Genomic DNA, 141,000 nt, shown 5'->3' on the forward strand with positions numbered 1-141,000 from the left:
CAGATAACAAACAAGACTGGGATTGGCTTGTTTGTCCTTTCTGGCCTTTGGCACTCCTGGCAGGCTCCAGAGGAGTCCTAGTGTGTTTCCTGTGACTCAGTCTTGCCAGTTCCCATACCACTATGGTAAGTGCCTCTGTCAGTGTCTCCTCTTGCCTCAGGTCTCTCTTACTGAGAATACACAGGCAGTAAAAGGACCAATGACCGTCCTGGCAGAGGTGAGGATAGCTGCCACCAGCTAGAAGGGACAGAAGCTGGCCATTCAAAACCTCATTGATAGCCCAGAACCGTTGTTCCTCACTGTCCATCTTCCTCTGGACTCCCCACCACCCCCATATTCTCATTTCCACAGAACTATGAGTGTCCGGCCACCATGTTCAACCTCAACCCAATGCCACCTCCTCAGAGAAGCTCACCCAAAGCCCATGGCCTGAGTCAACTCATCATGTGGCCATTTAAATAGTGACTGTCATTGTACATCTGTTCTACTGCCTGTTCCCTCTACCACATTTGAACCAGCACATCATAGGTTAAGTGCCTGCCGAATAGACCGGGGGGGGGGGGCGGAGGGGGGGTGGCATGTAAAGAAAGTACGGAGGTCACATTCAAACCTGCAGTCAGTACATGGGGCAAATATTTACTGAGCACTGGCGGTGTGCTGGAACCTGGTCCAGACATCTGAGTTGCGTCAGGGAGCAAGAGAATGGCTTTTGTTGTTTATACTGTCCAGGATGGGCTGAGGGATACACACCACAGCCCTCTGAGAGCTCCGGAAGTGTGCACAGGGGAGACAGTGCAGGAAGGGAAGTTGGAGGTCAGATTTGCAGAAGTCCTGACCAGGAATCTGGGGTTTCATTCTGAAAGGCCAAGAGTCTTCATATCCAGTATTGACCAACATTCTTTATTTGCGCGCATTTTTGATCAGCAGTATCAGAAATCATGAATCCTATGGTCCCAAGGCTGTGGTTCTCTCTGTGCATGTCCGTCCTTGTCCCCCGAGGGATATCCCCATCCAGCCCCAGGGGGTGCTGAAGCTGATTCAGTCCTACGTTGTCACCTCTCGCTGAGGGCCCCCTCCACGCCAGCTCTGGGAAAATACTCTGACTCACTTGTGCTATCCCTGGGATGTCCTCCCTCTGGAGGAAGTGATAGCTCCACCCCCAGGTACCAGCAGAGTTCTGAGTCACCCACTGTCCCCACACTGCGTTGTTCATAGTGCCAGAGGCTTTTAACAGGAATAAGGACAGCAACTGTCTGCTTCCTGGCTTCAGCCTCTAGTGGAAGGCTGTCTTGGGTGGGGTGGGGTAGAGAGGGGTGGGGTGTCTCCATCTGCACAATGTTACAATGCTACAGCGTACTTCTGGCCTAAGACACTTTGCCCCCGTTTTCTCTGAGGTCTCCGCTGACCTTCAGATTTTTCTCTCACCCTTGAAGATCATGGCTTTTGCAAATAAGACTTATTGACCACTTGGGGTGGGAGTAGGGAGGACAAACCCAGTTGTCAGGGTAAAAACAGCTCTGCAGCCACAGAGCCCCTCTCAAGGGCCCAGCAGGGCTGACCTAGAGCTAGGGCCTAACATAATCAGATGAAAAAAGAGAACCCCAAGCATCTTGGGTAGATGTGTGAGCTGGAGTTTCTTGACACCCCCTCTCCCCCATAGTGTGTTGCTTGGGAGGCTGGGGAAAGCAGCAGAGAGACTCCAGGAAGACCTGTGTCCTCCCTCTGCCTCAGGCAATGGAAGCTAATCTCTAGTGGCCCGGATCATCTACAAGGGAGATGGTTAAAAAGAGAGGGCAGAATCGAGCCTGCTGCGAACAACTGTAACATCTGGCCTAGAGCTTTGGAGTCGCAAAGCCTCTCCTGTCTCTGGTCCAGAGACCTAAAGCCAATGGCAGCCGTGACTATCGATACCCCTGACCCCAGGTGTGAAAAACAAATGCCATTTCAGCTTTGCTCCTGGTGGCTGAAGTGGACTTTCCTGCACCCTGGCCAGAGACCAGCTTGGTGAAAAAAGCTTGTTCTACAGGCCACAGACAGCTAGTGCAGGAGATAGCTGGCTTTGAAATGCATGAGAAAGAAAGAGAAGGTGCTGCAGACAGTGAGCCGGTGGCTCCAGGAAACCACTGGAGGATGTCCTTGCTTGCTGCCTCCTATCAGATTACAGGAAAGAATTGCTTGATCAGCTTGGAGGCTCCTAGCAGCAAGTGACAGCAACAGCCTTCTGGAGAAGAAGGCCCAGCCTAAAAAAAAGTCCCCAGCAGGGCTCAGAAGGTTTGAACTGTGTTGTTGGTCAAGGCTGGTGGCAGTGCGGTGGCGTTAGCAGCATGGGTGTTGGCCCAGTCTGGGAAGGTGCCCAGCTGGAAGATGGTCTGTGCCCAGGTGTTCATGGCCAGGCTGAGCAGCAGGACACCCATCAGGTTCATCAGCAGGCCCGTCCGCACCTGCAGTGGAGACAGAGCAAGCTGAGCAATAAATAATACGCCTTCAGAGCAGATGGAAGTTGCAGGCTCAGCCTACAGCTGGCAGTGCACAGCTGGTCATACTAGAGCCAGCCACAAGTGTAGGCCACAGATGTTTCCCAGGACCCTGGTGGCTCCCCAGGGCAGGTGATTACCCCCCCCCCCACCCCCTCCCCACACCCACACACTAAGGATCTCTAGGTGTCAGGCACCTGGCCACAGAGTGGTCATGGATTATACCAATTAACCACAAGGTCACCTCAACAAAGTTATCTGTTTCCCCTCAAGTCAGAGAAAGGCAGGCCTGGCCCAATAGTCTTAGTTGATCATTAGGCCCCTCCCAACACCCAGCACACACATGTAGACACAGGTACACATGCATGTTCATATGTGTATGCAGGCACGAGTGTGTACAAGAACACACACACTAGAGGTCCGGCTAAGGAAAGTCTTTTCTTTTTGAGGCAGGGACTTGTAGCCCAGCCTGGCCTCAAACTTACCATGTAGCTGAGGTTGGCCTTGAATTCCTGATCTTCTTGCCTCTACCTTCCAAGAGCTGGGATGACAGCTAACATGCCTATCTGCTGTTTCTCCCAACATATTTTAAAAGTGCCTTGATTTATGATGTTCTCTGTTCTGTTACTATGAAACCTCACTAAAACGTGGTGGTGTTTGTAGCCCCGGGAATCTGTGTTTCTGGGCCACATTCACTTATATTTGGCTCCAGAATAAACCGTCTTCTCCTCATTGAGGTGACAGCTGTTTTGCTTTTGACTGCTGCAAGTTCAAGGCCAGCCAGAGTCACAAAAACTGAGACATCTCAATTGCTCTGCACCTGCTTTCTGAAAGCCCAGACCCTGCATCTAATAACCGCATTCCTGTCTGAACCCACCCAAATCCGGCAGCCCCTGATCCTGTGCATCTGGTGATATGGAGTGAAACCATTTCCCTACTTCAGACATTTGCACAGGCTGGGCTCTCTGCCCACTCCACCCCCCACAGGGCCATGGCTCCTTGCAAGGCTGCTGAGTCACTTTCACGGAGGTCGGTCTGACCCACTCCATCGTTCTAATTTGATCCCCGATATCTTGTATTTTTTTTTCCACTTAGCAATTCTGAAACTCACACTATTTTTAATGCGTGAGGCATAGTCTTCCAGTTTGACTCCAGCCACAGAAAGTACCTACCCTCCTAGGAAGCAGGCAGCTGTGTCTCCCGCAGTGCTGCCCCCCAGTGGCCCAACCACAGATTACACTGGGCAAACCCGACTAAGGAAAGAGGCCAGGAGGGAGAGCTTTCCTTTGCTTCTTTCTCCTCACTCTCTTTGCTTCGGTAGACTGTCCTCAGCTATGTGAGCAGAGGATGCATAGGGTAGTGGTGGCTATGGACAGAGGAAGAGGATGGGGAAAAAAAGAAGGAGGCAGAGAAGGAAGAGACAGAAGAGGAGGAGGAAGAGGAGAAAGAGGAAGAGGAGGAAGAAATGTCAGAGAAGACACTGGCGCATAAAGCAGCCATTCTCAACCCGTGGGTCGTGACCCCTTTGGGGGTTGAATGACCCTTTTCACAGGAGTTCTTCGACCACTAGAAAATATAGGTATTTTAACATTACAATTCATAACAGCTAACAAAATCACAGTTATAAAGTAGCAACGAGAATAAGCTTATGATGGGGGGGGGGGGTCACCACAGCAGGAGGAACTGTATTAAAGGGTTGACGAATTAGGAAGGCTAAGAACCACTGGTATAGAGGAAGAGGGGGAGGAGAAGGAAGGAAGGGGAGGGGAGGAGGAGAGAAAGGAGAGGAGGAGGAGGAGGAGGAGGAGGGAGAAGAGGACTGTTTTAGTGGGAAGATTCACATGGGACATGGAAGAGACTGGCAATGCTGGTCGTATCTGGCCATCACCCCCCACCCCTTTCCAGCCCACCTCTGGGAAGGCCCACGCTTACCATGTCTTTGACCAGCAAGTGTCCAGTAGAGAAGGCAATGGAGTTTGGGGGTGTTGAGACCGGCAGCATGAAGGCGTAGGAGCAGCCGACCGTGCCTGGGATCATCAGGTACAAGGGGTGCACATGCAGTCGGATGGCCTGGGTGGAAGGAGTTCCAGTGAGAAATTGAGATCATTGGAAAGAGAGTGTCAGCGATATAGAGATTGTCACAGTGACAGAGAACCGTAGATACACGTGGGAAGAAGAACAGAGACAGACGTGTAGATAGACACACACACACCACACATGACATGCAATTTTAGGGAGATGGAAAAATTTAAGGTCAATGGTGACAGGGCCACACTGCCCTTTACCACGGAGCAGGCAAGGAAACTTATTTAGAACCCCCCCCCCCTTCCCATATGAGCAAGCTTGTGGTCCCAGCTCCCTAGAGTAACTGATCCAGAGGTCTGAGTGAGAACCAAGACAGTGCATCTCTCTTATGTTCCCAGGAGCCCAGGCTGGAGCTGGTCCAGGGCCATAGGCCAAAGGCTCACATAACCGGGCTTGGCCCTGCCCTCATCTTTGGCATCTTAGAAGCTGCCACGCGGTACCTTTAGTCAGGGCCTGCCTGCAGGTGAGTGTCCCCTTGGCAAGCACTGTCCTAAGGCAGAGAGTTCAGTGTGACTTGGTCTTGGATGCTACCTACCCTTTAGGCTGACTGCATCTCTGAAATTCTCTTAGAGGGAATTTCTGCAACCGGAAGTGTGGACATTTTCTTGATAGGCTCTGTCATCATCCCCAGCCAGTAAATATTTTGATTTTGATGAGAATCCACATTTAAATGGCCTTTAATGGTATCTTTTCTGGGAACTGCCAGTTCCAGGCTCGTGGGCTTTGAGCTCCTTCCCCTCCTCCGTACTACCTCAGAGCATCCCTGTCTCCACCTGTGGCCAGGTAGGTACCCTAGACTTCAGAGCAGGGTCTGACCAGTCCAGTCCCACTCAGCAGGGGCCTGGGCACTCCAGGGTGCCCATCCTGAGGGCAAGTTGCTTGCATCCAGCAGTTTCCAGTGTTCAAGTTCTTTCACCTAGGGACTCCAGGCTGAACCTTGTCTTGATGTTAGCAGCCTGTGCACACAAGGTGAGGACCTTGTTGGTGATAGCTTTCTAGAAATGCTACCTGCCCATTAGGACAGAGCTTAAACACTGTAACCATGTAGAGCTTTCTGGAAATGTCTGCGGGACCTTTAGGACAATGCTTAAGTACTATCCATTTACAGCGGAGTCTGCTTCAGAAAAAGAAACACGTGTAAGTCTGTGGCTGATACAGTGTCACCTCAATTAAAAATAGAAACATAGTAATCAAAGAGATGAGGCGAGAAAGCTCAGCCCCCTGCAAAGGTGGCAACATTGTTTCATTTTATCCATTTTGGGTTCTAGGAGGGGTAGCCTATGGCTTGCTTCTCTTCAATCGGTTTAACTATAAAGTGAAATCCCTAGTTTCCTAACATCTACCCACTCACCCTCCTTTATTTTGAGGCAGCATTTCTCTATGTAGCCCTAGCTATCCTATCATAGGCTTACTATGTAGACCAGGCTGGCCTTGAACGCACAGAGATCTGCCTGCTTCTGCCTCCTGAGTGCTGGGATTAAAGGTGTGCACTATGAGATCAAGCTGACTTTTAAGTCCTAGAATGAGATTTATCTGTGGGCAGCGTGTGTCCTTAGCTAGTCCTGGCTGGACCCCCACCACACGCCCACCACATGCTCACCACATGCCTACCACACGCCTGCCACATGCCTGCCACATGCCTACCACACGCAGATCGCCTTGCAGGCTTACTTTCTCTTGCTTTGTTTTCTGCCTGCCTGGCTTCCTCAGGACTCTTTTTTTTTTTTTCTATCCTGCATCTTTTTGTGCCCCAGGAATGGCTGGGGTGAATGGGGACTTGCAGGTGGAAGGTTTGCTGGATCTTGCTTGCCTAGCAAAAGAGGGTTCTGAATAAGACACCCTAAATCACCCCTGACCCCAGCCCATCTGAGACTGGCCTGTGACTTTTATAGCAGAGGGCCTCAACAGGTTAAGCCTTGTCCTCCCAGGACACTCTTGGCAATGTCTGGTGACATCTTGGATTGCCACTCTTACAGCGTGCTGTTGGCCTCTAGTGGGTGGAAAATGGAGAGTGCTCTGACACCTCACAATTTGCAGGGGAACCCTCTGTGGTGGCTATTCCTGGTTGTCGACTTGACTATATCTGGAATGAACTACAATCCAGAATTGGAAGGCTCATCTGTGATCCTAATCTGAAGGCTAGAAGACACAGGCTTCTGACCTGGATCGTGGAATGGAGATCTTGAGGCACTGTGACTAAGAATCTCGGAAGACTAAAACAGGGAGATCTCTGAGTTCAAGATCATCTGGGACAAAGTAAGTCCCAGATCCAGGCATGGTGGCACACATCTTTAATCTGGGCCACACCTTCTGCTGGAGACCTACATAAGGACAATGGAAGAAAAAAGATTTGCTCTTTTCACCTGCTTGCCTTGTGGGACTGTGAGCAACTGCTAGATCCTTGGACTTCCATTCACAGCTGCTGCTGACCATTGTTGGGAGTTGGACTACAAACTGTAAGTCATCAACAAATTCCCTTACTATATAGAGACTATCATAAATTCTGTAACTCTAGAGAACCCTAACTGATACACTCTCCTTACAGAAAATTTTTGGATTAGAACAGGAGGCAACAGGGTTGTGGCTGGATGCTCTCCTGTGCTGGTCTGATGAATCAAGACTTTCCATAGAACTCATTCTTTCTATTTCTAAGAAACTTTCCATAGAACTCATTCTTTCTATTTCTATTTCTATTTCATCATGGGTTAATTCTCCCACAGAGAAGCTACCCCACTTCTTAAGTATCCCTTTAAGAAAGAAGCCCTGACATTTGTGAACTGGCTCTGTGGTTCAAACTCTCCCATGCATTCTGGGAGCCAGCAGGGCAGCTGTAGCCCCAGGGAAGCTCCGCAGCAGGGGACTCTGAGTTGGGACTTGCGTCACAGGGATCCTCACCAGCTCTGCCAGGACGGGCAGGAAGATGATGATGGTGGCCGTGTTGCTGGCAAACTCCGTGAAGAAGGCGATGACCACGGTGATGAGCAGCACTGCCAGCAGTGGGGGGACATGCTCCAGGGGGTGCAGCTGTCCACCGATCCATGCTGATAGCCCAGACTCCTGTGGGCAGACATACCTTTGGCCTCAGTCCACCCAGTACAACCCTTCACAGGCAGACACTAGTGCATGCTCTACAGGCCCAGGGGACCCCATGATCTATTTGGTTAGAAAGCAGAGTCTCTGTTTCCATTTGGGTCCAGCACCCAAAGTGCCATCTTGAGTTGAAGAGGGAACCAGACAGGCCTTTATGGCTAAGTCTTATTCCTTCAATGATGGTGACCACTTATATCTTCCGTAAAAAAAATGAAGTATTGTTACTACATGATCACACATTAATATGTATAGAATATATTATATCCCATATACTATTTGTAATATAAGACATATGTAATGGCTAGTTTAAATTAGTCACTTGATACATTTTAGAACCACCTGGGAAGAGAGTCTCACTAGGGATTGTCTAGATCAGACTGACCTGTGGGCAAGTGTGTAAGGTATTGTCTTAATTGTGTCAATTGATGAGGGAAGGCATAGCCCACTATGGGCAGAGCCATTCCCTGAGCTTGGGTTCTGGAACTATTAGAGTAAGGAACCTAAGCTGAGTGTGCTTGCACTCAGTCATTGTTTCTTTCTGATTATGGGCAGAATGTGACCTCTGCCCTGCCCCCAGGATCCTGCCTTGACTTCCGACTATGATGGACTTTAACCTGGAATTGTGAATAGAAGTCACCCTTTGTCACTTAAGTTACTTTGTCCGGGCCTTTTTTTTTTTTTTTTTTTTTTTTAATCACATCAACAGAAAAGAAAACAGAGGCAGCATATGTCTCATATATCAAATGTGACACAATGTTATTAATGATAGACTTATGAGCAGCCCTAAAGATTATTGTCACAATGATAACTAACCAATATTGTAGTCACAAGAAGCCAATATTAACATGGTATCGCTAGTCACCATCCTAAGAATCACTATTATCAAGGCTGGGTACCTGCTGGCACCTGCTGCCTCCTCCCTACCATCCTGTCCCTGTTTTATTGAAGAGGAAACAATCTTGTGACTTGCCGAAGGTCCCATAACAGTGACTGAGAATCCATATGAACTTCTAGAAAGTTCCCTATCATTTCCACCTTCCTCTGGAGGAGCTGGCTGTCACATGACCCTTTAAGAGCAATTCCCACCTGGGTGTGGTAGCTCACACCTATGGCGTCAGTACGTGGGAGCAGGAGGACCCCCTGGACTTCCCAGCCCACCTTAGGGCTCTTCCTGAGAAGGGTAGCAGAGCTGTAGGTTTAGGGGCTCATCCAAGGCAGAGTTGGATGAGCCCCAAACACTGAGAATCAAATCAACATGTCTGAGAGGAGCTTGCTCGTTCATGATGTGTGCAACATTCACTGCCCATTCTGGAGCTATATTTCTTATTAATGTATTTATTTACCTTTGCAAGACTGAACACTAAACCCAGAACTTGACACATGTGAGGCAAGTGCTCTACCACTGAGCGCTACCTGCCGGCTACACTCTCCTTGTTACTTCGGGTGAACTCACTCTATAGCCCAGGCTACCCTTCAACTTTTGCCTTTCTTACCTCTCTCTCCTGAGTAGCTGAGATTGCATGTCTGGATCACCATATCTGTCTTTAGAAGATTCCTTGATAGATTTGGGGCACAGCAGTCATTGTCCAGAAGGAACAACACATTTGCTTCTCTGATTTACCTTAGAAGTTACTTCCACGGCCAGAGTAATAAGAGCTTAAGAAGCTGGGTGCGGTGGCTCACACTTTTAATCCCAGCCATTTGGAAAGTAGAAAACAGGATGATCAAGAATTCAAGGCCAGCCTTGGCTACATAGGAAGTTTCAAGCCAACCAGGGTTGTGTGAGTCTCTATCTTAACAAGCCAAAAACCAAAGAGCCAAAATCAAAACAAAAACAAACGACAGCTTAGACACATCACACCCCAGCAAAGTCTATAGCATTAAGGCATTTTCTGCAATTTGCAGAGTTCTGTGAGAGGCTGCACCAGCCATTCCTTGCTACAGGGAGCACAGGGCAGCTGGTGCTCCCTCAAGCCATGGTCTGGCACACTGTGAGAGCCTGTTAATGACCAGGCAAGTGTCCAGTCAAGAGCTTCCTGTGGCCTGGCCTCTGAGTGAGAGGACCCTTGCCAACCAGTGCCTTGACTTGGGCTCCTAAATGGAAGGCATCTTCCTCTTCCCAGCTCCCTACGGTTCTGCTGGGGACACTAAAGGGGTTTCCTCCAGCCCTTTTCAATTCCCCGAGGAACTATGGTCTTGGTTTCCTTAGAAACACAGCCCTCAGAATTCTCAGGGAGGCCAGAGACCAGCAGTAGCCAGAGGCAGCATGGGGAGAGCTAAGGGACTCTGCTTAGCTGGGTTAAGTGTGCTGCCCAGCTAACTCTTTCACCTTCCCCGTGCCTCAGTTTCCTTATCTGTAGGCCAGAGGTTATAAGGGAGAAAAGCAGCCTACAGATCGAAAATACTTAGCACTGTGTCTGGGCACCATGAGTGCTAGTGGTCAGAGGTCGCTCGAGGTCACCTGATGCCTGGGGGTGGGGGGACTCAGAGCTGATTGACACAGTGGCTGTCAGACTCCAAAGGTGACCAGCAGACCCCAGGTCACTTTGCAGAAGTGAATGGGGGGAGACTAAGCTTTCAGGGTGTTGTTGTTCTTCCTCCTCTTTCCTTCAGCCAGACCCTCTCTCCGTGCTCTCATCTACACATAGTGTGGCCATGTTTCTTAAGGACAGTTCAAGTCCAGAGCTCAAAATTCTAAGTCTCCGAGGGACTAGAAGATGCATAGTCAGACAGACAGACAGGAAGAGGGGCTACGAGTGGGTAGATAACAAGGGTGGCAAGCCTCCCCCCCCCCATTTCTTCCTCACCCTCCTGACCTGAGACAAAAGCCCCACAACTTAAAACAGTTGTCCTCCATCCCCTACACCCACCCCCGTGGCTGATGGACCAGACCAACAAGTACAAGGCCAGACCAGGACGAGTTTACCCAAAGTGGTGGGTCTGTTAGCCTCTCTGTTTTTGTTCAAACTGACCAACCCTGAGTCAGGGGAGGGGTGTGCCTTAAAGACCCTTAGAACCCTAACTTTCATGGAGAGGTTGCATTTTAGCTTCTCTCTCTCTCTCTCCCCTCCCCCCTCAGTCTTCCTCTGTCTCCGTCTCTGTCTCCGTGTCCATCTCTGTCTCTGTCTCTCTCTCTCTGTGTATACATGAGTGTTCCCTATCCCTAAAAAATAACCCGAAGCTTCTTTTCCCACCGACTCTGCTGCTGTCAGCTGTTTGAGATTTTCCCTGCTGCTACTTGTCAGCTCAATTTCCTCCCTGCCTTTTAATTCTTTGAGTGGCAGAGCACACGAAACTAATCAAGGCCGCAAGAATGTAACACTGGGGTCCTGGGAAATCTCTCTAAAGGCCTCGCAATACACAGCAGACTCAGCTCAGCAAACGAATTCTTAGAAGAAAACAAAGCAAGCTTGAGGAAAGAGAAGGCTGGTGTGTGTGTGTGTGTGTGTGTGTGTGTGAGATAGAGAGAGAGCATTTAACCATTGCAGCATGTAAGAGCTCTGTGACCTTAGATAAGTGACCTAACATCTCTGTACCTCTGATGACTCTGCGGATTAATGGGTGTCTATAAAAATGGTACGGGAAAGGATGTATTACTTTTTAAGTAATCTGCTGAGCAATAGCGTGTTTTCCTCCATGTGGGCATTGCCCCAAGTACTTTGCTAATATTAATTTAAGTTCTATGACCATATGCATGAAATAGGCGATGCGATCTTTCCTATTTTATGGCTGAAGAAACGGAGGCACAGGGAGCGTGTGCCGGCTAGTTTTATGTCAACTTGACACACGCTAGAATTATCTGAAAGGGGAGAACCTCAATTGAGAAAATGCTTCCAAGCTGTAAGGCATTTTCTTAATTAGGAATGGCTGGGGGGAGAGCCCACCCATTGTGGGTGGGGCCACCTCTGGGCTGGTGTTTCTATAGGAAGGCAGGTTGAGTAAACCATGGGGAACAAGCCAGTAAGCAGCATTCCTTCATGACCTCTGCACCAGCTCCTGCCTCAGGTTTCTTCTGCCCTGTGTGAGCGCTGGGCTACTTCCTGGAAGTATAAGTTGAAATTAACCCCTTCCTCCCTGCTTGCTTTGGTCATGATATTTCATCACAGCAACCGAAACCCTGACTAGAATAGAGCTGACAGATGTGTTCTGAGCTTGGGCTCTGAATCTTAGCCATTTTGGTAGGCTCACGCCACCATCAACAGGTCACACATAAAAACCGATTGTGATTTCCAGCAGAAACCGGCTGACGGCAGGAGTATGCCTCTCTGTCCACCTCTGCGACTCACTGCCTCTGACTTAACCTCCTGGAGCCCAGTAGATTTGTACGGTGGATGTGATTTACATTCATGACGTACCAGTGCAAGAGCAGACACTAGACAGTCACCTGCCAGCAGCTATGGCAGCTTCCAGGTCCTATGTGCTCATGGCAATGGCAGGGATCCACTCTCTTCCAGAAACTTCTCTGGTGGCTCAACGCAGACCTTCTGAGCTCTGGGGTGGCTAATCTTCACAGTCAACTCAATTGGACTTGAAATTGCCATGGAAACAGACCTCTGGGTGTGTCCATGAGGATGTTTCCAGAAAGGTTTCACTGAGAAGATCCCCCCCACCCCTCAGGAAGCCCTCTGCTTCCTGACTGTGGATACAATGTGCCTTCTTTGCTGTCATGGACTGTATCCTCAAACCAGGAGGCATTTACGTAAGGGAGTTTATCCCAGTAAATGCGACAATGGCTAAAGCAAGGGCCACGAAGCATCAGGCCACTCCTGGGTGCTCGAACAGTGGTGGGAAGGACAGGTGGCTTCATAGTTTCCCTATGGAGAGGCCTCAAAGCGGCAAGCAGAGTTATTTGGTAGTCACTGGGTACCAGGAGGGGGAGGGGCAGGGGCAAGGAGTTGGGCTTTAAGGAACATGGCCTCAGTCTCTGAGGAATCAAGACCTGAAGAGCAAGGACTCAGATCACAGAGAAAGGTCATTAGAGAACATTCTGGGGGTGGCGGGCTGGCGAAGAGCAAGGGGCCATTGAGCTGCAGGGAGAAGGAAAGAGGAGGTGCGCATGCTGGCAGGGAGGGAGTCAGGGGCCGGATGTGAATAGAGGCCCAGGGAAGCCTTCGCTTTCAGCCTAGCGCTGAAGTATATGGGTATTTAGTGCGTGCCCTGCAGCAGGTGGCCGGAGTAAGTGCTATTATGACTTCTGAGGAAGCCACATGTCGGGGCCCACCTATCCTCCACCCGGGGATCCTCAAGCCTTGGGCAGCCTGATGCAGCCTGGTGAAGACCCTGGACAGGGTCCAGAAGCCAAGAGGTGTCGCAAGCTTCCTGGTGGCTCCTGGGCCAGATTATGCGGCCTAGGGACAGAGGCTGGGGTGAAGGGCAGCTGGTAGACAAAGGCCTCACTGAACTGAAACCCTGGCCGACTGCCCAGCACTGCCTCCCAGCATGCACTGCGGCCCTGCATCCCAGCCCAGGGGCAGGGCCTCTCCACCAATCCCCCAGCTTGGGGAATCCTCTGGGGTACAGGGTCTCCGGCAGCTCCTGCCCCAGGCCCAGGCAGTGCCAGTCACTGTATCAAAACGTACCTCAGCCACTGAATTGTTTAGGTCTGAGCTTCCCCATCCCCTCCACTAGCCTTTTCTCTAATGTCTAATCCAGATAGCCAACCACATCGGGCCGTGCCCTAAGCACTGCCTCATCTTATAACACTAGTTATGGCAAGTGGCTGCCCCATCATTCCCATTTTACAGATGGGGGAATTGAGACCCAGAATATTTAGTAACTTGACCAAGGTCACACATAAGAAACTGTGATTCTAATGGAGACAGTCTAGTCCCACTGCAAGGCCTGACCCTCCAAGCCTGGCTAACATGCTGCTTCCTCCAGGAAGTCTTCCCAGATACACCGCGTGAGAAGGCACTTCACCCTTCCCTATTTCAGAGATATCCTTAGCCGGAGGTGGAGCTGATCCTCACGTGGTAAGCCTGGAATCTCTTGGTGCTGCCCTCTCCTGGCTAAGCAAACGGTGTTAGCAATTGGTTCCTTCCATCTTTAAAATGGGGACAGCAGCTGAGGATATAACTCAGATGCATGATGTCCTGGGTTTGATCCCTAGTACTGCATTAAACAGACATGGTAGCTGATGCCTGTGATCTCAGAATTCGGGAGGTGGGGGCCGAAAGTGGGAGACTCAGGAGTTCAAGGCCATCCTTGGCTACTTAGCAAGTTTGATGCCAGACTTCGCTACATGAGACCCTGTCTCAATGGACTGCAGTGGAATGGAATGGGATGGACTGGAGTAGACTGGGAGAGGATGAGATGGGCTGGGTGGGGCTAGGGCAGCAGCTGTGAGTCAGGGGTTCTCCGAAGACAATGGGTCACTGCTTGGAAAGCCCCTCAGCCTGGCATCCAAGCTCTATAGAGGGTACAGTGGGGCTTCCAGACCTCAGAACCAAGTTCATTCAATGGGTCACTGCTCCTATCCAGAGTTCCTGGAGACACAATTATTCACTGCCTCACTTTTCCTATCTGTAAAATGGGGATAGAAATATTACTTGCATCCTAGGGCCAGGGGTCAGGATTAAATGAGATGATGCTTCAGTTGTATTGTTGGTGTCGGGGCTGGCTGACCCTGACCTCACAGGAGAACAAGCCTGAAGCTGAAAGTAGGCAAGCTTGAAACTGCTTCAGTCCCTGGGTGGTGCTTACCCTGGTCCCAGCCTGCCTCTGAGCTCAGTCTCAGAGATTGTGGAACTAGAAAGCCTCACTGTTTTTAAGGAGATACATTGTTACACATTGTTATTAAGTCACCATAGCTTAGAGTTTCTATTTCCTAAACCCAATGTGCCCAGGAAAACATGTTTTTAACCTGTTCTGACCTTGTGAGCCCGGGATGCATGACCATCCTTTGCCTTGCTGAACTCACGAACCCATGATTATTACCCTTTGCCTTACAAAAAACACATTTTCAAGGTATCTTGATCAATACCCATGACCACCTACGCTATGATATATGATCACTCACTGTTCCCCATAAAAGAGACCCCCCCAAAAGCCAGTGAGGAGCTACTCACTGAAATCTTGACCAGGGGTGAGACTACCAGCTGGCCAGTCCCGGGCTCAACTCTAAAATAAAGCTGGCTTCAATTAGATAGCCGTTGAATTGGTCTTTCTCCTCACAGATTCGGGTTTAGCAGAAATCACTGAGAATGGCCCTCAATTTCTGACATTTGTGTCACTAGGGTCAAGGCCACAGACTTTGGGGTCAGCCTGCCTGGATTTGAATCCCACCTCCATAGCTGTGTGACCTTAGGCAACTCACTTCACCTCTCTGTGTCCTGGCTTTCTTGCACTGAGTGGGGGTAACAGTGGTATCTGCCTCCGAGGTTTGTGGGGAGGCCTCCCTGGGGTGACGCTGGGTCACCCCATGACTAGTGCTAGCCTTGGTGTGTGCCTATCTTGGGACCCCAGGGGCTGCATCAGACTTCATTCCTCTGTCAACATTGCTAGGCACTGAAGGTACACCCACAGGCTAGCTGGGGAGCAGGACCTGGCTGTCTCCTTGCTTGCTCCCTGGAGCTGCAGTAGGAGACTGGCCATAGCTGCCAGGCCCACTCAGCAGCAGGCCTCCTGGGCTGCAGGACTCCCCCTTCCTTTCTACAGTCCCAGTTCCTCCTAAGCCCACAGCCTCCATCCTTTCCTGGCTCCTCCCTTGTCACAGGGGCCCCTCCTCCCTGGCAAAGCCTGGTTTCTCCCTGTGCCCACAGCAGCTGCTCTTTCACCTCACAGCCTGGACTCCTGCGTGGCCAGAGCTTCCACTCTCTCCATGCCCAGCAGCCCTCTCCTTCCTCCTGCACCCCCGCTGCTCCTCCCTGGCCACAGTCCTCCCTCCTCTGGCCCACTGCCCCCAGGTCCCCCCAGCTCTCACCTCACAGCCCTTGGCCATGGCAAAGCCACCTCCTAGAAGAAGGATAATGTTCCAGGGCACTGTCTCCTGGGCCTTCTTCCAGCTCAGCAGGGGCTCCGTCTCCGAGTTGGGAGCTAGATAGAGAAAAAGACCCAGTTGGCGTTGGCTTCAGGCTGCTTGGCTGGGAGGATGGCAGCCCCAGAACCCCATCTTTGTGGGGACTTTCGGGGACCCCAGGAAGCTATGTCTATTTCTAACATCTGCTTTGGGATTTAGGGAGAGCCTTAGCTCCTCATTCTGATCAGAATGGAAATGATTTTCAAGGCTCCTGTAGTTAAGAATATCCTGGACCTCAGGCTCTCCACATGCCCTGTTTAAATGTCTCACCAGCCTTCCTGGCTAAGGGCTATTTTTATTCTCATTTACAAGATAAAAGGCTTTTCTCTATGTCTGAATGTGGGGACTGTGGACCCAGGACAAGTGGTTTTGGCACTTTGGTTTTGAATGCCCATTCTCCACAGAGAGAGCCGGTCTCTGTACAGTTTTTTGTGTCCCAGACTGCAGTCCAGGAGGGCCTGGGTGCTGCTGGCCCAGGGTCCGTGGGTACCATGGACTCAGGAGAAGGGGTGGACTTGGTCTTTTGGCTTAGAATGCCCATACCCCAAAACTAAGGGCAAAAGGAGGAAGGGAACTGAAAAATAGACACCGGGGTTCTTGAGCCCAGTGCATTGTGGGATGGCTGCTATTTCCTGGAAGGTGGCGCTGGACAGCAGTGACTGCAGTGGGGTAGGGGGCAGCAAACAGCCGGCCCTGGGGTTAGAGGGAGATGGGTGAGGCTCTTCAGGCCAGACCTGTGCTTGAGAGAAAACTGCAGTGTGGAAACAATGGCAGGTGACAGCCAGGGCACCAAGTTAGCATCCCCCATAAGCAAGTGCCTTGGGTTAGTGACTCGACCTCTGTGAGGACCCAGGAGTGTGAGGGGGTCACACCAAGCCTGGTTCTTTGTCTGATAAATAAACCCCACATGTCCACCATGTGCCCAATGCTCTCTTGACGTCACAAACACAGACCGTGTATGGAGACCAACTCTTTCCCTAGAGAACAGACATTCCCCAGGGAAGACACGTAATAAATAAATACATACATCAGTGTTGGGAAATATGTGTTATAAATAACAACTAAATAAGTAATAGAACAGAGAGATATGGTGTATTCAGGGAGGGCTTCTCCGGGGAGGTGGCATTTGGGAAGAGCTCTGAATGATGCAGCTGAGTAAGCCAGGCAGACATCTGGAGGAAGAGCTGGTTGGGAAGGGAAGAAATAAGAGTTATCCTGGCCATCATCATCACCATAATCCCCATCATCTCCATCATCCCCATCATCCTCATCATTGTCACTACCAGCAGCAGCAGCATCACCATCATCAGGAGCAGCAGCAGCAGCAGCAGCAGCAGCATCACCATCATCACCCACTTACCAACCACAGCACAGTGCCCAGCTACCAAAGGCCCTAGTCTGCATCAATGTCACTGAGACCCATGAAGGGAAGGCAGTCGGTATGAGCAGGATACCTATGTGGCCTGGTTTCTATAGCTTATCTCTTTTTAACTAGGTCTTTATCAGGCAACTTCTTCCCATGGAAACCCTGTGGCCCCTTGCCAAGCTCCCGTGGTTCCTACTCCATGGGGGAACACTACAAAATGTTGCCTCAGTCACTTCTGCAAGGCAACTGGTAGCCCAAGGGTGGCCGTGTGTGGAGTCCCTGTCCCTGCCCACTGATTCCCGAGACTCCATCCTGACCCTGCTCTGCAGAGGGGACGTGGCGACTCCCTGGCCCTGACTGGTCACACTAAATAATTTCATGCTACTATTATGGCCCCATGGGTTGGCGGTGCGATTTGAATTATTGGGCGATATCTAAAACTAGGGGAGATTTCATGTAGAAATCTAGATTCTTTGATTCTCTTGAACAGAAAAATCAGAAAACTTTAATGAAAACTAGTTCTGGTTTTCTGCAATGAAATGAGTGACATCTTCCCTTGAAAGCAGAATTTCCAGGTGTGAGTGTGAACAGACCTGATATGAGGTCTTACCATTATAGTTATATTGTGAGGATTAATCTTATTGTCAGCTTGACTGGAGTCACCATGGCAACACACCTTTGGGCGTGTCCATGGGGGGTGGTCTGGAGAAGTTTAACTGAAGAGGGAAGACCCACCCTGCATGTGGACAGGGCAGCATCATCCAATGGGGGTGGGGTTTGAGATTAAATATAAAAGAGGGGGGCGTCTCTCTCAGCTTCCTGACAGCTGACATGATGTGGCTTGAGCCCTCCAGATCCTGCTGCCATGTCTTCCCCGCCATGATGAACTGTTTCCACTTGGACTGGGACAAAGCAACCTAGTTCCTGTTATTCTGCTGCTGTGATAAAGCGCCCTGACAGAAAGTATCTGAGAGGAGAAGGGTTTGCTCAGATCACCATCCCAGGTCACAGTGTGCCATTGCGGGGGGGGGGGGGGGTAGAGGTGGAGAGGGAGTGGAGACAGCAAGAACTCAAGTAGCCAAGCCAAGAGTGGAGAGAGGAGGCGTGCACACAGGCTCACTGCTTAGTCAATTTCTCTGCTCCTTAACACTTCAGGACCAGAAGACAGCAATGGTTCTACCCACTTTTAAACTGGTTCATGCAAAACCAATGAACATAATTAAGACAATCCCATCCCGCACAGACAAGCCCATAGGCCAACCGCATCCAGACAGTCCTTCATTGCGACTATCTTGGCAGGTGATTCCAGATGATGAAAAGCATCAAACCTTTTCCAATGTGCCTCTGGTCAGGGATTTGATCACAATCCCGAGGAAAGTAATGAGCCACCTTCTGCTGCTGAGTCCTTAATGGGATGGAAACTGTCCCTTGTTTCAAAGACGTGACAGAGCAATGGACTAGGAAGCCATGCATCCCATGAGCTACACTTTCCTGCTACCACTCAGCAGAACCTAAATGCTCTCTCTAGAGGCATTAGAATTTGCAACAATATCTATCCAATGACCAACCCCAGAGGCAGGGCATCCCCAGGAACCCTGGCTGTGTAAGTGAGGAGCCAGGCCCAGAGAATCTGGGGGCCTTATCGGAAGCCACAAAACAAGGTGGAAAGAGAGTAGGGTAGCGATCCTCTGTGACACCTCTCCACAGTGCAGAATGCAGGGGACAGAGCCTAGACTAAGAGCCAACAGGCCAAAGTCTTGTCAGGAGTCCATGTTGCTACAGGGACTCCCAAGAGACACTGCCCAAGTAAGAACAGATCACACTCCAAGGCCCTTAGGCTGGAAGCATGGATGGGGACCAGAGAGCCAGAAGAACAGGGAAGACTCCAGAGAGCATCACTGTGTGCTACAGGTGGGGAAGGAGTAGGCTGGAGCCCTGTGAGGATAGGGAGGAAGATGAAAGGTGAATGGCAGAGGAAAGCAGATGTTCCCGGAAAGGAGACCCAGGGAGGAAGTTCAGGCTTCAAAACAGGGAACAAGAACTCTGAAAGGGGAGAAACTCTAAGGGGAGAGAGACCCAGAGGGAGGGAGACTCAGAGGGAGGGAGCCCCAGAGGGGAGGGAGACCCTGAGGGGAGGGAGACCCAGAGGGAGGGAGACTCAGAGGGGAGGGAGACCCTGAGGGGAGGGAGACCCTGAGGGGAGGGAGACCCTGAGGGGAGAGAGACCCAGAGGGGAAAGAGACCCAAAGGGAGGGAGATCCAGAGGGAGGGAGACACTAATGGGACACTCCATGTTCCATGGCTCTTGCCCCCCCCCACCACCATGTTTTTTGTTGTTTTCCTCCCCAGTGTCTATTCAGTTTAAGCCTAGCTCAAGTTTGTCTGTCTGCCTCTTCAGGCATCTGAGGTGTAACTCCTACCTTGAGCAAGAGTTTTCTATACAATATCCAAAAGTAAATACGTTGGCTTTGTGGGCCAAGAGATCAAATTGAGACCACTGTCGTCTTTGTATTCACATAACTAAGAACACACAGCTTCCAAGATCTGGGGAACTGCAAAGCTCCCCCCACCCCACTTTGTTTTTGTTTGTTTGTTTGTTTGTTTGTTTTTTGACAGGATTTCTCCATGTAGCCCTAGGTTTCCTGGAACTCACTCTGTAGACCAGGCTGGCCTTGAACTCACCAAGGCCTCTTGAGCTTGGCCTCTGCCTGCCAATGCTGAGATTAAAGGCACGTGCCTCTCCACTGCATGCTAAGCCTTGATAAAGAACCACGGAAGCTCAAGTTCGCACACTAGTCGGATATCAGGAATTATTTTCCTTTTGGCTTTTTTCCAGTCATTTGAAAACGCAACAAGCATCTTTAGCTCATGAGTTGTGTACATGTGTGGGAGTGGGGCACATACCTGCTGGGTCTTGCCCAGAGACTGTAGCTGTTACTATGTCTCCTAGCTGGTCACCTGGGGCAGTCCCCAGTGCTCAGACAGAGCAGCACACTGACCTTGTGGCCAGCAGCACTGAATCTCTGCTCCCTGGTTCCTGGGTCCCCTGCCCAGCCCCAGACACCAGCTGTGAGCATCTTACCTTTGAAGTCAAACCACCACTTGAGTGAGGGCTTCTGGGAAGGGAAGAAGAACAGGATGGTGACAATGGCCACACCGGTGACAGCATCCGAGACAAACCTGCAGAGAGAAGGTCACAGGCACATGACTCTGGCTCCTGACAGGTCACAGATAGGCAGACTTGTAAAAGTGGATCTGCAGACTGGGAGACGTCTGCTGTAAGGGATGCGGAGGGCTGTGGAACCACCATCCTGTTTTGTGCCCAGGTCAGATGTGGCTACCAAGGGAGGTCCAAGCCATTACCCAGGACACCCTAGGGAATTCTACTGCTGCCAAACAAAGGCTTGTTCTCTTGATCTAAAGACCTAGAATAGGGACTCTTCAAAGGGGGGATTTGAAAAGCAAAAGATATTAGGGCCCACAGAGTGCATAGGAATCACCTACACTTGGACCCCATAAGAGCCCTGGATGTGTGTGACTAGCTTCTGCTTGGGTTCTTCCTGGCACAGACAACTCACCACCAGAGAAGCAGCTATCCACACCTGCCAAGCCCAGGTCCACCAGCCTCACAGCTCCTCCAAACCCAGCTTCCACATTTTAAGAACTCACACCGTGTCTTTGTGGGTGTGAGTTCTTGGTAGACATGAGGCCTTTAGAGTAGGCTTTAGGGACATCCAAAAAGCAGAAATGACTTGCTTAAGACAAGACTATGGTCTGTGGAGGGGGTGGGCTCGAACCCTGATTTTCCCAGCTCTGAGCTCAGGGAAGCCCAGAGCCCACTGCTAACTTATATAGCACACACCAAACGAATGCTTGAAATTGCCAAGAAGATGGTTTGGGGGGGGGGAGGGGCTGGGCCAATCCCACACCATACTCGGGGCCACTTTTCTGTCACCTTCACGGGAGTGGGGGCATCAACCTGGTGAGGGCATTGGGAACCTGTGATTAGTGAGACAATCCAGGGTTAACTTCGAGGAGGGTAGTTAGTGGTGTGTTTCACACCCTTCCATGTGACCCCTCCCCTACCGCATTCCTGGCCTTGAGTTCTTTCCAGAGCTATTCAGTCAGTGTCCCAGTCCACTGCTTTATAGTACAACTCATTCTCATCTTCAGTGCACTCAGTCCAAGCTGCAGTCACTTGGTTGTCCAGTACCTGCTCTTGTCTGTGCCCATGGCAACCATCTCCTGCTTAGCATGTGACACATTCTCCATCCATGAGTGACTGAAGCAACATAGGTGCATGGAATCACCTAGCTCATAAAGGCTCATAAAGGCTGGGCTAGGGTTCTAACCCAGTTTCGTCTGAGTGCTTGTTGCCTGAGAAAGCTAGGGTTAGCACCCACCTAAGCTCTTCTGGAAGGGACTTCAACCCAGCCAGCTCCACACAGCCCACCCCGGGACCCTCCCATGGAGCCCTGCCCCGTAGATCTGCAGAATCTCACCCAGGGGCGAAGAGGCTGGCCCAGCCAGGGATGAACTTGGGGTCCCGGGAGAAGAGGAGGATGGCAAACGTGCAGAACAAGATGAAGACGGCCTGTTCAGCAAACCTGTGGAGCAGAGATGTGGGCTTGGTGACCTTGGGCTCTGACAGGCACCTGCTTCAGAGAAAGCTGAGGGGCTAATTACTCTCAGGGAAGCCTGGAGAGAGGGTGCCCCAGGGTGCTCAAGTGATTCCCAGAGTCCTCAAAGGGTTCTACCATTGTTAAGGGAATTGTTCAGGATCCTACAGAAGAAAAACAGACAGACAGAAAGACAGACAGACATATAACAGACAAACAGAGCAAAAGAGAAGCAGAAAAGCAAAGAGAAAGGGAATGGAGAGGCACAGGCCAGGTGTGGCGATGCACACCTTTAATCCCAGCACTCAGGAGGCAGAGGCAAGAGGATCTCTGTGAGTTCAAGGCCAGCCTGTATTACATGGTGAGTTCCAGGACAGCCAGAGAGCTATGTAATAGAGAGATCCTGTTTCAAAAAAGTGAGAGACAGAGAGAAAGAAAGAGAGAGAGAGAGAGACCCACCCACACAGAGAAACAATCATACAGACTGACAAACACACATAGAAAGTCACAGATACTTCAAGAGGTGCATACACAGGGAGAGACATGGTCAGACACACAGTGGAGGATACATAGAGATGGAAAGACAGACTCTCAAGTCTGCAGGAAGCAGCTGGCAGTGTATTGAGTCCACAGACTGGGAAATGGAGTCTTAAGGCACACAGGGAATAATGGTCAAAACAATCCTTGAATTTGGGCTTGCTGAGGTCACCTTGATTTCATCACATGAGAAACATGTATTAACCAGGCCCACAGCTCTGGGAGGTGAAACAGCCCATGGATAGAAGGAGAACTTAGGTGGGACGGGGAAGATGCCTAACACGGTCCACCCTGAGCCCCAGCACCAGGGCAAGGCAGGAACCACCTTCTGCCGTCTCCCACTGTCCCGCTCAGTCACTGGGCCTCAGCCACACTCGAGGTAACTCCCCTGAAACCCAAGGCCCCCCTCACTCCCACCCAGCATCTCCTCATACTTGATGGGCCCCAGGTTCTGGAACTCCTCCTGGATCACCGCTTTAGCCTGATCCTCTGCGTCAGCTCGTATCTTGGATTTCTTCTTCCTCCAACTTCTGGGGTGGAAAGATGGAGATTAGGAGTGGTGGCTGCAGGGGGGTGCTTTATGCTTTAAAATTAAAATTTCCTTTTTTGTTAAGTTATTTATTTATATTCAGGAGCCTGAAAGTGTCCTGGTATATATGTGGAGGTCAGGGGACAAACTGTAGAAGGTGAATGTCTCCTACCATGCAAGTTCTGGGTACTGAACTCAGGTTGTCTGGCTTAGCTGCAAGTGACTCTACCTGCTGAGCCACCTTGATGAGCAAAGGTAATTAGCTTCTTACCGACCTTCCCTGTCCCCTGTTCCTGCCCAGTTACAGCCTGCCCATCCTGAAGATGCTGACAGCTTGGTGCGTGGTCTCCTGGCCTCTATCTTTCTCTCCTAAAACGTAGGTTCCGGCTGGCCTTTTAAAAAGTATGAAATATCACTGGCTACATTCTCGGGCTTTAAATCCTTTCACAAGTCAAACACACACATGGATAATTAAAAAGTCAGTGGAACAAAACAGAAATAGGTTCCGTCACAAGTGAGAATTCGGTCCCTGGTGAGGGCAGCATGTCTGACCGACCGGCATAGACGGGAGGGATGTTCAATCGCCATGTTACAAGAGGATGGTCAATCGCCTTGCTGGATGTGTAGGTTAGTGGGATCAGAGTGACATCCTAGAATTTGTTTTCAGTTGTGGAATTAGGGGATACTTCATGCCGTAAAGTATTTATTTGGGTGTTGTTGTTGTTGTGGTCTAAGTTCTCCCTAGAGGATGGTTCCTGCTGTCCACTTGACAGGGTTTAGGACCACCTCTGGCCATGCCTGTGAGAAACTGCTTTGATTGTGTTGACAGAGGTGGGAAGGCCCATCTTAATTGTAGGCAGGACAATTCCCCAGACAGGGAATCCTCGACCACAGAATTCAAAGTGAGCTGACCGGCACATCTTCTGAACTCTGACTGTGCATTCGATGTGACCTGCTGCCTTATGTGTCCCTGCCTTGCCCTTCCTGCCATGTGCCCCTGGATTGTGAGCTGAAATACACTCTTTCTCCTGTTTGCACCAAGGCAGTTGACACTAAAAAACTGGCCTTTGCTGTGATAAACCTGGCCATGTGGCTCTTAGGCCTTTGGAACTGTCTTACGGGAGGAACGTGGAAGAGTTTGGAGCTTCCAGCTAGAAAAGACTTCAAATGCAAGAAGCCAAGCTGAATGGGCTATTGTGGCGGAAGCCTGGAAGACAGGGATGCTAAGAGAAACAGAGATGGGGTCAGGGGACAAGGACTCCATCAACGCCTGGGAGAGAGGCTGTCTGTGTGACATTTTAGCCAAGAATCTGGCTCAATCCTGCTTATACTCAGAGCGCCCTGAGACTATGATGGGCTAATGTGTTCAGCAGAGGACGTTTCAGGGAAGGAGAGTGTTCAGATGATTTCTGAGAAAGCAACCCCAACTGTTAAGAGATCAGTGCCATGGAAGAGAAGCCTTCTGCTCTACACCAGCCACTGACAAAGGTGTCTGTCTACTGGAGGCTTCCGAATTTATTTAAAGGAGTCAAACTCAAGCTGGGGAGTGCCCATAACAGAGATAGCTGTCTCAAAGAAATAAATGCAGGAATTAGCACACTGTGGGCCAAGAGGAACAGGCTACATCTCCAGCTGGCAGCACAACTGGGCAGCAGCGTCTGTATGGAGCTGAGGCCCTCTGACATGCGGGAGGTTTGGAGCTCCTGCACAGAGGTCAGAGGCCACAGCGGGAAGCTGTGATGGTGCAGCCTAAGCTGCGGTGGAGATGATAAGAACACGGAACATCTGCCAGGGAGTGGAGCTGTCCTGAGAGAGGAGCTGTGTGCGCTACAGGGCTGGAGGAGGGAGGCAGCCTCAGCCATCTGAGCCTAGACCACTGACTGACACATGAGCCCCAGGTGGCAGGCATGGAGCATCAGGGTTTGGGGTTTGGTTTGCCCTGCCGGATTTTAGTTTGGCTTTGGTTAGATCATTCTTTTCTTTGCCTGACGTCCACCTTCTTTGAACTAGGCAGTGTTACCTGTGGACATATGTAAGTTCACCATAAAGACTTTAGACGGTTAGGGCTGCTGACGATCTGGGGACTTTAAAGTTGTCTGGATGCATTTTAAGCTACAACGTGGTCAGAAGCCCATGGGAACAGACCTAGAAAGTTATGACTTACGTGTGATGTGTTGGGGTGTCAAGGTGACAAAGGGTGGGGCTGTTCATTGCTAATCTGTCAGAATCGAGAATCACCGAGGAAATGGACTGAAATGATCCCACCGCGCCCAGCTTTGTGCTGGTTTGATTTTTTTTAAGAGTTTATTTTTATTTATTTATTTATTTATTTTTAGGTATTTTCCTCGTTTACATTTTCAATGCTATACCAAAGGTCCCCCATACCCACCCCCCCAATCCCCTACCCACCACTCCCCCTTTTTGGCCCTGGCGTCATATCCTACTCGTAAATGGAAGATAAAAGTCCCTGTCATGGGGATGGGAGGTGGCTCAGTGGGGAAAGTTCTTGCCTTGTCAGCCCAAGGACCCGAGTTTGATCCCTAGGACCCCTATAACAAAGCTGAGCATAGTGCTGTGTAAATTTAACACCAACGCTAAGGGTACAAAGACAAGCTAATCCCTGGGGCTCGCTAGTCAGCCAGTCTAGCTTATTTAGTAAGTTCCAGGCCAGTGATGGAATATATATAGATGATAAATAAAAACAATAAAAGAAAACAGAAGGATCAACTGTACCTGAAAAATGGCACCAGATGTCTTCCGGCCTCAACTCACATTTGTGAAAATGCATGTACCCCAAACAAAGGCATGCATGTATGCACATGTTTGCTTATGCAAACACACACATGAGCATGCACACACACACACACACACACACACACACACACACACATCATTGTAAGCAAAAAGAAGCCATAAAGGTAAATAAAACATATGACTATGTCTTGGTTGGACACCATCAATGGTCCAAACTATCCTAAAAACCAGAGTCATTTTTTCTTTGCTCAAAGGGCAACATGTGGGGCTTGGCAAGGAAGCCTGGGCATGTCCCCCAGCCCTCTTGAAAGTTCCACATACCTCCAGCTCATTCCACCATAGAGGAAGGAGATCCAGAGCCAGCCCACCAGTAGGAACAACAGCATGAGAGGGAAGGCGAAGATGAACCAGGAGCCAAAATTCACCACATCACACTGTGGGAAGAAACTGGGAACAGAGGAAAGGGAGGGCAGCCATCAGACAGGACCATCAGGGCCAAGGCATGAGGCCTCCAAGGGGCCAGGGCAGAGAAAGACTCAAGGGCCCTGGGGGCGTAGGAAGGGAAGATCCTTCCCCCTAGACAGAAGGCACCTTTCCTTCTTGGGGAGAGGAGTGGGCTTTGACTCAGTGGAACCACAGGTGATCTGTGCCCCAAAGGGGCCAGACAGTGATGTGGCCAAGTTGGACTATGGCAAACTCAGGGTCCATTGGTCAGCATTCATGAGAGAGTGTGCCCAGCCCAGTTATGAACTTCACTTGGAATTATGTAGGGTCACCACTCAGGAGCCGGTGAGCCAGCCCAGCTCTGAGCCTCACTTGAATTACACTGAGTTTAAGAGCTGGCATCTCTTTCAAATGTTTCTTGTGAATCTTCCCACATCTTGAGTGGAACCTGGAGGTGAACTTCTTTAATCCTAACACTCAGGAGGCAGAGGCAGAGGCAGAGGCAGAGGCAGAGGCAGAGGCAGAGGCAGAGGCAGAGGCAGAGGCAGAGGCAGAGGCAGAGGCAGAGGCAGAGGCAGAGGCTGAGGCAGAGGCAGAGGAGGCAGAGGCAGAGGCAGAGGCAGAGGAGGCAGAGGCAGAGGCAGAGGCAGAGGCAGAGGCAGAGGCAGAGGCAGAGGCAGAGGCAGAGGCAGAGGCAGAGGCAGAGGCAGAGGCAGAGGCAGAGGCAGAGGCAGAGGCAGAGGCAGAGGCAGAGGCAGAGGCAGAGAGGCAGAGGCAGAGGCAGAGGCAGAGGCAGAGGCAGAGGCAGAGGCAGAGGCAGAGGCAGAGGCAGAGGCAGAGGCAGAGGCAGAGGCAGAGGCAGAGGCAGAGGCAGAGGCAGAGGCAGAGGCAGAGGCAGAGGCAGAGGCAGGTGGATATCTGTGAGTTCAAGGCCAGCCTGGTCTATACAGTGAATTCTAGGCCAGCCAGAGCTATGGAGTGAGGCACTGTCACAAACATAAGTGAAAAAGAAAGAAATATATATAGAGAGAAACAAAGAGGGAGGGAGGGAGAGAGGGAGAGAGGGAGGGAGGGAGGGAGGGAGGGAAGAAGGAAGGAAGGAAGGAAGGAAGGACGGAAGGAAGGAAGGAAGGAAGGAAGGAAGGAAGGAAGGAAGGAAGGAAGGAAGGAAGGAAGGACAGCCAGGGGCTGGTGAGATTGCTCAGTGGTTAAGGGCACTGACTGCTCTTCCAGAGGCCCTGAGTTCAATTCCCATCAACCATGTGGTGGCTCACAACCATTTGTAATAGGATCTGGCGCCCTCTTCTGGTGTGTTTGAAGAGAGTGACAGAGTACTCACATAAAATAAAGACGAAGAAAAAAAGAAAGAAGAAGAAAGAACAGCCAAAAACAAGATAAAACAAAACAAAAATGTGTTATTAGATTGGAAAGAAAAAATGTTATAAAATGATGCAGATAAAAGAATATGGACACAGTACTACAGTAGCCAGTTATAAATAAATAAACAAGACAAAACAAAACAGGAGTAGCCATTGTCTGGTAAACTAATAGAAATATCAATAACCAGAGAGCGAGATTCTACTGTCTGATTTCCTACAATAAAAATGTATGCGTTGTAAGTAGACAAGAGAAGGAGTAAAATAGTGAAGGATATATTAATATTAATGCATTAGCAGATATAGTAAAATAGTGAAGGATATATTAATATTAATGCATTAGCAGATATAGTAAAATAGTGAAGGATATATTAATATTAATGCATTAGCAGATATAGTAAAATAGTGAAGGATATATTAATATTTATGCATTAGCAAATATAGTAAAATGATGAAGGATATATTAATGCATTAGCAGATATAGAGCAAGTTGCATAAATTCCTAATATCAAAATGATACTAAAAGGAAATAATTAAGATGCCACAATTGATTAAATATAATGCCCAAGATAGGATCACTTAGAGCCTTTAGAAGTGTATACTTTTCTGTAACATTTTAATGATAAAAACCAGACTATAAAAGTGTGCAAACAGTATAGCAAAAATAATATTAAATAGAAACATACACAAACATATATACATATGTATATATATTCACACACATATATACACATATACACACACACTCATACATAGAAAGGACTAGAAGGAAGCCTGCTGTCAGTGAGACTCAACGAGTTTAATTTTTTAAATTTTTCTACATTTTCTAAGAGTTTATAGTGTGCATGATTCATTTTGTCACGAGAAACACCAGTAAAAGGCATTTGTAAAGAGCAGCTCGCCATAGCCATTCCAGTCTCCCAGGTCCTGGTGAGGGCTCAGTGAGCCCAAGAGACCCTCCTGTCTCTGCCTCCCAGTGCCAGGATGACAGATGTACACCATCACATCTGGATTTTTACCTGGGAGCTGAGGATCGAACTCGGGTCCTCATGCTTAGGCAGAGAGCGTTTCACTGGGCTGGTGATGCCTAAGTATCCCTTCAGTCTCATGACTGCACGTGAGAAATGACCTGTGCCTCCCCAGCCACCACCATCACCACTGCCACCGCAACCACCACCACCACCACCTGTCTCTCAGGCTCTGGCTGAGCACTGGGTGTAGTTGGTGGGCAGCCTCAGCAGCCATACTGAGTGACTAGATCTTTTTAGTGCTGTTTGCCAAATGTTTACATTTTCTTTTGTGCAAATCATACAAATAGACATAATGAGGGGCAACAGAGCAACTCCAGGGACCTAGCTGCTTGGAATCCCGGAATCTAAAAGTTATAGAGAACCCTAAAATATGATTTACACACCAGAGCCTGTCGGAGTGAAGCACCCACTGGAGCCCTTCTCTTCTGTTTTAGGCCTGGGGTCAGTGTCTAGAGACCCTCCCTTCTGGCAGAAGGACTTCCCCGCAGGAGCCTGCTCAGAGCTGGAAGCCTCCTCTGGCCTCGTTCCTGCCTTGGGCCAAGGCCTCCAGCTAAGATCTGAGTTTACATCCCAATGCTCTGATCTCTCAGGGTCTCGCTCTCTTACTTGTTGGGGTTCACATGCTATGCTTATAACCTACTAGCCCCCTATTCTTTTTAAGAATCGTTGACTTGTTTGTCTTTGAGATGATGTCTTGCTAGTGTCTAACTTGTGAGATACCTGCCTCAGACTACAAGGGTACCCCCACCCTCTCTCCCTGGTCTTGCTGCTCCCCGAGACTCCCAAGGGCAGTCACCCCTCAGGGCCTCTGCTCCTTCTGAAGTGCTCTTTCAGCTTCTGAGGTCACAGCCCCATTCTAGATCTCACACATCAGCTCAGCCAACAGGTGTCCCCGACTGATGTATCACCACAGGGCCCAGTCTTGTCCCTTCTGTACCCCGACTTGTTTTGTTTTCTTTCTGCCCCATGTGTAGCATACGTTCATTTGGCTTTGTTTGTTTTGTGTTTTGAGACAGAGCCTCAAGTAGCCCAGGCTGTCGATGCTGAGTGTCCTCCTCAGTCACTCTCCACTTTACTGTCTAAGGCAGGACCTCTCAACGAACCTGCAGCTCATTGACTCCACTGGCCAGTGAGTCCCCAGGGGTCCATCTGTCCCTGCCTTCCCAGAGCTGAGGTCACAGACCTGTGTCACCACACCTCACTCTTAGGTAGGTGCTGGGGATCCAGACACAGTTCCTCAGGCTTGCACAGCAAGACCTTCCTTCACCCACTGAGCCCTCCCCCCAGCCCCTCACTCACCTCTTGAGCTGGCCGAGCAGGATGAGGTTGGGGGCGGTGCCCGTGAGGGTGGCAGTGCCCCCAATGCTGGCAGAGTAAGGAATGGAAATGAGGAAGCCCTTCCAGATGTTTCTGCGGTGTTCCTCCTCCTTGGAGTCATCAGGCAGCTCCATCGGGGCCTCTGCATCCTCAGTGTGACCTCTATGACCCGAGAGAGACAACTCAGAGCGCAGAGCCTCCGGCTCCAGGAGGGGCCAGCCACCTCAGGCTCTGTGTGTGGCTTCAGGATTTTTCCTAGACTCAAACCTGGCATGGGCCCTGAAAACCTTCAGCTCAGACAATCTACTCAAAGAATTTACCTCAAGGAAACATTGAGGTAAACAGCACAGTAGGTAGCAGGGTGCACCGTGGCATTAAAGATGGTCTCACTCAAGGAAAACGGAACTGTCCATCCAAGGGAAATCAGCTACATACAGAGTCCTTTTCTGGACGGGACAGATGTGCAACTGTTAAATTGAGTCATTTGGGGGCTAGTGAGATGGCTCATCAGATAAAGGCCTCTGGACCTAACATGGTGGTGGGAGAGACCAGACTCCTACAAGTTGCTCTCTGACCTCCACACATGTGCATGGCATGAACACTCAGACATGCATGCACACAAACTCAGGCAAAATTTAAATGTAAGAATGTAATTTAAAGCCAGGCAGTGGTGGTACACACCTTTAATCCCAGCACTTGGTAGGCAGAGGCAGGCAGATTTCTGAGTTCAAGTCCAACCTGGTCTACAGAGTGAGTTCCAGGACAGCCAAGGCTGTCTCGAAACCCTATCCCCACCCACAAAAAGAATGTAATTTAGAAAGTAAAATAAAAGTAAGTGGGTGACTTGAGAGCTATTTGTTAAGTGTCTGTGTCAACAATCTCATGATAGACAGCTGATATCATTGCCTGGACTTTGTTGTAAAAATATTCCTGTAATGCTGTGTCTTGGGGATGTACAATGGTATACACAATCGTGCTTTACTTCTTTGCCTGGGAACAGAACCATCGTGTTTCCCTGCTTTTATATCTTCTTTGAATTTTGTTTTGTATTATTTTCCTTATACAATTTGGCAAAGAATGAAGCAAAGAGTTACTAGTTGCTTCTTTGAGAGACTGTGAAGAAGCCAGAGATGGCATGGCCTGCAATTCCGGTGCTCTGGAGGCAGAGGCAGAGGCAGAGGCAGAGGCAGAGGCAGAGGCAGAGGCAGAGGCAGAGGCAGAGGCAGAGGCAGAGGCAGAGGCAGAGGCAGAGGCAGAGGCAGAGGAGGCAGAGGCAGAGGAGGCAGAGGCAGAGGCAGAGGAGGCAGAGGCAGAGGAGGCAGAGGCAGAGGCAGAGGCAGAGGCAGAGGCAGAGGCAGAGGCAGAGGCAGAGGCAGAGGCAGAGGCAGAGGCAGAGGCAGAGGCGAGAATCCTGAGTTTGAGGTCAGCTTGGAATCTATAGTGAGAGCTGCCTGTCTGAAAATCAGAGGCTATGATTCTGCTGTACTGGCTCACTAGTTTATCTCAGGAGCTGTTCATTTCCATTCCCCAGTTCTGGGGTTATGGGTCCACACTGCAATGTCTGGCTTTTCTTATTTGGATTCTGGGGATTTGAACTCACAGCTTCCGGCTTGCATAAGGACCACTTTACAGACTGAACTACCTCCCATCCCTCAAGCGTTCTACTTCCTGTCTAGGGCTGCTATAAAGTGCTTATATGTATCTGGAATTAGGAATTGTATGCACAGGGTGTGAAGTGAGGGGTATGCTAACCCGCCATGACTAAGGCGATCAGTTCACCACATACAGGTATCTCAACCACATACACGTGTCACAGAAACATCTTGATGTTTGTCAGTTATTTCTCAATAAGTCAGGAAAAGAAAAAAGACATGAAGATTTAAAAAATTGCACAGGGTAGTGGTGATGCACTCTTTTAATCCAAGTACTTGGGAGACAGAGGTGGATGGATCCCCTGAGTTCAAGGCCTTCCTGGACTACAGAGAATTCCAGAACATTCCAGAACAGAGAAGACTGCACAGAAAACTCTGTCTCAAAAAGCAAAACACAACCAACCCACCAAAAGAAATTGTAAGCCGGGCACGTGACTCAACGGGCTTGCCTAACACACATAAAGCCCTGGATTGGCCTCTCACAGTAAAATGAAAGTGAAGTTACTGGCCCTGGGTAAGCAGGCACTTTCTAAACCATATTTGAAAACTCATCTTCAAAGCTAAAATGACCTGAGTTTGATCCCTCTGACCCACATGGTAGAAGGAAAGACCTGATTTCCTGAAAGTTGTCCTCTGACCTCCACATGTGTGCTGTGGCTGTACACACACACACACACACACACACACACACACACACACACACACGAGGGGGGCAGCTATGGACTAGCAGGAGGCTAATGCCTGAGGGTCTTCCCAGGCTGGGGTCTTGTTGCTTGCCTCTTGAGAGGAGGAACACAGGAGAGCATCAGTGTGCTTATATGTCCATGTTTTTGCCACGATACACATGTTTGCTTGTATGTGCATGTGTGCCTGTGGAGACCAGAAGTCAGCCTTGAGAGTCATCCTCAGGTGGTGTCCATTGTTTGTGAGTGGCATCTCTCATTGGCCTGAACTCACTCACCAAGAAGGTTGGTTGGCTAGCGAGTTCCAGTAATCTCCCTGTGGCCATGACACTTGCCATTTTTCCTTCCTTTCCTTCCTCCTTCCTTCCTTCCTTCCTTCCTTCCTTCCTTCCTTCCTTCCTTCCTTCCTTCCTTCCTTCCTTCCTTCTTCCTTCCCCCTCCCTCCCTCCCTCCCTCCCTCCCTCCCTCCCTCCCTCTCTCCCCTCCCTCTCCCTCTCTCCCCCCTCCCTCCCTCTCTCTCCCCCTCCCTCCTTCCCTCTTTATTTCTGGATTCTGAGATCAAACTCATCTTTGTGTTTATAACCCACCATGGATGCCTCTTAGCTTGATATAATTAAAAGTTTCAAGATAGACTCTTGCTATGTATCCCAGGCTAACCTCCAACTCTTCATCCTCCCTTAGTCTTCAAATGGCTGTGATTACAGGTGTGTATATCTACACCTGGCTACTGGCTGCTTTCTAAAAAGAAGGGGCCTCAGCTGATCCACAGGGGTGAAGGGCAAACTCTGGATCATCTGGAGAGAACTGGGGGCTGGTGGGGCTGGGGCCTCACTCAGTCACTCATCCCCTTGACTCAAGCTCGGGATTCCCCAGGAATGAGGCCAGAGCTTACCCTTCCGAACTGGCAAGAAACTGCATCTCCGTGGGCACTGTTCGCAGTCCATTTCCCTGCACAGCAGCTGGGAGAAAAGAGGAGGCACATTGGTGAATGCAAAGGGGACTAATGGGAAGTTTCTGATTCCTGTGCAGCCAGTCAGGAACAAGGTTTCACTGCCAAGATGCTATTCACTGAAGAAAAAAATGAGGCAGGTCAAGACACAGCAAAGGGACGGGGAGGAGGGGAGGGAGGGAGGGAGGGAAGGAAAAAGCAGTAGAGGGGAATGGGAGGGGGGATATAAAGGTCACAACTCTGCATTCCACACTTCACCCCATCATCAGTTCGGGGGTGGTGACACTAGGCTGACTGACAACCCCTAACACAATCCAAGGCTGGCCTGAGGGACCATTTTCTAAAGGAAACATGAGCAATGTGAGTAATGGTATTCATTCATTCATTCATTCATTCATTCATTCATTCTCTGTTCAAACAAAACACAGCCACTGACACAATGCAGAACACAGAACAAGGCCCCTTCCCCCTTGGAGACTGTATTCTAGATTAGGAGACAGATAAGAATAAAATAATGACAATTTCAGGTGGCGATGAATGTTATAGAGGAAACACAACCAGGCAAGGGAAGAGAAAGTGACAGCCAAGTACCATTGATGTCATGCCACTTGAGCTGATGACATTCCATCAAGTCTGCAGTATGACAGTGGCCAGCCCTACAGAGCTCCATAGCAAAAGGCCCAGGAAATAGGAGCATCAAGTGCAAAGGCCCTGTGGTAGGAGAAGCTGGCAGAGCTGAGGAAATCAGGCATGCTGGAACAGTGGCAAGGCGGGAAGCGTTAAAGGGTACAGAAAGCCAGAGGTGACAGAAATGCTCTGTGGAGTTATATTCTGCAGTTAGAGGCTTGGATGGACGGGGCGGTGGCTAGGCCACACCGGTGATCATAGAGACACTGAGGTTGACCAAGCTCTGTTGAAATCAAGACCTCACTGCCACTGGGAATGAAGGACTGGGACTCAGGCATGCAAATTTTACAAAATGGGCCAAGCACAGAATCTCTTTGGGTCTCTTGTGTACCCAGCAATCACTGATGAGACAGGAGACTCATCACGGGTCCTGCTGTCCAGCTCAAGATAAACAAGCATAGTATGTCAAGTGGGTGGGCAGGTGTCACAGGACACACAGCACAGGTTAAGAAGGAGACATCGCCCTGGAGAGTCTGGCTGACTCTGGATGGAACCCGGATGGGAGGGAACATTGTCACCTTGGAGGGATGTGTGGGAGGTCCTGAGAAGGAAAGTGCTGCATGTCAAGGGAAGCTAGTGGGGCTGGAGGTCTCTCCTCTCTCACCCTCTCCCCCCGCCCCCCTCGCCAGGGACACAAACACATCCTGAACACATACATGGAGTGTCCTTCTGGACATCAGGACACACAGTCAGCCCTGTGCACTGGGAGGGAAGGTCTGGCTCTAGTCTTAGCCTCTCTTAGTCCTGCCTACTGCCACGAGCCTGGGGACACCCTTCCTTCCTCTAGGCTATTGTTGTCTTGCTGGTAGCAAAGGAGAGCAAGACTTTATGGTGTCTGACAGCATCACTTCTGCTGCGTCCTGGGGTCTCAGGCAAAAGGCCCGGTCCACTCCCCCTAGACTGTTGAACAGCTCACGGCTAGGGCAATGGGACGCACGTCCACATGCAGCGCATGAGGCCAGAGCCCAAGGCACTGAGGCAGAAGACAGAGGCTGTTAATAACATACAGATGGGGGTGGGGCAGGGGGTGGAAGGAGTCACTCCCCAGAGGAAGACCTCTGACCCAGTGACCACTGACCCTCACCATCTCAAGCTTGTCCGGTATCTTTCCCACTGGGCCCCAGGTATCTGGGACAACATCAGACATTGGCAGAGCTTGCCAGTACCAGGGGCAGAACTCCCCAGCTTCAGGGATGGCCTTGGGTGTGAGTCCTACCCAGAGGTCTGTAGGGGCTCTGTAGTAAGCAGGGTTCTAGTAGTTTTGACAAACCTGGCAGGAGATTCTTTTGTGTAGTCGGGAGTTGAGAGCAACAAGTCTGAAGTCACAGAAGGGAAACTGAGGCTTGCAGTGTCTTCTGGCCCTGGTGGTGGCAATGTGTACCTCAGTGGGTCCCATGTGGAGCCAGGCTGCTCACTGCCTACACCAGAGCTGGGGAACCCCATATGAGACTGTGTGTGGTTCTAGGCATGAGGGGCATGGTATGTGCACCTGTGGGTAGGGGTCGGGGCTCATATTGGTGTCAAGATGTTCTCTATTGGGCACTAGTTTTGATGGTGGTGGTGGTGGACTTTGCCTGGTGGTGGTGGTGGTGGTGGTGGTGGTGGTGGTGGTGGCGAAGGTGAAACTGGAAAACAGGAAAACGGAGGTGAGTGTTCCTTGCTCCCAATTTACTCTGGCTATCCCACGATGTCCCCGTGACCCAAGTGGCTTTAGAGGTGGAATGGAAACAGGTTTGTGGGGCAAAGTCTCTAGGGTGCCTTTGCTGGGTCCTGGAGCCATAGGTCAACCCAGAGCATGGTGCTTATGTAAGGGCTGCGCAGACAACAAGCCTTGGGTATACACTGCGTGGGAGAGCTGGAATCTGCATGCGTGCCACCACACAGCCCCCACCAGCCACGGAGTCAGTCATCCTCTGCGTTTGAAAAATGAGGCCTGGAGAGGCAGGTCAAGGCTGGGGACACAGGGGATCCAGTGGGTTCGTGGCCAAGCCAGGCCTATACAGTAACTAGGACTGAGGATTTACCCAGAACTGCTAGCCCCCACTGTAACTCTCACCGTGTGTCCAGGGCACTTACCAGACACCTAGTAGGTCTGGCACAGGACTAATGACTATTCCAACTCCTCGGTGCAACCTCTTGGATTTGCCTCAGGAAAGAGCTAGCCTGTTGAGGTAGGCAGAGAGCACCCCATGGAGGGCCAGACACCCCCACATTAGGCAGTTTAGTGAATAGAATTCATCCAACATAGCCCATAGCCTGCAATTAAGTACTTTTCTCTCCACTGGACGAAGAGGGAAACAGAAGGCTTACACAGATGCTAACTGGTCTGTTCCTTTGCTTGCTCATTACCTATGTGCACCTACTATGTGCCAGGTAGTGCTCTAAGACCCAAGACTGCACCCACTAATGTCATTCACATGATGAATAAGAGTGACTCAGTCCTTCTTGAGCTTAGAGACAGATGACAGACAGCAGATAGATGACCCCATGGACCCTCTCCCAGGGTGGGAAGGGAACACGGAGAAAGGCAGAGAGGGTCTTGTTGCCTACCCTGCCAACTATAGAATGTGCTTTTGTTTGTCGCTGATGTCTTTGAGTTCTGTGTGTGTGTGTGTGTGTGTGTGTGTGTGTGTGTGTGTGTGTGCATGTTCCTGTGTGTGCACAGGTTTAGAGACTAGAAGCACTGACTTTAGATGTCTATATCATGCTCCACCTTAGGTTTTTGAGACAGTCTCTCCCTGAAGCTGAAGCTCTGGCTGGCCTGGCCGTGGAACTCCAGGGACCCTGCTGTCCCTTCCTCCCCAGCAATGGGGAGCATAGGCGTGTATGGCTTGCCTCACTTTTCACCAGAGCGCTGTGGATCCACACTGAACCATCGCCGCAGACTGGTGGTGTTTTTGTTTTTGTTTTTGAGACAGGACCTTGCCATGTGGCCCTGGCTGCCTTTGCATGTGACAGTTCCCTTTCTCGGCCTTTTAGATATCGGAATTACAGGCATGAGCCACCATAACTGCCACACACCAGCCCCTTCCTCCATGGCAGACTCCCGTTCCATGCGTGTCACAGGCCATGCGCAGGAAAGTCCTGGCTTTCAAGATTGGAGAATCTCAGGAGGCAGCTGACAAGCAGGGTGAAGGAGAGAGCCGATTATCTCAACCTGAATGGGCGCTCTGGCCGCTCTAACTACAACTTAAGGGTGGCTTCTTCCAGACAGGGAAAGACAGAGAGTTCTCAAAGCTAGGCAAACACCTTGCTGGTTGAGGGATTCCGGGGAACACAGCCTTGAGAGACTCTCCTTGCCTGAAGCCTGGGTTAGAACAGCACCCCCTCATTAATAATGACAAAATGCCACAGAACCTTCAGACAACATTAGCAAAACTAGAAGGAGAGGTGGCAGGGACTCCCTGCAAGGTGGAGGACCTCCTGGGGGTCTTGTCCGGTGCTCCCATCTGTTCATGTGCTCAGAGCTCTGCCTCTTCTTGCTTACCACATTCCTCTGGGCAAAACATTTTGCCTTTGTGAGCCTCTATCTCCCCATCTATGAAATGGGGACCATAAACCTCCAATAGGCTAATGAGAAATTGGGCCAAGTTGACATTCAGGGTCTTTAGGAAAAGGAAGTTTGTGTTGGCATAGTTGTTGACCTGGCCATTGGTGACCCTTATGAACTTGGAGCCTCTGACAAACTCCTTGTTCAAATCGGAGTTCACCAGCACACCTCCGCACATCCTACCTCCTGCCTAACACACAGTAACAGAGTGGAAAAGGCCCCTCTGTTTGCCCTGAAGTTAACACTTTCCTGGGCCTCTGAGGCTGATCATTAACTTTCAGGCCTCTGATCCTGTAGCCTGAAGGCAGATGTCTGACCTGGGCTCCAGGGTCTCGACCTCCCCACAGCCTGAAGAATAGGAAGAATGGCTTTAGGTTTCCTTTCATAACTGTCACTGTCTATGACCTCAGGCAAGTCCCCTCGCCTTTAAAGGTCTTAGAGGTTTTGTTTCTGTTATAAGGGACAGGACATTCCAACATTCATGTGGCCACCTTGTGGGAGGCAGGAGAAGGGGGATAGAAGGAATACAACCCCAGAGTTAGCCAGGCCAACTTAGTGACACAGGCCACTTAGTGACATAGGTCATGTTGCCATGGTAACCCCCTGGGGACTTCTCCATCCTCTCCTTATTTCTTCCTCAATTTCTATTTATCCAAATGATGTCGATGGGATCCCATCTCATTCAGACACAGACCCTCGGAAGGGTCCTTGGACACAGTAAGTACTCAACGAGCTTGGCTCTTCTGCAGGCACATCAGGCCAAACAGAAGATCAAGGCTCTGCAGGGGTTGAAAGGATGAAGGGGTAGTGTCAACTGTCTGATGCCACCCCAGGGTGACCACGAGGCAGGCCATTCTCTCAGAGCCCCACAATGTGGGAGGGAACAGTTTGAAGGCCAGGAAGCCAGAATCATAGGGTGAGTTCAATCGCCTTTGTTTGTAGCCTGAATCTGGCCCACCTTGTCTGAGCTGACCTGCCAACTAAGAACAGCTCTTACCATTTTTAAATAGTTCAAAGGATCCAGAGCTTGGGAAGAGGCTTAGTCAGCAAGGCGCTTGTTGTACAAGCCCGGGGATCTCGGTTTCATTCCAACTACCCAATAACAGCCAAGGGCAGGAGCTGGAGAGATGGCTCAGTGGTTAAGAGCACTGGCTGCTCTTCTAAAGGACCTGGGTTCAATTCCCAGAACTCACTCACATGGCAGCTCACAACTGTCTGTAACTCCAGTTCCATGGGATCTGACACACCTGCAGGCAGAACACCATGGTGTGTAAAATAAAAATAAATACATCATTTTAAAAAAGCCAAGTGGCATATGTATCTATGACCCCAGAGCTGGAAGGAGGATCCTGGCTGGGGCTCTCTAGTCAGCTGAGCCAGCGAGCTCCAGGTTCATTGAGAGACCCCGCTGCAAAAGGTACAATGCATGTGAACCTCCCCAAACATGTACGAACATGTACAGTGCACACGGACACACACGATCCGCAGAAGAACACTCTGGGATGACACGGTTATAGGAAATCTTAACTTTGGATCTCATGCAGACTTTTTCTTGGCACATAGCCAGCCGCCGGCACCCTGCCGCCTTCTTCAAAGGCAGAGTTGGGAAGTTGCGACAGAGTGGCCCACAAAGTCTAAAATGTTTACTGTCTGGTTATTTACAGGGAACAACTGCCAACTCAACTACCTGGCAGATGTCCTCTGTTACCTGGAAGACTGTGTCCTGTGACAATACTTCTCTGCTGTCTCACCAATGGTAACATTCTAGATGTTTCACTCTGCCTTTCCAAACCCATCTGGGAAGTGCTCCTGAACTGTGTTCAGCTTTTAGTGTCCCACATGATGAGTGTATACCACACTCATCGCCAGACATGGGCAGTCTGTAGATGGTGTACGGATCAATGTGCAGTTTGTGTATACATGTGTATATATGTAGTGTACATGTGTGTGTTACACATGTGTGTGCACATAGGCATGTATATGCAGTGTACATGTGTGTGTACATGTATGCATGGGTACATGCACATTCATAGGTGTGTGCTTGTGTGTTATGTGTGCATGTGTATGCAATGTACATGTGTAAATGAGCGTGCATGTATACATGTGTGTATGCAGTATACATGTGTGTATGTATGTGCTTGTGTACATGCCTGTGCATGTGTGTGATGTGTGCATGTATATGCAGTACAGTATGTACATATGTGTGCAGGTGTGAATGTGTGTGCAGTGTATATGTATGCGCAGGTATCCTATGTGTATGTAGTATACATATGTGTACAGGTATATATGTGTCCATTCGTATGCAGTGTTCATGCTGTGCAGATGTGTATATGCACATGTGTGTGCAGGTGTGTATATGTATACATGTGTGCATGTATATGCAGTGTACATGTGTGTATGCAGGGATGCATGTGTGTTTGTATACATGTGTATGCATGCATATATGTGTGCAATCATGTCTGTGCATGGGAAAACCAGAAGTGAACCTCAGATAGTCTTCAGGAGTCATCCTTTTTTTTTCTTTTTTGGACATATGTAGTGACAATGGCCTGGAAGTCCTTATATACCCTAGGTTGACCTTAAACTCACAGAGATGTGCTTGCCTCTGCCATTCAAGTCTTGGGACCAAAGGCATGCCTGCATCTTGTGGTTTTGGGGGGTTGGGGTGGCAAACAAGGCCACTAGCCTAGGATTCGACAATCTGGCTGACTGGCCAGCAAGCCCCAGGGATCCATTTGCCTTCACCTCCCCAGCTAGGATTACAAGCGCGTGCCGCCTCAGCTGGCTTTTAAACATGGGCTCTGAGGATGGAACTCAGGCCTTCATACTTGTAGGAGAAGTCTGTTCTGGAACAAGCATGCTTACACACCTTTTCAAAGAACACCGTTAGCATGGTTTCAAGGCTAATGTTGCATTTATTGGCCTGAATGGCACCTCTGTGGGAGTGGTCAGCCACTTTTGTCAAAGTGTGGCTTTCACCTCTTATCCCAGGTGGCGTCTCCCACTCTCACCACGTGGCCCACCACACCCACTCAACATGGGTTAGAGACCGTGAAGGGCAGAACCACAAGAGCCCCCATATTTCCACTAAATTCTCCCGGACCAGACTTAGACACCTGACTACCTAATACACAGGGAAGGCAGGAAGCTCAGCTGTCTCTAGCTCAGTGTGCTGTGCAGGGTCTGAGTGTGAGGCAGAAAGAACGCGGAAGGTGGGATGGCAGTCCTGGCCCAGACATGGATGGCTTTCCTCAGCTCAGTGTGCTGTGCAGGGTCTGTGTGTGAGGCAGAAAGAACACAGGAGGTGGGATAGCAGTCCTGGCCCAGACATGGATGGCTTTAGACCTCTCTTAAAAGTATGTAGATATCAATACAAAGTGGGAGACTTTAAAGTAGAGGTGATATGGCAGCCACTGTGTCACCATGGGGTGGAGGTGTGTGAGTCACTGGGTTGCCAATGAAAAGTCTCGGGATGTCCTTGTGCCTCCAAAGTGGCCCCACGATGCCTTCCCCTGATTTCATCATGTCTGAAGAAAACAACTTCCCATTTTTTTAAGCCACTTGAAGGCAGACATGTGTTCTATTGCTGTCAAAAGAATTCTCACTGATGTCACCCATCTCTGGCCACACTGCCTGGGTTCAAAGTCAGGCTTGGTCACTTTCTCTCTGTGTGATCTAAGGCGGTGACTTACATCATGTGAAAACATCTGCTAAGAGCCTAGTGTCAGAGGGTAGAGGTCAGACCCCTCAGGTCAGTGCAGCCTGAGACAGGAGCGCTTCTTACACTGAGAGCGCCCTCATGCCAACCCTTACTCTGAGACAGGGTTTCTCTGTGTAGCTCTGGACGATTTGGAACTTCCAATGCCCATCCTCCCAGCAGCCACCAGTGTGAACCCTGGCGCCCGTCCAGACTCACCTGTGCTCTCGTCGCCTTCCCGGGGAAGGTCCTTCCGAGCTTCGCGCTGGCCAAAGAGGCTCTTGAGGATGGCACTGGCAATGGGTAGCATCATTGCGGTGGAGGCCGTGTTGCTCAGCCACATAGACAGGAATGACGTGGTCACCATCATCCCCAGGATGAGCCTGGGAGGCAGAAAGAGTTAGGGCTGGGTCTAGAACTCGGGGTCCACTGGGAACTCTGGTCTAGTCCCTGGGGAGTCTAAGCGTTGGTTTTACAGGAGGGAAGTCAGAGTCCAGAGAAGATCCCAGTGCCAGAGGGTAGAGGTCAGACCCCTCAGGTCAGTGCAACCTGTAACAGGAGCACTTCTTACATTGAGAGTGTCCTTCATGCCAACCCTTACTCTGAGACAGGATTTCTCTGTGTAGCTCTGGATGGCTTGGAACTCACCACGTAGCAAACATAGAAGCAATTGCCTAAGCTTATCTTGTTTGATTTGGAGTGTGTGTGTGCAAAAGGGCTCCATCAGGTCTCTGCTTTCACCTCTGGGTGGGTTGTAGGGATCTAAGTCAGGTCCCTGAGCTGGCCAGCAAGTACCTTTGCCCACTGAACCACCCTGGCTGTTCCAGGCTTGTTTTAGATCCAGGGACAACTTGGCTTATTGTGCTTAAAGAATTTGCCTGTTGAAGTCAGTCCAAGCCTAGCGTTTCTCTGCCTTGCCCACAGATCTTTAATGGTGCCCATTCCAGGATGCAGCGACCTGGCACTAGAATCTGCCACCTCGCCCCTCCTCTTCTGCTCCCATGTCTGCTGGCTCCTACTGCTCACTAACCTGGGCTTCTTGCCAGCATAAAGTCAACCTGGATGCTTCTGTTCCAGTCTTCCTGGTCCACACCCACCAGCACGATCTAAAGTGTCATAGGATTTTCCACATGGAGATCATTTAACTACACTGTATTAGGTAGGAGGTAAATGGAGGACCCCATAGATTAAGCCAAGGACTCCAGCTCCTGTCAGGCTCCCTATGATGACAATGGCTTCTGGATTCTTCATCCATTTCTGTCTCCTCTTAGACCTGTTTCTTTCAGGCTCCCTTGCTTCATCTTCAGAGCCATTTCATGGCCTTTCTGTCCATTCTGCCCAGCTGAGCCTAGAGGCTTCCTCCTCCAGAAAGTCCCCCTCCCTCCCCTCTCAGACTTTATATTCAGGGGTCCAAGTACACCTGGCGTTAAACAAGCTTTTATCTGAGACTATCCTCCAGGTCTTCTAATGGGGATGGGACAGTGTCACTGAAACACCTTGTCATGAGCATTTTCCCATTACACTGTAAGACAATGGTTCTCAAACCTCCTTAAAGCTATGGCCCCTTGATACAGTTCCTCAGGCTGTGGTGACCCCCAACCACAATAGTATTTCATTGCTACTCATAAGAGTAATTTAGCTAATGTTGGGAACCACAATGTAAACACCTGCATTTTCTGTTGGTCATAGGCAGCCATGAAAGGGTCATCCAACTCCCGAAGGGGCCAAGACCCACAGGCTGAGAACCACTACTGTAAGAGCTTTGGCACCTTGAGGTGTCAGGGACAATTAAACCTGTCACCAAATGATGGCTGTTGTTGGGCCTGCCATGGGAGCACACAACATTGATGTGTTTCTAGAGGTTAGCATGTGGTGCCCTGGCACGCGTGTGCTAAAGGGATCATTTGGAAAACTGTACTCTGCTGTCACTGGGGTTGTTATTTTTCTTTTATCTATCTATCTATCTATCTATCTATCTATCTATCTATCTATCTATCTATCTATCTATCCACCCATCCAGTGTGTGTGTGTGTGTGTGTGTGCATGTGTGTGTGTGCATGCGTGTGTGAGTGTGTGTGTACGCAAATAACATGTCATCTGTTGGTGGTCAGAGGAAGGACAACTTTTGGAGTTGGTTCTCTCCTACCACTATGTGGGTCTCAGAGACCCTGTTGAGGTTTGATCTTTTGCTATGTATTGTAACGCTAAATATTGGTCCTAAGGTTGCCCCTAAGGATGAGAATCTGCACATAGACCCAAATGATGCTAAGTGACCTTGCCCTCCAAGTTATCCCTGATTGATGAATAAAGATGTTTACAGCTTATAACTGAGCAAAATTGAGATAGGCAGGGCTTGGGGGTTTCCAGGCTTGGCATTGGAGGAGAACCATGAAGAGAGGGAGAGGGAAGACTCCATGGGTTAGGTGAGTCATGAAAATACGTCCATGAGGGCTGGCCAATTGGAGTTAGGAGTGGCCCAGATGGAATATGGCAAGTTATAACTCAGGGTTATTAACTGGAGAAATAGATTTTAATAGCTTAGAGGGTAGATATCTGGCCAGCTCTAGAGCTGACTAGGGCTTATAATAATAAAAGTTGTATCTTTTATCCATGAACTGAGTGATCAAAGGTGGAGTAGAAGCCCCCAGTTGAGATTAAATATTATGACAACACACTCCTACCCTTCTCTCTGGCAACCATCAAGAATGACTAGCAGTCAGCTTTATCTCTTGAGTCTGTGATCCCTTGAACTTGCTGTTCATTCACAAGGACTTCTTGAGACCTGGCTACACAGCTGGCAGAGATGGGTGCTGCCATTTTCTGGAACAGAGGAGCCTGACACCAAGAAGCCTGGTGACACGAGGCTGAGGGGCAAGCAGTCCAATCCTGTCTCCAGTGACTCTTATATTATTGACTTTTTGAGCCAGGGTCTCACTATGTAGCTCAGGCTGTCCTGGAACTCACTCTGTAGACTAGGCTGGCCTCAAACTCATAGAGACCTGCCCTCTTCCGCTTCTTAAGTGCTGGGATTAAAGGCGTGCACCACCATGGCTGGCTTTGGAGGATTTTGAAGCATATCAAAGACAGCTGTCACCAAATCAGCTCTACACTGCACGTATGAGGAATGCATCGAGTTGTCAGGAAACTAGGAAGCCAGACATGTGGGAAACAACAGTTTCTTGGTTCAATGGCCATAAAGGAAGAGCTTTGCCTTCCACCCACCCCACGTTCCCCTGTGCCTGGTCTCACCTTGCAGGCTGGACCCCAACCAGCATGAGGACCTTGAGGGCGATTCTCCGGTGCAAGTTCCATTCCTCTATGGCGCTGGCCATGATCAGGCCGCTAAGGAAGAGGAAGTTGGTGTCGAGGAAGTACTGGGGGCAGACCTTGCTGGAGGGCAGAATGCCCATGAAGGGGAAGAGGATGATGGGCAGAAGAGCTGTCACTGACAGGGGCAGGGCCTCTGTGCACCAGTACACCGCCATGAGCAGGATGACATAGAGGCATCGGCCTTCCTGTGTGTAGAGGAGAGGATGAACACTCCATCAGTGGCTTGAGCTTCAGGCCAGAGGTGATAGGGGAAGGGGCACCAAGGCTCACGCTCAGGGAAGCAGTGGGCATATCATCTTGCTCAGCTATAAAATGAGGAAGCTCTCTGCACCACAGACGTTGTTGGAAATATATGGAAACATTCCCTCCCACACACACCATTATCTCTGTGGGAAATTATCTCTTACCCTGAGGATAATAACATTAACAATTTACTTCTAGAGAGTTCTAGAAAGTTCTGGAAAGGCAGAGGGAGAGTGGAACAAAAGGAAAGCAATCAAGAGTACTTAAAAGGTTCCTCCATGGACACCTGGAGCATGATTCTGGTGGGAAACCTGGAGGTGGTGTTATAGATGTGTCCAACCTTTTGACGTTAGGAAAGATGCCATCTACAAAGGTTGTCTTTGAAGATTACAAAAAGGAAAGGAAAGGAAGGAAGGAAGGAAGGAAGGAAGGAAGGAAGGAAAGAGAGAGAAAGGAAGGAAGGAGAGAGAGAGAAAGAAAGGAAGGAAGTAGAGAAAGAAAGAGAGAGGGAGAGGGAGGGAGGAAAGAAAGGGAGGGAGGAAGGAAGAAGGAAGGAAGGAAGGAAGGGAGGAAGGAAGGAAGGAAGGAAGGAAGGAAGGAAGGAAGGAAGGAAGAAGGGAAGAAGGGAAGAAAGAAAGAATCTTCTAATGTTTTAAGTAAGTTTAGGAAATCACGTAGAGATGAATTGATGGCAGTCCTCCACGGTTCTATGCTGAAGAACATGTCTTGAGTTGCTACCTGAAGTGTAGGGCATCCTGGGTATTCACAGATGATCCCTTGTTATCCCTGGCTGAGGACTGTTCTGGGAGCATTCCCAGATGCCCCAGTGGCGGACTGAGCATGCCCCTCCAGTCAGACAAGCTCACCATGGAGACAGGCAGATGCTATTGGTGTGAGTGGGATTGGCCAGCACTGATGGCAACTGCCACCCCTACAGGACACTCTTGATATGGACCGAAAGAGCCAACACTCAGTGTTCCCTGCCATTTGCCCTGTTCCATGCATCTCCTGACAAGACTTGGGAGAGGTGGGTCCAGGGATGTCTGGGTGTAAGGCTGGTGACTCTGGGATCCCCTTGGTCCATCTTACATCTTTGTATTTGGGAAAAAATGTGTATAAGATTGTTCATTTTTATCTTGGGGCCAATATAAGACATTCAGACCACTAGACAGTAGCAGACCCTCAAACATTCTGTTTCTGTTGGTGCCTTGCTGCCCCCGGATTCCCCAGCTTCCACTTCTTCAGGAGAGACCATGTAGCCTGGCCCTCATCCCCAAGGAGGCAAAAAGCAGAATTGGATCTGATGAGCTGTGGGGATACAGGGAGGGGGGCTGAGTGTGAAAAGGGAAGATGATAACATCTGAATGCATGTTTCACCCCCTTCCCTTGTTGATACACAGCCTCTACAGGTGTGGTGATAAGAGGTGGGGACTCGTACCCTTGAGAGAGGCCTCAGGCTCGATCTGCTCTGTGAGGACTCTGAAGAAGAGCACCTTTCTGAGGTTGAGTGCTGCCTTCACTAGGCTCCTCATCAGCCAACATCTCCATCTTGGACATTTTTTTTAGCCTCCTCACCAGAAGCATGGAGGTTCCCAACCTTCAGGGCTGTGAGCAGTAAACCTGTATTGTTTATAAACTACCCAGGCACCCTAGAGTTTTGTTACAGACACTCCTCCTGCCCAGCTTGGCATCATCATTCTGGCTCAGACATGAACGTTCAGCTTCTGTCTTTAGGTGCACAGCTGGCCAACACTTCCAGGGAAACAGCATTCTGGAACCAGTTCCCACTAGGAAGTTTGGTGGCCTTTATAACCACACGAAGGAGGCATATTGAACGCCATCTCCCAAGCTTCCTAGTGAGATTCTGTCATCCTTGCCTTAACTTCTTCATTCTGGTTTACTATCATGGCTTGATTTCAGATCCTGTCTCTAGGCCCTTTGATGAACGATCCATTCAAAGGATGTCTCCTGCCTTCCAGGAGAGGGCGGCAGCTTTCTGAGGTTCAGAGGTCTATAGCAAAGGGAAGGGGAGTGCATGCCTGTGCTGGAAGCTTCTTTTGTGTGTGACTCAAAAAGAAGTCATGCTCTCCAGCTGGACCCAGAGCCTGTCTAAGGCAAACCCAGCTAACAAGGGCTACCATTGTCTACCCAGCATCCATCTGCTGCGTTCGGAGGCTGGCAGATGGAAACATAGGTTGTTCTGTTGTGGTCTGGTTTTTGGTTTTGTGAAGTACCAGGGTTGGAACCTAGGGCTTTGCACATGCTGGATCATCCTCTGACTCTGAGCTATGTCTCTAGCTATATTTTTGCTTTGTAGATTTTAAGACAGAATTTCACTAGTTGCCCCTGTTGGCCTTGACCATATGGTATAGCCTAGGCTGGCCTTGAACTTAGAATCCTTCTCCCTCAGCCTCCCAAGTATCTAGGGTTACAGGTCTGAGTCACCATTTCTTGTAGGAAATAATATATTTCATTGTAAAATGTGTGTGTGTGTGTGTGTGTGCGCGCGTGTGCGCGCACGTGTGTGTATGCGTACATGTGCGTGTGTGTGCACATATTGGTGTGTAGAGGCCAATGTCAGGAATCAACCTTAGGAATGTGGTCTTCCTTCTCTGAGCCAGGGTTTCTCATTGGCTGGAGCTCATTGACTAGACTAACTTGGCTTTCCTCCTCCTCCATCAGGCAGAGAAAGAGAGGAAGGTGGAGCTGAGATTTGGGGGAGAAAGGGAGAGAGAGAGAGAGAGAGAGAGAGAGAGAGAGAGAGAGAGAGAGAGAGAGAGAGAGAGGATGCAGAGGAGACGAAGAAGGAAAGTAGAGCAGAAGCACCTGGCCTGGAGAAACCACAAGTTCTAAGGGGTCTCTAATGTGGGGAAGATGGTAGTGTAGCGGTAGATCTGCCCAATCTAGGCGCACAGCATGCATTCATATTAATTGAGTTGTGTTATCATTCCCCAGGCTTATTTAGGTTGGAGATTCACCGCAACACTGATCAGGTTTTATGTAATCTCTATCAGATGCCCAGGCACATCAGCTAAGGTCATGTAAGATATTCCCAAGGTGGATTCCAAGGGCAGGGAAGTTTCAAACAACTGTTCTCCTTAGCACCCACTAAAGCTCCATGATAGGTGTATTGGATGCTGACAGGTTACAGACTCATATCTGCATTTGTTTAATGCAGGTTTTCAAGATGCAGTTATCTACAGTACTCCCTATGCTCAGCTAGTACTCCATGGAAGTGGCTAGAAAATCAGCCTGACTGAATGTAATCTGAGAAGATTACAGCATCCAATGAGAGTTCTTTATGCTGTCTTCCATGGTAGAGCCAAAATTTCACGAGAAGAGGGTCCCTGTTTGCTGTGTCTCATTCTCTTCTGTGTTCCAGAACCTAACATAGTCTTCAACATACTTAGTGCTTGTGTCTGCAGTGGAGAATGGGTAAATAAACACATGAATGAGTGGCTGACAGATGAATGGGCTGATAGATGTATGTGTAGATGGGTGGATAGATGGATGAATGGACAGATGGATGCACGAGTAGGTAGATGGATAGATGAGTGGGTGGATGGACAGATGGATGGATGAGTGGGTGGATGGATAGATGGATGGATGAGTGGGTGGATGGATAGATGGATGACTGGGTGGATGGATGTATTGATGGATGGACAGATGAATGAATTGTCGGATGGATGAGTGGATGGGTGAATAGATTTGTTGATTGATGGATGAGTAGATAGATGGAAGAATCAGTGGGTGGATAGATGAGAGGATGAGTGGGTACATAAGAGACTGATGGATGGTTGGATGAGTGAATGGGTAGAAGATGGAGGTGGGTACTCTTGGATAGACCTTAGGCCAGAGCTTCTGGATACAGAGACTGGAAAGTAAATATCTCCCCTAACTGCAGTAGGGCAGGTGGCTGCAGTCATGGTTGTAGACTCCCAGCCGCAGGACAAAACAGCATACTTGGTGGTAGGTGTGGCCCTAGGTCCTGTTTGAGATTGCAGAGGAATAATTAGCTACAAGCCAAACAGGGAAAGCTGGGTGACCTGTCAGGAGGCACTCTCAGCTCCACTTCAGAAAACGCACACGTCCACGGAGTCCAAAGGTCAGGCCCTCTCCTGTCCTGCGGCCTTTGGGTATTTGTTTCTCAGGGGACACTCAGATCCCAGAGGAGACTTGTGGGGCCATAGAGGAGTCTTGCAAATCGGACCCTCTGACTAATCGGAAGTTGGTGTGTTTGGGGGCTGTGTGCACATATAAAAACCCAGCTTAAAACTCAGGCAACAATGTGGTTTCCTGGCTAGTACCACTCAGGCTGAGACTCATCAGACAAAAGCCTAGAGGAGGCCTCATGGGGACTAGAGCATCAAAGCAAGCGGTGACAAAGAAACTGAACCACCTCGTGCTGACAACTTAAGGGAAACAAGTGTCTTGAAAACGTAACTCACTCAGCTCTAAGAATAGAACTAGAAAAATAAAATATTCCAATATCTCCTTAAGAAATCAAACCAATCATTAAGTCCCCTCCTCCCCTCTCTTCTTCCCCCTACCCTGCTGGTTTCTGCCTTTACTCTGCTGAACAGAAGTGGAATTGACAGGGTTGTGCCTTGCACACTGTTCTTTGAGAATAGACAAGGAAGCCACTTCCTGTTTCAGTCTATGGGCTCACACTGTTCTTTGAGAATAGACAAGGAAGCCACTTCCTATTTCAGCATAACTCAGGGTTGCCTTGACAAGGGTGTTACAAGAAAAGAAAGTAGAATGGAATATTTACAAGACAGGGTTCATGAGATTACCGAAAACATCCATCTGAGAGCCCGAGTCCTGTTTCCTTCTGTATCCTGACTCATGTCATTGGGTAGATATGTCATGGCGGTAGCAATGACACCCAGAGACATTTCCAGAACATTCCCTAAGTTCCAGGCCCCTCACACACATAGGCTCAGTTAGTGTCCCCCAACAACTTCTATGGGGGTGCTATTCCTTCCCGACTCTCTTCATAGAGGATTGCAGAAAGCCTTCAGTTTCAGTCATGTCCAGCAAGCCAAGGCCTGTCGCAGCTCCTGGGTTGCTGAGTCTGCCCAGGAGTCTTGATTTCCATATTCTCCCCTACAGACTCCATCTGTACAGATCTCCTTCTTGGAGGCATTGACCATGACAGGAAGCCGGAAAGGCAGCAGGCCTTGGGCAGCACACGGGTCAGGAACAGGTTTCATTATTTTTCTGGTTAGCATCTGGAACACTGATGGTGACCCCAAATATCTTTGCTTGCCTAGCTGAGCATCCTATGTACAATGGATTAAAAATTCCAGGTTGCTGATGAGGGACACTGTGCCTTACCTCCTCCCAACCAAGCTGGGTCTGGGGGACAGACCTGATTCAGAGCAAAGCTCTTGAACACTTAAGGTTAGCAGGATTAGTAGGTGGGAGGCACATGGGTATGAGTCTTTTCTACTGTGATCACCTTTGCTGGGGCAATCAGAGATCAGCCACAAAAAGGGATCGAGTAGAACAAGAAGCCACCTTTGATGATGAGAGAAAAGAGCTAAGTTCACCCCCGGTATGAAGACGAAGCCACTGCTGTGGGATTAGCATTAGGCGGACCCTCATGTGGGTAGATGCATCCTCAGAGCAGATCAGTACATTGGTTTCTGGGCAGTGGCAACATCTTTCTTTACTGTTCATGCAACCTGGGGGAGGGGATGTCCTGAGCTATGTGACAGTACAGAGTAGAGGTTAGCTGACTGTAGAGACTCCCAGGACCCTTGGCAGGAAGCAGGTTGTCTGTGGCAGGTGCAGAGCAATGATGGTCGTGCTCAGCACTGGGACTGGTGATCACTGATTTAATTAAAAGATACAGTTTAAAGTTGCTGTGTATCCCAGGTTGACCCTGACTCAGCGTCCCAAGTCACCTCAGAATACAGGATGACAGGAGTATGTTACCACACCCAGCCTGGGATGCACTCTGACTAAAGGAGACATAAAAGCCCAAACCTAGCCCTAGCATGTGACATTCTTCACACTGGGTTCCAGCAGTAGTGCAAGGGTAATGTTCCCGCACTTTCCTCCAAGACTTGGTTCTAAGAGAACGGCCTTAAGGATATGGTGAGCAGCCAGCTGACCTGCACAAACCTGCTAGGAGGAGTAAGAGAGAATGGAACGGGGATGAGAATAATAAACCCAAGGAAGAATTGTGCTACAGAGTGGGAGCCACAGAGCTAATGCTCCTCCATGAAAGGTTACAGCAGAGGTGATGGCCTCCCTGAAACTATCTCCAGATAAGAAACAGGAGCCCCAGACAAGGTGCCACATGCTCAGAATCCCAGTACCGGGCAAGCTGAGGCAGGAGGATTAGCATTAGGTCAGTCTGGACTATGCTGCAAGCTCCAGGCCAGTGTGGTGAGGCATTGTCTCAAAAATAAATAAAATGATAAAACGTAAGTTAACAAATGGGTCTAAAAACAGACATTCAGTAGAGGGTGGTGGACTCTGGGGCTCAGGCAGTAGGCGTCCACACAGAGCCTTCTAGAGAGAGGGAGTGAGGCAGGCATTGAAAATGGACCAAAGACAAGAATGTTCAACAACAGGAGAGTTGGACATGGTGAGTGGTACACACCTGTAATCCCAGGGCCCGAGAGGCAGAGGAAGGAGGATCACCGAGATTTCAAGTCCAGCCTGGACTACATAGTTAGAACCTGTCTCAAATAAATTCGCATGTGTACACCCCCTACTAACAAGTACTTAGGTCATGCATCTACATGTACACACATATGCACACGCATACACACATGTATACATGCACATGAACACACATGTGCCCATGCATGCACACAAATGCCCATGTTAGCAGTGGAGATTTAGGAATGAATAAGGAAGGTTTTCCTGTGAGTTCATCCCTTAAGATAAGTCTCCATCAGTGACACATTGCCTTTGTTTGTTTGTTTGTTTGTTGTTTTGAGACCGGGTTTCTCTGTATAGCCCTGGCTGTCCTGGAACTCACTCTGTAGACCAGGCTGGCCTCGAACTCAGAGATCTGCCTGCCTCTGCTTCCCAAGTGCTGGGATTAAAGGCATACACCACCACTGCTAGCTTGATGACACGTTTCAATGCGCATTTTCAGGCTATTATCCCCAAAGGCTCCTATGGGAGGCAGACATCTAAGCATCATGATTCCCAGCTTTCAGAAGAACAAACTGAGGCTCAGAGTGTTCTGGGGAATTCCACCACACCCTGCCTCAGGCCTCCAGAGCCTGGACAGCAACTCCACCCACAGTAACTTTCCCTAGCAATGGAGTTCTTTAGAGACTTTCCCTAGGAAGCAGTGAGCACTTGAAACTCGGCTAGTGCCAACTGAGAAACTAGAATTCTAAATTTCAGTTCTTTAAGTAAGCTTATGACATGGGGCTCTGGCATTTGGATGTCATGCAGTAGAGACTTCTTTTATCTTCCTATGCTAATGACCACTTCCAACTTCAGCTACTTCCTGGGTCCCATCTGTTATCAACTTCTTCCTGGCCCTGGCTGGGACATCTTTCTTGCTGTGGCACCTGGCCTCTCAGACTGCCATCTTCTCCAAGCCTCATTCTCAGGGTCCTCCAATGTCAGCGGTTTTGTTTGTTTGTTTGTTTGTTTGTTTCTCATTTTGTTTTGTCTTGTCTTTTTTCCTCTCCAAGTCATCTGGTCCTTCAGCAAATTCAGGAGGCAGAGCCTCTAGGCAGAACCAAAGCAGGAAGGCAAAGGAAGTTACCCAGAGTGACCCAGAGAGGAAGCTAGGAAGATCATCGGGTGCTTTCTCCAGGACCTCTGAGCAAATGCTAAGGGACCATGCTCCAGCTGTGGCCATAACCTGCTTTGAGGGGTGAAGGAAGCCAGCACTCTGCGGATGTGGCTGGCAGATGGTGGTGTGGCCACGTGGCTGGCCTGCACTCATGAACCAAGGTGCCCAGAGGCAGAAGTGAAATGGGTTTACTGTGAGATACAGTGGAGTTGCCACCCTTATGGCTTCCATACCTAGGCCCACTATTGGGTGGCTAGGACACAGAACCACCTAGCACTTTGTGTGCTCTCCATGGTCCTGAAAGTTTCTCAGCCTCTCCAGGCCTCAGCTTTGACACCTGTAAGTTGGGGATTTTAAGACAGCAGACCATTTTAGCACACAGTCCTGGAACCCTTTCAAATCCAACCCTCTACTGACATTACCTTCAGAGTTGGAGGTGTGAGCACTCTCTCAGTGTGTCCACTAATTACCAGAGGCATCTGTGACTTCACCAATTTAAAAAAAAAATTACAGGCTGGACATGATGACAGATACCTGTCGCCCCAGTACCCAGGTTGGACGAAGCAAGAAGCCAGAGGGCCATCCTGAGCTAAAACAGTGAGACCTTGTCTCAAAAATCAGACAAATAAAAAGAAATCACAAAGAGGCAGGTTTTTCTGGCCCACGTTTTCCTTTTGATGAGCAAATCTTTTAATAAAATTCCACAGAGAAAGCACTTTGAAGCATCTCTTGGGCATTCAGGAGCACTTGTGCACAGAGGGGGGGGCTCACATTCTCATTGCACAGTCCAGAGCTGAGAGCAGTACTTTCTGTTCCTAGGGGCCTGAGCCCTGCTTTACTCTCACTCCCATCCCTTCCTGTGGCCCTTGAAACACTGGAGACTTGGCTCTAAGCTACCCTCCACTGGGGCATTCCCCCTACGAAGAAAGTTCTTTCTTCACCCATAACCACAACCTGAAAAGCAAGTCTGATCCTTGCAGGGATCGTGGCTCCTCTCAGGCTGGCCCCACCTCTCACTGGGCTGTGCCCTGCCTATGCACCCACATGGCCTGGTTTGTAGCATTTCTTCATCCATGTAGCTGGCATCTACTGATGCCTGAGCACGGGGACAAGCAAAGCCAGACAAAAGCCCTGCCTGCACAGACCTCGGGGCTGGAGGGAGGAAAGATTATGGAGAGCGAACCAGCAATCACCTCCAGCAGCAAGAATCCCAACAACAGCTCACAATACATGGGTGAAGGTAAACTCTCTAGAGAGGGGCCTTTATAGTGAGAGTGAGCTACAAGGAGGTCAGGCGGGGCTCAGGCAGCATGGAGCAGGCCTGCCAGTGCTGCCCTCCTCAGTCAGAGCCTCCGCTCGCATCCTGCCCTAAGCCACAGAGAGACCTTTCTGTTTTTTACCTGTTGGATTGGTTGGCTTTTTGAGCCAAGAGTCTTGCGTAGCCCAGGCTGGCCCCAAACTTACTATGTGCCATTATTGGCCTTGGATTCCTATCCCCCTGCTTCAACTTCCTGAGCCCTGAGGTTCCAGGCATGCATCATTGTGTATTAGAACAGAATTGGCCGTTGGTTATCCTCCTTGATTCAGCCAAAGTCATGCCAGGGCTACTCTGACACACTGGATAGGACCTGGCCTTCCCACAGGAAGTATTGTAATCCCTTAACCAAAGAAAGCCAGCCTCTGAGCTTAGGCCGAACCTCGAACCTCGCCACAGAGATTAAAGTCTTCAGACGAAGCATGCAGGGGGAGGGGGAGAAAGTGCCGTGTCAGAAGGTTAATTTTTGAGCTGGGGAATGATTTCCAGGCAGCCCCAGGTGACTTTTCCCCCTTGCTCCAGGCTGGCCCCTCTGCCCATGAAGGAAAGAGAGGGAAATGGCCAAGGACAGGAGATCACAGGACACTGAACCCCACTAAGATCCCCTAGGCCACAGCAGGGACCTTTGTCAGGGGGTGTGTATGCTTAGTGACCAGGATGGTGGTAGAGATCCAGGCAACCCTTGGGGACCAGATGCCCTCAGTGGTACCTGCCTCTTTGAGGCTCATGAAGGCTCTGGGAATGCACAGTCACTGTGAGGCCCTGAACTGTGGGGCTCTGGCAGGGAAGGAGCCAGGCAGGCTTTAAAGTGTCAGGTTTAGATGCTCTGACTGTGGTGTGGAACCTTGGCCAAACCACCTCCATCTTTGAGCCTGTTTGCAAATAGATAGGGTAGGAACAAGGGTGTCCCTACTACCACATAGAGGAGTCTGCCTGGAAGACAGGCAGTGCCCCACAAAGCAAGTGTAGGGCCATGGAGACAGCAGTAGACATGGAACTGAGACAGAGACTATAGCTTATAGGGTGGTGTCCAGTGCTGTGGTGCCTGGGCTCAAATCTTGCCTTTATTACTTAGCTCTTCCCTAAAGAGTTTTGACCTCCTAGCACGGCCGTTGTGGGTATACCTGGTGGCCAGGTATGACACAGAGTCAGCGACGTTTGCACACTACAGATGTGGCAACACTTCCTACAGAATGGCCCTGGCACTTGGTGTGCATTTCTTGCCTTTTGCATGAGATTTTTTTCCCAACCTGGTGGCCCACACCTATAGTCCTAACACTCTGGGGCTGACACAGGAGGATCCTAAGTTTGAGGCCAGCCTAGGCTACCATAATGAGACTCCTGTCTGAAACAAAGCCAAACAAAAGGCCTTGGACTTTTGCTTTAGATATCCCGCAGGGTCTTGGGGTCTTTTCTGAGGGGTGAAGGTGATGGCTGTAGATGCCATTCAGACACAGGTGCTGAGGGGAAGGGAGTCTGGGGCACAGACCACTGACTTGGGGGACAAGTCCTGGCCTAGGAACACAAACAAGAACACAATAGAAACGCTGTTCACAAAGCCGAGAAGCATGCTAGACAGAGGCTTCCAGTTGTAAGTAAGGGACCTGGGAAGGCTTCAGAGACCCAGAGACAAGGCCAGGAGGCTTCACTCACTCCTAGACACAGACTCCGTGCCACAGCTCCCAGACTTGAAGAGCCTTGGGGCAAACATGTGTCCCTTCTGAGCCTCTCCGTGTCTGACTGTAAATGAATGCTCGCAGGAGGCTGCTGTCAGAGTACCAGCAATGGTCAGTTTGACTCAGGTTCTCCCTCTCTGACTTATGCCTCACTGGGATCGCCACAGGGGAGCTGGGGGCGGGGTCTACAGAGCTGGTTTAGGGAATTCTGCCCTACCCCTGCCCCCACCCAGCACAATGCTGACCCCTGGACTCATTAGCAGATGTCCTGACAAGTTCAAGCTCCTAGAGCCATTCATTAAAAAGTACTCCCGGGGCACCTCACACTCTCAGGCTGCCCAGGCTTCACTAATCATTCACAAGCCGGCAGGCAGACAGGCAGACTCCGCTCAGGAATGGCCCCAGATCAGGAGCCCCCAGCAGCCTGACCCAACCCTAGAACAGACTGCTGTGTCCCTCAGGAAAAGAAGCTGACTCACTTTATGACCTTGGGCAGCTCCTTCGCTGGTTGTGCCTTTGTCTCCCCAAACTGTCCCGCAATTCCATCAACTCTAACCATGGGACCAGGAGATGCGTCCACATGTGGCAGCCTGAGACCTTCTCCTGCCGAAAGGTATTGATCACATGAGGTTCAAATCCCATCTAGACTGTCCCATTCTGTGACTGGAGTCCCAGGGGGTCAGAGGCAGAAAGGCTACATGATCAAACCCATCCTCAGCTACATAAGGAGTTTGAGACTAGCCTGGGCTACGTGGGACCCTATCTCAGCCTCTACTACTCATAGCTCCTCCCCATCTAGGGTTCTGGGCTTTGAGCTAAAGATAAGAAGAACAAAGGGGTGGCCATCGAGGTTTTCTTCAGTACTTCTTTGACCTTCCAGACACCCCACTAGGACACATGAGCCTTATTCCAGCTTAGAGGGGAAAGAAAAGGGGGCTCCAAGAACCCGGGGCCTCAGAAGAGGAAAGGCCAGAGAGTTCAGGGGAGAGTTCCAGGCTCCATTAAAACTTCTCCAGGCACAGACGTCCTTAGTACTGCAGAGGGCTGCCCAAGTGCCTTGAATGGGCCTTGATCTTTCGGTTTCTTCGATACACAAACCAAGCTGCCCCTCATCCCTTCGACCTCCTTCCCAGCAGTCTTTTCATTTTACGTAGGCGGAAACTGCAGCCTAGGGAAACTGAGTTACTTTCCCATGTTCAAACAGCCAGGAAGTGGAAGAACAAGATTGCCCCGAACCACCGTGCCACCTGCTGTGGGAGTCCGTATCTACCCCAGAAATGATTTTATAGGACTAGACGTGATTCTACAGGGTGCACCAGCTCATGGGAGGCAGGTCCCTGTTCAGTCCACAGCTCAAGACCCTCAACAACAACAACAAAAAAATGTTCTGTGAGGAGTTCCACTTCCTCCCTGGGTGGCTCAGCTTGGAGGGTCAACAGATATGTCTACAGGTTCCTTCATGCCAAAGGGGAGACTGAGGCAGGGAGGGCTAGACCAGAAGCTCACTCAGGGTGATTGTCTCGAACGTGGCAGCCCAGTCAAGTAGCTGAGCTGGATTTAACTACAGCCAGGGGCCTCTGGAGTCTGTTCTCAGTTCGCTGTGCAAGGCTTGGAAAGATGGGCCCATTGTGTTGATGAGTAGACTGAGGCTCAGAGCAGTGTTGCTTATCTATTACCTGGATGTGCAGTTTCAATCTAGCTCTTGGTGGCTGCTTCACTGCTTGACTGAACTGAGAGATGCCGTGATAGGGGGATTTGTGCTGGACAGGGCAGGGACCCTGAAGAAAGCTGCCCAGGGGAATTGATTGGCCAATTGCACTCCAAACTAGGACTCTGGAAGTCTCTGGGGCTCTCCAGAGGCAAGATATTAGGGACACCAGGACTGACGTAGGTAGTCAGCCAGAGATGGGGAAGGCAGCTTGGGCTTGGGAGTAGGTTTTGAGTGCCAGGTTTTAAGCCAGCTGTCTAATGAGGAATATCTCTGTACCTCAGTTGGTCACGTCAGCTGATGAGTGCGGGTGGCCCCAGTGCCTGCCCTGTGGCTCCCTGTGGGAGCTTCCCTGCTGCACGCATTAGCTCTTTGGTCTCCCTAGACATCTAGCTTTGCCATTAGCAAAGCCAGACTATGCAAAGCCGGACCACCAATGGAAGCAGCAAGCCTTGGGCACTGCCTGGTCCCAGAGGGTCGTGGGAAGGTAAGGGCTGGAGGGGGGGGCATCCTGGCTCTCCTTGCCCTGCTCATCTCCAGACTCAAGCCCTCTGCCTTCTGGGTTCCTGGGAGCGAGATGGTGCCTCCCTTGAAGTGGAGGCGACAACAAAGAAAAGGCTGTTCTACCTTCTACCAGCTGTACACGTTCTCTCTCTCTCTCTCTCTCTCTCTCTCTCTCTCTCTCTCTCTCTCTCTCTCTCTCTCTCGAAAACTGTTAGTTGTTGGTCCTGGGGAGCTGGGGCAGAGGAACGGAAGCTTTCTCTGCCCCCTTTAACTCCTTCTTCCCCTGTGTGGAACCAGAAGCAGCCAGGCAAACCTCTCATGCACTGAGCAGGGCACTCAAGAGAGATGGTGGGGGGCTCCTGGGACACTACCCACTCTGTTGATGATGTCTGGGCCTGAACCATGGAGGGGTAAGGACTGGGAGGACTAATAGAGACCCACCATGTGTTGTATAACAGGTAGACTTCTCAACCATGAATGTTGCGTGTGCTTCTGACAGAGCCTTCCCTGCCTCAGTCTCCCCTTTAGCAAGAGGGAACCTGCATTCAGCTCTACTGGCTCTCCAAGCTGAGCCACCCAGGAAGAAAGCAGAAGGGCGCGTAGAACCCTTTCTGCTGCAGGCCGTGACCTTTCATTTCCTCTACCAGAACCTTCCAGTGTGGGGAGTCAAAGGCACCGACTGCAGAGGGCGTTACCCAGCACTGCACATGGGGCACCCAGACCCACCTCGGAGGTCTGAAGCCTATGGGTTTCATGCTTCAGCCATGGCTTTATCTTATGCTAACCCTACCTGTGGACAGAGGAGGTGCTGAGCTGAACATGCCCCATGCCTCAGTTTACCGATTTCTGAACAGAGTTGCCATGACGAGTGAGGGAGCCGGTGCGTAGCTAAAGAGTAGCTTGGGGCCTGGCGTGGAATGTGTCCTCAAAATGTAGTGATCTTGTTCTGCCCACCCACGTCTCTCCATGGAGACAGGGGCCCCAGCTCCCCATTCACTCTGAGTTGCTGTAAACCAAGGCTGTGGCTGGGATCTTTCATAGAGGAATCCATGGACCCATGGCTGCCACAGGTGTCCTTGGAGCAGTTTGTGTGGCAGTGAGGTGACAAGGGACAGCTGTTGGGGTAGGCTGAGGGAGAAGTGATCCCTGAGTCACACGTAGCCAAGGCAGGGCCACATTCCGGTATCTTCTTCTCTCTCCTGTGCTCTCCAAGGAAGAAACTAGGAAAGATATCCTATTCAAAACAGAACCCCCTATTTATGTTGGGGTTTGGGCTGTTGCTGTGTACTGTAACGCTGAATTCTGTACCCGAAGGTCTAGGCCTATGGATGAATTCTCACGTTTACCAGCCTTTGCTGTGCAAGCCTTGCTCCCTAAATGTAAAGCCCTTGTAGTTTGGTCTGTTGCTAGGTACTGAGATGCTAAATACTGGCCCTTGTTGCCTCAGGGACGAGGAGCCTCCTCACGGAGACCAAGTGATGCTGTGTAACCTTGCCCTTCACATTATCCCCAACTGGTCAAGAAAGATGTCTAAAGTCTGGGCAGAAGAGAGATAGGCAGGGCTTCGATTCCGGAGCTTGGGGTCTGAGACAGGAGACTACAAGCGAGGAGAGAGAAGGTGGAGAGAGAGAGGAGAAGATGCCACGGGGTTGATGAATCACAAGAACATGGCCACGAGGGCTGGCCAGTGAGAGCAGCCCAGATGGAACATGGCAAGTTATAAGTCAGGGTTATTGAAAGAGAGGTAGATCCTAAGAGCTCAGAGGACAGCTGTCTGCCCAGCTCTTGTGCTTTTAAGGTGTACTAGAAATATAAAAGTTTTGTGTCTTTTATCTGGGAACTGAGTGATCGAAGGTAGGCTAGAAACCCCTAACTGAGTTTAAATATTTACTACAACACGGAGGAAGAGACTAGGAAAATATCCCATTTAAAATAGATCCCTCCAAACTTAATGCCTGCGAATACATCTAACCAAAGACCTCCACAATAGGGCTGGCGAGATGGCTCAGCGGTTAAGAGCATCGTCTGCTCTCCCGAAGGTCCTGAGTTCGAATCCCAGCAACCACATGGTGGCTCACAGCCCCCCGTAATGAGATCTGATCACCCTCTTCTGGTGCGTCTGAAGACAGCTACACTGTACTTATTATATAATAATAAATAAATCTTTAAAAAAAAAAGACCTCCACAATGAAAACATCCAGTCACTGAGAAAGGAAGCTAGAGGATGGGGGGGGGGGACACCTCCCCCCATGTGCCTGGATTGGCAGAATTTTTATTGTGGAAATGACTATATTACTAAAGCTTATGTGTAGACTGCAACATCTATCAAAATTCTGACGCTACATCTCACTGATCTAGAAAAAACACCCCCTTCCCCAAATTCATATGGAACCACAAACAGCCAAAGCAGACCTAAGGAGTAGACACGGCCGGAAGGATCACCATACCCAGTCTCTGGCTGTACTGCAGAGCTACAGTGACAACGACAGCCTGGTGCTGCATGGGACAGACAGGGAGACCCCAAAAGAACTGGAAACCCGGAAATAAACCCGCAAAGCTACAGATGCCTGGTTATTGACAAAGGAGGCAAAACCATACATTGGAGAAAGGATAGACTGTTCAGCCAGGGGTGACAAAACTGGGTATCCACCTGCAGAAGACAGAAATTAGATTCCTATCTCTCACCTTGCCTCAAAATCAATTCAAGATGGATTAAAGACCTCGATTTTAAGATCCGGATGCTGAACCTTGTAGACACTAGCCGAGGGTACAATCCTCAAGGCAGCGGGGGCAGCGAGAACTTTCTGACCAGAACCCCAGCAGCCTGGGAGCCGGCCCCAAGTACCAACAGCTGGGACTCTGTGGAAATAAAAGTCAGGATTCAGAGGAGGAAACCCGATGAGCACTGGGAGCTTTGCAGAATGGGCGGTGAGCTTTCTCAGTTCTGCTCAGGCATGCTGATGAACTGCAGAAATTAAATATTAAGGAAACAGAATTGCCAATCAGCGAATGGGCAAAGTAATTGAATAGACAGTTTAAAAGAAAAAAAGAAAAAGAAAAGAAAGGAAAAGAAACAAAGAACCATGACTAGCCAATCCCTAATTTTAAGTGTTCGATATCCCTAGCCATCAGCCAAATGCAAATGGCCAGGACTTGGGGTTTTCTGGGTATATCCAAGGAGCGGAATAGCTGTCTCATGTTAGTTCTATTTAAAATGTTTTTGAGGAACCTCCAAGCATGTTTCCACGATGGTCCTATGAATTTGCACACCCACCAGCATTTCTCCACAGTCTCTCCAACACTTTTGTCAGATTGCTTTAAAATTTTTTAGTACTGATTTCTGAGATTGTAGTGAGTGCTCTTAACCACGGAGGCATTTCTCCAGCCAGTGTGACAGGAGGGAGGGGCTACCTCAAAGGTGTTTTAATTTCCCATGCACCATCCAGGGAAGTGCAATGCAATGCCTGCTCCTTTCTATGCTTCGGTTGCTACACACACACACATACATACACACACACACATACATACACACACACACACACATACACACACACATACACACACATACACACACACATACACACACATACACACATACACACACACATACACATACACACACACACATACACACATACACACACACATACACACATACACACACATACACACACATACACATACACACATACACACACACATACACATACACACACACATACACACACACACATTCTCTCTCTCTCTCTCTCTCTCTCTCTCTCTCTCTCTCTCTCTCTCTCTCCAGCTGCCCTGAACATCCCTGAGCTGGCAGGATCTTGAGCTGTGATTCTTTTTTTCTGTTTTTTGTTTTGCTTCGTTTTTGTTTTTCAAGACAGTGTTTCTGCCTGGCTGCTATCCTGGAACTCACTCTGTAAACCAGGCGGGTCTCAAACTCACAGATCCACTGCCTCTGTCTCTGCCTCAGCCCTGAGTGCTGGGATTAAAGGTGTGTGCCACCCCCACTGCTCTGAGCCGTGGTTCTTAAAAGGACTTCTGGGGAATGGGAAGAGGTCTCTCCCTGCAGTCTCCGGGGTGCTTGCATTTCTCTGCAGAGGAAGCCTGACACACTGAACACAGAGGCCCCTCTCAGTCCTGTGAATTAAGGCCTCCTCAGGAAACTGTCGTCCCCACTCGTCTGGGTGGCAAGGGCATGCTGGCCTGGAGGGTCCTTCCCCAGTGTCTTTATCTTTTGGGGTGCTGCCACACCTGATGTGGGTTTCTGAGACACGGACCACAGGCACTGGACCCTCACCTTGCAGGTGGCAGAGGCCAGCCTTTACCAGGCACCCGTGGGGCACTAGGCATTTTCGTTTTTCTGGCAAGTGGCTTTCACTGAGCCACTCTGATGGGAAGGAAGGTGAGGTCGGGGAGGAAAACAGCCAAGAGGCAGAGTGGCCACGTGTGTCTCCTCCCAAGACCCTGGTGCATCTGCGCGGGAGGCAGCAGCTTGGCACTGGTATGAGGACTGTGTCTTCAGGGTCTGGGGGTATCAGAACCCTCAGCTCATCAGTGTAGAGGGCACCATCCTGTGGGTCTGAGTCAGGACACTCGATCTAGCTCCCTGCCGGGCCACCGGGAACCATGCGGGCCTGTTTACACACCTGGCAGAAGTGGAAAGCTGGCCAGGCCTCAGAGGACTACGGCTGAGGCCCAGAGCTAGGGGTGCCCGTAAGGGACGGGCAGCCGGCCACCTAGCCAGGAGGACTCCTAGGATGATCTGGGGTTCCCTGTGGGGAGACCAGGATGACTTCCCTCTGTCTCCTGACCTCAGTCTCCCGGCTTGAGAAGCATAAGCTGCTGTCCTCTGCTCAAAGGCGCCACAGTCCAGACGTGGGCAGGGGCTTTAGGAGGCATGCACACTCTGAAACCAGGACCTCTGTTTAAACCCAAGCTGACTACTCTCTGTTGCCAAGTATCCTTCATGTGTCAGGCTATGTTCTAGACCTCAGAGACACAGAGGGAACTGTATGTAGCAAATAAAGTTTTGCCCTGGCACTCACCACAGCCCAGAATAAGATGTAGATATGAAACAGGGCAAGACTGTACACAGTGCTGTGCAGACAATAAGCAGGTGGTATAGCTTTAGAGAAGTTCTGTGGGGGTGAGTGGGGCAAGATTTTTAAAGTGGTCATCCAGGAGGACTCCTTGGAGGCAGTGCCCTTGTGCTCAAGACTTCGATAACCATAGCCTTCCAGCTGCAGCTGATTAGGGTAAGAGAATTCCAGAGGCAGAGTGGGTGCAAAAGTCCTGAGGTAAACATGGCAGGGCAGGTGTGAAGAAGTAGGAGGCTTATGAGTGGCTGGAAGAGAGTAAGAAAAGAAGTGAGGGCAGGAGAGAGTTCTGATCGTGTTTCCTAGTTTCTGCCTCTGGTGGTCTGACAGCCAGAAGGGCTGCGCCATAAAAGGTGCGTCGATTCCTAAAGATGAGAAGCCTGCACCATTTCTTGCCTGTTAGTCTGCTTAGAGGGTCTGCTCCAAGCTGCTGTTCACCTCCTCAAATCACAGAGGGCCAGACAGCATCTGGGGACAGCCCTGTGTCCCAGAGCTCACTGAGCTCCTACCAGCGGTCGGCCTTGACCAGTTGCCCTGCCTCAGCTTTCATTCCCAGCAGCCCTTCCTCCCTGCCTCTGCCTCCCGAGGGCCCTGGGCTTCCTGGGTACTCTTGGCGGAATGGTGGCCTGCTCATGTTTCTAAGGCAGCTGTGTGTGTGAAGAGCTTCTTCCTTCATGACAGTTACCCTGTGGCTAGGAACTCCCTGACCAATCCCAGCACCACGAGGAAAGGTGGCAGGCAGGTGACAGTGCTGGGCCGGACCCGAAAGTGACTTGAGACCTCTGCTAATGTCCAAGTTGGTCTACTACCTTAGACCTTGGAGGCCGCCTTGCTTGATGTCAAAGGACCGCTTCCATTGAATATAATGTGCCACGCACATAGTAGGCTCTCAGCCAGACTCAGAGTAGGTGCTCAGCCAGTGCGGCTTCTTCATGTTCCTGCCCTCTGGGGTCAGGGTTCCCTGAAGCTTAGGGTGGGGTAAAGGGAGGCCCACTTTTCCTGCCTCTTCCAACACAGCCAGCAGTGTCCTGCCCTCCTCCCCGTCCCCACTCCATCCAGGCCAGGATCCATGGGGCAGATGCCTTCTGGCTTGCCAGCCTGACCCTAGGTAAAAGCTTGTCTGTCCCTGTCACCCAAGCACCATGGTAAACAAGGCAAAAGGCCTGAGGACAAGCAAGACTTTGGCCTCAGCCCGGGAAGCATCCTATGACTGTCATCCATCCACCAGCACTCACAGAACCAGAGCCCCTCAGAGCTGATCTGCATGGGGCGGGCGGAGAGGACCACGGGAGCGCCTCACCAGGGTCACGGGAGGATTTGTGAGAAGTGCACGGCTAGAGCTTGGCTGGCGACCAGCATTCCTTTGTTCTCTTATGCAACTTGGATTTGCTGTCTACTACAGGTCAGGCCCTATGCTGGCTGAAGACAGGGAGGTAGGGACAGAGAACCCTGCCCTCCTGGAGCTGACCTCCCTCGGGGGCCGGGGGGTGGGGGGGGGGGCGGCGATGTAGATGGCATGCTGACAGATACATCGCTTAATATGTGACAGATTGCCGGCTGGTGATAAAGGTTGTCAGGGAAAGGAGCAGAGAAGACAGTAGAGTGTGAGGATTTTCCCTTTTAGAGAGGACCTGAAGGTGGTGGCGGGGAAGCCTTGGAGGAGGTGGTGTGAACCACATAGGTAAACTGAGGGAGCCAGCCTTGCAGACTGCTCAGACAACAGTGGTCCAGGCAGAGGGAAACGCATATACATAGGCCCTGGAGTGAGCGCCAGTTCTGAGGCCCGGCCTCCCCTTGGTCTCTGCCATCACACGTGTGAGCTGCTCTCTGTCCATTCAATCATTACAGACCTGGATTTTCACAGACGGACCCCCACACAAAGGCTCCCCTGTAAGACAGTGTTTTTAAGTTTTCTAGAGGGGAGTGTGGGAGGACAGGACAGGCTTGTGGTCTTTGAAGAAGTAAACAAGAGGAATGTGACCAAGTAGTTGGCAGAGCTGTTCCTAACTTTCTAGGATTCAATGGTGTGTGTGTCTGTGTGTGTGTGTGTCTGTGTGTGTGTGTGTGTGTGTGTTTTCATATATAATGTGTCTGCTTACCTAGAGACTAGCATCGGCCTCCTCGAGACTGAGTGTCTCAGTGGCCCGGAGTTCACTAATTAGGCTGGCCTGGCCGACCAGTGAGTCCCAGGGATGCCTCTGGCTCTGCCTCCCACAGTGAGGGATCACAGATGCACACGACATTTTCTCACATGTTCTCAGGATTGAACTCAGGTCCCCACACTTCCAAGGTGAGAGTTTTATGATCTGAGCTGTCAGTCCCTCCCATGTGCCCCCTTCCTCCTCCCCTCGCCACCCCTATCCCTTTCTGGACTTCAGTGAAAAGCCAGCTAAGTGAAGACATTCAGCAAGGTCTGGTCATGGAAAGTGTCAACCACAGGGCTGGAAGTCAATTGTTTTTCCAGAAATCTCCACCAGGGCTTTACACCACCTGGTTATCTTGTCTTCCAATGCTCAGGGCCGAGAGAGAGCATGGACAGGCTCTGGGTTGGTGATCAGAAGCTATGTGACGTCGGGAACATGACTCAACTTCTGTCGCCATCTCCTCATCTGATGAGGATGGCCACTGTATTTCCTTCTTAAGACCACTATGGGAGCGAAAGGAACTGAGGTGTGATATCCAAGCTCAGGTGGGGAGGGGCCAAGGTGCTAGCTGTTGTTATGGCAACGAATGTCCAAGTCCTGTATTGCCCTGAGCTGTGTCTGAATTCACAGCCCACTGAGATAGGGATCCCTTGCCTACCAAGAAGGAAAGGAGACTCAGACATTCTGCCTTCAAGCCCAGAGCCATCTCCTCTATTCCTTCATCTTAGGGCCCCTATTCATCCATCACTAATGCTCCCTGAGCCTCGGTTTCCCTTATCTGACAATGTAAGTACCCCCCATTCTTGAATATTGAGCTCAAAAGTCACAAAGCCCCATGTGTCCATGGTGATTGTGCCATGGGACCCAAAGGATAACCAGGAAGGCAGACAGCATGTCAGCTGTGTTGAAAGGGAGGCCCATGGGAGCCAGTGACTTGTCTGGATCACAGAGAAGCCCTGATCTCAAATCCCCACAAACAGGAAAGGAAAAGCCTTCTCGTGGCCACCCACTGGCAAGAGACTGAGCCAAAGAAAAGAAAGGTACCTTGGGGACCCACTACCCCTTAAAAAGATTGCTGTCCCTGCCCCAGGTCAAGCCTTTCCAGAGGACACCTATGGGCAAATTCAGAAGCAGGGAGTGTCCCTAGGGGGATCCAGCTGTGCCCTAAGACCTGGTTTAGCCACAGCTGCAGCTTGCTCCGTGCACCACCTGTGCAACCTTCTGTCTCTGTCCAGCCTGGAACTTCCCCAGCTGCCCGTGCTTAGAGCATCTTCAGAGTCACCCAGTGGTGAAGAACTCACAGCCGCCAGGGGGCCAGAGCAGCTGTCTGTTCCTTGTGGAACCAGAGGAGAGGAAGCTACTCAGCCAGCAGACGGGCTGGTATTAACTCAAAAGCAGCCACACCCACCAGCTATGCTGGCCACCGATACACTCCCACCTCCAGAGATGGCCTTTGGTGGGAAACACAGCAGCTCTTAACTTCTGTCCAGAGTTGCTGGCAACCCCTGGGGTCATGGAAAAAGATGCCCTGGGGGGTGGGGAATTCTAGGCCTGGGCTTGGCATGTTCTTTCCCTCCTGCCTCGCACCTTGACTCACAGCATGTGCTAGGAGCCTCTCTGTCCCCAACCCCAGCTTTCCACAGTGGGCCAGCGCCTTCTGGACCAGTGACCCATGAACATCAGAATGTGTGGCCTGGGTGGATCACAGAGATAGAAAGCCAGCGCTGAGCTGGCGTGACCCCCATTTCTCCATAACATACCAAATGGAAGATGCCCTGGTCTTCTAAGTTTCTTCCCTCATCTGGTACCTGCCAGTCCCAAGGATCTCCAGGCCATGCTTGTCCAATGCCACCTGCTTGGTGGCCTGGACATGCCTCGGGCTCAGAGACTTCCAAGCAGTCTCTGATGAGGGAAGTTGGGTAAACACTACAGACACTCCAAGCTGCCATCAGCTTTTTGAGATTGGCCCTGCAGGCTTAGGGAGGCCATGTCTACACTGCCTGCTAGCTATGAACCCGGAGTTGCCTTCTGTGGAATCACATTTCACAACCAAGAGGAGGACACGCCAGCTCTTACCAGCCAGGAGCTTGAGGAAAACTACGTAAACCACTCTGAATGCAGAGATGTCAAGCCTCCTCACCCAACGGATCCACCTGCTTCCCAAGGCCAGGTCCTGGCAGTGACATCTCAGGCTCGCATATGCAGTTCTCACCCAGGGAGCCACAAACAAATGAGTGGTCCTTTCCTGATAATGAAGAGGGCGCCAGCCCAGTGCACGCAGCCCCACCGAGCATGTGTGATCCTCTGACCCTGCCGTACAGTGTCATCTACACATGCCTGAGAATCTCACCACTGACTTACCCCAAAAGTAAGATTCAAAAGTCTCAAGATGCATTAAGTTTGAGGATTGTGCTGAGCCACACCCGCTGCTATCCCTGGGCTGCGTTGGGCAGGTTACCCGGCCTCCTAGGCCTTTACTTCCTCACGTGTCAAGTAGGAAGGCAAACACAGGCACCTCCCTGGCTGAGCAGACTGCCGAAGATACTGCTGCAGAGCCTGGCCGGAGGCCTTTCCTTATCAGGCAGGCCACAATCCCTGACATCTACTCAGCTAACACAGGTTAAGGTGGCTGTGGCTGCCCCATCCAGTTAGACCCAAGGTGGGACTGTCCCTGTCTTGGCACGACCTCACCCGAAACCCATGCTGGTGGGTCTGCTTTTGTGATTTTTGCCTCTGGGGTAGAGCACACAGCAACCATGGTCCCTGCAGGCATAAGGTTCCTATGCATCCACCGTCCCTATCCAGACATCTGTTGGCCACAAGACTGATGTCCTGGCTTGACCTTCCACCTTTTCCTGAGCCGATCACTCTAGCCTCAACCGACCGCAACACTGATTCCCAAAAGTAAAGAGACGGTCATCTCATTTTAAAGCCAAGGAAAGTGAAACCTGGACAAGGAAGGGAGCCGGGGAGCCCCCAGGCCAGTTGCTCGCTCGTCCAGGGCCCCATTGGCCTTGGCAAGAGTGACCTACTCCTTCTGAGGTCATTTATTTGCTCTCTTCAATGTCAACAGAGTCTGACGGGCTAGATAGCTGAGAACTAAAGGACTTGCTGTGCACGGCCAGCCTGGGGTCACCGTTCCTTGTCAGGCACGCAGGAGCCCTTCTGCAGCAGGCTGCTCCCTGGGGCTCTGCTGCCTGTCACATATTAAAGGACACCATCACCTCTCCTTTATTTTGTGACCATCGGCTAGCTCACTCAGCACTGTTGTGATGTGGCCAAGTACCTTCTGGAAGAAGCCACTTAATGTGATGGGCCTCGTGCCCTTCAGGAAGTCCTGATGGGCTGGACACAGGTGCTGGTCCCTAGGAACTCACTCCAGCCTTCTCTCTAAGAGAACTGGACTCTGGGAACAGCAAAGGCCCTGGGCTCTCAGATGTGGGCACTCAGGGATTTCCCATTGGGAGTCACCCATGAGAGTGTCCCCTGCTGTCTCTAAGCCTTAGTTGACCCAGCTTGAGTGGGGAGGGGAGGTGTTCTGAAGGGAATTTTTTCAGGGGTGACACAGGACAGGTGACACCTCTCCTAGGAAGCACTCAGGAAGGTGTAGTTCTCCAGTCATTGAGCAACTGCTACAGAGCAAAAGCAGTTAGCACCCATTTAAGACACCGACATAGACTGATTCCTTTATCTTCACCGTGAGCCTATGATGCGTTATCATATTCCCTCTTTCTGGGTAGGGGGTACGCAAACCAAAGTTCAGAGAGGTTAAGTGACTGGCGACAGGTCACACAGTTGTTCTTCGGAAAGACTGTGAAGGGCTATATACCCCAGTAGCACCAAGCAAGCCGTCAGAGCTCAAACTTTAGAAGAGTGGGAGGACCGAGAGAGGCAGACCAGGGAGAGGCAAGGAAGGGAGAAGGGGAGCGGGTGCTCCTAGGGGTAGGCAGGCTCAAGGCGGGAGGGTCTCGACCCGGGACCACCGTACCTTGGGCGGCAGGGCGAAGAGAATGGGCAGCAGAGCCAGCGGCACCAGCAGCAGCACCAGGAGGCGCCGCGCGCTCCACACCTTCTTGGCCAGCGCCGCCAGCGCCGCCATCCGCGCGATCGCTGGAGACCAGGCGGCCCGACTGCCCCTCAGCGGCCGCCGGCAGGGACCTAAAGCCCCAAGGGACGGGGAGGAGCCATGCGGAACCGCCCCGGGCCGCGCCTCCTTGGTCTGGACAAGGAGCAGGGAAGGGGCCCCAGAGCACCCCACCCGCCCCCGCGCCCCACTCTGGACTCACGTGGGAAATGGGGCAAAGCCCAGGTGGGACTAAAGGCCTCAGCACCGTCATCCCACTGTCCAACCCTGTAGGGACAGACCAAGCTACTGAGACCTCTAGTGACCGTGGTTGCAGCCTCTTCCAGACTTGGAGGTTGGTGGGGGGGTTTAAGTGAGATAGTGCTTCGTGCAAAGGGCCGGGTCACCTGTGGGTAGGAGCTTTCCCTTCTCAGTGACAGATGCCACAACCTGCTTGATATTGTGTGTGTTGGGACAGGCTCTTATTTAGCCCAAGCTGGCCTGCATCTCCCTATGCTGCTGAGGACAACCTTGAACTCCCATCCTCCTGCCACTACTTTCTGAGGGTTGGCATTATGGACGTGTGCCAACGCCCCTGGTTTCATACGGGCAGCTGCTAAGTCAGCTTAAGATCCAACCTCCACTATTTTAAGAAAATAGGGACTCTTTGGTCTTACTCTGCACTATTCACATTCCCGCTAGCAGCTCATGGGGGCCCAGCTTCTCCACATCCTCCGTGGACTGCTGAGCAGTGATGGATCAGCCGGACTCTTCTGTTTCCCAGAGATGCCTGGAAGGAACACACGGCCTTGGCCATGCAAAGCAGAAGGCACAAGGCCTGACTCTGCTTTCCGCCCTGAGTGGGTCCTCCACCCTCCTTGGGATTGCGACATGTTTCCCCACTGGCTACTGTCAATGGGACCTTGTCCTGGCTCCTGGGGCCTGAGTGGTTTCTGTGGAGAAAGGGACTTGTTGGAAAGTTTCTTGGTTTTTGTCGTTTGGAGGAGGGGGCAGGGGGGGGTTGGTTCAGAACATTGCATACACACAGCTTATAATCTATGGGCACTGCCATCTTACCAGGTCCTGTAAAATATGAGAGCCTCATTGATCCCTGTGTCCCTTTTGCTTATCATTCTTAACATTGCTGCTGCTCTGCAAACATTTGGAATCATGGCCATGCTGTGGGCATGCTTAGTCTCAACTTCAGGCTTAGAAAACCCAAGGTCTTGTTAACATGGCTGACTTCAGTCCAGCCACAGCGATGTAATACCCTCTCAAACTAGATGGAATGTGACAACCAACGAGGTCTTCCAACAACGCGTGCCCACACTCTCACATGCCTGTACACACACACACACACACACACACACACACACACACGTCATACACACACATGGAGATAGAAAGTACAGAAGAGGGGCTGGTGAGATGGCTCAGCAGGTGAAGGCACCTCCAGGCCTGGTGACCTGAGTTTGGTCCCTGGGACCCACCATAGAAGAAGAACAAAGATTCCTGTAAATTGTCCTCTGACCACCACACACAAGTATGCATTCTCTCTCTCTCTCTCCCTCTCTCTCTCTCTCCCTCTCTCTCTCCCTCTCTCTCATAATAAAATAAAAGCTACACAAGAAAGAGAGGGGAAAAGGGAAGGGGGCAGAGAGAAAGGGAGGGACCACTGTGCTAACGTCTCCCACAGTTCCACTAACAAACTCCCATGGTTTTTATCACGGTTTCCTGATGGCAGTGTCCATCTTAACCCTGGCTGTTTGGGAAGATCTCTGTGTCATGGCCTTGGTTGGGTTTGGCTCAGGGTTTCTAAGCATCCCCATCTTCTGCCAGCTGTGACATGGTCCCAACAAATGCTTCCTTCGTCCCAAGCTTTCTCCTGTGTCTCTAACCATCAGTAACACTTATGTTAGATCGCTTGGCATTAGCGTGTAAATTTTAGATTCTTCCACATTTTTCTGCCTTTTCCCTCTGTGTGTCCTGGTCTGAGAACCCTTAATAACCTGCTTTGGTTTGCCTACCTTGGTCTTCACTATATCTCCTTGCTGCAGGGCTCCATCCTCATTCATGAGGTCATGCCTTTGACCCTAGCGTCTTCTCCATTGGCTTGTTACAGTTTCAAGTCTCCGAGGAATGGTCCCGTTTATTTATGAATGCTGCTCTATTTTTTAAATTTATTTTTGTCCACATTTTAAGTCCTAAGTTTTAAGAACCTAAGTTACCTTAAGATCTATTAATTCTGTTGATGGTCACATTTAAAAATAGCTACTATTTATGTATCTCTGTTAGTGTCTGCCACAAGAGTGTCCACAGAGCCCAGAAGAGGACGTCAGATCCCCTGGAACTGGAGTTACAGGAGGTTTGGTAGTGAGTTCCGAGGCGTGGGCGCTGAGGACCAAACTCTGATCCTCTGCAGTATTGGTTACTAACAAAGCTAGCTCTCCCACAGGCAGTTTTGTTTGTTAATCTTTGAACACACCATGGACATTCTGTGTGAAGGGTCAGCAGAGAATGGTGTTCATCCCATTTTCCCTCAGGAAGAGGCAATCGGTCTTCCTGGCCCTCAGCCTCTGTGTGGCCTCAGTCGCCTCTGGCTTCAAATGCTCTGTGTCAGGAGCTGGTTGCTTCCTGAAGCAGGATAGGAGCGGAGCACAGGCAAGACAGAGCTCTTTGGCTCCCAGTCTCTGAATTGAGAGACAGTGCCTCCCTTCTGTAAGGCTGAGTTGCCATAAGTTTTATGGTTGTTGGGAGTGGGGGGGGGCGTTACCTGTCCCCACCAAGGCCTCCCCCTATCCTGGGGCTGGAAGAGTCTTCCAGATAGTGCTGTAGTCATTCCTGTGATGGTAGCAGGGTCGTGACCCTGAATCTTTGTGAAGGCCTGAAATGCCATGCATGGCTGACTCTTAGCTCTCCCCACAGCTCACTCAGCCTCTGGTAGCTGCGGTCTGCACTTCTTGGAAGCAAGGACGCCTCTCAGTTGCTTGGTCTCATTCCTCATGTGTTGTAGGTGTATGTGTGCCACCTCAGCCTCCGGCACAGATCTCAGATCTCACTGCCACCACTCCTGCAGCAACAGCTTGCTTTTGAGGGAGGCCCCTTCCTACCCAGGGGTATACTCGCTCACAGCATCCCTTCCCTCTGGGGTCTTGTCATTGTGCATGGTGAACCCCCACGGTCCCAGGCAGCAGGCAGATGCAGAGCTCCTTTGAAAGCAGAGCACATGGCTGACCCCTCTGCTGCCTGACATGAGCTCCTGCTCTTCGCCAGTTGCTCTAGAACTAGAGCGGCCGAGACTTTGCTGTTGCAATGATCTTGCCATTTCTGCTAAAAACGGAGTTCCTTAGGCAGCTGGCTCTGTGGGTAAGGCATTAGCTATGCAGGCTTATCCAGAGTGAGACGAGTCACATGGATGAGCTCTGGGTCAAGGGAGAGACCCTGCCTCAATGAATAAGGGGTAGCATGATGGAGCAAAACTCTCCGTGTCAACCTCAGGCCTCTACAAACGTGCGCGTGCACCTATGCACACAGGTTCACTCACACATGTGAACACACGTATACACAAGCACACAAACCACACACACACATACACAAGTGAAAAGCACTATTTCCTTCAGGCTCCTATATGTCCTCAGCTCTCTGGAGATTGCTCTTACTAGTTATTTTGCAGCTTGGAAAGCCTCTTGGTGGGGTTGAGCTTTTAAGGGCTAAGCCATCTCTTCAGACCCTGAATAATATCTTGGAACTTCCTGTTATCAACCAGAAGGGCAGGACTACCGAAAATAACTTTCAATAGTGCTGCATAAAACAGAAAGTCTCCAGAGCATCTCTTGTGGCCGGGTAAGACTGCATCAAGAAAAGGAGCCAAGCATAGAAGCATGTGCCCTCAATCCCAGAACCTGTGATGCTGAGGGAGAAGATGGAGAACTCAAGGCCTGACAGGTCTACCCAGCAAGATCCTGTGTCAGGGTGAACAAGGAGGTACCCTATCGCTCAGGCTTGACCTATGTACGAGTATGGGACTAGGTTCAACCTGGTGGTGAGGGGGTGAGTGGAGGTGTGTGTATGTGTGTGTGTGTGTGTGTGTGTATGTGTGTGTGTGTGTGTTGTATGTACATATACACATGGGTAGTTCATGTGTATAGAGACCAGAGGTCGGCAGTGATGTCTCCCTCAATACAATCTCTCAGAAAGGCTAGAGTTCATCAATTGGCTAGCTGCCACCCAGTGATTCATCAGCCTCTGCTTCCCCAAAGCAGGATGCAAACTGGGGGCCTCGGGACTTCATGACAAGTGTCTTAGTCAGGGTTTCTATTCCTGCACAAACATCATGACCAAGAAGCAAGTTGGGGAGGAAAGGGTTTATTCGGCTTACATTTCCATACTGCTGTTGATCACCAAAGGATGCAGGACTGGAACTCAAGCAGGTCAGAAAGCAGGAGCTGATGCAGAGGCCATGGAGGGATGTTCTTTTTTGGCTTGCTCAGCCTGCTCTCTTATAGAACCCAAGACAACCAGCCCAGAGATGGTCCCACCCACAAGGGGCCTTGCCCCCTTGATCACTAATTGAGAAAATGCCTTACAGTTGGATCTCATGGAGGCATTTCCTCAACTGAAGCTCCTTTCTCTGTGATAACTCCAGCTGTGTCAAGTTGACACAAAACTAGCCAATACAGCTGACCCCTTGTCAACTTGACACACAAACACATCACTAGTAAGCCTCAACCCTTACATTCTTATTCATCCCCAAGGTCTAAATAACTTTAAATGTCCCACAGTCTTTACATATTCTTAAAATTTCAATCTCTTTAAAATATCCATCTCTTTTAAAAATCCAAAGTCTTTTTAAATTAAAAGTCTCTTAACTGTGGGCATCACTAAAACAGTTTCTTCCTTCAAGAGGGAAAATATCAGGGCACAGTCACAATCAAAAGCAAAAATCAATCTCCAACCGTCCAATGTCTGGGATCCAACTCACGATCTTCTGGGCTCCTCCAAGGGCTTGGGTCACTTCTCCAGCCATGCCCTTTGTAGCACACGCGTCATCCTCTAGGCTCCAGATGCCTCTACTCCACTGCTGCTGCTGCTCTTGGTGGTCATCTCATGGTACTGGCATCTCCAAAACACTGCATGACCCCTTCAGTCCTGGGCCATCAATTGCAACTGAGGCTGCACTTTCACCAATGGCCTTCCATGGCCTCTCACAGTGCCAAGCCTCAGCTGCTCTGCTCAACTCCTTCATGCCTTCAAAACCAGTACCACCTGGGTGACCCTTACACGTTACCAAGTCCAGCCAGAGCACAAGGTACAACTTTGGCTATATCTGGAACGCAGCCACTGCGCTCTCAGAAAACACTTCCCAGAAGATGTCACCTCAATGATGCTGGTCTCTTCTTAATCACCGCTAATTTCTTAGCTCCAGCTAACCAGCATCAAAAGTCCCAGTAATGCAAAGTTTTTGCTTTAGTAGTTCTGGTATCTTGTTAATCACAGCTGATTCTTCAGCCCCAGCTAACCAGAACTACAGAATCTTCACAATCAAAACAGCAATGGCCCTGAAAAGAGTCTTTAATTTTCCCTCTGAAATTTCACAAACCAGACCTCCATCTTCTGCAGTGTTCTCAACATTATCTTCCAAGCTCCTACACAACATCTGACAGAGCTCTTAACAATGGATGGATCTTCAAGCCCAAAGTTCCAAAGTCCTTCCACAGTCCTCCCCAGAACATGGTCAGGTTGTCACAGGAATACCCCACTCTGCTGGTACCAATTTGTCTTAGTCAGGGTTTCTATTCCTGCACAAACATCATGACCAAGAAGCAAGTTGGGGAGGAAAGGGTTTATTCGGCTTACATTTCCATACTGCTGTTGATCACCAAAGGATGCAGGACTGGAACTCAAGCAGGTCAGAAAGCAGGAGCTGATGCAGAGGCCATGGAGGGATGTTCTTTTTTGGCTTGCTCAGCCTGCTCTCTTATAGAACCCAAGACAACCAGCCCAGAGATGGTCCCACCCACAAGGGGCCTTGCCCCCTTGATCACTAATTGAGAAAATGCCTTACAGTTGGATCTCATGGAGGCATTTCCTCAACTGAAGCTCCTTTCTCTGTGATAACTCCAGCTGTGTCAAGTTGACACAAAACTAGCCAATACAACAAGCATTTCACCAACTAACCCATCTCCCCAACCCACCATGAGGGCATCTATTTATTTTTTTAAGTGCAGTATCTGAGAAGGGATAAAATTAGAACCTACCAAAGTTCTACCAGGAAAGATAGTAGAAGCTGGCTGTTATGTGCTCACATACTTGTACTCTCAGCACTTGGGAGGTCGAAGCAGGTGGATTGTGAGTTTAAGGCCAGCTTTGGCTACAGGGTAAGGTTGAGATTAGGCCGGGCTATGTGACACCCTGTCCCTACCCCTGGCCAACAAAAAAGAGAGAGATTGAAGAGAGAGATAGAGAGAAGAAGAGGAGGAAGAAGAAAAAAGAAAGAAAGAAAGAAAGAAAGAAAGAAAGAAAGAAAGAAAGAAAGAAAGAAAGAAAGAAAGAAAGGGAGGGAGGGAGGAAGGAAGGAAGAAAGAAAGAAAGAAAGAAAGAAAGAAAGAAAGAAAGAAAGAAAGAAAGAAAGAAAGAAAGGAAGGAAGGAAGAAGAAGAGGATAAGTAAAGATAAGAAAGCAGATTATGAATTTCTTGTGCTGTTCAAGGTGTCAGGGTACTCATGAGTTTAGCCACAAGGGGATTTTATGTATGTAACACTTGAAACATATAACTCTATGGAAACATGTTGTAGTTATAGTTGGGAGGGAACTGTCATAGTCAGCTTTACCTGTCAACTTGACACAGCTTACACTCCCCTAAGAAGGGAGTCTCAACTGAGAGATTTTTAGCAGACCATATTGCCCTGTGGGCATATCTGTGAGCGATTGTCTTGATTGTTCATTGATGTACGAGGGTCCAGTCCACTCTGGGCGGCATCATTCCCTAGGCAGGTAGCCCTGGGATGTATGAGAAAGCTAGGTGAGCATGAGCCAGAGAGCAAGCAGCATCCTTCCGTGGTTTCTGCATCAGGTTGCTTCCCGCAGTGATGGACAATGGCCTGGAAGTGGAAGATGAAAGAAACTCTTTTCTCCCCTAAGTTGCTTTTGGTCAGAGTGTTTCATCAAGGCAACAGAAAAGCCTGTGATGTGTTCCTGAGTGTCAAGTTCAATCCTTCCTTGTGAATACCCACAGCTAGCCCTCCCCGGGTGCTTCTGTGGAGCCTGGCTCCATCCCAACAGCATTTCATGCATTAAGCCATTGAGAGTTCAACCCTACAAACTTGTCCTCAGATGCCTCATTTTGCAGAAGGGGAACCATATACAAATAGCTCAACAAACTTAGCCAAGGGTACAAAATGGGGACTTGAACCACAGTAATACAGCCTGAGTTCACATGCCAATCTTCCATGACCCACAGTGTGACTGGCCCTCAAGGGTTCAAGACTTCCCAGGTCTATCACCCATCCTGTAACAAATATTCCAAATATAAACCTGTTCTGAAAATACTCGGGTTTTTCTTCTTGTTACTCTCTAGAAGATACGGTGTAACAAGCAACTGCTTAGCTTATGCTACCTTGGGCCCATAAGTAACAGGACTGATCTAAACTATGGGGGAGGGGGTGCAAACGGTATGTGAACTAGCATGTTATACAAGGCGGCAGAACTCCTGTGCTTAGCCATCTCCTTTGGATGTTCCAGAACCACAGACACCAAGGGACAGCTATGTGTGCCTTTCTGAGGTCTGAGGTCACTAATGTTAGTGACGACACGGGACAGAGCCACTGCAGTCAGTGTGGCTCTCTCTCTCCATCCCAGGTGCTTGCAGATGCTGCAAACTTCATGTGTGTGCCCACTCTCCGGGATGATCCCCACCATCAGCACCTTTGAAATGCCCAGCATGGGGGTCCCCAACCTTGGTTACCTGGGGGAACCCCTGGGAGATTTAGAGACCCTTGTGTTCCTCCACCCCCACAAAGCTCCACCCAGCAACCCTGGCAACTGTGAACCCACTTCCCATCTAGAGTTCCTCCTGTCCTGGATGGCTGCATCCATAAAATCAGACAGTGTGTGCTCCCCACTGGATATGTTCTCTATCTGTATCCCCATCCTGCCCATGGGAGCCTTGCTCCTTTTCATTGTTAAATAACCTTCCATTGTGACGTGATACATTTTATTATTCATTCATCGGTTGACAGACATTGGGGCTATTTGCATTTTTGGCTGATAGGAACAGTGCTGCTTTGAGCATCGTGTGCACAAGTGTGTGGGGGTGGGGGTTTCAGATGTGTGTGCACCTGTGCATGCAGGTGTGTGTACACATGTGTACCTGTGGAGGGCAGAGACTGACACTGGGTATCTTCAATTACTCTTTAAATTTGTGATCGACGTCTCACTGGGACCCAAAGCTCACCAATCAGGCCAGGCTGGCTGGCACAAAGGATCCTCCTGTCGCTGCCTCCTCAGCACCAGGATCACAAGGGCACACAATGTGTGTGTGTGTGTGTGTGTGTGTGTGTGTGTGTGTGTGTGTGTGTGTGCTTTATGTTGGTGCTAAGGAACAAATTTAGACTTCACCTTTACATTGGCTGAGACTTTACTGAAATTTGTTTATCAGATTAGTCTTGAATTTACAGCTATCCTCCTTTGTCAGCCTCTTAAGAACTGGAATTATAGACTTGGATTGGGGGTGTGGACTTTGGTCTCTTGCCAGAATCTGATTCAGATGATACTATTGTATGTTCATTCATTCTTACAGTTAGTTACCTTTGACTTTAGGCAAGTGAAGTTTTAAAACTTTATTTCAGCTGTGACTTTGAAAAGCCCCCTTTTAACTTAAAAACTTAAGTCTATAGTGTTGATTAATATACAGGAAGAGACCAAGTACCTTAACGTGCAGAGAGCGCAGACACAGTGAATGTGCAGGCCTGGGAAGTCTTGAGAGATCCCAGGCTCACCCCCCAACCCAGCACAGCACAGCACAGCATTCCTGTAAATCCCAAGGGCAAGTGACTTCCGGGTGGACCTGTCCCAGGCTGTGATGAAACCTCCTCCCGTGACCCTAAGCTGGCCCAGTTCGGCATCATCAAAGGCAGCAGACAACCTCGAGTGGGCAGGCCAGGCCTGCAAAGGGCGCTTTGGATCTTCCAGGCTGTGGTGGGTGGGAGACACAAACTGGCCCACCCCCTAAGGCCCTAGTGCACGTAGCTGGGACCAGAGAGTATGGGAAGGAGCCCTGGGTGGTCTCCCCTGCTCCAGAACCAGTTAAAAGATTAGAATAGGACATCTGGCCTTAGAGCAGAGGTTTCTGCCCTGTGGGTTCAAACGTAGCAACAGTAAGCTTAGAGTAGTGATCCCAGGAGCCTATTTCCAGTGCCAACCTGCAGTGGAGGGACATGCAGAGAGCCAGCCTGCCACTGAGAGATACCCAGAGTTAGGCGGCAGCTGATGGATACCGAGAGGCAGCCTGCAGCTGGGAGAGACCTCTCGCTTCCCTGTCTCCCCTGTGAGGGTGGTCAGGAGGCAAGTCAAAGCCCTCCCAGCTCTTGCCCTGCCCAAGTGCTATGCTCAGTCCTCCCGGACTCCTGTCCCTTTGTGTGTTCATGGCCTCGCAGGTGACTTCAATTGTCCTCCTCACAGAGAAAAGACTGAAGCTCAGAGATGCTGGTTGTGGCTCAGGCCACACTGTTCATACTCAGCCACACTGTCTCAAGAGGCCTCTTGGGCCAGGTTGGGCTGGCCCCAAGACATATAGGGCAAAAACTAAATGTGACTTCAGGTGTCTGTTGTGCCGCCACACTCTTAAGGTCAGAGAGAGGCGTGCCTGTGATTTCCGGTAGCCATTAAAGGACTTGTGTCTCAAGAGTGCTGAAGAACTTCATATAGGACGTCAATGGCAGAGTTATAGAACAGCACCTGGAGAACTGAGGCAGGGGAATCACAAGTTTGAGGCTAGCCTGAGCTACATAGCAAGACCTGCCTCAAACAGGGAGCGAGGGATGGGGAAAGAGAGAAAAAAAGACAAACCTGAGACTGGGCAGCAGGCCCCACAGTGCTTACTGCTGCAAAGAAACCAAGCAGGAAGGAGGGAGGGGCATAGGCAGCCTCCTCTGCTTCCTTCCCAGGATGATGGCTCCTCCCCGCTCCTCTCCTGGGCCACTGTCAGCATCTCCCAGTGTGACACTGCTTGGAACCTCCAAGAGCAATATTGGCTTTGAGATGGGTCCCAGCAGAGCTCTCAGGTGGGGGCTGGGATTAGTGGCCCCCCTAGTGGCCTAGAGGGCCAGCCACTCATCCTTGGGGCTTTCCTTCCTATGGGGCGGGCTGTACTCCGGCTCCTGGCAGAGGGGGAGGCTACACACAGTGGCCTTTGATCCAATCAGACCCCCAACATTCTCATTGTTTTTTGTTCCGAATCCCAAGCCAGGATTGTTTTCTGCTTTGCCTCTAGCAGGGAAGCTGGTGGGTAGGTGGAGCCTGTGTACGCGTGTGGCTCTCTGTGTTTGTGTACGTATATATGTTTGAGGATATGTGGAGTGTATGTGTCTGTATGTGATGTATTTGTGTATTCATGTGTGTGTGTATTTGCGTGTATATATGTATATATGTGTGAGATTGTGCTTTTATATGCACTCATGTGCATATATAACTGCATATATGTGATAATGTGTGTATATGTATTAAGTGGGCATGTGTGTATTTGCATGTGTGTGTGTGTACACCTTTATGTGTGTTCTGGGCAGTGGAAGGCTCATATTAATTCTTAATACTCCTCTCCAGTGAGCATCACCAGGTCCTGTTCAACTCCCCACAGTTTTGGCAGCAGCAGAGTAACATAGAAAGGGCAGGCATGGTCTATGGCCGATCATCACCAAGTGCAGAAACCAGAGCCTGCCCATCCTTTCAGGGGCAGCCAAGTCACTGTCCTTCCTAAGCTGCCAGGACTTTGCTGCTGGTCTGTGCTCTGGGCTGAAGACAGAGCCACAGGAGCCCTGTCCTGTTTCACTTCTCTTGCTGGCAAAACAGCAGCTTTGGGGAGAGGGCTCACTATAGCTACAATTCCAGGCTTTAGTCTATTATTTTAGGGAATTCACAGTGGGAGGAGCTCGAGGCAGCTGGTCACATCACACCCACAGTCAAGGGCGGAGAGGAAGGAACGCATGCCTGTTTGCTTCCTTATGTGCGCTCAACTGAATTTCTCCATTCTTATCTAGTACATGGCCCCTGCCAACAGCATGGACTGCCATGCTGAGTAAGTGTGGAGACAAAGAAAAAGTATGGATGTGATTTGAGACATGATAAGTTAGGGTGCCTGGAGACATGAGGAAGGCTTGCAGACTGTCTTCTCTGGGACTCGCAAAGGCTCTGGGGGGAGTAACGTGCAGATGAAGAGGGGAGGTTCCCCCCTGTCTTACATTCTGTGAGGTCCGTATGGCAGGAATGTTGGGCCCAGAAGCAGCCTGAGTGAAGGATGGTGAGGAGGGGTGGAGCTGGGTGAGGGGAGCACAGAGTCCCCTCAAAAGTGTGTGTGTGTGTGTGGGGGGGGAGAACAGACCCATGAGGCTCTCTCCAGATGCTCTTTCCATAGAAGTCAGCTCCCTGGATTTCTGCAACCACCCAACTGTTCAACATGGGCAGCTGAAGACAGTGTGGGCCCAGCCAGAAGGTGCAGCAATGTCTGACCCACACCAAATGCTTCACCTTACAGGTGGGGAAACTGAGGCCCAAGGAAACCTGGACTCTCCAAGTGCACAGAGGCAGCTGGAGATTGGCTAGGCCTTGAGTGGGATCGATCTGAGCGCAAGATGGGTCTGGAATGGTCTTTCACTGCCCCTACCTTGAGCTAAGTGGGCAAGTCCATGTTTCCCAAAATCCCTACATGACCAAGCAAGGCAGCAGGTGCTGGAGACAAGGTGGCCCCTCAGGCCTGTAAGTTATCTTCTCGGGCTCATATTCTTTGGACTTCAGGTAGCCACAGTGGCCCTTTCAGTGAGTAGTAAGCAGAGGCCTACTTGCATGTGCTGTGAGACAGGGAACAGGGCTGGGATAAAGCCAAATGGCAGAGGACAAGTTCCTTCCCCACCTGCCTCGGCACACCATCATTTTCCTCTCTCTTCTTGACTCCTTACCTTTGCTGTGGCCTCGTGGCCTCAAGAAGGCTGCTGAGCTGCCAGACATCACCACGTTTAAAAAGCAGGAACTGTTGCCAGGCTTGGTGACACATACTTTTGATTCCAGCATTGAGGAGGCAGAGGCAGGCAGATCTCTATGGGTTCAAGGCCAGTGTCTGCTAACAATGAGTTCCAAGACAGCCAGAGCTACATGGTAACACCTTGTCTCACACCCTGACCCTCCAAAATAAATAATAAAAGTAGAAATTGTTAAGGGGTGTGTGTTGGGGGTTTGGACAGGGAGAAAGTTCTCATTCCACTCTCCTATCAGGGACAAATCTCCCAAAGAAGGCATCTTTGCCCTGGTGCTTCACATAGAACTCCTCTATCAAGAACTAGCCTGGTTGGAGAGATGGCTCAGTGGTTAAGAGCACCGACTGCTCTTCCAGAGGTCCTGAGTTCAATTCCCAGCAACCACATGATGGCTCACAGCCATCTGTAATGGAATCCGATGTCCTCTTCTGGCGTCTCAGTGTACTCATATACATAAAATAAATAAAATCTAGATTCTGAATATAAGAAAATAAAAAAGAAAGTTAAAAAAAAACTAGCCTGAACCTCTCCTAATGAATTCCTAGACACATGGTGTGTTGTGCAGTAGCAATGGGGTTGACTCTGTAGGTTGTCAAGAGGAAAGCTGACTCAACTCTGTCATCTGGAACATATCGAAAGCTGTCTCCTGCCTTCCCAGCATGCACTTCTAGCTTTCCTCTTGGCATCCCTTGCTTTTCCTCAGTTAGAAATGCAGATTCTCTGGCAACGAGGGAAGCAGGAACTAGCCTCGTTACTCAGTCTACAGTGGGCTGCCACAGCCTGTCTTCAGTCTCCATAAACAATACCACTTGAATGGCTTCATGACAGTGCTTGCTCACTGTGGTGTGCCTAGCCTTGTGGCCATGTCCCACCTGAATGGTGACATCTGTGTCTGTAGTGCTCTGTGACTCAGCTCCCCTTCAAGGAAGGACTGGAGTTTCAGGGAGGGACAGCAGCTTCTGGCTGTCAAGCATGGGGGCATGGGTCTCCTTGCCCATGCCCCTGCTCCACCTCAGGGAGGCCCACTGGAGACTCTGTGATGTGGGATACCAAAGGCCTGGCCACCCTGTCCCATCATGGGACATTTCTGACAGCCATCTGGCTGCATAGCTTTGGGGCTGGCTGAGGGTTGCTGGCCCATCTCCTGGCTCATCTCTTGCCTCTGCAAGCCTCTCTCTCCCATTACCTCCTGTACAGCTTGACTCAGGGTCTGCCTCCTGGGACCTGAGCCAAGACTGCTTACAGCAGCACCACAGGGGGCACCCAGCCTGCCCTCTTTCCAGATGAGGACAGAGGTACAGGAGGGGCTCCAGGCCCGCAGCTACAAGCAGAGAGACATGGATAAAAAGCCAGCGAACTTCCACACATTGGAGTAGCACGGCGTTGAAAAGGGTCCAGCAAGATGGTCCGACAGGTTAACCTGCCTGCTGCCAAGTCTGAAAACCCAAGTTCAATAGCAAGGATGCACATGGTGGAAGGAGTGTCAACTCCCACAGGCTCTACATGCAGTGGTACATGTAAATTTAAAAAAATTTTTTTTCCAAAGTGTGTCCCTCTGCCTGCTGAGTCTGGAGGAATGCAGAGCCAGGCAGCAGGAAGCCCCAGGAGGAAGTCCTAGTGTTCAGCACTAGTCAGGGCCCCAGGACAGACAATGGGATTTCCCCATTGCTGGGAATGCCCCGTGGTCCAGCCAAAGTGCTCACCCAACACCTACGGGAGGGCCAAGCGAAGAGGATGGGTGAGAGGTTGGGGCAGAAAGAGCAATCTGCCTCACGTGTGGTACTGAGTGGTCACTGAAGTGTCTGCCAGGGTGGAAGCCAGAAGTGGCGTCCACTCGCTGTGAGCTGAGGAGCAGGCTCAAGAAGGGGAGAGAATGGCAAGCTGGGCAGGAGAGAAGGAAATGAGGGAGGGAGGGAGGAGGGGAGAGAGGGACAGGAAAGCTTTTCTCCACCTCTACCTGTCCCAGAGTGACGGTGACAGGCGACCTCTGGTGGCACAAGGCAGACACTGCCTTGGTGTCAGATGCCTTGAATCAGACTTTAGCTGCTGGTGAGGGGCTGCTCCATCAGGGCTGGGGGGACAGCAACACTGTGACTGGGAAGGCAGTGAGGTGCTGGCCTGAGTGCAGGGTCAATCAAGTGCTGAAACCCTCACTAGCTAGGACAGATAATTTAACCTTTAAAAATAAAATTGGGAGCCAGGCATGGTGATGCATGCCTTGAACTCAGACCAGCACATGGGAGACAGAGGCAGGTTAATCTGTGTTTGAGGACAGCCTGATCTCCTTAATAACAAGTTCCAAGTCTGCTAAAACACACACACACACACACACACACACACACACACACACACACACACACACACACACACACACACGTATGTATGTATGTATGTGATGGCTTGTATATGCTCGGCCCATAGAGTAGTACTTTTAGAAGGTGTGGCCTTGCTGGAGTAGGTGTGTCACTATGGGAGTGGGCTTTAAGACCCTCATCCTAGCTGCCTGGAAATCAGTATTCTGCTAGCAGCCTTCAGATGAAGATGTAGAACTCTCAGCTCCTCCTGCACCATGCCTGCCTGGATGCTGCCATGTTCACACATTGATGATAATGGACTGAACCTCTGAACCTGTAAGCCAGCCCCAATTAAATGTTGTTCTTATGAGAGCTGCCTTGGTCATGATGTCTCTTTACAGCAGTAAAACCCTAATATACATGTGTATATGTATATATATTCTCTTAAAAATCAAATTGGCAAAGCATGGCTCACATCAGCTCTTAGCTGCCTCTTTTTGTAAAGCTCAGTAGCAGAATCAGCTCTTACTTTTGATGTCACATCTCACACCCCACCCCCACCTTCACAAGGGGGGAGGGCTTCCCTGTCCTGTACAGTAGTGTTCTGTGGACATGGCCTGCTCATCTTGTACTTACCAGCATACCTTTGAGGCACACACCATTCACTACTCATGGCCCCACGGACTGCTTGCAAATGTAGTTACAGTAGAGGAGAGAGTGGCCAGGGTCCTCTCAGGGCTGGGCATGTATCCGTGTTGTGTTTTACTTCCCTAGCCCTATCCAGACTCAGACTTTAAGCCCTGCTCCATTTCTCTGCACCTGCTACCTCCTGTAACATGCTTTCATATGTGCAAAGATCTTAGTGATTCTCAACTGGGCTGGTAGTGTCAAACCTGGGGTATGAGTCCCAGCCACCATTTCCAGTGGCCCTAGGACATATTTCCCTAATGGACTGGGCTTTGCACCAAGTTGCCAGAGCTATTGTCTCATCCTAGCAAAACACTTCTTGCTCTCACATAGACTGAGGACCTGGAGCTGCAAAGGTCCCCTGTGCCCTTTGTGAGACTCCATCCCTGGCAAGCTCCCTTCCCATCACAGGCAAGGACTGGGTGCAGATGGGTAACACTCCTGCTGGGGGGCGTTACTAGGCTCATCATCTCTCTCGTACCTGCAAAGATGTGCCCTCAGTGCTACTGCTACCAATAGGCCACACCTCACCAAGTCCACCCAGACCAGGGACTTCACTGCATGCCCACTGCTGCTTCCTCCCCAGCCACTGTCACCAAAGGGTGGATGTAGTAGCAGCCCGTGGATATCAAGTGTCTCGCTTCCTCTCTTCCCCACAGCTCTTTGTATGCCAGCAACCAACGCACCCACAAAAGGATAAAACTTTTACCGCTGAAAATCCTAGGAGGCTTACAAAGGAAACCATCTTGATAGGGGACCCTGCATGAACTGGCCTTCCCCAGCCTCCTCACCCATTTTCTGCATTGTGGAACTGGCCTTGTCCCCCAGGACTTTTCACCAACTTCGCATGACCATGCGGCCCTAGAATCCCTCCCTAGGCTCCAGAACCTCGGGTTTGCTTTACACCTTCCCTCGACACAAGACGGTCATGCATTCTGTCCTACAGGCAAAGCACGGTTCCCTGCTCCTCTTGAGTGTCAGGGCCAGCACTGTGAACACTAGGGATCTAATGTATGTGTGTATCAGACAGTCATCTCCTCAGGCAACTAACTGTCCTTTCTGTACGTGAGGAAACTGAGGGTAGGCCTTCTCCATTATGTTGATGGTAACGCCGGCTCCCCTGGCCCTTAGAAGTCATTGAAAATGTTATACAAATCGGTGTCTTATAAAGTCAGTCATATTGGATGCTTCAGTTCTTGTCGGGTCAGTAGGGTATGGTGGCTCACACATGCAAACTCAGTACCGGGAGGCTGAGACATGCTTGAGATAGTTTTGAACATTTCACAAAAGCACTGAAACTCATGGAAAGAGCGCTGGCTCTGGAGTCCTGAGAGGGCATCTCTTGCTCCCCGTGAGACCTAGGCCAGCTCCTTGTACAGCCCACCACTCACAGTGAAGACATCCCAAGGACTGCTTTATTGCTGGCTATGAAAACTCCTGGCACAGAACCTGGCATACACTGAGCAAAGCAGGCAATATTAATCTGTACTAGTGACATCCACCTGGGAAGGGACATCTTCACCCTCTCCTGGCCATCTGTCACAGCAGGCCACTCAGGTGGCAGCAGCTGTGGTGAATGGAACAGTCCTGGTCCTGTTAGAACTCAGTTTTCAGACTCAGTCCACCCAGATTATCAACCTCATCACACGCTCCCTCACCATCTCTGCTGAGAGACAACCCAGCTCCCTTCTCTACCCACATGAGCTTCACGACCTATGGCTACAGAGCAGCAAAAACTCAGTGTTCCAGGTCTCCGAAAACTGTTCTTTTTCAAAAGATTTATTTATGCAGATGAGTGCTCTATCTGCATGTAACCCTGCAAGCCGGAAGAGAGCATCGGATCCCATTACAGATAGTTGTGAGCCACTGTGTGGTTGCTGGGAATTGAACTCAGGACCTCTGGAAGGGTAGTCAGTGCCCTTAACCTCCCCGCCCCCTTGTTTTTGCTGTTGAAAAACTGTGAGCCTGCTTTCCTATAAAAGAAAAAATGGAAGTACTTTTTTTTTCATCTTTTAACAACTCTCAAGAATATTTTAACAATGTGTTCTTGCTACTTTTGTTATCCGTGTGTTCAGGAGGGGGGGGGGAGTGGGGGAGGACATGAGCACATAGGTGCAGGCTCCTGAGCAGGCGGAGGCAGCACTGGGTCCCTCAGCTGGGTGCTGGAAACCACACTGGAGTCCTTTGGAAGAGCAAGTACTCCTAGATCCAGGCCACCTCTCCAGCCCCTCAAAAACATCCTTTATATCAAACTCCAGACACCCACGTAGGAATCCACACTTGGAACAAGCTCCACGGAGCAGTCCACTGCATCCCAGTCGGAGCCTGTTCTGCTTTCTCAAAGTGGAGTTTACATCCACTGAACTAGCCTCGAGCACAGTCTTCATACATATAACAAATACCCGACCAGAGTAAAAGGCAGACAAAAAACTGCATCCCAAACTGAGTCCCTGCCTTGTCCTTCCAGGGTGTCTCAGCTCAAGGCTGCCTGCTCTGCATGAGCTCCACAGCCACTGTCTGGGAAAGCTTGGTGATCTGGAACAGCCAGGTCTAGGGCTGGGATGCAGCTCAGTTGGTAGAGTGCTTGACTAGCAAGCCCAAGGCACCAAAGAAACCAGATGTGACAGCACACATCGATACTCCAACGGATACAGGAACACCAGAAGTTCAATGTTATCCTCAACTACATAGTTTGAAGCCAGCCCAGGCTACCCACCCAGCTCTGCCTAGAATAAACCTCATGTACATGAAGCCCCTGAGAACAGTGAGCCATGGATGGTGGTGGCCCAGCACGATCACAGACCACTTAACAACCCATGCTTTGCTGAGGGGTCCAGCCTCGTCTACATCATCCTTCACCGTGAGCCAGTTCACCACAGCTCCACTACCCGACCATGGACCGCTTTCGCCCTCTCAGGCGCACCTCATCTAACTTCTTCAGCACTGGACTGGACTTCTGGGTCGAGGCCCCGTAACTCTTCAGAAAGGCTTCAAACACGGTCTCGGTGTGGGGGTGCGTGCTGAGGAAGGCCTTCTCCAGGACATAGAGGTCGACGCCTTTATCTTCCGGCAGTCCTGAGACAAAGCTCAGCCCAAAGTCGATGAGCACGATGTGCAGCTGCGCCAGGGGCCGCCTCAGGAGCATGTTGGAGGTGGTGAGGTCCCCGTGAATGAGGTCTTGGTCGTGCATTCCGGCCAGAACCTGCCCCATCCTCCTGGCCAGGTCCAAGAGGCACTGGGGGTCCTTTTCAGTCTCCATAGTGGATTGGATATAATCCCGAACAGTCACCGAGTCTTCGATTTCTTCCATATATAAGCAGTTAGACGCATAGTCCACAAAGAAGACGACTGGGGCAGCTATCCCTGCAATGGACACACGTGGTTAGGGAACGCATCTTCATGAAGGCCAGCTTCATGCACAGGCAGACAGCTTTGGAACAGGGTTTAGACTACTGTGGAAAATGATACAATTTATCCAGAGCTTGCCCTGTTAAAGCCCTGCAGGACTACGGCCTGAGACCAGGCCAGGGTAAGTCTGGAAGTATCAAGGCTTGCTCCTCCTTTCTCAAGCCACCTGAGGACTGGAATTCATTGCTGCTCCCTAAAAACAAACAAAACAAGAAGCCAGAAGGAAAGCATCCTGCAGTCTGGGCAGTTTCTACCTGACAGTCACCAGGCAAGTGGCTAAGCAGGGTGTCACCTTACAGGCTCATCTGTGCTCTGGAACAGGCAGGTTCAGATCCCTTATTAGGCGTGAAACCTCAAGGTTCCCTTAGCTACTCTATGCCTCAGTCTCCACAACTGTAAAGTGGTAACAAAACCTCCAGTTAACACCAGGAGTCTCTCCTGAATGTCAACCAAGTTCAGAACAGTTTCCTAGAAACTGGGGTACCAAGGTAGCCCCCACCCATGTCTGATAAAACTTACAAAAGGTAAAGGAGAATATATGAACACTTCTTTATAACTCCATTGCCCCTCTAGGGCAGAAAAGCACAGGCCTGTTCACTTCTGCATTTCCCCTGGCTCCTGGCACCTATCAATGTCCTGGCAGTGGGCACCTAAAAACCATTAAAGAGAAAAATAGCAAAGGCTCGGTGGTTCTGGGCCACAGACAGGCTGCCTGGTAGCTGTGGAACCTCAGGCACTTCCCCTCTTTGAGTCTCATTTTCTCTGGAGTAATGTTGTTGTTGTTGTTGTTGTTTTGTGGGGGTGTGGATGTTTTTTAAAGAAAAGAATAACAATTTAATGAAATCAAACATTTACTGAACTATGTCAGCATAAGAACATGTGATGCATATGCCTTCTTTAATGACCACAATATCCCTGAGATTCCGGTGACATACAAGGTAACTGGGCTAGACGACTCGCTGAATGGCTACGAGGGAGACAATGCAGGGAGAATGTGAATCCACAGAGCCCGGCTCCTGCCACCCGCCTGTCAGGACACCTACTGCTTAAGACCACCAAATGGAGAGGGAAGGACGGTAAGCAGAAACAGAGAAATGAGAAACGGAGGGACCCGAGCGCTAAACAAGCCCCGCGAACCAAACAGAATGGCGTCCTGACTGTCGCCTTGAGTCCTTAAGCATTGCCATCTGATCCTGTCCCCTAGAAATCGGAGCCCCGTCTCTCACGTCCCACTGGTCTCCCGCAGCCCTGTCTGTCCCGTCTCCCGGAGCCCCGTCCGGCCCCCCTCACCCGCACGGCGGCAGCGGAGCAGCGCGCGCGCCTCCTGCACTGTCCGCCGCCGGCCGAGCCGCGCCTCCAGCTCCGGGTGCCGGTAGCTCTTCGGGAAGCGGTGCTTCACCACGGCCGCGCGGCCCTGGAAGCGGCCACGGAAGACGCGCGCCTCGGCGCCCTGCTGCACCAGCTCTAGGCCGCTCAGGAAGAGGCGGCTCCGCTCGCGCGCAGCGGCCAGCGCCTCGGCCTCCGCCTCCGAGGACGTGCCAGCCATGCCTCCGACTCCTTCCGACCCTGACCGCGCCGCTTCCGCTCGCTTCGGAAATCCTCCGGCCTCTTCCGCCATTAACACCGCCCCACACAACACACTTCACCCTGCTAGTTTGGTTCCGCCTCGCGACCTTTCCGCGCTCAGCGGAGCCTCTAGGACCTGTAGACTTGGCCCTTCCCTGTCTGTCTTCGTGAGCGCTCAGCAACTTTAGGCCAACAGCTTCTCACTCTTCATCACGGTGATGCTCCGGCTTTGGGACCTTTTTTTTTTTTTTTTTTTTTTTGAGACAGAGTCTCACGGTGTAGCTCAGATTAGCTTTGAACTCGTGTCCCACTTCAGTCTATGGAAACATGCTCTAAGCCGGGAAGGAGGCAGGGACTAGGCGAAGCTTTCTATCCGGAGACGCCACCTGATGCCTGGCACCAGCCTGTCAGCAGCCAGCACCATCCCTCTCAGATCCGGTATCTTCAACTACAGAATGAGGCTGCCTGGTTCTGCTAGGGTGAGGGCTTATCAGAATTAAGAGGCTGATTACGCGGTGCCGGTGGACAGGGCTCTCTTCACATGGCCTTTGACCCCCTTGTCCCTGCCCCACGCTCCTTGGGGCTCTGTTGAAAATACAGAAGAGAAGCCCTTGAGTCCCGGGTTGCTATGGCACCAGCATCTTGGCTCTGTGGTCCCTGGGTTTCGTTCATATTCATGGCAGGTCCCTTTTCATAATCAGACCCTTTGTGTGGGCAAAATGTGTTTTCCAGCAAAGCGCACCCAGAACCCGGTTCGTTTATATCCCCCAGTGCTCAAGTCTGTAGCTTCATTATCATAATTGTTTGTGTCCACCCAGCCGTCTCTATGGTAACCAAACCCATCTGAACCCTTGCCTTAGAAATCTAACTGTGCAAAGGTGCTGACCAAAGCCAGGCTTGCTAAGTCAGGCTGAGTTTAGCTCTTTAAAGCGGCTTCAAACCTTTCAGTGTCTCCCTACTGTGCTAAGAAGAAAGACCTAAACCTTAACTGGGCCCATGGACTCCTGCATCCCTTATAAACCCTCCCCTCTCCAGAATCCCCACCCATCCTCCATGATGCTCCCTCGGCACAGAGCCTTTGCACCTGCTATTTCCTCTGCAGGGAAATGTTTGTCCAGCTCCATATCACCTAGAGCTGCAGGTTATTCTCCACTGCAGGGTCACTTCCCCAGACAAGCCCTTCCTAGCCTCTATGAGGAGAGTGAGTTCAACTGTTATCAGCCCTGGTTTTCTACTTTCCAGACCTGTTTCAGATTCCCTTTGGTTTTGGCCGTTCAACTGCTTGATTGATGACCCACCCACCCCCCAACACACTTTACCCTGCTAGAGTGGTTCCCATCACACAGAGCCCCCCACCCTCCTGCTGTGTAGCTACTCACAAGGCAGGGATTGTATTGCTTCCATCTCTCCCTCAGCACCAAAGAGGTGGGTACTGGCCTAGAGTGTCTTAGGGATGGTGCATATGTGTGATCCCAACACTCAGAGGCTGTGCAGTGCTCAGATGCTCAGACAGGAGACTGCAAGCCTGATACTAAGTGAGACTGGGGGGTTGAGGGTAGGGACGTTTAGATTCAAATTTTGACCTTTTAAAAATATTTCATGAGTGTGTGTGTGTGTGAGACTTTTTTTAAACAACCAAATGGGGAAGTGGAATTGACAGTTTCTTGTCTACCTGAGTGCTGAAAAGGTCGTTAGAGATGTGGGTGGAAACCTTAAAGCACTGAATGAGTAAATGAGTTGACTGGAGAGATGAGAGACAGGCTGGTCCACAACTGGCCCCTGTAACTTGGCGGGAGAGCAGGAAGCTGGTGACTAAGGGTGGGTGGCAGGGACCCTCTTTATTTTGCTATTTCCAGGGGCAGGTAGTATAAAGTGCAAGTTTGACTGTAAAGTCATATATTCCAGGCTCCATCCCAAGAAATATCAGAAGGGAATTTGGTAGGGATTCCCGGCTACCGGTGAGAAGTGGGCTGGCCAGCTATGTTCCTCGAGAAACAGCAAGTGTTCTGCTGAGAACAAGAGCCAATGCAGAGAGCCAGTGTCTTCTATAATGGGGAGGGGTCCTAAGAATATGGAAATTTTATCCAGGAAGAGGGATGTCGATGGGCTAAAAGCCTGTAACAGAGTGACTGCCTCCAAGACAAGGGCTGTCACTAGCAATTGAGAGAGCTCACCTCACAGATAACGCTGTACATGTGGAGTTCCCAACTTGTGTGTTTCAGCCTTTCTAGAATTCTAACACTGCTGTGGTGGTTTGAATGAAATGACCTCCACAGGCTCATAGGGACTGGCGCTATTAGGAGGTGTGGCCTTGCTGGAATAGGTGTGGCCTTGTGGGAGGAAGTGTGTCACTGGGGGTGGATTTTGAGGTTTCATATGCTTAAGCCAGGCCCAGTGTCACTGTTCCTCCTGTTGCCTGCCAATGTGGAGATAGAGCTCTCAGCTACCTCTCCATGTCCATGTCTGCCTGAATGCCACCATGCTTCCTGCCATGACGATAATTGACTGAACCTTTGAACTGTAAGCCAGCCCCAATTAAATGTTTTCCTTTATAAGAGTTGTCACAGTCATGGTATCTATTCATAGCCATAAAACCCTAAGACATCTGCCAATAGCAAGACAGAGAAGCAGAGGATTTCTCTCTCCTGTTCTTGTCCAAACTGTAAGCAAACCTCTCTCTGCTCACCAATTCTTGACTCCGATGTTTTTGACAAAGTGTGGGACAAAGACCCTGAGACCCCTGGGTCACAGAGGTACTGCTTCCAACCCCCCATGGGGAGGGTCACACACACTGAGGTGACTGATGAGGGACCTCTGCCCTGGCCTAGAAGAAGAGCATGGACCAAGAATGTTTCCATATGGCACTGTGCTCTGACCAGGGTGCACTTGGGTGGAGGACAGGGGCCTTCCCCTTGGGTATACTGCCAGCTAGGGTGGGGACTCATGACTAGGGTGGCAACAAGAAACAAGCTTAAAGGAAGGAGAAATATATTAGGCACCATCTGAACTTACATCCATCTCCCTTCCTCTTCTCTCCTTCTCTCCTCTGCCAGCTCTCTCCTCCAATGGGGTCACTTTCTGGGGAACTGGCACCTGCTATCTTCACCACCCCCAGCAGAGGGCACCCCTGAATCAGTTTCCTATGGTAGAAACAGCAGGTGCAAAGGGGGTGTGATGGGGCAGGAGGGGGGATTCTGGAGAGGGCAGGAGCTCACACCCTCAGCACAGAAGGGAGTTGTTGGAGGGTTTGGTGCAGGTTTAAAGAGCCCCTCTCAGTGTCACAAGTGCCTGCTACACATTTCAGAGCCCATGCAGGCACCCTGGCTCTTCTCAGATCTCACCTCCTCCCCTACCCTAAATTTCTCCAGCTCTTGTGACTGAAGGACACAGAGCCCTGGGTTTTATCCCAGCACTGCATAAACTGGGCAAGGTGGTGCATGCCAGTAATCCCAGCATGTAAGAGGCTAAGGCAGGACATAGTCTCAGGTCTTCCTTGGTTACATAGCGAGTTCGAGGCCAGCCTGAGCTACAATGAGACCCTGTCAAGTAGGGGAGAGGAGGAGAAAGAAAAACTGAGGGAAAAAAGGAAAGACAAAACAAAAAACAGCAGACAGGTCCCCTGGTGGAAGACTGCACACACTGGGTACAGGTCCCTGACCGTGACAGGCTAAACACAGGTCCCCCTGGCCATGACAGGCTGAATTTCAGCCGTGCTGCTTAGCTGTCCAGAGAGTTCAGACTGTGGTTGTCAAATGCCCTCTGTGATGCTCTTGGTAAGACTCTGGCTAATGAAGAACCAGCCTGCCTCCATCTTAGGTGTCTTTGAAAGCCACCTTACAAAGGCTCATATCCTGTTTATGATTAAACCTCTGTTCCTCGAAGCTTGGGCTGTGCCCCAGCTGTAACCTTAACTACACATGGTTCTGCACGGTCCAGGAATAGCCGCCATGTCTTTGTCTCAGAAGGTCGTTCTGAGTAATTGCTATGCTTATGTTCTGCTCCTATAGCTCACCTATCCTACCCATCAAATCCCTCATTTGGAAACCCCCTACCCCTGAGGTATAAAAACTGTGTCTTCCTCACATCCTGGTATCTCTCTAAAATCCTAACTCAGGGTGAGACAGCTGGCTGGCCAGTCCCAGGTACCTCTAAAATAAAGCTTGCTTTAACCAGACAATTATGGATTTGTTCTTTCTCCTCAAAATTTTCCGGTTTAAGAGACAGCTTCACAGATAAGACCACACAGACTATTCCCTCAGCACGTCTGTGCAGTAGAAATCCACAGGGCACCATGTAAATGAGGGGGGCATGGCTGTGTGCTTCGTGAACAGCACAGACAGCTGGCTGTGGTTTGCTGCCTCTTGATGAAACTGGTGGCCTTTGTCACAGCCCTCAGCATTCCACCTTGCCCAGCTTGCTCTCTCATTTGTGACACTATGGACCTGCATGGATGCCACTGTTATCTGAATTTGCCTGTATCCTCTATCAGCTGGCTGGGTCATTTGCCTCTATCAGAACTCACAGGTAAATAAGGAGTGGCTCTTCTGGTGTTGGCACACAAGGACTCTTGTGTGCCAAAGGCGTTTGGGTGGGGCTGACTGAAGCTTAAGTCCAAGTCCTGACAACTAGAGGCTTGTGGTTCCAGGTTCTAATGCCAAGATGTATGGCCCCAGGTGCCCTCATTGGAGGCTGATCTATACTCTGACTTTGGATTGCCAGTGGCCCAGCATTCCTCAGGCACTGTAATTCTCTGCTGCTCGTAGCAACTGCAGTAGTCAGGCTCAACTAGTATCACAGTTCTGTAACCTTAGTGACACAGGAGGACCTGGAATAAAATGGATACTATAAAGGATCTACATATAGTCATGCTTAGGAAATATTTTCTTAGTTAGGATTAGCATTGCTGTGATGAAACACCATGACCAAAAGCAACTCAGGAGGAAAGGGTTAGATTGGCTCACAATTCCACTTCATAATCCCTCATGGAAGGAAGCCAGGGCAGGAACCTGGAGGCAGGAACTGATGCAGAGGCCATGGAGGGGTGCTGCTTACTGGCTTGCTCCTCGTGGCTTGCTCAGCCATCTTTCTTACAGCACCCAGGACCACCAGCCTAGGGATGGCACCACCCACAGTGGGCTGGGTCCTCCCCCATCCATCACTAATTAAGAAAATGCCCTACAGACTTGCCTGCAGTGAAATCTTATGGAGGTATTTTCTCAATTGAGCCCCCCACCCCTCTGATGACTCTAGCCTGTGTGCGTAAAATTAGCACAATTAAGTTACCTGAAGTACAACTTTGCCCTGCCCTCAGTGTGACCGGAAGAGAAGTAGTCATCTAACCAGGCTTGTTAGAAACAGCCTCGTGCCAAAACTGCAGTTTCTGCTTACTGTTCAGCACACTGACCTCCAGTTAGGCTCCAAGACAAGCCTGACTTACAACCGGCTGTTAGGTCCATTCTCATACCAAAGAACATTCCACCAACCAGCAGTCCAGAGGACCTCACACCTCACACCAGGACGGCCTTCAGTCTGCCATCAAGCCCAAGTTCCCTTATGGGGAAAATATTTAAATGAACAGCATGGATGAACTTAAGAAATAATTCTGGCATCTTGTTTAAGTTGTTAGAAGTGTGGCTTGAGGCCAGGACTTGAAAGAGAGTCAAGGATGACAGAGGAACGTATATGCCTAAGGCTTGTATAAACTGGCGAAGTTTCCTGTTTGGGGCTGTTTCCTTTGTATGTTAGCCAGAGTCAGTCGACTGCTATTACTAAAGGGTTTTTCCTTTATTAAGCTCTAAGTGCGTGGAGTGATTTCTCATCGGGAAAGCTTATTTATTCTATACTATCAGGTGTCAGGGCTCTCAGCTCCCATAATGCCTGTGGCTACTGGAGCCTCAGGTGTCAGCCCTCAGCAGTTACTGCAAGTAGTGTTAGCTTGGGGCTTGGGGTCCTGGGGCCCTTTATCCTTAGTTCTTGACAGCTCCCAGGAACTCTTTCAGAGACAGGACAGTAGTCCCTGATCTTAGCTCTTCATACCCTCTTTATATTTCTGATGCCTTTGTCATCTTCCGTGTCTCTTCTCCACTATCTCTGGAATTTCAAATAACTGAGGAAGGGCCCCACAGCCCATTCTGAAGGACAATAAGGAGATCTAGGTCCTGCCTACCGCAACCACTGCAGGATGTCTGGAGCCATCCTGACTGGAACAAGGCCCTGCTGGGGCAGAAGTCCTGGCTTCAGCTGCAGTGTCCTCAGAGTGACCATAAGGTGTCCAAAACGGCCAGCCTGCCATCAAGGCAACCCAGAGAAGTAACTCCTCAGTTAATGGCTCCTGTACCAGGCTCGAAGGTATGAGGGAAGGGCCTGTCTGCTTCCACTCACAGGCCTGTAAGGCCCTGCTCTGAAGTTATTTACCCATTAGAAAAAACACATTAGAGAGTGCTTTAAAAAAAAACCCTAAATCTATATCAAAATTAACAGTCTCTGTAGCATTGACCAATGCTCATGCCTCATGCCTCAGTGCCCTGGGAGAGTTGGGTCCCTCTGCCTGTTCCAGTTCATCTGCCCTCATGGGTCAACACCAGGACATTGTCTATCTAAGCTGGTACTCATGACTCCAAGGAAGGCAAACACCCCTCATCGGTTGTCATGGAGCATTGGCTGTGTGCAGGGCAGAGTCCTGGAACTTTATTCTCAACTGAATGCTGGAGCCAAAAAGAAGATACAAGGGACTTTTAAACAGTTCCCATTCACACGGCTTCATTTTTGTGGAGAATAAAAGAAGCACAATAAATAAACCAGGTCTATGATATGTCCAAGGTCATGTAGGTTTGCTGCAGCCGAGAATTGGCAAGGCAAATAAGCCCCCCACGCCACCCCTCTCCCAGCTGTGTGTGGCATATCTGGTCCACACTTCTTCCTTTTAGGTGGTGTTCTCCTGTTCTCAGTCAAGGTGATTAATAGTGATGGAATAGGTGCTAGTTATTTATCATCCCATGACAAATTCCTACTAACCTAATGGTTTCAAGCAAAATTAATCCCCTTAAGAGGTATACACATGGTAACAGTTGAGATCAAGGCAACAGCCAGGAAGAAGTGTCAGGCAGGCAGGGTGGGGAGGAGGCCCGAGCGTGCTGTGGTCTTGGCTGACGATCAGTCCTTCACAGGCAGCTGGTCTAAGGCCCTCAGTTCCCCACAGGTTAGTGCCTGGAGTGGGGGTGGGGGGGCTTCTGTAGGGCACCTCACACTGTGGCAAGTAGCTAAGTGAATGGTTAAGTGACCAGGTATCAAGCAAGAGTAAGGCTGACACTGCCAACTTGCATAACCAGATCGTAAATCTGGCTGCCTGCCTTCCATTTGCTGGAAGCCCATCACTAGGTCTCCACTACCAGCAGGGAAACCAGGGAAGCCGATGGCCCTAGGACACAAATGCCAGGGGGCAGGGACCATTGGCAAGCAATGGAAAGGCGCTTCCTCCTTGAGAGGGTCAAACAAAGAGAGAAGCCTCAGTTTTCTGGAAGAGACAGACACAGCGGCATCAGTCAGGCGCACACCCCTACTGCGCAGTGTGAGCCACGAAGACCAATAACGTCTAGACCATTCCAGGCATGCGGCATCTACGCATAAGTCTCACTGGAGTGGAGCAGCGCTTGCCAAACTGCAAGATCACAGTTCCACAGAAGAGGGAAGAGCCACCACATGGGACAGGCTGAGAGCTGTGCGGAACGGTGGGACAGTAGGACAGTTGGAAGTGCTGCACACACAGGGAAAGAGCCCTGCTTCCCAGTAACTCCTTGTTACGGTTTGAATCCCAAGTGGCCCTTCCCCCATGGGCTTGTCTGAGTCTGAATGTCCATCTTACCGATTGGTTTAAAGGTTGTGGAGACTGGAGGTAAGACCTGGCTGGTGGAAGTTTGAGGGTTATTCCCACCACTTATTTTGGCCCAGAACTCTCTGCTTCCTGTCTGTCATGACATGAGGTGTCTGTGACAGATTTTTGCCAGTATGAACTGCACCGTGTCTCTCCTGCTGTGATGAACTGAAGTCCCCCTGAAACCATGAGCCAACCTAACCCTTCACTCCCATAAGTCAATGCTCTTGGTTATTTTTGGCTGAGAATTGCAAAAGAGTCTCAGGCAAGTGTGCCGTCTCCCTTGGCCTCAATTTTTTTTTATTAGATATTTTCCTCATTTACAATGGCCTCGATTTTCTTGTCCCCCAACATGGAGTTAGATTGTGGCGATTCCTACCTCCTTAGGCTCCGGTGGGGTTAATGAGGAGGTAAAACACTAACGATATTAGGTAATTATCAAAAGTAGATTCTCTCGATGGTTTCGGTGCTCAGTCCAGTTATTACTGCTGTACAAATTGATGCAGCTCGATCAAGCATTTATTAAACTCATGCATGGGACATGGGGGGCTTAAATTCTATCTGTCATGGCCATATAATCTCTAATGCCTAGGCTGGCCAGGACTCCTGGGGGCTGGAATCATTCACAGAGCCTGGCTTTGAGATGACCCAGATGCTAGGACTATATATCGAGGCATATAGATAGATAGATAGATAGATAGATAGATAGATAGATAGATAGATAGATAGATAGATATAGTGTTATATAGTGTTACATATATTGTCAGTGTGGGCTTCCTCACAGCAGGGCTGGCAGCTGGACTTTGTCATCGTCAGCTGTATGAGACAGGGTCTCCCTGAGTAGTCTAAGCTGCCCTCAATCCTCCTACTTCAGCTTCTCAGTTGCCAGCTTTATGGATGTGTGCCACCAATCCCAGTTCAGTCAGACTCACCTTGAGGGTCAGGGTCCCAGCGTCCTAGGGTCTCAGCCCAGCTGTCACATGGCTTGCTACTCCCTGCAATCTCTTGGTGTACACACACTAGGGAGAGAGAGTGAGAAATTCTGGGCTGTGTTTTCAAACTTTGTAGTCTTTCCAGACTCCAAAGGGCCCTGCCTCAGAAGGTCTGGTCTACAAACATCTCTTTGTCAGTGTCTTAGTTAGTTAGGGTTTTATGGCTGTGAACAGACACCATGATCATGGCAACTCTTACAAAGGGCAACACTTAACTGAGGCTGGCTTACAGGTTCAGAGGTTCAGTCCATTATCATCAAGATGGGAGCATGGTAGCATCTGGGCAGGCATGGTACAGGAGGAGCTGAGAGTTCTACATCTTCATCTGAAGGCTGCTAGCAGAATACTGGCTTTCAGGCAGTTAGGATGAGGGTCTTAAAGCCCACACCCACAGTAACACACCTACTCCAACAAGGCCACACCTACTCCAACAGGGCCACACCTTCTCATAGTGCCACTCCCTGGGCTGAGCATACACAAACCATCACAGTCAAGGTACTTGTGTTTTCCTAAGGCACTTGGCCCTCTTGGAGAAAGTGCTCCTGAGACAAAGCCTGTGTGTGAGCAAAGGAGAGGCTGGGGAGGGCTGTGCTCACTTGTGTGCTGAGCCTGCCTCTGGTCCTGGAGTGAGAATTACTGGCATTGTCCCTAACCTAGGGGTCAAAGCCATCCCCTCCTCCATTCTACATGGATGCCCAAAGCCATTTGGCAGTAGGCACAGAACCCTACGTCTCCCTGCCCAGCCTCCTGGCAATCTTTACCAAGCCTTCCCCTGATTTGCCTACATGTCTCCATCCCAACCATCAGCATCAAAATGGCTTCCTCTCTTTTTGCATCAGCTGCCCAGCTCCCATCCTTGCCCATGTAACCATCAGAATTTGTCTCCTTCAACTGGGATAAAACTCCTCGTTCCTGGTCTGGGGCTAGACTCCATGGCAGAGTGCCTGCCTGGCATACGGAAGGCCTTAACTTCAGCTCCCAGCACTGCAGTGAACCCAACACTTATATTCCTGACAGAACCCCAAGATCTCAGGATGGCGCCCTGGTCCACCCACTCCTCTCCACTTGACCTCTCTGAACCCCTAGATTCCAGACCCTCAGCCTTCACTTCGTATGCTCCTTTGTTCCCCACTGGCTCCTTTGCTGTCCCCTTTGCTGTCCCCAGGGCCTGGTCCATCAGGACAAACCAACCCAGCCATCCCCAGCTGCCTGGCTCGGTGCCCAGGCTAATGCTCTCCAGCTGCCCTTCCTTATACTGCTGGGCTCCTCTGACTCCTTTAGATCATTTTTTCTTCTGCCTTTAGAAGTAAGCGCCATAGGAAGAAGGACCTTGTCTGCCTTGTTCCCTGGGGCACCCCAAGTCCAAGCCAGTGTTCCTGTGGGATGGAGAGGGAATGGTGCTGAATGGCTGTGATGTCAGAGGTGCTGAGTGGGGTGGGGGTGGGGGTACACATGGGAGAGGCCGGCACAGGATGTGTGTGTGTGTGTGTGTGTGTGTGAATATGGGTGAGACCTGGCACAGGGTGTGTGTGTGTGTGTTTGTGTGTGTACACTGGGCAGGCCAGTGAAGGGTGGGCCACAGTGACTGTGGAAACTATTTGTAGAGTGACAGTTTCTCCGGGGAAACTTGAAGTAAGTTCCTTTGTGGGGCAGCAGGGCCGCCACAGCATTGGCTGTCGGGCGGTACCGGGCTACCCTCCGTCCCGCCCCCCAGGCTCAGACCGGGCTGGCCAACGTGGCGGAGGGAGAGCGCAGGCCCCAGCTCTGGGGAAAGTTTGTCCGCCACTGCTACAGCGGGGATTTGACCAGGACACGCGGGACCCAGAGCCCAGCCCTGCCGCCCAGCGCTACTCGCTAGCTATGGGTAAGTCGCGGCCACGGATCTCGATCCACCCCTCCCCTCCCCTGGACCCTGCGAAAGGCAGGGCGGTCCCCCCCCCCCACCCCCTCCGCCCGTCCATCCGCCTTCCAGGGGAGTGGCCTGGCCGCAGGGAGCCCCCTGGAGCCCCAGGGCAATGATTCTGCAGACAGGGCCTTGGGATAGTTCCACAGACATGGTCGCTTTGGGGTGTTGAGGCTGTTGGGGGCTCTGAGGGGACTCCAGTTCTGCAAACTGAGTCATAGACCCCGGAACCAAGCCAGCCAGCAGGTCGCTGAGCACCTCAGTGCTCGGTATTGCCCTAGGGGCAGGGCACTGACAGGGACAGATTAAGATGGAACTCCTGGGCTGGATTTGACTTCAGTGAGAGGAGACAGGTCCACTAATGCAGAGTTCCAGCCAGGAGGACAGGGGGTCAAGATTTCTGTTATCTTTTCTGGATTCAGAAACTTAAATGCCTTTAGCATAGTCAGTTTCTCATTCTTCAGTGGGCATGAGGTTCAGAGCACGCGCAGGGAGGGGCTGGGACACACAGTGAAGAAAGAGACTCTGCTCTCAGTCTCGGAGGTGAGAAGCTGGGGACCAGGTAATGAACAGGAGCTGTGGCACACACAGGGGTACGAAGGCCAGGAGGTATGTTCCTCTGGTAGCAAAGGAGACCAAGGCAGACCTGAAGCCTTGCTCAGAAGTGGGTTTTGCTGAGACGTGGGTGGGGGGATTGGGGGGAAAGGTGGGGGAGTAGGAGTGGGAGGTGGGGGTGGAATGAGGTGTGTGTGTGTGTGTGTGTGTGTGTGTGTGTGTGTGTGTGCTCCCAGATGGCAGAAATGCACATTGGGGTCCAAGCCAGTAGCACAGCAACTCAGTGGATAAGGGGAGGGGGCTGAGAGTCGAGTAGGGGACAGATCATGCTGGGCTATGAAGAGATCTTTGGATGTCATTCCAAATGACAAGGGAAGCTGGAGGATTCAAGCTGCAATGATGGATGGGGTAATTTGTCTGTTAAAACCTTACCCTAGGCTGTTCAGGGGAGAGTCATTGTAGCTAACACTGGTTGTGAGATAGCTATTGTCCCATTTGTAGATAACGTGGTTCACAGAAAGGTTCACTCTCTCAGCCCTCTCTGGGAATAAACACTGTTCCTCTAACAGGTTGAAACAGGAGAATAGCAAGGAAAATTTGGGCTAAAGGAAGAACCAATTCCAGAAAGGCAATTAGGAATTCCTGGAGATCCATGCCTGACTTCTGGGACTCTCAGTGTCATGATATGAGCTTCCATGGGCTTAAACTGCCTTGTCTCTATCAACTGAGAGACTAAGGACCACAGGCCTCTGTCTGGGCTGGCTCCTTCGTGGCTTTCCTTGGGGGATGGTCCGGTACCTCTAGTTCCTGGGGATCTCCATGACAAAGTTCTGCCATCTGCTCCAGGTGTGGCAGGGTCCTCTGGGATCCATGGCAGCAGTGACTTCAGAGTCCCTGATGTAAACCCTGAGGAAACCACTTCCTAGGTGGCTCTGGGCCAGCACAGTATCCCCAAGGAGCCTCTTCTCTCCCAGGAAAGACTCTTAATTAAGTTTATAGCTTTGTAGCGGTGGTGGATGGGACTTGGTGGAGTTCTCAAACGCCCACAAAGCATCCCGACTATCATCCCAATACGATGTGCTTGACTTCTTTCTAATGGTGTGAATCTCTTCAGGGACCTTGCATTCCTCGGGCCCAACTTTACATAGGATTCTCAGACTAGGCTGTCCTGCTCTGGCTCACAACTCTCACTGTAAACCTGGCAAAAAGCAGCTACCAATAGCTATGTCATAGCCTGCCTGTGACTACCTTGAAATTCCCATTCAGCGTTTTAAAAAATCACTTTTAAAAAAATTATGTGTGTGTGTGCGTGTGTATGTGAGATGTGTGTGTATGGAAGAGAAAGAGAGGTGGTAACGATGATGATGTATGTGCGTGAGTGCGTGTGTGTGTGTGTGTGTGTGTGTGTGTGTGTGTAGATGGGTGGGAAGAGGAGTACAGGAGTACACACACCAAGCTGTGCATATGGAGATCAGAGACCATCCTTAGGTAATTGGTGTTCTCCCCACCTTGTTGAGGCAGGGACTCTCTGGTTATCTTTGATGCTCTGTGAGGTCCAGGGTAACCCCTGCCTCTCTGGTTATTTGTGTTGCTCTGTGAGGTCCAGGGTAGCTTCCCCCAAGCTTCTGGGTGGCTCTACTGTTCCTGCTTCCCACCTTGCCAGGGGAATGTTGGGAATACAGATGTGGCAACCATGTCTGGCTTTCTGTGTGTTCTAGGACTTAAGTCCGGTGTCAGGCTTGTTCTGCAAGCAGTTTTACCTGCTTTTAGACAGTCTCACTGGGCCTAAAGGACAACTTTTAAATTTAGATTTCCAAAGAGTCTTTCAGGCTGTGGACAAATTGCATATGAATTTTTTTGTTGGAATGTAACAAATGGCATCTAGTCCAGTTCTGAATAGAACTTTCTTTCCTGTTTAAAGGCTTATGGGTCTGGCCATCAGTGTCTGCATTCGGGTTGGTGTTCTGGTCTTCTGAGCTTCTCCCAGACACACTCATTAAGCCATGATAATAGCATTTTTGGGCTTCTCTAGTCCACATCTCTAAACTCTTGCAACCCCCTCCCACAAACCATAGGTTCCATAGGTTTAAGAACCACATGGCCAGGTACAGCCCCAGCAGCAACCTCACTTCTGCCACCAATTCCCTTTTTAGTTACTCTCAGTCCCTGCGACCCAAGTACCAGAGAGAATAACTTGAAAGTCGCCATGGCTTATTTTTTCTTCCCAGTTTTAGAGAGTGTCTTAGTCAGGGTTTCTATTCCTGCACAAACATCATGACCAAGAAGCAAGTTGGGGAGGAAAGGGTTTATTTGGCTTACACTTCCATGCTGCTGTTCATCACCAAAGGAAGTCAGGACTGGAACTCAAGCAGGTCCGGGAGCAGGAGCTAATGCAGAGCCCATGGAGGGATGTTCTTTACTGGCTTGCCTCACCTGGCTTGCTCAGCCTGCTTTCTTATAGAACCAAGACTACCAGCCCAGAGATGGTCCCACCTACAAGGGGCCTTTCCCCCTTGATCACTAATTGAGAAAATGCCTTACAGTTGGATCTCATGGAGGCATTTCCTCAACTGAAGCTCCTTTCTCTGTGATAACTCCAGCTGTGTCAAGTTGACACAACACTAGCCAGTACAATTGACCCCTTGTCAACTTGACACACAAAAACATCACTAGTAAGCCTCAACCCTTACAATCTTATTCCTCCCCATTCTAAATAACTTTAAACGTCCCACAGTCTTTACATATTCTTAAAATTTCAATCTCTTTAAAATATCCATCTCTTTTAAAATCCAAAGTCTTTTTACAATTAAAAGTCTCTTAACTGTGGGCTCCACTAAAACAGCTTCTTCCTTCAAGAGGGAAAATATCAGGGCACAGTCACAATCAAAAGCAAAAGTCAATCTCCAACCGTCCAATGTCTGGGATCCAACTCACGATCTTCTGGGCTCCTCCAAGGGCTTGGGTCACTTCTCCAGCCATGCCCTTTGTAGCACAGGCGTCATCCTCTAGGCTCCAGATGCCTGTACTCAACTGCTGCTGCTGCTCTTGGTGGTCATCTCATGGTACTGGCATCTCCAAAACACTGCATGACCCCTTCAGTCCTGGGCCATCAATTGCAACTGAGGCTGGACTTTCACCAATGGCCTTCCATGGCCTCTCACAGTGCCAAGCCTCAGCTGCTCGGCTCAACTCCTTCATGCCTTCAAAACCAGTACCACCTGGGTGACCCTTACACATTACCAAGTCCAGCCACAGCACAATGTACAACTTTGGCTATATCTGGAACACAGCCACTGTGCTCTCAGAAAACACTTCCCAGAAGATGTCACCTCAATGATGCTGGTCTCTTCTTAATCACCGCTAATTTCTTAGCTCCAGCTAACCAGCATCAATAGTCCCAGTAATGCAAAGTTTTTGCTTTGGTAGTTCTGGTATCTTGTTAATCACAGCTGATTCTTCAGCCCCAGCTAACCAGAACTACAGAATCTTCACATTCAAAACAGCAATGGCCCTGAAAAGAGTCTCTAATTTTCCCTCTGAAATTTCACAAGCCAGGCCTCCATCTTCTGCACTGTTCTCAACATTATCTTCCAAGCTCCTACAAAACATCTGACAGAGCTCTTAACAACGAATGGATCTTCAAGCCCAAAGTTCCAAAGTCCTTCCACAGACCTCCCCAAAACATGGTCAGGTTGTCACAGGAATACCCCACTCTGCTGGTACCAATTTGTCTTAGTCAGGGTTTCTATTCCTGCACAAACATCATGACCAAGAAGCAAGTTGGGGAGGAAAGGGTTTATTTGGCTTACACTTCCATGCTGCTGTTCATCACCAAAGGAAGTCAGGACTGGAACTCAAGCAGGTCCGGGAGCAGGAGCTAATGCAGAGCCCATGGAGGGATGTTCTTTACTGGCTTGCCTCACCTGGCTTGCTCAGCCTGCTTTCTTATAGAACCAAGACTACCAGCCCAGAGATGGTCCCACCTACAAGGGGCCTTTCCCCCTTGATCACTAATTGAGAAAATGCCTTACAGTTGGATCTCATGGAGGCATTTCCTCAACTGAAGCTCCTTTCTCTGTGATAACTCCAGCTGTGTCAAGTTGACACAACACTAGCCAGTACAGAGAGTGTTTGGTCCATGGTTTTTTGATCCACTGCATAAAGGTAGGATGGCATGGTAGAGGGAGCATAGAGGGAGGGGTCCTTCTAGCTCATGGTGGAATGGAAGGAAAGGGTAGAGAAGGACAGTGAGTCACTGACTTACTTCCTCCGAATAGGTCCCATGTCCTAAGGTTTCTAGAACCTTCCCAAACACCCCCACCAACAGGGGATCAAGTCCCCCAACAGCACAAGCTTTTTGTGAGTTCAACTCATACATAAGCCATAGCAATCACCTCTTGTCGCCTCTGAGAGTGAACTATAGGGGCCACCAGAGGTAAGGTCAGTGTGTTGTGTTTTATAAAAAGATAAGGGTAGCCAGGGATATGTTTGAGGGAGGCAAAGGCATTCCTTCCCCTCACTGAGGTACCAACCACATGATGGTATAATATAGAGTACAGCTTATTCAGGACATGGGGAGGGGAATTGAGAGAAAGTCAGAGAGAGAGACAGAGAGAGACAGAGAGAGACAGAGAGAGAGAGAGACAGAGAGACAGAGAGAGAGAGGAAGGAGGAGAAGGAGGAGGAGGAGGAGAACATGGAGAGAAAAGGGAAGGGAAATGGGGAGGGGGGAAGAGGGTAAGGAGCGGGAGTAAGAGAAGAAGAGAGAGGAGCAAGAGCAAGAAAAGAGGAGGGGGCAAGCATCCCCTTTTACAGTGAGTCAGGCACACCTGACTGTTGCCAGGTAACTGTGGGGCGGAGCCTAGAAGAAATGCCAACACAGTGGACCAGGCAGTAATTTGGGGGTGCTTCCTTCATGAGGAAAGAAGGTGGAAATCACAACAATTTTTCCACCATGAGCATTTGCCTCTTCATAAAAATTGCCTGACACCCAGGAAGAGGCAGGAAGGAGAGATCAAAACAACATCCTATCACTCAAACCTTTGGTATCTCGGTGTGCTGACGGCCTGGCTTTGGCTCTGGGGAAGGCTTCTCCTCTTTCTGGTCATGAGTTTATTCACTCATAGATAATATCAGGGCACATCTCCTAAAGCTGTGGTAAGACACGAACGAGCTATGAAGCTTGGTGATCAAAGCAACACCTGAACCAGAGACTGCTCTCGCAAATCTGGCTATCACGTGACCAAAGTTCTCCTTGTCTGCAGTGGGGGTGGGGTGACAGACGCTGCTGACTGCTTCTAGATGCTTCCAGAAACATCTGTGCTTAAGTGTGTGAATTAAAACGGAAGAATGACCTGTACGGCTCCAATGCCAATGTGGCCATCACCAAACACAAGTCATTAATATTACTAATAATAATGAAAGGAATTTTATTCTGACATCATGGGCACTAAGAGACTTTTTCTAATTAAATTTATGGAAACGAAATCTGACACCCTCCATCAGGTTAGCTGCCATTCAAGCGCCCGGTTGTCCACATGCGGCTGGTTACTACCATAGGCAAACAGCACAGGTGCAGAAGTTTCTATATCCTAGAATATTCCGTGAAATGTTTGGCAACGGAAAGCAGCGTTTTGAGTGAATAGAGGACAGAGTGGGCAATGCAGAGAGCTGGCTGACACATTTGAATTAATCTTTGCAGAGCCGGAACTCTGACCACAAAAGCATCCAGTTCTAAGTGCTTAGGGTTAAGTGGTCTGGAAACATGAGGATCAGAAGGTCGGGTGTCCCTTCATGACTAAAGGTAGAAACCAGCCAGTCTTGAGGATGGGGGAGATCCCAGCTGACAAGCACTGGGTCTGTGTTCGTCTCCAGTGTCCCTGCTCACAGCCCCTTTATAATCCCTGCCGGTTGTATTTTTGGCTCTCCTTCCTCACTGTGCAAACCCTCGAGGCTTCGTGACCAACAGCCCTGGATTCTCCCACCACCCACCATCTCGTTAACATCTGCTTTTAAATTCATGAATTCCACTTGTTCCTTGGGGCTATTTATCTTGCAACTTTTATCCTTCCCTTACTGGAGGTTATTTTGGGGTATCTGATGAAAATCACTCTTGGACTACATCCCACAGTCTTGGGCATGTGGTCTTTCTGTCCCTGTAGATGGCTATTTTTATCTTATCCCTCCACTTTCTCTGCTAGTCTGTTGCATTTTGAGACAGGGTCCTGCTGTGTAGACCAGGCTGGTCTCAAACTTGGATGACTCCTGCCTGCTGTGCTCACAGTCTACTCATGTCTCATAAGAACACAGGGGTTTATGATTCTTAAGAAGGGAGCTAACTGGTACCCAGATTTCCACAACCTGGTTTTCCTTTCCTTTGGCAGTCTAGCATCCAGGGCTTCATTCACCTTAGGCAAGCACTCCACAGAGCTCCATCCCCAGGCTCACACAGCTTCACCCCTAGACTCACACAGCTCCACCCCTAGACTCACACAGCTCCACCCCTAGACTCACACAGCTCCACCCTCAGGCTCATACAGCTCCACCCTCAGGCTCATACAGCTCCACCCCCGGGCTCACACAGCTCCACCCTCAAGCTCATACAGCTCCACCCCAAGGCTCACACAGCTCCACCCCCAGGCTCACACAGCTCCACCCTCAGGCTCATACAGCTCCACCCCCGGGCTCACACAGCTCCACCCTCAAGCTCATACAACTCCACCCCCAGGCTCACACAGCTCCACCCTCAGGCTCATACAGCTCCACCCCCAGGCTCACACAGCTCCACCCTCAGGCTCATACAGCTCCACCCCCAGGCTCACACAGCTCCACCCTCAGGCTCATACAGCTCCACCCCCGGGCTCACACAGCTCCACCCTCAGGCTCATACAGCTCCACCCCAAGGCTCACACAGCTCCACCCCCAGGCTCACACAGCTCCACCCTCAGGCTCATACAGCTCCACCCCCCGGGCTCACACAGCTCCACCCTCAGGCTCATACAGCTCCACCCTCAGGCTCATACAGCTCCACCCCCAGGCTCACACAGCTCCACCCTCAGGCTCATACAGCTCCACCCCCAGGCTCATACAGCTCCACCCTCAGGCTCATACAACTCCACCCTCAGGCTCATACAACTCACACAGCTGTTTTCTACAGTCCCTTATCATTCACTCTGGTCTGAAACTGGGGCAAGTGGCATATAAACCTGTAGTCTCAATCACTTGGAAGGCTGAGACCGGGGATCTCTTGAGCCCAGAAGTTCGAGGCTAGCCGGGCAGTGGTAGAGCACAGCTTTAATCCCAGCACTTGAGAGGCAGAAGCAGGAGGATCTCTAAGTTCAAGGCCAGTCTGATCTACAGAGTGACTTCTAGGGCAGCCAGGGCAACACAGAGAAATCCTGTCTAAAAAACAAAACAAAACCCAAAAAAGTCAAAATTAAAAATAAAGCACTGTTGTGCCCCAAGTTTACGGGAACTCAGATGAGCCCAAGAATTGCAAAGTCCACTGCAACTCACAAAGAGTCTTTTATTGTTTCAAGTTCGAACCCGGTTCACCCACCTAGCACTCACTGTGTGAATGCTGGCAAGTAACCCTGAGTCCAGAAAACACTGGGTTTATGTACAATATAGGAATAGTGTGAATATTCACAGAAAAGGGAGTAGAGGGTGGAATAGTACTGAAGCGGGAGGGGGGTTAATGAGTGTCTGCTCAAGGACTAATTTTATGGCCAGTCGTAGCTGTCTGTGACCTGACCTCTGTTTACCTTTCACTTTTTCCATGGTCTCCCTTGAGCTTGTTATTTCTATAAGGTCTCAAGAACAGGCACCTGGAGAGTGATCAGGAGGAGTGTTGGTTTTTGGAGACACAAAGGCGGGGAGAATGTCTCACAGAATGTCCTCATTAAGGGGAAGTTTTATGGGTAGTGCCATTCTAACCCTAGGGGAGGGGAGGGGAGTCCAGGGCTGCCGTGGGAGGACGCAGCGCAGAAACCAGCTGTCTGTGTATCATGTTTGCTGCCGGCTGGAGGGATGATGGGAGCTTCTGGCGAGGTGTGTGTGTGTGGGATACACACACACACACACACACACACACACACACACACAGAGGCAAACTGTCTGTACACAACACTGATGTCTCTCTAGTACCAGTAATTCGGGGGTTACAACCCCACCAACTACCTTCTTGTGTAAGTTATCAGAGGCTTGTGTCCCCTAAAAATGAGATTCCTCGTTGCCCTGGAGATCTGAAGAACTCCTCCTAGCTGGCCCTCGCCAGCCTCTTCAAGTCAAGTTTCCTGTCGCTCACCTTTGCCTGACTCCAGCCTCTCCATCCTTGCAGATCTGCCCAGAGCTCAAAAGCTCTCCCACAACCTTAGCTCCGCCCCCTACTCTGTGACCGTGAGAACACTTTGTAACCAATTTGTTCTCTGTGGATGTTACTGATGATGACAGAGGGCTGCTGTGAGATTCCCTGAAGGAAGGCAGGCACAGCTTCACAACAGTCTGGCCCTTTGTGAATGTCACACATTGACCAGCTGTGTGTATTCCCAGATGCTCTTACACCAAAGGCTTCCTGGCTCGGAGTCTCTGTAACCACTCTTCCCTTTGTATTGTGAGTTCTGCTACATTGTTTCCAGTTTCTCTCTTACTGTGTTCAGGTTCCTTCGCAGATGTCCCCTCCCCAGAGAGGCCTTAGCTGACTCTCGTGTGTAAAGCAGAGTCCTGCAGGGCTCTTCCATTGCCCTGTGCTGATGGCATAAAGTCCTCACCGGAGATCATGTGAACTTTGTCAGTTGTCTGGCCGAGTGCCAGGTCTTGGATAACATCACAGCAGTGCCAGGCTTGGGAGCACAGCCAGCGTGTGGTAGATGCTGGATGGATGACTGTCCACAACAATGTGACAATGAATGGACCATGAAGATAGTGGGAAATGGGTGGGTCTGTGGATAGATGGCTCAAAGAATCAATGGGTAAAGTTGGGCAAATTAAAGGGGAAATGGAGAGATAAATACAGGATAAATGGATGGGTGGATAGAAAAATGTGTATGGTTTGATAAACATAAGGGAAGAAGGAAAAGAGATATGGATCAGTATGTATGTTGGCAGAAGGGGGAGGGAAGAACAGAGAGTTGATTGGAAGGATGAATGGATGCATGGATGAATGGACAGATAGAAGCATATGTGGGTGGATGGATGGAGGAAGAAGGAAGGAGGAAAGGAGGAGGAGTAGGCAGATGGTTGTCTGGATGGGTGGATGGATAGGTAGGTGGGTGGGTGGATAGATGGATGGATAGATGGGTGGGTGGATGGATGGATGGATGGATGGGTGGGTGGGTGGATGAGTGGATGGGTGGGTGGATGGATGGATGGATGGATGGATGGATGGATAAGTGGATAGATGGGTGGATGGATAAGTGGATAGATGGCTATGTTGGTTGATGGGAGGAAGAAAGGAGAGGAAGCAAAGGAAGGATAAGTAGTTGACTGGTAGGAGATATAAATGTATAGGAAGATGAGTGGAAAGAGTAGGGGTTTGTGGAGACAGGCTGAGTGAACAGATGGCTGCTTGGGTAGTTAGACTGAAGGGTGGCAAGATGATTGGATGTATCAATGGATAGAAGGAAGGAAGGAAGGAAGGAAGGAAGGAAGGAAGGAAGGAAGGAAGGAAGGAAGGAAGGGCAGGTGGTTGAACAGTAGACAGCTGGATAGATGGAGGGCTGACAGACAGAAGGAACATGTGGCACACAGACATATGAGCCCTGCCCTGTCATTTTGTTTTCCCAGGCCTTCGCCCAGCTGTCCTCCTGCTCTGTGCCTCTGTGTCTTTGCTGGGGGGCCTGACCTTCGGATATGAGCTGGCCGTCATATCTGGTGCCCTCCTACCACTCCAGCTGAACTTCGGGCTGAGTTGCCTCGAACAGGAGCTCCTGGTGGGCAGTCTGCTCTTGGGTGCTCTCCTCGCCTCCCTTGTCGGGGGCTTCCTCATTGACTGCTATGGCAGGAGACGAGCCATCCTAGGGAGCAATGCGGTGCTGCTGGCTGGCAGCCTGATTCTGGGTCTGGCCAGCTCCCTGCCCTGGCTGCTCCTGGGCCGTTTATCTGTTGGCTTTGCCATCTCTCTGTCTTCCATGGCTTGCTGTATCTACGTGTCAGAATTGGTGGGGCCGCGGCAGAGGGGTGTGCTGGTGTCCCTCTACGAGGTGGGCATCACTGTGGGCATTCTGTTCTCTTACGGCCTCAACTACGTCCTGGCTGGCAGCCCTTGGGGCTGGAGGCACATGTTTGGCTGGGCAGCTGCACCTGCTCTCCTACAGTCACTCAGCCTCTTTCTTCTCCCTGCTGGTGCAGAGGGCACAGCAGCCCCCAAAGACCTTATCCCACTCCAGGGAAGGGAGACAAGCAAACCGGGCCTGGTGAAGCCACAGTACAGCTTTCTGGACCTCTTCAGGGCCCAGGACGGCATGTGGAGCCGGACTGTAGTGGGGCTGGGGCTGGTGCTGTTTCAGCAGCTCACAGGACAGCCCAATGTGCTGTATTACGCCTCTACCATCTTTCGCTCCGTTGGCTTCCACGGGGGCTCCTCAGCTGTGCTGGCTTCTGTGGGGCTTGGCACGGTGAAGGTGGCTGCCACCTTGGTCGCCACGGGGCTGGTGGACCGTGCAGGCCGCAGAGTCCTCCTGCTCTTTGGATGCGCTCTCATGGCCTTATCGGTCAGCGGCATAGGCCTGGTCAGCTTTGCTGTGTCCCTGGACTCTGGACCCAGCTGCCTGGCCACATCCAATGCCAGCCAGCAGGTGGATCTGCCTGGAAGCTCGGGTTTGCTTGTGCGTTCATCTCTGCCGCCAGTGCTACACACCAATGGGGACCAAGGACAGCTGGTCCTGTCAGTCACTGAGAGACCCATCCATCCAGTCATCACAGCATCCCTGGGACCAGTTCTGAACACTGCCTCCCCAGTTCCCACCAGTCCCATCCTTGAGCATACCCTGCTGTGCTGGTCTGCGCTGGTTTGCATGATGGTCTACGTGAGCGCCTTCTCGGTTGGCTTTGGACCAGGTAGGAGGGCTTATCGGGTAGGGGAATCTAGAGCCTTCTGTCCCTTTCAGTGGGCCTTCTTAGTCTAGGGACACTCGAGCTTTAGTGATGGGCAGCGGAGGCTCCAGGGTTCCTTGCTTATATCAAGGGGCTCCCCCATAAGTTTAAATCCAACCACATCTGCAAGTTTTTAAGCCAACCCTCCCCTGTCCCCGTTGTGGGCACCAACATTTAAACTCCAGGTCTCTTCAAACCTTAGACCTATCCCTGAGTGGTTCCATTAGAAGGGCTGGCTTGAAGAGAATGTAACGAGTCAGATAAAAACCAGTCATACCAGTTTGCCTGGGGGGGGGGGGCCCCTTCTGCTTGGCATCGAATGTCTTGTGTCCCAGGAACCTGAGACTGCCGCTATTCATGGAGTTCCTCCAGGGGCACAGAAGTTGTGCATCTGAGAGAATCTGGGGCCAAGAGCATGACACAGGTCTCAGTTAACGAGGGTGGGAGGTGGCCTGTCCAGTTCATGGGTGCCCAGAATCTCTCTTGCTCTCGCCTCCAGTAACCTGGTTGGTCCTCAGTGAGATCTACCCAGCGGAGATCCGAGGGAGAGCCTTCGCCTTCTGCAGCAGCTTCAACTGGGCAGCTAACCTCTTTATCAGCCTCTCCTTCCTCGACCTGATCGGTGAGCACTATGACCACACCCACCCAGGCCGTGTCCAGCTGGATCCGGGGACAGTTCTCTCCAGAGCTAAAGCTCCCAAATTCACTAGGTCACAGCGGCGTGAAACCGGATGCTGCCCGCTTGTGAATCGGAAAGGACTGCTTTATCTTAGGTCACCTAAATGAGCGGGGTGGGTGGCTTCAAACAAAGCCACTGGGCTTTCCACTCCAGGGTCTGTTCTTCATTCTCTCTCAGGCCTGCTATCCCCCAAGGATGGCCAGCACGCCTCTGGGGCATCTCTCTCATTAGGTATAGCCCAAGCCCTGCTCCCATTGGCTCAACAAGATCACCTGCCCCTCCTAGAGCTAATGGCCTGCTCTTCTGATGCCCAGGGCTCCTTCACCCTAGTAGTTCTTAGGACTGGGTTACTTGTCTACTTCCAGTTGTCAAGTGTTTACAAGTCTAGCTCATGAGACTGTGAGGACATTTTAGAGACGCCACCCATGTGATGGTCTCCCAGCCTTTCTTCTCCCTGTTGCCTCTGTCTCCAGACGTTGCTATGTGGGATGGATGAAGAAGACAAAAAGGGGAAGGAGGGGAAAGAGGGGAGGACCCATTGAGAGCCCTGCCTTATCTTCAGCCCTGTGTCATAGATGGGGAAATGTAATCCAGGTGTCAGGGGACTGGAGCCTGGCCCTACAGACTCAGCCTAGGGAAGATTCCACTGCTTGGGGAGGCTGACGGAAAGGGTAATCATGGCTGCCAGAGAGAAAGGTGCCCTCACAGAGCCTGGCTTCTGCCTCTACAGACTTTAGAGGTCCCTCGCGGAGGTCATCTCTGATAACGGTCCTTAGCCCTGGTAGAATTCTAGGTTGGAGCAGTGGCTTCTCTCTTTCTGTTCTGGCTCAGGTCTAGCCTAGACCAACTGTAGTTCCATTTTCCAAGTGACCGTTTGTGGCCGTCTCCAGCAGAAGCCCAGGAGCTGCCTCCCATGGTCCCTGCAGTTAGACGTACCTCCACTTGGAGGTTCTGACTCGTAGGAACCTTTCCCTCCATACAAGTTGTCCTCATTGTGTTGGTGGCCCCGGGCTCAGGGACAGCCACTTACATTCTGGCTTTCAGGTCTTTACCTGAGGGCTTGTTAGCCCTCTGCAAACTGGCCATCCCTGGCCCTTGCATGGGTGAACTGCTGGCTCTACACCCAGGAGCTGCTTGGGGTGGCCTGGGCCTCAAGACCAGGTTACTCAGCTCCTGACCCACACTCCCAACATTGTGTCCCAAGGTGCCATCGGCTTGGCTTGGACCTTCCTGCTCTATGGGCTGACCGCTGTCCTTGGCCTGGCTTTCATCTACCTACTTGTTCCTGAAACCAAAGGACAGTCTTTAGCTGAAATAGAGCAGCAGTTTCAGACAAGCAGGTAGGTGGTGGGTGAGGTGTGGGGGCTGGGACAGTGCATCAAGAGGGGTGGGGCTCTTTAGGACCTCAGTCTCCTGCTTTCTTTTGCTACATGCTTGCATCTCCTGCCTCCCTGCCATTTTGCCCAGCCACTTTCCTTCAGCTATCTTGTATCATTAGACGGTGGCTTTGCATGGACGTTAAGGCTCAGCTCCCAGGTTTGTGTGTGCACTGAAGGGAACATGCATACCTGGGCCTCTTCCCGTGTAACTGTGTGTAACACATGTAAGCATTCGACCCTGAGCTCCGTCCCAGCCCTGGTTTTTCTTTTTGAGGCACAGCCCCACCATATCAGGTGGGGGCAGTGATGCCCACTGCCTCCTGCCCAGGGAGGCTTCAGGCCTGCTGTTCTCTGATTGTGTGGTTTCATTTGCAGGTTCCCTCTAAACTTTGGCCATAGGCAGCGCATCGGTATTCAGTACCATCGCCTGGATGTCTCCTCAGCCTCCTGAGGCATCCGTCTGCTTGGAAGATGCTGGGACATTGGTTCCTGCAGCCCATCTCCTGCTCCCTGCCTGCTGGGGTCTGAAACTCCTGATACAGATTTCCTTCTGTAGTGACCTCTGCTCCCAGAGGCTGCCTCTTGCCGGTGTGAGAGATAACTGCCAAACTCTTCATTTTGAGTGTGAGACTCTGAGGGCTCTCTGGAAGATTTAGCTCCATGCCTCAGTTTCCCCAGGGAGTTGACTTGTCTGCCATGTTTATAATGACATCCTCTGTGGCGTTCATCAAGTGCTTCTCAGAGGACCTGGGAAGGAAGTGTCTCTTACCACCATCCCCAACCAGCAGAGGCTGTGAGTCTCCGCCTTCCTCGTCCCCTTGCTGGGGTCTTAGTGATCCAGAGCCTGTATTCATCAGCCCCTCCCACTTGCCCAAGATGTTTATCAGGTGCTGGGACTCTGACTGGGGACAGCAGGCTGTAACGGAGATGGTCTTATGACCCTGGCCTCAGTTTCCCCATGTGTCTCACAGAAACTGGACTAGGCTACTCCTAAGATCCCTTCTCACTCCACAAGGACCGAAGTCTCAGAGCAGGGATATAATAAGCACTCAATGAAGGGGCCCTGTCGAGTGGCTCTGGGGACAGAAGCTTTGTTAGTTAGCAGAGAGTGCACCTCTGTTCCAGAGTCTAGCATTCTGGAATGTAAGAGCAGGACTCCAACGTGTGACAAGTGCTAGGACCCCAATAGTTTCCAGGGTTCGGCAGAAGGCTTTGAATGAAGGAAGGGATTAGAGGGACTCATCCGTGTGTTGGTGATTGTGGCTTCTACTTCAGTTGCTACTGACTTCCTAAAGCCCTGGTTTATTCATCTGCAGAATGGGCACAGTTGTGTGCCTCAGGATATATTGACGTACGCCATCTCTCTCAGGAGAGTCTTCCGTGAGCCCTGGGGGCTTCTGCTCACCGTGTTACATAGAGCTCTTCTTTGGGGGCGTTGTAAAGGTCAGTCAACTGGAGACAAGCAAGAGCCTCAGGTCAGAGGTCACATAAGGAGGACATCAATAAAACAGAGTTAGTTCCTAGACACTGGGTAGCTGGCCTCACCAGCACTGTCAGCTGTCATACCCTCCTGGTTCCCAAGCCTGGCCTGGTGACCATGCTCTCTGTTTCTAGATACGTCATTCATAACCAGTGGTGTGCTGGATTAAGCTTGTGCTGGCTCCCCAGAGCTGACTGCCACGCAGTTGGGACTTCTACAGACTGGTTGCTAAGCACTGGCATCATCTAGAAAGTGTTTTCATGGATAATAAACAATCAGTGTAATTATAATAGTCAATACTCAAACCTCATCACCGCCTATGTGCTGGTGCATGCCTGTAATCCCAGCACTCAGGAGGCTAAAGGATTGAGTGTTCTAGGCCAGTCTGGCTTCAAACTGAAATCTTATCCAACCAAATCAATAGACGAATACAAAAAAACCAAACCTTATCACTGCCTCCTAACATCTCTGCTGCCCTTCTCCCTCCTCCACGCTGCTGGGATGCCCTCTGTGTGTGTGTGTGTGTGTGTGTGTGTGTGTGTGTGTGTGTGTGCTTACAGAGTGCTCTTCAGGTGGAACGTTTTCTCACACAAAGACGTGTAATTTAAAAGTGTATTTTGAAATAAATTATTTTGAGCACAAACGCATATGGTGATTTATATTTCCGCACAAATGCACGTGTGTTGTCTACTAAGTGTCAAGGGTCACTCTAGACCCCAGGGCAGAGTGTGGCCTAGACAAGGTTCCTGTGCTTATTCTGACATTCTGGTTGGGTGGCTGGTCCATGAGAAAGATAAGGAGATGAAAAGGGGAAAGAAGGACAGAAAACTGAATGGAGGGGAGAAAAACCATTGATTGATAGATACAGAATAGTAGGGATAAGATGACAGACAACACACAAATAACCAGATCCTCTCCAGTCCCCCAATTTTTCTTTTTTTTACACTTTTGGGAAATACTCTAAAATGAATAGGTTAAGAACTGCCCTTGCCTTGTATGTTACAGAGAATATTTGGCGTCTACTCACACTTTCCTTTGTGATGATAAATCAAACCAGTTAAAAATGAAGGCCGGAGAGCTGGCGTGACAGTGCACACATTTAATCTCAACACTTGGGAAGCCGGGGAAGATGGATCTCTGCGAGTTCTAGGTCAGGTCTGTCTACACAGTGAGTCTCAGAACAGTCAGAAAGACATAGTGAGACCAAAACAAAAAACATAAAAAAAAAAAAAAACCAAAACCACAAAGATAAGCAGAAGTGTCCGTGTAGCCCAGACTGTCCTAGAACTGACTATATAGACCAATCTGGCTTTAAACTCACAGAGATCCATCTGCCTCTGCCTCCCGCCGCGCGAGTGCTTGGATTAGTGGTGCTCCCCACTAATGCCCTGTGTCCCAAGAGGCTGAGTTCAGAAACACTGACCCTGACCAAGGTCAAGAGCAGAAGCAGCAATTTCTCACACCATTTGGATGTTTCTTCTGCATGTGTAGAAACTTGAGTTGCAGGAGCGCCAAGTCAACATTCCAGCTTTCCTGGCAAGGACTGAGTTTGCCAGTGGAAGCAACAATGTTTTCATTTTCTCATTTTCTTCCTCGCCCCGCCTCTGTGCTTCTCAGCTTTCTCCACTTGTGCATCTCCTTTACATTCACCTCCATGACGTTGCTAAGTTCTTCCAGACTTATGGGCCATGTGCCACCCTAAACCTCTGAGTTTGACTGGGCTGGTCGTTACCGAGATAGGATCCAAAAAACTTTCTCTGGCTCCATCTGTCAATCAGATGCCAACGTCTGGAGAGGGTGAGAACTGGGCAACGGTGCTGGGTACCGCACTTCATTGCCATCTGCTGAGATGGAGCTGGGCACAGAACAAGTTGCTCCAACGTCCTCGGTTGTTGAGGTTTGGTCTTTTGCGATGTATTGTAATACTAAAAACTGTCTCCCAAGACACCTGGTCGCCCCCAGGGATGAGAGAATCTGCACGCACACAAGGGATGCTATGTGACCTTGCCCCGCCCCCCAAGTTATCCCTGATTGGTGAATAAAGATGCCCACAGCCAATAGCAGGCAGAGTTTGGGTTCTATGGCTTGGACTCTGAGGAGACCATGAAAGAGATGGAAAGAGACTGTGGGAAGAGAAGATCCCATGGTTAGCTGGATCATGCAAACATGGCTGTGAGAGCTGGCCAATTGGAGTTCAGAGCTGCCCAGATGGAACATGGCAAATTATAATTTGGGGTTATTGATAGCGAAGTAGATTTTAATAGCTTGGAGGATTGATATCTGCCCAGTTCTACTGCTGATTAAGGCTTATTATAAATACAAAGGTCGAGTGTCTTTTATCTGGGAACTGAAGGATAAGAGGTGGGGTAGAAACCCCTGATCTGAGATTAAATAAAAACTGTAACCCTTGATGGTTAAACACATTGACTCTGTACTGCCTTTTCTAGCATCTTAGGCTCCAAGCAGTACTTGAAGCTCTCCCACACTGGGCAGCGTGGTCCCACGAGAATGACCAGTCCTGGTCACTGTGATGTTCCTTGGTTGTTCACAGAGCTCTGAGTTCTACACATTGAAAGAGCAGAGTCAGAAAGAAGCAAATATACTTCCTAAGACTTAGGGGTTGCTTCTCCCCTGGCTATCCACTCTCAGATTTGCCTGTAGGTCCCTCCCAGGCAGTCCATGGTCTGACACCTGCTTGGGTTGGTCACACTTTGGGGTGGCATTCTACTGGGACTGTTGGCTGACCCAGAGCTAACTGCTTCTGAAAGACCCCCGTTTCTGGGGAGACTCTCGCTCAAGTCCTGGGATGAGCCGATGCCCCAATAACTATTGCATGAGGTTTATTCAGGAATCAGCATGCTGAGGCCGAGCTCGTAACTCACACAGGGAGAGAAGAGATCGACCCCCAGCAGTTGCAGTCGAGGGTTTTTAAAGAATAAACCACAAAGTGAGGGGAGGATAAGGCCACAAAGAATGGGGAAGCTGAGTAAACATCGTAAGAATGAGGATGGTGAATTACAGCTCATCTCTCACAGAAAGGTTACAGGCTATCTTTGGCAAACATTCTTGGTCCTTTTACACTATGGGTCAGGAGCTTGGGTGGGTCACCTAGTGGTCATTGTTCTCTCAGGCTGAAGGTGAAAGAACAAAGAATTCCATGCTGGGCTTCGTTTCTAGGGGGTCTAAGAAACATATTGAGTTGGGGTCGTACACGTCTAGAAGTTCAGAACCAGTCTCTGGAAGAAGCCCACGTCTGTGGCCCAGTGACCTCCGTGAACCAATGTGCTGCAGAGGCTGAGCAGCTCTCGTCTCTAACACTTAGGATTTTCTGAGCACCGGTTGGTTTACACGGCCAGATTCTTTTCTCCTATCTGGATAGAAACTGTGGGTAAACTAAACCTCCTCCCTCCCTCTCCACCACACTCCCTCCTTGCCAGACAAGACCTTACTCCCTGTAGCCCAGACTAGTCTGGAACTACTTGGCAATTTCTCCTGCCTCAGCCTTCCAAGCGCTAAGATTATGTATGTGACCCACCACCCCTGTGGCTCTCAGCATGAACAGCCCTGTCCCTGTTTTGGAAGATGGACTTCCAAGACAGACGTTTGTATCTTAAGAGCCAGAGACTTGGTAAATCTAAGCTTTCAAATCTAGGTGTTTACTGCTCTGGGCCTGGAGTAGAATCAGCCACCAAAGCAACAGCCCTTGAGCCTTGGCTCTTCAGCCACTGGTACCCTTTGTTTCTCTGGGAATCGGGTTTGTAGTCCTGTAGCTTTGGGATTTTACCCTCAGAACTCCACAGCTGTTCCCCTCCAAAGCCACTGTCTGGCCACAGACTCTCACCTTCTGGATACTTCTGCTACAGTTTGCCCCTTGGTCCTTGTATCTTCTCCCTCACTCTTTGGCACTCTTAGCAGTTTCCTTAGAGAACCAGAAGTCTTGGGTTTTGATTCATTCCCTAGTCCCTAGCTCAGCACGCTCCGCCAATGGTAAATACCAAAGATAGATAAAAGCCCTCTTGAGAGAAGCCTTTATTGGGCCAGATGTTGCAATACTAGGCAGGTAGGGCACAGACAAGAAGCCTCCTGGTCCAAGGAGACGGAGAAACAGGCTGCTTACAAAGCCAGAAAGGGGAAGTGGGAGGATTTGAACTCCACCAATCACAGCTTTGATTATGCATGGCGTCCCTTCTACCCGACGAATAGATGCGCCACCCACTGCTGTCCTGCTTGGGTTTCTTATCTGCTTGGTTTGTCAACCTGATATAAACCGAGACATATCTGGGAAGAGAAAATGCCCCCAGAAGATTGGACTGTAGGCAAGTCTGTGGGTATGGTCTTGGTTGATGATTGACATGAGAGGAGCCAGCCCACATGGGCAGTGCCATTACTGGGCAGGTGGCCTTGGGTTGTATAAGAGAGAAGGCTGGGCAAGCCATGAGGAGCAAGGCAGGAAGCAGTGTCCTCCATGGCCTCTCCTTCAGTCCCTGTCTCCAGGTTCCTGTCTTAATCTCCTACCGTGGTTTCCTTGGATGATGGACCATGATGTGGAAGTGTAACCCAAATAAACCCTTTCTTCCCCAAGTTGCTTTGGTCATGGTGGTTCATTGCAGCAATAGAATCCCTAAGACAAGAGCTCCACATTGAACCAATCACAGGCATTTTGTTGAGTCTCTAGAGAGATACAATATGCCTGTCCCGAGTGGGGCCAGCTACAGGGTGAGCAGGTTGATCTGGAATCCACTGAGACTCTTCTACAGTGAGCAGAGTTGTTCAAAGCCAGCACAATTTGCCTGGAGCAGTCAGGACTAGAGGGAGGTCTCTAAACACAGGACTTGTGGCTTCATCAGGAACTGTGGTGACAGTGGTCTTTGCAGCTTGAGTGGAGTTGTCCTAGAGTGGTCAGAGAACATTGAAAACCATTACAGGAGGGTCTAGAGGCTGCTTGGCCAATAGCTCCTCACTCATGGTGAGCAGGCACACTGGAAATGTCTGCCAACCGTCCTTCAAGGTGTCGGTCTTAGGGTTTTACTGCTGTGAAGAAATAACATAACCAAGGCAACTTTTATAAAGGACAACATTTAATTGGGGCTGGCTTACAGGTTCAGAGGTTCAGTCCATTATCATCAAGGCAGGGACATGGCAGCATCCAGGCAGGCATGGTGCAGGAGTCAAGAGATCTATGTCTTGTTCTGAAGGCAAACAGAAGAAGACTGGATTCCAGGCAGTTAGGACAGAGTCTTAAATTCACTCCCACAGTGACACACCTACTCCATCAAGGCCACCCCACCAAATACCAACAGCTACTCCCTGGGCCAAACATATTCAAACCACCACAGTGCCAAATAGCTTGTCTATAAGAACACATATGTGTGGGGTAGTGTGCTGGTAAAACAGAACTGGGAATAAGCACTGGACAGTATCAGTGTGGGACCCCATCCCCAGTGTCCTCAAGCAATGTCCCCCACACTTACCTCACGGGTGCTGACCTGTGAAGGGGCACAGTCCCCTCATCCTTGGCTTTAATAAAGAGTAGGGATGTCTCTGCACCTTTGAGCTGGAGGTATGGGTGACAGGGACATGTAGCACCCTGAGTGCTTTTGGAAGACCCCAAAGTTTCCAGCCTCTGCAGGGCAGCGCTGAGCTAAGGCTCTCAAAGCCATCCATCTGTCCCTCTGTCCATCCATCTGTCCATCCGTCCATCCATCCATCCATCTGTCCATCCATCCCTCCATCCATCATTCACCCATCCATCCCTTCTTTCTCTCTCTTCCTCCATCTATCCATCCATCCCTCAACCTGTCCATCTCTCCCTCCATCCACCCATCCATTCATCTGTCTCTGTCCCTCCCTCCCTTTGTCCCTCCCTTCCTCCCTCCCCCTTCTCTACATCTATCCATCTTACCATTCTCTCTGTGATTCTAACATGGATGCAGGGAAGGATCTTGGCCACCCAGTGAGCTTTCCTGGACCTTGGGTTTCAGCCAAACGGGAAACAGGATGAGGCTCCATTCACACATGTTGGTGCCCCCACTTCCCGGCCCACGTGTGCTTAGACACGAGTCCTCGTTCTTCACAGTCTCTGTCTGTCTGGTCCTCCGGGCGGCTGTCCTCTCCTGCCTGCACCAACCCAGCACAGGAAACACCTGCACTTCCCTCTTCATTCCCTAACTCACACAATGCAGCAGTCCCGAGAGCCTTTGTGAACTATGCAGTAACAGGACCAGCTATGCAACTTAGACACCATCCTCCCCTGGTATTCTCCCCTGGGAACAACCTCCTGAGGTCCCAGTTTATCCCTCATTGCCAGTGAGCCTTCTACCCTCTGCATGCCGGCTAACGAGACTAACTTAGGAGGGACAAGGTCAGAGCCAGTAATAATGGATCCAGGAATAGTTCTTAAAAATATGTGTATTTTTCTGAAGAAAAGCATGATATCAGAACTGAGGTGCAGTGTTCAGATTCCTGGGGACACAACCTTAGTTCTGATCTGAAACACCCGAGATGTTATTACACCACACGGACACAAGAGGCCACACCAGGTACCTGTGAACCCGCTTTCTAAGCAGCAACCATTGATGAGGGAGTCTTTGTACCATCTAAATCCAGTCTGGCACCCTTGCTACTCATGTCAAGTCTCCTCTTCTGAATGTTCCCCAGGTCTGGTGACAGCTGAGAACCAGGCCTGTATCCTCAGCCACACAAGGGACCCCAGGACAGGGCTCCATGGGACTGTGCTAGTGAGACTCATGGGTCTTTCAGAGGTCACTGGAAGCTGGAGTTCAGTTTTGTTTTGTTTTGTTTTGTTTTGTTTTGTTTTGTTTTGTTTTGTTTTGTTTTTCTATAGTCAGAACTACAAGGAGGAAAAGAGAGAGAGAGAAGGAGAAAGCCCCAAATGTCACCGAGATTAAAACACAAGAGGGGCCTTCCGGAGATGAGCTGCGGAGCTCTGTACTGTACCCGTGAGCACAGAGCAAGTACATGCTTTTGGGAACAGTGGGCCAGCGGGAAGGCTCAGTAAGGTCACTTGCTGCCAAGCTCTGACCTGAGCTCAATCCTCTGACTTCCACGAGTACACTGTGGTGCTTGTGCGAGTGCGTGCGCATGTACACACACACACAGAGACACACACACAGAGACACACACACACACACACTATGTAGTTACAAATAGAAAGAGATAGCATCTCTTAGCAGAGTGGGGCTCAAGCTTCACTGCCCCTCCCCCCGCCCCATCTCGTCCCCTCTCTGGGTGATTTGTCCTGGTCTCACTCTGATTTTGCTTTTTCTAGAAGGTTGTAGAAATGGACCACACAGTCTGTGGGGTTTTGACACTGCCTCCCTTCACCTAGCAGAGCCCCCGTGAGCTGCAGTCCTGTCCAGTGGTCTATCTGCCCCAGGTTCCCCTTGATTGCCGAGGACGTACTGTTGCAAGGTTCCCTTTCCCCAGCTGAGGGACACTGTGGTGACAGTGGAGGTGGGGGCAGTTTCAGTTCAAGGTAATGACAAACAAGCGGTGATCACTCTTTGAGTAGACCCGGGGACAGTTATTTCTGGGTTGCACACCTGAGGTGGAATTCGAAGTTACCCAGTTAAGTGGGCACTTAAGCTAAGAAAGTTCTGGCAAGAAAGTGTTCGCTGTTCCTCAGAGGAGCTGGAGGAGTAGCTCTGGGTTACAGCACTACCAGCAAGGGATGAGGCCTCATTGCCCTGCACCCTCACAGCTGCTGTGTCACAGCACTGATTTTCTACCACCAAGAGGAGAACTGGGCACACAGTAGGTAGTCACCAAATAGGCACGCAGTGGGTGCTCTACATCACCCTCCAGATGAACAAATGGGCAGCTAGAGGCTGCTATTGCAAAGTGTTATCAGGAAGGGTGTTAATGCACCTATTTTAGTGTGTGTGTGTGTGTGTGTGTGTGTGTGTGTGTATGTGCATGTATGTGGAGGCTAGAGGAACACCTAGGTATCATACTTAGAATGCTGTCTACTACCTTTGAGACAGGATCTCTCATTGACCTGGAGCTCATTACTTAGGCCAGACTGGCTGGCATCCTCCTGTCCCTGCTGCCCAAGAGTGGGATTTTAAGCGTGCACTTCACTTTTTACATAGGTTCTGGGTTTGAACTTGGATCTTCAAACTTCTGAAGCAAGTATTTTACCAACCAAGCCATCTTTTAGCCCTTATTCATTTATTTTTACTGTATTTTAATTACTGATTGATTGGTTGGTTGGTTGATTGATTGATTGATTGCAGTCCCAGGTATTGAACCCAGGACCTTGCAGATTCGAGGCAACGCTTTACCATTGAGACACACTCCCAGTCACGTCATGAGGATTTTATCACAGCCCCTGGCCTCAGTAGAGATGATCTCATATCTGAGGGTCACCCTCCCCTCCTTAGACATCAGGTGACACACCCTCTGTCCTAACCTCTGGTCCCCAGGATCTAGGCTTTGGTGATAGAAAATTCTTTCTCGGGCTGGAGAGATGGCTCAGCGGTTAAGAGCACTGGTTGTTCTTCCAGAGGTCCTGAGTTCAATTCACAACAAACACATGGTGGCTCACAACTATTTGTAATGAGATCTGATGCCTTCTTCTGGTGTGTCTGAAGACAGCGACGACAGTGTACTTACATACATAAAATTAATAAACCTTAAAACAAACAAGCAAAAAAACAAAAACCCCAGGAAACTTTCTCCCCGAGAAGCAAGGAGGCCCGACTGTAGCAGGACCCAGATCTTCTCTCTACTCTGTGCCTGCCTGCGAGGCCCTGGAGACTAAGCTGTGCTCTAATCCTTTTCTAAACACAAATGCAGGAAGCCCAGTGGCCAGGGAGTGGGGCAGGTGTTAGTTTTTTCAGCTGTCTCTGACCCCTTTGGGGGATGCCAGAGCCCTGCTCTGCTGAGGTCACCCCATCCCACCCTCACCTGCATGCGTTTACCACAATCTCATCTCCTCTTTTCCTCTTCCACAAAGCCTCTGGCCCTTTCTGTTCTTATTTTTCTATGTTAATTGGAGACTGGTCCCCTTGCTGGGGGGGGGGGGGGGGCAGAGACAATGCCAACCACAACAGACTCAGCAGGCCAGTGAAAGGAGTTCCCCAGAGATCCTTCACAGTGGGACCCTCCAGCAGGAGGAATGCTGGGGGGGGGTGCTCTGTGAAGGCAGTGGTGGCATGGGTGGGGTGTAAGTAGGAGAGAGAAACTCAGGGTCCCTCTTAGGGTTCTATTGCTGTGATAAAACACCATGACCAATAGGCTTATTTCACTCACAGTTCCATAGAATACTTCATCATTAAGAACAGAGAGGTCAGGAACTCATTCAGGGCAGAAACCTGCAAGCAGGAGCTGATGCAGAGGCCACGGAGGGGTACTGCATACTGGCTTATTCCTCATGGCTTGCTCAACCTGCTTTCTTATGGAACCCAGGACCACCAGGTCAGGAGAGCCCCTCCCCACAGACCATCGGCTGAGCCCTTCCCCACCAATCACTGAAACTATAGGTTGCAACCGCATTTGGGGTCGAAGGACCCTTTCACAGGGGTCACCAAAGACCCATCAGAAAACACGGATATTTTCGTTACAATTCATGACAGTAGCAAAGTCACACCTATGAAGTATCAACGAAAGTAACTTGATGGTTGGGGTCAGGTTTGCCCCTGACAGGCACACAGGATGAAGAACACTTCCCACAATGTCACTGGTGCTCAGATGAGAACCCCTGCCTAACGTTGCCTTGTATGGTGAGAGCCTGAGACACAAAGCAGGTAGGTGGCATATCTGAAGACATGCAGCCCCAAGGAGCCATGTTGACTGGGATTTACCCAGGTATCTCCTGGCTCCTAAGATGGGAATGGAGTTTCTGGGGCATATACTTAGGGGCTTCAACAGAGTGTAAGAAGAATAAGGGTGATGTGAAGTATTTGGGGGTGAAGATCTGTCATGGTCCCTCTTGTAGTCTGCTTCTGGTGGAAGGAAACCTGCTCCCCTGCCTCTGTTCCCCACCAGGCAAACGCTGTACTGCAGTTCTACAGCATGACCAGCAGAGGGCGCAAGTGCACCTTTGTGTTTCCTCGTTACAGCTTTTCCTTAAAAGGGAACAGGGCACCTTCAAGAAAATGAGGAAAACATGCAAAAGCAGAAAGAAAGAAAAAATTCATCTTGCAAGGAGCCGGGCGGTAGTGGTGCACGCCTTTAATTCCAGCACTCGGGAGGCAGGTGGATCTCTGATTCGAGGCCAGCCTGGTCTACAGAGTGAGTTCCAAGACAGCCTGTACTACACAGAGAAACCCTATTTCGAAAACCCAACAAAACAAACAAACGAAAACAAAGAAATCCCTAAAAATATTGGCTTCCGAGGGTTGTTCAGCAGAGGAGCAGTGTATGCTTTGTCCTGTCCTTTCTGGAGTTGAATCTGTTGACAATAGTTTCTTGACACAGGTGTAACCTCCCGGTACACACACTATACAGCCTAGGTTTGTCACATCATAACTTTGCCTGTGAGCCACAAGCCCTTCATATAGCACCTAATGATGGCTGTAAAGTGGGGTGTACCTCATCAGCCCACAGGAGTTAACTTGGCTGTGCCCACTGTGGAGATCTGACAAACTCGGAGGTAAGGTCTTTGCCTCAGCTGCCAGGACAGACCAGACCATCACTGACTTTACCCAGGATGGCGTTTCTGAGAGAACCCCCCGGGAGAGCTCCTCAGAGGAGGAGAAGGTGGAGACCAGAGGGGCACCAGCAAGGAGTCTGGGGAGGTCCAGTCAGGAAGGCCCCTGGACTGCTTTGCGGGAAGACCCTGCTGGGGTTGAGAGGAGACAGAGGGAGAGAGGCAGGAAGGTCTGAGACACCTGCTCCCTTCTCTGCTTCTGGGCAGATGTGCCATGGATGGGGAGAACTCAGCAGGATGGCAAGGCCCACCCCACCCCCGACGGCAGCCTGTGAGGAAGGGACAGGGCTGCTGACAACCTGGGCTTCTAACAGGGAGGATGGTCTGGTGGGAACAGGCAGAGCTGGGCGGGGCACCTTTATAACTCGTTACTTGTTTACTCCTTCATGTTGCAAAAGTAATTCCTGGCTGCGGTAGAAACATTTATACTATACAGTCAAGAACAAGGAAGGGAGCCGACAGGGGAGGAAGCGGGAGAGCAGACACACCTTCCAACCAGAGGCCTCAGAAGTGTTTCAAGTCGGTCAGTCAGTCTGCCTATCTATCTATCTATCTATCTATCTATCTATCTATCTATCTATCTATCTATCTATCTATCTATCTCTATCTTCTATCTATCCATCCATCCTCCCACCCACCCACCAACCCACCTATAACCCACCTATCTACCTACCTACCTACCCATCTGCAATCACACGTGTCTGTGGCCATCACAGGACGCCTTGTAGGAGTCAGTGTCCTCCTACCATGTGGATACTGGCATCGAACTCAGGTCACTGGGCTTGCCAGCAAGTGTCTTTGCTCATGGGACTATCTCATTGGCTCCTCCAGTATCATTTAAAGCATTCCCTTTTGGTAAGCTCTTTAACAGGGTGTGTGTGTGTGTGTGTGTGTGTGTGTGTGTGTATACATGCTCACACACATGAACATTCATTCAGCAGCTACTGTGCACCACGTATTTCTTTGGCTGCTACAACATGACAGAGAACGAAGAGACTGAAGTCCTTGAGGGCTGATGCGGCAAAGAGGGCAGCACGGTCGGTCGGGCCCTGTGTATGCAGTGTGCCGGCAGGCAGAAAGCCAGGTGTGGATGTGGGTTCTGCGTGGGCTTGGTATTTGTACCTGCGTGAAGGATATGACAGAGCAGAGGCCTGAAGCTTAGAGGAAGCAAAGCATTTACAGGGTGGGCAGCCAGGCGAAGGCACTCATCTGAACAGGCTGGGGACAGCTTCCCACTAAGTTGACACTTAGAGGATGGGGCGGAGTCAGCCTTGAGGAAGATGTCACTAACACTTCTGGGGTGGGGTGGGGCTACAACTCATCTCACCCTCTGCCCAGCACTGTAGCCGGATCCCAACATGCCCGCCCAGTGTTTGACTGTGGCTTCTCTGGCTATGCCAGCCTCAAGGGCCGACCTGCTTGCTGCTGAAGCTTGGTGCCTGACGTGGGACTGACACATGGTCGGGAACTCTGCATCGGTGAGATCACTCAGTGAATGGACACTGCGCTGGAGTACAGCTTGGAGGTTCACACTGCCTCAGGGTGCTCAGAACAGGCAACGGAATAAATACAAGGCTCTGTGATTGAGTAGGGGGTGAAGCAGCTGTTACTGGCAGAAATCTACTACAGCCCATCCGGCTGTCTTAATCACAGTTCAGATTAACCTCTGGCCCTAGCACCATGGAGGACATCTGATCCTGGGTGAACCCCCCCAACCACCCCCCAGTTTCCATTTCTGCATCCAGAAAATGGGGATAAAAACAGGCCATTGAAAGGATTGACAGATGTCTCAAAGGTCACAGATGAAGAGGGAGCTGGGGCATTGGATTCTCTCACTACAAAACTCTCTACCATGTCATGAAGGTTGGAAGGTGGGCAAGGCCAGTACAAAGCCTGAGGGATACCACAGGGCCTTTGCACTGGCTGGGCCCTCTTCCTCTGATTCTTTCCGCTCACCCGGGTCTCAGGCTGGTTATCACTGCTGAAGGAGGTCACCTGACCACTATGCCCTTACCACCTCCCCTTCCTGCCCCTCTCCCCTCCCCTCTGTCATCTTATTCCAAGCCCCATCACCACCGGAAGCTGCCACAGGTCTACCTTCATACCCACCCCTTCCCCACCCCAGTGCTTCAGAGATGGCAGGGTCTCCGCATCATCAGCTGCTGTCGGGGCCATCACAGGCACTCAGGAAATGGACATTCGGTGAATGACCAGGAATGACTGAAGGAATGGTTGTATTAGAACATCGGGGGACCCCTGGAATGAAGGGGGCCAGGAAGCCACTCTCCCCAGGTGGAGTGAGGTGGGGGGAGGGCAGGGGGAAGGGGGGACTGTTTCCTGCCAGGGTGAAGACAGATCTCCAGGAAATACCAAGCTGCCTCGCCATGTTCCAGCTTTTGGAATTCAGCCTTAATGTGGTTTCTGCATATTGGGAATAATAAAAACCGTAGGCGATGTCTGCGTGGAACATACTCCCTGATTCAATTTCCACCCTGCTTTTGGGTGTGCTGTTACACTGTCTGGTCCTGGGGGTGATGACGTTGGATGCAGAGCCAGTTCCATGGGAAGGCCCAGACAGGTGACCTAGTGCAGGGCTTTGGCATCCTGAGACCATAGGAAATGAAATACCCCTGGAACTCAGTGTTTATGGGTGCACACACATGCACACACAAGTCACAGAGTCAAGTACTGACCAGACTTCGTGCAACACGCAGTTATTTCATATTTGTTACATTTCCTCCTTTCTAAACGACGCTCACACACTGACAGTTTGGTTTCATATCCAACTTCCCAGCTGGTCAGCTCAGTAATGGAAATCAGCAGCCTAAAGGCTATATACATAGGGACCCAAGATGGACTGAAGGCCTGGCTTTTGACGGAGAATGCACAACAGAGCCAGGGCAGAGAACTATCTTTCTAGTAGTGCAGACATCTGGAATCCTGGGGTTTGGGTACCCCAAACCTTGGTGTGCTGGAACCCAGCCCTTTGGACCACAGATCAGGATATCCCACCTCCTCCCAACAGACCAATCCACACCGAGCCTCGAGCCAGGTGTGGAGCCAGGAGTACTGGAGGGAAAGGTACACGAGCCGGGCAGAGGATTAGAACTGCCCCTTCTGTGAGCTAGTCAAGGTATATTTAAAGTTAACTGGTGTGTGTGTGTGTGTGTGTGTGTGTGTGTGTGTGTGTGTGTTTCACTCTTGAATCCAGATAGCTCTTGGGCAGGTGCACAGGAAAAACCCATTGGAAGCACAAAGCAGTTAACATACTACCGGGCTACACTGTTCCAGACTACTGCTACACTGTTCCCTGTCAGCTCAGTTGACAGACTACCGCTACACTGTTACCCGTTAGTAAGGTTGACAGACTACTCCTACACTGTTCTCTGCCAGCAGCCAGGCTGTCCTGGTCTTCATGGCTCCTGACAAAACCAAGTTCCTTTGTCCCTGCTCTTGGCATCTGTTCCCTGCTGGTTGTACCAGAGTATGAGTGTGTTGGTATAGGTGCAGGCAGCATGACCCTGCTGTGTCCTTGTCCAGCAGTTTGGTTCATAGTAGGATTTCAATAAAGTTGTTGCTGGACTGCAGGAATAAGGGGTCAAGCTGCTGGCACCCAGGTTTGGGGAGAGTATGCAGAGCCTGTTCATTTGTTCTTGTGAACAAGTGGCAGGAAATGGCTTGGGCTGGGGACCAGGGGCATTTAGAGGACAAACCTGGGGTATGATTCTTTGGTGCCATTCCCTCAGTTCTGAGGAGACTCAGTGCTCTACTCTGCACCAGCTGCCCCCACCTGCTGTGGCTCCCAAGTCCCCAAGGTGCAGCTATTGTGACGGAGGGGCTGGACTTCCTACCTGGAAGTCTGTGATAATGGCCTCAGTGTCACTGTGACCACTGCTGTGTTGAGTGGGTTCAACCTAGACTGCACAGCAGCCCCCCACAGGGAGAAGCCACTCTGGAACACAGTCCCCAGCCGGCCCTTCTCAAATAGCTCCGAAGACACTGACTAATGTTCACTCAGCTGGTCATCAGCTGTGCTGCCAGCCAGAGGCCACATCCACTTGATGGCTGTCACACTGACAGAGAGCCCCCAGTGTTGACAGCACGGAAGCCCTCTGGAACCCTGTGGTTTTTCCAATAATCCTTCGCACCCAGAGGACAAATTCCTGACTAGACCACCTGGCCACAGCTACAGCCGAGGCCGAGAGGCTGAGAGTGACTGGTACATTGCCATCACTGGCCACACAGAAGAAGCAGAGGTACGGGGGACGTTGTTCCCTAATTACAGTTATGGGGGTGTGAAGGATGCTGGGAGTGAGTGACAGACACTGTGTGGTCCATCCTCTCTGTTGAAGCTGGTTTTGCAGTGCCGGATGGGCCACACCCACTCCCACGAGAGTTATAGTCTGGGTCAAGGAGGAAACAAGTCAGCAAGGAGCAACCAAAGTGCAAAGGCCTGAGGTGACAGCCAGAGCTCCCGAGGAGCCAACTGGGGACTAATGTGGGGACAAGGGAAGTGTCTAAGTCAGTGAAGCACTTGCCACACAAACTTGAGGGCCAGAGTTCAGATCTTGAGTACCTACACAAAAGGCTAGCATGGTGCCTGCAATTACACACACACACACACACACACACACTCGCACATGCACACACTCACACATGTACACACACACATACATCATATGACATCATGTGGGTTGTTGGGAAAACAGGGAGGACTCAGAACCTTCTGGAAGCACTGTCATGCCAAGGATTTGGGCTTTTGTCCCGACACCTAGTTATCCCTCCCTTGGTGACGGACTGGCTGGTACTGGGTTATACAAAACTAGGAAGGAGTCAGAGAGGCCTGTGGAGACTGAATCCTCTGCGCTTAGCCTTCTGCAGGACGCAGCTCTGCATCCATAGCCTCTGTAGAGAATCGTTGTCTCCATTAGCTTGAAGCCGGGGGCGCCCGCGATGCCTGGTGTGCTTTGCCTATTGACTCGCCGAATGAAATCTTAGCTAAAATCTTTTCATTTTATGCCATTAAGGACTCGGGAGAGAGCAGGCAACTGAGCCGTCCCTGCTCAGTTAATGCTCAGGGTCAGTGGGAAGTGGCCCCACGGCTGTTGTAAAAAGACTGTCATTTCGGACTTCCCACTAGTGTTTCGCATTACCAGTAATTGGGACGTGAGTCCTCCCCTCCGGGTGGAGTTAATGGGTAAACATCTCCCCGTTGGCACGTCTAATTTTATAGGCAACTTCTAGTATCGCCTTGGTACCCTCAGGAGGCGGTCAGTGTGGTTTCCTCCAGTGTCAGTCTGCGGTCAATGGTGGTGGGAGAGGCTGAAGGAGATGGTGGTCTTCCCCAACCTGAGATGCCTCAGGTGATTCAGTGGGAAGCCAGCCTTGGCTAGATTCTGTGTCCTGAGTGGGGATGAGAAAGAGAAATTTCCTCCCTCCTCCCCCTTCCTCCTCCCTCCTCCCCTGGCTTTCCCTCCCTCCCCCTCCTTCCCTCCCTTCTTTTCTGTGCAATAAAGCACTTTTATTTATATAGTAGAAATAAATGTCCACTCTGGTTAGGGAAAACACATTAAGGACAGACAGCACTGTCCCTGCCCCAGGGATGCCCAGCCCTGCACACCCTTCAGGAGCTCTTCCCTCTGCCTGGACCGTCTCCCCTGAAGAACCGCACGCACCCCTCCCCTCTTTCCCAACTTTTCGCAGCCACTGTCATCTTAGCGAGTCTTCTTGACCCTGTCCTCCCCGAAGGGCGTCCCCATCCATCCCAAGTCTTCCTTGGTTCCTCAGCACATCCCGCCACAGCCTCCTCCCTGGCTCCATTATTTAACTGTCCACATCTGTGCACACCCAACCTGGAGTCCTGCCTGCCTTTGTGGTTGCAGGATGTGTCGGCATCACCCGAAGCAGATGCCTGATAAACATAGTTTTTGAGATGGGGTTTCTCTGTGTAGCCCTGTAGTCTTGAAACTCACTCTGTAGACACTGCTGCCTCTGCTTCCTGAGTGCTGGGATTAAGGAAGTGCCCCACCATTGCCTGGCTTAATAGTAACTTTAAAATGAGGACTGGGGTGTGGGTCAGTTGGCACAGATGAGGACTTGAAGTCAGATCACAGCACCCACGTAAAAGCTGGGAATAGCACTGCCAATCTGTAAGCCTGGCACTGGGGAGGTGGAGACAGAAGGATGCCTGGGACTACCTGGCCAGCTTGCCTAACTGGTGAGCTTCAGTGAGAGACCTTGTCTCGAAAGATAAGATGGGGGTCCAGCGGGATGGCTCAGTGGGGTCAGGAGCTTGCCAGCAAGCCTGACAACCTGAGTTTGATCCCTAGGGTCTACATTATAGACTGCAAGAACTGGCTACTGCAAGTTGCCCTCTGCTCTCTACACATGTACTGTGGTGAGAGCGTGCCTCTTCAGCAAATAGACAAATAAATAGATATAATCGAAGATAAGACAGAAGGCAAGAGAAGAAGACACACCCATGGGCCTCTGGCTTTCCTGCACAAGTGCACATTTGGTGTGTGCACACCTGCACACATGGACATACGTGCACACACACACAGTTCAAATGAAGCATGCCCCCCATAGGCTTATGTGTTTGAACATTGGTCCCCCCACCGCCATTGATGGTGCTGTTTGAGGGGATTATGGAACCTTCAGAAGGTATAGCCTTGCTAGAGGACTTGCATCATCAGGGGTGACCTTTTTAAAAAAATTTTAATTTTTTAAAGATTTATTTATTATCTATATGAGTACATCATTGCTCTCTTCAGACATACCAGAAGAGGGCATCAGATCCCATTATAGATGGTTGTTCACCACCATCTGGTTGCTGGGACCTCTGGAAGAGCAGTTGGTGCTCTTAACCACTGAGCCATCTCTCCGGCCCCAGGGGTGACCTTTGAGATAGCCCGGCTCCACTTCCTGTCTCTCATCTCTCATCCCTGCATTGGGATGAAATGTGACCAGCCAGCTTCTGATTCTCACTGTTGGGCCTATCTCTGCCTGTTGTCATGCCTTCCCCGAGATGGACTCTACCCCTCTGGATCTGCAAGCTGGCTTTGGTTGTAGTATTTTTTTTTTATCATAGCAACAGCAAAGTGACTAATACACACACTGACCAAATAAATATAAAAATTTTAAAGTTAAATTAAAATTGTAAATGAATAATAGAAAAAGACACCCAGATTGTCCTTCATATCCAACCACTGTTCTGGGGTGTGCACTTTTATGTCTCCAGCAGGATCTTCTGCATACATGGCATCAGGTTGCATGCAAAACCACTTAGAAAATTTCTGGAAATCCACCGGAAATAGAGACCAGACCACCCCAAAGTTATTCAGAGAGATGAATGCTAATAGAAGCACTGGGCCCAGGGAGTCCCTAGGTCCCACCTCGAGGCCACACTCAACACGAACAAAAGCCCAGAAATGATTACCCTTCCTTTGTTTATATAGGTTGTTGCTGAGGCTGAATGGCCAACTGGTCTACCTAGCTTCATACAGCCCATGGACAGCAGAGGGTGACATTCAAACAAGGTGAGACATCAAGCCTTATTCTGTTTGTAGATCACCTTAAAAATCAGAATCCTCTGCTGTAAGTCTGGAGACCTGCAGTCTCTATAGGAGGAGGCAAGAAAATCGACCTCAGCCAGGCCTTCTGTTCACCGTGGGTCCCGTTTCCCCCATGTTTCCCATGAGGCTGATGATTTTCACAACTGGGCTATGAGCTGGGAAGTTGATCATGAAACCAAATTGTCGGTGAACATAGTTTAAAGAGAGGAAAACGTGACAAATAGAAAATAGCTATGTGTTGCACAAAGTATGGTCAGTGAAGGTTGTCCTTGGCTACATAGTGTCTTTGAAGCCAGCCTAAGCTGACCCTGTCTCCAAACAAACTCCGGGCCCAACTCCAGACTAGAAAGCTGATGCAGCAGTTTAAAGCACTTGTTGCTCCTGCAGAGGGTCTTCGTTTGATTTCCATGTACACCTAGCTAGCAGCTCACAACCCTCTGTGACTCCAGTCAGACATCCTTCCTCCTCTGACCTTCGCAGGCACAGGCACTCACAGGATGCACAAGCATGCATGCCAGCAAAACACGTGACCATAAAATAATAAGATAAATGAATCCAAGAGAAAGCCAGTCTCATCCAAATGATCCCAGGCAGGGCACAGCAGGTGCCAATCCTATAGGACAAAATAGATTGATAGCATAGAAGCAGTGACAGGTGACAATCGCACTCCCTGACAATATGAGCATCACGTGGGACCTTGTGCCAGCCTCTTCCATTATGTCTTCTGTCTCTACCTTCCAGGAGCCAGAGGCTCGCTCACCTGTGGGGTTCCCTGGTGCATGGAGAGCTTTAGTGGAAGGAGGTGCTGGGGTTTGAACAGGAACTGTTCTGCCCTGCAGAATAGCCTTAGGACTGCTGCCTTTGCCTCAAGGCTCAGAGGTGACAGTGACATTACCCTAACTCTGTCAGCTTCCACCTTTGGCGCATTAACACACCCCAGTGTTAACCCATTTCCTGTCCTCCACCAGCCTGTTCTGTCCAACCCCATTTGACAGAGTCTGTTTCCCTCTGAGACACCCTGACATGGCCCTCTTCCTTTTCCTTTTCACTTCCTCATTACTTCCCCGTCTCTCCATGTGGATATAGACTGGTGGTCTGGGCAGTGGGGGAGGATTCAGCCGACTCCAGCTTCCAGCCGTCATGCATAGCCTAGTGCTTGCAAATTCTTCCAAATTGCCTTGCAACCTCGGACCCAGGGGATCATTCATGCAGAAGGCCAGATCTCTCCACTTCTCTGGATGGCAAAATGAACCACAACTGGGAAACATCACTCTCAGCCACACAGAGGAGCTACCCCAGTCAGTCGGATCCAGGCCTGGGCTCGGCTCCCTCCTCACCCTGCAACCACAGCAGACATGATTTTACAAGCCACTCTCTGGCTTTCCTGACTAGCTTGCTTTGACCGGGGCTGCTGGTGAGACAAACCAGACAGAGGGGCTGTTCTGCACCTGGGGTCAGCTCCAGTGGCAGTCAGTGCCACAGGAAATGGAGAAGCTGCGAGGTCCTGGGGCTGGGCCCCCGCATAGACCTGCAGAGTGAGGGAGACTGCATCTTGACCAAGTGACATTCCTGAGATTTGGGAATAGCAGCTCAGTAGCTAACCACCTTGAGACCTCAGTGGGAATGTGAGCTTGACAACGAGGCCTGCCTTGGGCTCCTGGGCTCTAGAAGCTTCTCCATGAAGCTCCCTGTTTGTCATCATCTTAGAGATTCCCATAGGTCACTGGGTAGGGGAGGTACAGATTTCTCCCCTCATCAGCTCATACTGGTGCAGAGTTGACCTCTGCTGTCAAGAAGGTTCCATCAGACCTACTGATTACATCCCAGAGAGACCTGGGTAGGTCTCAGAGGTGGCGGTTTTGGTTAGGATTATGTTGCCCATGTGGCTGGCCCAATGGAGTAGGTCCCAGGCTCCCTGGGAGGCATTGTAGATAGTCCTACTTGGAAAGCGAGGGGAAAGCCCCCAGGTTACCCTCTCCTTGGAGTCTTCAGTAAGGAGCCAAACGTTAGCAATAGCATTAGCTTTGGGAGTGTGAAGGCGTTGGGATCCAGCTCCCCTTAAAGCAAGGCCTTTCACCTTTTAAAAAAATCCCTTTGGACTGGTTTTGCTTTGGGGTAAATATATGACAGTCGCAGTGACCGAGTGCTTGCTGATTCTCCCATGGCCAGGGACCAGCAATGGCCCTTTTGTTATCATAACCATTAGCTTTGATATCATCAAGGCCATCATCATCATCATGACCACCACCACCATCATCACCATCAGCCGGCAGCTCGGAGCCATGTGCAGTCTTGAAGCAGCCATAGCTGCTCCAGAATCTGCCTTTTCCCAGGCTGCCCGGGAGCTTGCATGTCTAGGAAAGCTCGAGCCAGGGTGTCCTGCACTTGGGGCTCTGTGGGCGTGAGTGCTCCATGGCTTACTTACCGAGCACAACCAGCGAGCTTGACTCTGGCCAAACGCTGGTGCCCTGGTACTGAGTATGGCACAGGAAGCCTGACTGTGGTGGGATCTCCTCTCCTGTAAAAAGAGACAAACAGACAGACAGACAGGCAGGCAGGCAGGCAGGCAGGCAGGCATGTAGAGTATGAAACACGTTTGCAGGTACAGAGCTGCACAGTGAAACTGTTCAGTTTGAGCAATTAAAAATGCCGGAAAGGATATATATATATATATATATATATATATATATATATTCATGGAGAGACCTGACTACAACCGACAAAATGGGTCAGGACTTTTATTTTGAAAGGGGAGTTCTGAGTAAGTGTAATAGAACAGAATGCCTGGGTAGGAATGCCTGGGAGAAAGACTAAGGGTGAACAGAATGACAAGAAAAATCCACTGAGCCGTGTCTGATATGTTCAGGCAACATGAACAGCACATGAGAAGGGCTTGTGACAGGTATATGATCTGTCTGTCTGTCTGTCTATCAGAAGGTGGCAGTGACTAGATAAGGTGAAAGGGAAAGAAAACACCCAGGGTGAGCAGTGCCTTCAGATGCTGCCGGAGGCTGTGGCTTCTGTGCGGAGGGATTCAGTGTGGCTGGGTGAAGCAGTCAGCCACTAAGCTTCATGTTGCTAGTGTGTGCAACTGTTGCTGTCACTGAAAGCCTCAGGAGCAGGCAGGACCCACTCTTCAGGTTTTACTTCACCAGAATTGGGCTGAGGGTTGGGCACAGCCCTTGGAGAGCCTGGTTTCTCAAAGTTCCTGAACAGGGCTGAGGTGAGGGCTGGCTTAGAAACATCTCCCTAAGGTGGTGGTTTCTTCTTCTTCTTCTTCTTCTTCTTCTTCTTCTTCTTCTTCTTCTTCTTCTTCTTCTTCTTCTTCTTCTTCTTCTTCTTCTTCTTTCTTCTTCTTCTTCTTCTTCTTCTTCTTCTTCTTCTTCTTCTCCTTTTCTCCTCCTCCTCCCCCTTTTCCTCCTCCTCTTCTTCTTCAACCTCTTTCTCTTCCTCCTATCCTTCTTCAGAGACAGAGAGACACACAGAGAGAACACAGGCGTAAACATTGCCATTCAGAAGGTTGTGGGACCTTTATGAAGTGGATCCTCTCTGAAGGAAGTGAGTCAGTAGAGACAGGCCTTGGGGTTTTACAGCTTGACCCCACTTCCTGTCCCTCTTGTGCTTTCTGGTTACAGAGGGTATGTGACCAACAGCCTCTAGTTCCTGCCACTGTGTGTTACCCACCATGATGAACCACACCTCCTCAAGGTGTGAGCCCAAATAAATCCTTCCCCACTCAAGTTGCTTCTTGTCAAGACACAGAAATACAAATGCAAGCGCAGCATCTTAGAGAGACACATTGTGGGAAGTGGGTCCCTCATACGGGGCACAAGGATGCTGTTGATGGGGGAAGGAGAACCAGATGCTGCTCCCACGTGCGCATTCCTCTATGCAGAATCGTGACTCAAAGGAACAGGACAGAAAGGATTAAGAAAGGAATATGTAGCTTGCCTAGCATGAATGAAGCCCTGGCTTCAATACTTGCCACCACATAAATCCAGGAGTGGTGGTACATCCCTGTTATCCCAATGCCTGAGAAGTGGGGCCAGGAAGATCAGCTGCATAGTGAGTTTGAGGCTAGCCTGGGATACTTCAGACCCTGTCCAAAAAAAAAGAAAGAAAGAGAGAGAGAGAGAGAGAGAGAGAGAGAAAGGAAGGAAGGAAGGGAGAAAGAAAGAAAGAAAGGAAGGAAGGAAGGAAGGAAGGAAGGAAGGAAGGAAGAAGAAGAGAAAGAAAGAAAGAAAGAAAGAAAGAAAGAAAGAAAGGAAAGAAGAAGGAGAGAAAGAAAGAAAGAAAGAAAGAGAGAAAGAAAGAAGAAAGAAAGAAAAGAAGGAAGGAAGGAAGAAGGAGAGAAAGAAAGAAAGAAAGGAAGGAAGGAGAGAAAGAAAGAAAGAAAGAAAGAAGAAAGGAAGAAGGAGAGAAAGAAAGAAGGAGAGAAAGAAAGAAAGGAAGGAAGAAGGAGAAAAAGAAAGAAAGAAGAAAGAAAAGAAGGAGAGAAAGAAAGAAAGAAAGAAAGAAGAAAGAAGAAAGGAAGGAAGAAGGAGAGAAAGAATGAAAGAAAGAAAGAAGAAAGAAGAAAGGAAGGAAGAAGGAGAGAAAGGAAGAAAGGAAGGAAGGAAGAAGGAGAGAAAGAAAGAAAGAAAGAAAGAAAGAAAGAAAGAAAGGAAGAAAGGAAGAAGGCGAGAAAGGAAGAAAGAAAGGAAGGAAGAAGGAGAGAAAGAAAGAAAGTAAGAAGAAAGAAAAGAAGGAAGGAGAGAAAGAAAGAAAGACATAAAACGGTACCAGGACTAAAATGTGCACCTCTCTTAGTTTTGTGACAAGGCCTCACTGTGGGACCCAGCCTTACCTTGAACTTGAGATCTTCCTGCCTTAGTTTCTATGTTAAAGTTTCAGGCACTTGGATAGGTGTGGCCATTTTGACATTTGGGTCTTTATATTATGTCCCAAGTTGCCAAGTAAAACTTTGATTAGTCAATTTGAGGCCAACCAGTTGTGACCAGGAAGTATGGTCAGCAGGCAGCAGAGCCGTGTGTGTGTGTGTGTGTGTGTGTGTGTGTGTGTGTGTGTGTGTGTCTGCTCATCTATGGAGAGTGGAGGAGAAGATCCAGCGCCCTAGGGGCTAAAGAAGCCAGTCACGCAAGACAGCACTTTCCCACTAATTTTCCCCCTTGAATTCCTAAGATCTACAAGAGGAGAATGAGAGGAAGCAGGCCATGAAGCAGCTAAGATTGAGGAGAAGCTGAGGCGTGAGCCAGGTGACCAAGCTAGGGACAGCACTGACCTGGCTACCATGGTGCGGCAGAACAAGGGAGAGAGAAGCAAGGGTCCCTGAGTGGCTCCCGGTGACTGGAACAGGATGGGGGGAAAGTAAGAAAAAGGGATCATGGGAATGGAAGAGACCCCACCCCGAAGGGCCAGGGCATCCCTGGCTGATGGGACAGGCCGGGCCCTGCACCTCAGTCAGGCTGGGGTTTCTAGAACACGGAGGCAGCCCTGGGAAGATCACAGGCTGCTTTAGCTGCTGTCCAGGGAAGAGGCTTTATGATGAAGGAGAGACATCAGGAGCCTGTGCAGAGGCCAGGAACTCAGGCTGCTGATGGCTGGCCCCCTGTGGTGGCAGAGGCCTGACACTTTGTGCTAACCTGGGCGTGTTTAAAATGTGAATTCACAATATCTGCTAGTGGGACATAGGAGAAGAGACTCTGGGAGGAAACACCCAATCCCCAAACCCAGCCAGGTGGCAAAAATGGCTTAAGCCTGTGCCTCTTCTCTCTGAGTCTCCTAGACGAGAGTTTCAGCCTGCTGCTTCTAAACACAGCGAGGCCTTTAGTGTCTGTCTTAATCAGATCTCTCCCATCCTATTAAGCAATTTGGGGCCATTTCTAGAGAAGATTTTGTTATTTGCCCAAATCTCTGGCTGCTTCATTTAGAGCCCGTGTTTAGGCAGAATGCAATTAACACATTCCAAACCCGGTTTCCCCTGAAATCCAATCAATTCTAACTCGTTTTCCAATCACACTGCTTTCTCTAATTGTGAGCTGCGGCCTCCGCAGAATAGGGACTTAAGCCAATTATTGCATTGCTCGTATGAAAATTGCGAGATTTGTGTCGGCAGCTCCCCACATTACTGATGAGTCTCTCCCAGCTAATGGAATAATGAAAACACAAAACAGATTTACCATGCTTAATAAGAAAGGGAGATAATGAAGGCAAATTAAAATGGAAGCTCAGATCTGCGTGGAGAACGGTAATATGGTTTTCCCCTTTTAAATGAGCACCGGGGTTCTTGAATGCTGGCGGGAGGGGCTGGAAACTCAAAACTCAGACAGCGGTATGTCGCTTGGCTTCATTTGGAGGATGGTGGTCCTCCGGCCCACTTCCCAGAGTTTGGCTGTTGCTTCTCACCTGGTGCACCCACCCCACCACCATCCGTCAGAGACACCGGGGTTCGATTTTTCTTGAATTCTGAAACCATCTAGCAGAAAAGGAGGCAGTGAGGTCATTCCACCAGGATTCAATGTTGTTGACCATGGCAGCCCTCAGCACCTGAGGGGGAAGGGACTTCAGTCACATTCCAAGTTCTCTCCATCCGGAAGCTGACACTCAAACCCCTGTATCCCAAGCAGGACACCAGAGAAGTGTACGAACATAGCCACAGAGCTAAGGCAGGGCTGGGAGCAAGTGAGACAGAGCAGGCCCTCCCTCTTCTCCCCTTCCTCTTCTCCCTCCTTTGTCCCTGGCATTACCTCCCACCACCTCAGTCCTACACTCCGGCTCCAAAGTTTTCCTACCACCCAGAGTGGGCTCTGGGGCCAGCAGGAGTCAGGGCAACAATCATGCTAAACAATAAACATGCAGATGGTGCACTGTGATGCGATGGTACAGGTCTGTAATCCCAAAACTCCAAAGACAGAGTTCAAGAGCAGCCTGGGCCTTGAAGCCTTGAGACTCTGCCCTTCTTCCCAAAGACAGAAACACCTACAGGGAGATGTGGTTGTCTTTTCTTTCTTTCTTTCTTTCTTTCTTTCTTTCTTTCTTTCTTTTTTTTTTTTTTTTTTTTACAAAAATCTCTAAGCTAGCATACCCAGGCCCCATCCTAGAAACTGTTTGTTCTTATCCTAGTAGCTTGGGCAGAGAGCCCATTACCACGTGTCAGTCTAGAAGCCCCTCTCTCCTCAGAAACCATGGAGGGAGGAGAAGGAAGGGTGGTTGCCGGTCACTGATGCTGATGGCCAGATGTGTTTCCTGTGCCAGGCCTGGCTCTATGCACCTCACATGACCCTCACCACAGTCTTTTATCTCCATCAGAGATATGAAATCAAGTACAGGTAAGAGCCCTTACCAGATGTGCACAGCTGGTGAACCATAGAGCTGTGACTTGGATCCATGTAGCTAGGCTCCCTAGTCTTTGTCTTGACAGTTGTCTCTCCCTCACAGTGTGATGGCTGCACAGTGCACCTGGGGGATTTAGGGCCTCACCAGAGGGGAACTCCTCATCTTACTAGAGGTTTTGTGCTCTAAACATGGCGTGAAAAAGATCAGGGTTTCCAAACTGTAGAACACCATAAAGAAGCCATGCCTCTCACTAACGTGGGCACACAGGGACACCACGACCACACTATCTGTGAGATGTAAATGGCTCTTGGCTTCAGTGGGTATTACTGCATCCTGGCAGAGAAGGCCTGGCAGAGCTGGTCAGCACTTGGTTGCAGAAGTCTGTGGCAGAGGCTGTTCACATCACAGTGCACCGTAAAGCCGTGTGGGCAGAGCTGCAGGATACAGACAGCCTTTGACAGGTGGCTCCCTCCAGTCCACCCAGACCTCTGAACCAGTGGGTTGTAACCCATTGGGGGTCGCATATCAGATATTTACACTATGGTTCATAACTGTAGCAAAAT

The 141,000-nt window shown here is 50.3% G+C and overlaps 3 protein-coding genes and 1 long non-coding RNA gene across 5 annotated transcripts, besides 7 other annotated features; 2 read left to right on the forward strand and 2 right to left on the reverse strand.

Moving 5' to 3' along the window:
• Positions 1-879: 879 nt before the first annotated feature.
• On the reverse strand, positions 880-68,782 carry Slc13a3 (solute carrier family 13 (sodium-dependent dicarboxylate transporter), member 3). The gene is made up of 13 exons (NM_054055.2): positions 68,636-68,782; positions 44,107-44,372; positions 41,077-41,240; positions 32,867-32,933; positions 29,622-29,801; positions 25,793-25,918; positions 22,623-22,718; positions 21,535-21,639; positions 20,115-20,212; positions 15,571-15,683; positions 7,455-7,616; positions 4,407-4,544; positions 880-2,441 (listed from the first exon to the last, which is right to left on the reverse strand). Exons 1-13 carry the CDS (start codon positions 68,744-68,746, stop codon positions 2,265-2,267), a joined length of 1,803 nt encoding a protein of 600 aa, NP_473396.1. The 5' UTR covers positions 68,747-68,782; the 3' UTR covers positions 880-2,264.
• On the forward strand, positions 37,771-52,924 carry Gm14437 (predicted gene 14437). 2 transcript variants are annotated; one of them, NR_166415.1, is made up of 3 exons: positions 37,771-38,076; positions 38,825-38,916; positions 52,104-52,924. It is a non-coding gene; the product is annotated as a predicted gene 14437 (long non-coding RNA). The 2 variants fall into 2 exon arrangements; NR_166416.1 differs by having other exon boundaries at positions 37,771-37,877.
• Positions 42,290-46,282: an origin of replication, noted in NCBI's record as "4 kb HindIII pDY/377 fragment; promotes replication of a plasmid". NCBI's record gives the evidence for it as "EXISTENCE:genetic transformation evidence [ECO:0005027][PMID:8413198]".
• Positions 45,453-45,658: a protein binding site, noted in NCBI's record as "mAdA-1". NCBI's record gives its function as "required for formation of protein complex at origin" and the evidence as "EXISTENCE:protein binding evidence [ECO:0000024][PMID:18181156]".
• Positions 45,453-45,658: an origin of replication, noted in NCBI's record as "mAdA-1; peak of nascent strand synthesis determined by PCR of lambda exonuclease-treated, fractionated nascent strands; can also support replication of a plasmid". NCBI's record gives the evidence for it as "EXISTENCE:genetic transformation evidence [ECO:0005027][PMID:18181156]".
• Positions 45,453-45,658: a protein binding site, noted in NCBI's record as "mAdA-1". NCBI's record gives the evidence for it as "EXISTENCE:protein binding evidence [ECO:0000024][PMID:18181156]".
• Positions 46,031-46,267: an origin of replication, noted in NCBI's record as "mAdA-C; peak of nascent strand synthesis determined by PCR of nascent strands; can also support replication of a plasmid". NCBI's record gives the evidence for it as "EXISTENCE:genetic transformation evidence [ECO:0005027][PMID:18181156]".
• Positions 46,033-46,232: a protein binding site, noted in NCBI's record as "mAdA-C". NCBI's record gives its function as "required for formation of protein complex at origin" and the evidence as "EXISTENCE:protein binding evidence [ECO:0000024][PMID:18181156]".
• Positions 46,033-46,232: a protein binding site, noted in NCBI's record as "mAdA-C". NCBI's record gives the evidence for it as "EXISTENCE:protein binding evidence [ECO:0000024][PMID:18181156]".
• Positions 68,783-85,696: 16,914 nt separating the features above from the next.
• Trp53rka (transformation related protein 53 regulating kinase A) lies at positions 85,697-88,899 on the reverse strand. Its single transcript, NM_001007581.1, has 2 exons — positions 88,632-88,899; positions 85,697-87,296 (listed from the first exon to the last, which is right to left on the reverse strand). Exons 1-2 carry the CDS (start codon positions 88,885-88,887, stop codon positions 86,818-86,820), a joined length of 735 nt encoding a protein of 244 aa, NP_001007582.1. The 5' UTR covers positions 88,888-88,899; the 3' UTR covers positions 85,697-86,817.
• A 10,582-nt stretch (positions 88,900-99,481) lies between these two features.
• On the forward strand, positions 99,482-115,502 carry Slc2a10 (solute carrier family 2 (facilitated glucose transporter), member 10). The gene is made up of 5 exons (NM_130451.3): positions 99,482-99,633; positions 110,011-111,282; positions 111,818-111,940; positions 113,202-113,337; positions 113,752-115,502. The coding sequence occupies exons 1-5, from the start codon at positions 99,630-99,632 to the stop codon at positions 113,825-113,827; spliced, it is 1,611 nt and encodes a 536-aa protein (NP_569718.1). The 5' UTR covers positions 99,482-99,629; the 3' UTR covers positions 113,828-115,502.
• The last annotated feature ends 25,498 nt before the right edge of the window (positions 115,503-141,000 follow it).

The sequence above is a fragment of the Mus musculus genome, chromosome 2 (genome assembly GCF_000001635.26).
Source record: "Mus musculus strain C57BL/6J chromosome 2, GRCm38.p6 C57BL/6J".
NCBI lineage: Eukaryota > Metazoa > Chordata > Mammalia > Rodentia > Muridae > Mus > Mus musculus.

What these genes read in the sequence shown, in the direction of transcription:
- Slc13a3 (NM_054055.2), bottom strand. Translation starts at nt 68,746, where the DNA reads ATGGCGGCGCTGGCGGCGCTGGCCAAGAAGGTGTGGAGCGCGCGGCGC. An exon ending in GGAAGGCGACGAGAGCACAG is followed by an intron (nt 32,934 to 41,076) that starts GTGAGTCTGGAC and finishes CTTTTCTCCCAG; the next exon opens with CTGCTGTGCAGGGAAATGGA. An exon ending in CAGAACCTGGGGCCCATCAA is followed by an intron (nt 21,640 to 22,622) that starts GTATGAGGAGAT and finishes TCTGCTCCACAG; the next exon opens with GTTTGCTGAACAGGCCGTCT.
- Trp53rka (NM_001007581.1), bottom strand. Translation starts at nt 88,887, where the DNA reads ATGGCTGGCACGTCCTCGGAGGCGGAGGCCGAGGCGCTGGCCGCTGCG. An exon ending in GCTCCGCTGCCGCCGTGCGG is followed by an intron (nt 87,297 to 88,631) that starts GTGAGGGGGGCC and finishes TGTCCATTGCAG; the next exon opens with GGATAGCTGCCCCAGTCGTC.
- Slc2a10 (NM_130451.3), top strand. An exon ending in CTCGGTTGGCTTTGGACCAG is followed by an intron (nt 111,283 to 111,817) that starts GTAGGAGGGCTT and finishes TCTCGCCTCCAG; the next exon opens with TAACCTGGTTGGTCCTCAGT. An exon ending in CAGCAGTTTCAGACAAGCAG is followed by an intron (nt 113,338 to 113,751) that starts GTAGGTGGTGGG and finishes TTTCATTTGCAG; the next exon opens with GTTCCCTCTAAACTTTGGCC.